Here is a 120677-nt window from a genome sequence, read left to right on the forward strand (position 1 = left end):
AATTCATTAAACAATAAGAAGAATAACAATAATAATAATAAATACCTCTCTCTAGGGGTATGTTGCACAGTCTCTGCTATTTCCCATGGGCATGTATTGTCTATGGGCAATTGCTGTCCTTAGTTTCAGTACGTCCCCCTCCAGGGTCATCGATTTATTTTATTCCATTTATATCCTGCCCTCCCCACCAAGGCTGGCTCAGGGTGGCTTACATAGACATACATATGCATGAGTAGACAAAGTGGGGTGACGTTAAAACCATAAAAACACAGAATAATCTAAAAACATAAAATACTTAGAATAATTAACATTTTGGTGCTAGAAGAAGAAGAAGATACTGGATTTATATCCTACCTTCCACTCTGAAGAGTCTCAGAGTGGCTCACAATCTCCTTTACCTTGCTCCCCCACAACAGACACCCTGTGAGGTGGGTGGGGCTGAGAGGGCTCTCACAGCAGCTTCCCTTTCAAGGACAACCTGCCAGAGCTATGGCTGACCCAAGGCCATTCCAGCAGGTGCAAGAGGAGGAGTGGGGAATCAAACCCGGTTCTCCCAGATAAGAGTCCGCACACTTAACCACTACACCAAACTGGCTCTCCCAGAAGCTGCCCTTTCAAGGACAATGAGAGGGCTATGGCTGACCCAAGGCCATTCCAGCAGCTGCAAGGGGAGGAGTGGGGAATCAAACCCGCTTCTCCCAGATAAGAGTCCGCACACTTCACCACTACACCAAACTGGCTCTTTCTGATCTTAAGTTTCAGATGTATAATTCTCTGTAATCTACCCAACCCCTGCACAATGCAAGAGACTCAGCCAAAAGGCGGTTGCAAAGGCGGGGAGGGGGGGGGGGAGATGGGGATGGCCCCAGGTCCACAGCAAGGAGTGACTGCAGGCTTCTCTAAATGCCTAACCTGGGAGAGGGGCTGTTGAGAGGCAACAGGTGCCCCCTACTCACCAAACTTTTGCCCTTCTCACCTCCCACACCTCAGTCACACCCAGAACTGCACCCCTCCACACACACACAGCGTGCAGCCTCACTTGGCCCCTTCAGACCCCCCCCCCACACAAGCAGGGTAGCCTGCCCCCCCCTTCCTCCTCTGCTGCCACCACTGGACATTATGCGCATCCTCCTTAGAACCATAGAGAGTGGGAAGAAGCGACCTCCAGGCAGGTCCCTCTTCCCTAGACACACACCAGTGGGCCCTGCCTATGGGCCAGACAGTCTAGGGCTGACTCTGGGAGGAGGAAACCTTCCAGCCCCCCCCCCCCCCCCCCGCAGAGCGCTTGCCTCCTCGGGAGCAGGAAGGGGCTGCTCTTGGCACCCTTCATTCACGCAGGCAGCAAAAGAGACACCCCCTCCAGTCCAAAACAAGACCCCTCCCAGTGCCAGAGGGAGCCCTGTGCTCCGGGTGGGGCTAAGAGAAAGCCTAGTGCAAGGATGTGTGGGGGAAGGGGGGCTGTTTGTTTTTGTCTCTTTTGCCAAACAAGCACAGGAGACTTACAGCCAACCCCACCCCCCTTGTCTGGTCCTTCTCAAGGCAAGAGACGTCCAGAGGTGGTTTGCCCTTCCTGCCTCTGCCTCAGAGCCCTGCTGGGCTTCCCTGGCCTGAAAGTTGCTGACAGGTGCCCTCCCTTCCTCTCCCTGCAACAGTCGAAAAGAGCAGGACTCCCAGGCAGGGCCGGCGCATCCCAGTGGCCACCGAAGGCGCTACTTGGCCCCAGGAGCCCCTTTCCCCTCACTGCTGTGCTTGCCCGTGCCACCTGCCCCTCCACCGCCCTCCTCCGCCTACCTGCAGGAGGGTGGGCAGGGAAAGAGCACTGGGGTGAAGGGGCAGCAGGTGCCCAGAGGTGCCCAGAGCCAGAAGCAGAGACCCAGGAAGGCTGAGCGGAGGTGGCACGGTGCAGGGGATGCTCAGAGACGCTTGGTGCCCAACCGCCTGCCGCTGCTGCAGGCGGGGGGGGGGGGGGAGGAACCCTGGCCCTGCTCCCAGAGCACCTCAAGGACTTACAGCGTTTATGGCAGGGCAGGAGCTTGCGTGAGCCACTGCAGTTGCTTCTTCTGGCCTCTGAAAAATGAGCCAGCCGTGGCTCCTGCAAGAGACAGACTCCCAAGCCCACCCCCTTGGGGGCCTCCCCCCAACAGGCCCCTTGTGAGGCAGGCAGGTGGCGCTGGCTGAGAGAGCTCTGAGAGGACAGGGACTGGCACAGGCAGGCGTCAAGGGAAGGAGGGGGCGGAGGAGGCGCGAGGGATCCGGCCCAGCTCTCCTGACCAGAACCCCCCCCCCCCTTCACCAGGACACCAGGCTGGCTCCAGCGCCCCCATGCCAGAGGCTCCCTCCCGGGTTTGGAACAAGGAAAAGGGATCACAGTAAGTAACCAATGGAAGTTAAACAGCTGCTGTAATGAAGAACAACTTTTCTTATAACCATTTAAAAACCTCCATATATTTTAATGCTCCACATTTAAAATTTTGCATAGTTCATGTTATAATAAAGGCCCAATTTAAACATCCATTCATCTATTTTAATACTTCATATTATAAATTTTGCATACTTCATGTTGCAACAGAGGTCCAATACTGACATTCCCATATTGCAAAAAAAAAGTCTGAGCACCTGGATATAGGCCCATTTCATCAGTAGACTTCCTCAGGAGTAATGCCGTTCTATGTTTTTTCAGCCACTAGTACCAACCAAATGTTCATATTCTTCTAACCACATCTTTTCTCTCATTCTGGAATAAACCAAAATAATGATAGCAAAAGATAGCACAAAGCTGAATGGAACTAAAAATTCTAAAGTTTTTATTTCAGTAAAAAAATTACCACTCCAAGACACTTAAGTGTGTATGTTTTATATAGACGCTAGAGCCAGTTCAAACGGATTCATTTAACCAGATGCTCAAGCCTTCTGGAGTTTGCTGGCCTATAGCTCTCTATGAATATATTCAGCAAGCTGTTCTTTAGATGGCCATTAGCTCTTATTTTCTTTATAATTAATTTGAATGTCAAGCAAGCCCTTCTTTATGCAGCAATTTTAGCTCAGAACACTTGTGCATGATTTTAATCAGGCCGGTGCTGTGCCTCTCCTGAATCCAAAACCTCTTGGAATTTACTGGCAATTGCCCTATGCAAGAGGCTGAGATTTAAGGGCCAATTCTAACAATGCCATGCAGCTGTGTGCTACCTGTAAGACTCTTCAAGGTATAACATTGACAAAAAAGTCTACTGGACTCCTGGGTTTGGCCTACCCCAGCCAAGGCGCCTGGGGTGGGCGTGTCCATGGCAGAAGCTGCTTCCCGCACCTGAGGCTGCCCTCTGTGCCTTCTCCTGGCTCCCAGAGGAGGAGGAACTCCTGGGGCACCAGGCAGAATCCATAACTGAGAGGGAGACAGAGCGGGGGGAGGGGGGGAGGGGGGTCAGGCAGGCTGAGGGAAGGGATCGGGGAAGGTGATGGGGGGGGGCAGGGTCACACGGGGAGGCTTCCCTTCTGGGCTGCTCTGGCTCCTGTTTCCCAGCATGCCCCTCTTGAGCTCAGGAGAGGGGGAGCAGCAGGCCAGGGAGGGGTCTGCTCTGCCTGCTGTGAGTGAAGGAAGGATCCCCCCCCCCCCCCGCTGGAAGGCAGGGGCAGCTTCCGACTCCACTGGCACTTCAGGCCTGCAGCAGGCGGGGGCCCCCACTTATTTGTCCTCCCCCCGCACTGGAGTCATTTACATTGCACCTGCTGGCCTGGCCCTGGGACATGTCTCCCCCCCCCCCGCCTCCCCCCCAGGGTCAGGGTCTCCCCGCCTTCTGTGCAAAGACTCACCAGGAACCTCCCCTCCCCTCCTGCATGGGCTGGCAGACAGGCATGGGGGGGGATCCGCCAGTCACACCTGAAGGAAGCAGGCCCTGCCTGTACCCCCCCCCCCCCCGCTGGCAGACAGGCCTGTGGGCTTTTCCTCTCTGGGGCGGAAAGGGGGCAGAGGAAGGGCAGCTGAAATGGCTTGTCCTGGGGGAAGCAGGAGGCACCCCCGCAGATCATTGGATCCTGGGGAGGGGAGGTGTGGAGCCAGCCGAAAGAGTCATTTCTCCCCCCTCCACTAGCACAGCCTGGAGGGGGGAAGGATGGCAGCTGAGACCCCAAGGTCACCCCCTCCCCCGGCAGAGCGGGCTTGGAGCAGCTGGTCCTCCAGGTGGTGGTGGGGGGCGCTGGCTGGAAATGCCTCCCAAGCCACATATGACACTCTCCCCCCCAAAAAACCCTGCACCCTGAAGGCCTTCAGCCGGGCTTCTGGCTGGGAGGGGGGACTACTTTGGCCTCCTCCTGCTGCTGCTCACCCGGGCCAGCCCATCTTTGGGGGGAGGGGCTGCTGCCCATCTGGCGGGTGGGGGGGCATGGAGATGGCTGAGTGCCAAGGGCAGCATGTGGGCTGCCTTCCATTTGGGGTCTGGAATCTGCCGCTCTGGTAAAGGAGATTGTGAGCCGCTCTTCTTCTTCCCATCAGCTGCAGGGAGGCAGGGCCGAGGCACCAGGAGCTCTCCTGTTGGGGAAGAGGCAGGAGGGGGTCAGCCTCAGGGAGCCCCTCCAGCCTCTCCAGACCTCGCCCCACCGCAGAGGACGATGAAACCAGAAGGATTCAAGGGTTGGGACACTTTCCCTAAGAAGAAAGGTTAAAGCACTTGGGGCTCTTTAGCTTGGAGAAACGTCTGCGGGGTGACATGACAGAGGTTGACAAGATTATGCAGGGGATACAGAAGGCAGAGAAAGAAGTCCTTTTCTCCCTTCCTCATAATATAAGAACTCATGGACATTTAATGAAAATGCTGAGCAGTCGGGTTAGAATGGATAAAAGGAAGTGCTTCATTACCCAAATGGTGATTAACATGTGGACTTTACTGCCACAGGAGGTGGTGGCAGCTACAAGCATAGCCAGCTTCAAGAGGGGATTGGATCAACATCTGGAGCAGAGGTCCATCAGTCGCTATTAGCCACAGCGTATTGTTGGAACTCTGTCTGGGGCAAGTGATGCTCTGTATTCTTGGTGCTTGGGTGGGGGGCAACAGTGGGAGGGCTTCTAGTGTCCAGGCCCCACTAGTGGACCTCCTGATGGTGTCTGGTTTTTTGGCCACTGTGTGACACAGAGTGTTGGACTGGATGGGCCATTGGCCTGATCCAACAGGGCTTCTCTTATGTTCTTATGTCTGGGGCAGAGATGCTCTGTATCCTTGGTGCTTGGGGGGGGGCACAGTGGGAGGGCTTCTAGTGTCCTGGCCCCACTGATGGACCTGCCAATGGCACCTGGGGATTTTTGGCCACTGTGTGACACAGAGTGTTGGACTGGATGGGCCATTGGCCTGATCCAACAGGGCTTCTCTTATGTTCTTATATCTGGGGCAGAGATGCTCTGTATCCTTGGTGCTTGGGGGGGGCACAGTGGGAGGGCTTCTAGTGTCCTCACCCCACTACTGGACCTCCCGATGGCACCTGGGGTTTTTGGCCACTGTGTGACACAGAGTGTTGGACTGGATGGGCCATTGTCCTGATCCAACAGGGCTTCTTTTATGTTCTTATGTCTGGGGCAGTGATGCTCTGTAGTCCTGGTGCTTGGGGGGGCGCAGTGGGAGGGCTTCTAGCCTCACTGGGGGACCTCCTGATGGCACCTGGGTTTCTTTGGCCACTGTGTGACGCAGAGTGTTGGACTGGATGGGCTACTGGCCTGATCCAACAGGGCTTCTCTTATGTGACACAGAGTGTTGGACTGGATGGGCCATTGGCCTGATCCAACAGGGCTTCTTTTATGTTCATATGTGTGACACAGAGTGTTGGACTGGAGGGGCCACTGGCCTGATCCAACAGGGCTTCTCTTATGTTCTTCTGTGACACAGAGTGTTGGACTGGATGGGCCATTGGCCTGATCCAGAATGGCTTCTCTTATGTTCTTATGTCTGGGGCAGTGATGCTCTGTAGTCTTGGTGCTTGGGGGGGCACAGTGGGAGGGCTTCTAGTGTCCTGGCCCCAGTGGTGGACCTCCTGATGGCACCTGGGTTTTTGGCCACTGTGTGACACAGAGTGTTGGACTGGATAGGCCATTGGCCTGATCCAGCATGGCTTCTCTGATGTTCTTATGTCTGGGGCAGTGATGCTCTGTAGTCTTGGTGCTTGGGGGGGCACAGTGGGAGGGCTTCTAGTGTCCTGGTCCCACTGATGGACCTCCCGATGGCACCTGGGGATTTTTGGTCACTGTGTGACACAGAGTGTTTGCCTGATCCAACATGATGCCCAAAGCCCATCAGCTCCTCCTTTGGAAGCAGAGCTGGAAGAGACGTTGCTCAACCCCGTGCTGCTCCACTCTGAGTCTGGCTGGGACACCCCCCCTTTTGCGTTGTTCTGCAAGGACTGACTAGCAGGCTTGGAGAGTTAGTGGAGTTTGCTGCATTTTCCAAAAGTAATCAATCCATCAACATCTCAGGGCTGCCTATTTAGTAACCAGGTAGTGGCCATGAGAGATCAGGCGTGTCTCCCGGTCCTGCCCTGCTTTTTCCAGTTGCCACCTTCTGCCATTTTGCATAACACTGAAGCAAACAGCTCGGAGGGGAGCAGCAGTGCCTGGCCATCGGTTGTCCTTGACGGAGAGAAGAGCAGTGCTCTGGACCAGGCCCAGCAGGGCTCAAGGAACACACCCGGGGCCACCTGCGGCACAATCCCCCCCCCTCCGCCCTGGCTATTCTTAGCAGGAGCCTGCAAGAGGCAAGGGTTGGGGTGGGAGACACCCACCCGCCCACCTCTGCTGTGGCCAACAGCACATCCACACCAGAGCTCCTGGCAGAGGCGTTGGGGGGGAGTTCCTGCTGCTGGAGATCTCCTTTGCTGCTGCCACTCCCCCCCCCACCCTCATCCCCGGGTCTGGAACAACTGAGCGGTTGTCATGCATTGATGGTCGCCTTGTGCCTCACGAGCCCTGTTCTTTCTGTTCTCTTTCAATTTTTAAAAAGCAAATAAATACAAAGGAGAGCCCATTAAATCCTAAGCCTCCATTAGTCCCCACGCTTGGTTCTCGTCATCTAGAAGACCAGCAGGGTTTTTGCTTTCAGAAGGGAAGTCAACGTGGCCAGCAAAGACAGTCTCCTCACTGCCCGGCCATTTTTGTCTATCGGAGGGGACCAGGCCTTCCCCAGCAGCAGGCCGAGGCAAGACACACCACAGAAAAGGGGAAATCCTGTTTCACCTGGGCAGTCTTCCTACCTAGTTCAACCAAAATATCTTGTTTCATCAACTGTTTCAGTTAGAATCCTAGAGTTGGAAGGGACCTCCAGGGTCATCTAGCCCAACCCCCTGCACAACACAGGAAACTCACAAACATCTCCCCCTAAATTCACAGGATCCTCATTGCTGTTAGATGGCCATCCAGCCTCTGCTGAAAAACCTCCAAGGAAGGAGAGCCCACCACCTCCCGAGGAGGAAGCCTGTTCCACTGAGGAACCATTCTAACGGTGAGGAAGTTCATAGAATCCTAGAGTTGGAAGGGCCCTCCAGGGTCATCTAGCCCAATCCCCTGCACAACACAGGAAACTCACAAACATCGCCCCCTAAATTCACAGGATCTTCATTGCTGTCAGATGGCCATCCAGCCTCTGTAGAAAAACCTCCAAGGAAGGAGAGCCCACCACCTCCCAAGGAGGAAGCCTGTTCCACTGAGGAACCGCTCTAACGGTGAGGAAGTTCATAGAATCCTAGAGTTGGAAGGGTCCTCCAGGGTCATCTAGTCCAACCCCCTGCACAATGCAGGAAACTCACAAGCACCTCCCCCTAAATTCACAGGATCTCCATTGCTGTCAGATGGCCATCTAGCGTCTGTTTAGAAACCTCCAAGGAAGGAGAGCCCACCACCTCCCAAGGAGGAAGCCTGTTCCACTGAGGAACCGCTCTAACGGTCAGGAAGTTCTTCCTAATGTTGAGCTGGAAACTCTTTTGATTTAATTGCAACCCCTTGGTTCTGGTCCTACCTTCTGGGACCACAGAAAACAATTCCACACCATCCTCTTCAGGGGTGGCCAATGGTAGCTCTCCAGATGCTTTTTGCCTACAACTCCCATCAGCCCCAGCCATTGGCCATCCTGGCTGAGGCTGATGGAAGTTGTAGGCAAAAACATCTGGAGAGCTACCGTCCACCTGCACTCTCCTGAGTGTGTTTTGAGGTGGCTGGAATGTGGGTGGGCTGACCTTCCAGGCATGGAAATTTGCAAAATAGAAATGACTCCACTGGTTGGAGCAGAGATCGATGTCGAGTTCTGCGACCCGAACTGCCTCAGAGGCGGGAGGGTGGGGGGTGGGCCCAGTGCCAGCCCCTCCCCTGCCACAGAGACCTAGCAAGCCTGGCCTTTCCAACCCAGTTCCCTTCGTTCTCTGCATATGGCCCAGGGCTGTATTTTAATTCCCCCCCCCCCCCAAAAAAAAAATCTGGTGCAGGTGGAGCTGCCTGCAGGGTTCAGAATTTGTTGTGTGAGGCAGATTAAAGGCCATGCATGGGCAGGGACCATCCAGAGGGAAGCTCAGGGCCAGTTCCCTTGACTCCCCCCCCCCCCCATGCATGGAAAGGAAGAGCCGCAGCAGACAGGCTCCAGGAGCCTCCCCCTCTCCCAGCGGTGTTTGTGGACTTGCACCCACCCATCAAGCATGACAGTGGGGGAGCAGCAGACACAAACTCCCTCCCTCCCTCTCTCTCTCTGGGCTGCCCTCTTCCCACTGGACCCCCACTCTGTAGCTCAGGAGAGCCACCTAGCGGCCCCCCACCCAGCCGCACTTTCCAGGGGAACAAAGGAGGCCTTCTTCGGGCAGCAGGAGTCTGTGGTTGGAGCACCCTGCCAGAGCCCCCCTCCAGAGGCCATCCTCTGTGCCAGGGGAGAGGGGAAGTTTGGGCGCAGCGGGGTGTTAAATTTAGCCCATGGGTTAGGCAAGGGAAGCTGCAAGCCGAGAGAAGGAGGAGGCAGTGGCTTGGGGGGGGGGACTCAGGGAGACCAGGAGGGCCCCTCTGGCAGTGGGGGAGGCACAAACGTCCTCTGCGGACTGAAGGAAGGCATTGGCCGAGGGCATTCTCTGCCTTTTTACAGACGAACAGCCTGTTGCCTCCCGTCTGGTCCAGCCTCCAGTCTCACCCACTGGCCAAGCAGTTGCCAAACAGGGCTGATAAGAAGCACAAATGAAAGGTGAAAAATATGAAAGCTGCGTTCTGAGTGCAGCTTTTCAGGAAAAAAGAACTCCTATAATAACCACAGAAGGGACAACAAAAAGGGGATAAAAAGAGGCCTGTTCCACAAGGCCCAGGAATCGAAGGGAAAGTGTCTGATCAGGACAAAGTAAAGAAGCCATGGGGACAAAAGAGAGGGAAGGACGGCAGAACCCTTCTGAGGGGGAGCCCGCCATTCTAGAAGGGGAAGCGAGAGAAACCAGGCCCCAGCAGCAACCAGGACACCACCTGAGCTCTTCCCAGCCGTGGGAATGGAGTCTGGCAAGAATATGCCAGCAACAAACAGGGAAAACAAAACAACGGCCCACCTACTGGGACAAAGTGTGAGCTGAAGACCAGCCAACTTTCATGCTGGCTATAAAGTGTTCTGTGTGATCTGAAGAAGTGCACATGCACCTGAAACCGTATAGCCAGAATTAAACTTGGCTGGTCTTCAAGGCACCCCTGGACTCACGCTTGAACCTGCTGCTTTGGACCAACACGGCTGCCCACCTGGATGGATGGATCTATCCACACAGACTGGAAACACTCAATTCCATTCCAGTTTTTAAAAAGGAGATGTCAAAGACTGCCCCAGCCATCGGACTGATTGCTCAAGTGAGAAAAGTGATGCTTAGAATCTTTCAACAATGTTGTCATCTATGGAACAAGAAATACCAGATGCTCAAGCTAGATTCAGAAAAGGAAAAGACACTAGAGGTCATCTGGCTAACCGACTGGAGCGTGCCAGCGAATTTCAGAAGAAAATAAGTGTGTGTTTTATAGATCACAGCAAAGCTTTCAACTGTGTGAACCATAAAATCTATCGCTGTTTCTTATTTAAAAGAATGGGTGGGCCACAAGATCTGACTACCTGATGTGCAACCTGCACTCTGGACAAGAGACTGCTGTTAGGACAGAACATGGAGAAACAGAAGGGCTCCCAGTGGGCAAAGAGATCAAACAAGGATGTATTTTATCTCCTTATCTCTTCAGTATATATGCAGAACATATATAAGGAAAGCTGGATTCGATTTAGATGAAGGCGGAGTGAAAAGTGGTGGAAAGAATGTTAATTTGAGATATGCAAATGACAACACTTTATTGACAGAAAAGACTGAAGACGACTCAAAATGGCTCCTATTAAGGTTAAAACCAAAAGTGCCAAAGCAGAGTCACAGATAAACACCAAAAAAGACAAAAGTAGAATGTGGAATTCACTGCCACAGGAGGTGGTGGCAGCTACAAGCATAGCCAGCTTCAAGAGGGGTTTGGATAAAAATATGGAGCAGAGGTCCATCAGTGGCTATTAGCCAGAGTGTGTGTGTGTGTGTGTGTGTGTATTTTGGCCACTGTGTGACACAGAGTGTTGGACTGGATGGGCCATTGGCCTGATCCAACAGGGCTTCTCTTGTGTTCTTATGTGACACAGAGTGTTGGACTGGAGGGGCCATTGGTCTGACCCAACAGGGCTTTTCTTATGTTCTTATGTGACACAGAGTATTGGACTGGAGGGGCCATTGGCCTGATCCAACACGGCTTCTCTTATGTTCTTATGTGACACAGAGTGTTGGACTGGATGGGCCACTGGCTGATCCAACATGGCTTCTCTTATGTTCTTATGTGACACAGAGTGTTGGACTGGAGGAACCATTGGCCTGATCCAACAGGGCTTCTCTTCTGTTCTTATGTGACACAGAGTGTTGGACTGGATGGGCCATTGGCCTGATCCAACAGGGCTACTCTTATGTTCTTATGTGACACAGATCCAACATGGCTTCTCTTATGTTCTTATGTGGCACAGAGTGTTGGACTGGAGGGGCCATTGGCCTGATCCAACAGGGCTTCTCTTATGTTCTTATGTGACACAGAGTATTGGACTGGAGGGGCCATTGGCCTGATCCAACAGGGCTTCTCTTCTGTTCTTATGTGACACAGAGTGTTGGACTGGATGGGCCATTGGCCTGATCCAACAGGGCTTCTCTTATGTTCTTATGTGACACAGAGTGTTGGATTGGAGGAGCCATTGGCCTGATCCAACAGGGCTACTCTTATGTTCTTATGTGACACAGATCCAACATGGCTTCTCTTATGTTCTTATGTGGCACAGAGTGTTGGACTGGAGGGGCCATTGGCCTGATCCAACAGGGCTTCTCTTATGTTCTTATGTGACACAGAGTATTGGACTGGAGGGGCCATTGGCCTGATCCAACAGGGCTTCTCTTATGTTCTTATGTGACACAGATCCAACATGGCTTCTCTTATGTTCTTATGTGACTCAGAGTGTTGGACTGGATGGGCCGTTGGCCTGATGCAACAGTGCTTCTCTTATGTTCTTATGTGACACAGAGTGTTGGACTGGATGGGCCAGTGGCCTGATCCAACATGGATTCTCTTATGTTCTTATGTGACACAGAGTGTTGGACTGGATGGGCCACTGGCCTGATCCAACATGGCTTCTCTTATGTTCTTATGTGACACAGAGTGTTGGACTGGATGGGCTGTTGGCCTGATCCAACAGGGCTTCTCTTATGTTCTTAAAGTTCTCTTATGTTCTTAAAGCCTTTAAAGCCTTATATGGCCGAGGACCTGCCTACCTGAGGGACCGTCTTTCCCCGTATGAACCCCAGAGAGCACTGAGGTCAGTTGGGAAAAATCTAATGACCATCCCTGGGCCGAAGGAGACTAAATATCAGAATACTAGGGTACGGGCATTCTCAATCGCGGCCCCTACCCTATGGAACCGACTCCCCGAGGAGGTGCGGGCCCTGCGGAACCTTGATCAGTTCCGCAGGGCCTGCAAGACCGCCCTTTTTAAGCTTGCACACCTGGACTGCTAAGAAGATCGGCAATTAAGGATCCGCCAACGCGGTTTGAAGACCTATACCGCTGAATAATTGTACTTACTAGATTGTTTTAATGTTGTTAAGTTAGTGTTTACTGTTTTATATTGTTAAATTTAAAGGCTTTTAACCACTGTATGTTTTTATAAAATGTTGTTAGCTGCCCTGAGCCTGCTGAGGTGGGGAGGGCGGGATAGAAATAAAAATTATTATTATTATTATTATTATTATTATTATTATTATTATTATTATTATTATTACTGACTACTGAGAAATTACACATTTTAAGGTGGACAGTTAAGATGTTGAAATTGTTTCTTTTCCATGGATTCAGGGCTGGCGTGTGGGAGTAGGTGGGGTAGGCGTCTGCCTGGGGGCACTGCTAGGGACTCCCTTATCCCCTTTGCCCAGTGCACTATATTCCTTGGAGGGTTCCTTGGAAGCCTCCAAAGAGTGTGGTGTTTTAGTGGCTCTTGGCCGCTTTCGGGTTGAAAATGGCCGAGTGGTGCCTTCATGGGAAGGTGCTGCTCAGCCACTTTCAGCCCCAAAGCAGCTGGGCACTGCTAAAACACTTCCTTGGAAATCTCTGAAGAGCATAGTGTAGGGGGGGAGTGGCGGTGTGGCAGCACTCTTGTGCGCAGCCTGTTGCTCTCTCGTCCCCCACGCCCTCACGATGATGTCACTTCCGGCACGTGCATAAAGGGAGTTGTGGGGGGGGGGATCTGCCTTAAGCAAAACCCCCAGCGCCGGCCCTGTATGGATTCATCACCAACCAAAAGGGAGGTGGAGAGGGGAAGGAGCTAGAAAAGATCCTGAAGGGTTAGGATGTGTTGCTGGAGACTAAAATCAAGATAATTCATGCCCTGGTATGCTCCATTACTAGGCATGGGTGTGAAAATTGGACAGTGAAGAAAGCTGGACATGTAGGGGAGGAGCTCACAGGCAGAGCATCTGCTTGGCTTGCAAAAGGTCCCAGGCAAATCCAGCTGGAACGACCAGGCAAGAGGTGATGTGAAAGAACTCGCCCTGGAGAGCCACTGCTGGTCTGTGTAGACAACACCACCTTCGATGAAAGGAGGGTCGGCCCTGGGTCAGTAGAAGGCAGCTTCAGGGGTTCACGTGGATTCTTTTGAAAACTGTGTGTGGGAGGAGAGTTTTGTGGATGACATGGCCTGCCCAAAGGCAAATCAGTGGGCTCTGGGCAAGCCCAGACTCAGCTCTCCCTACAAACCAGAACTCTTCAGCAGAGAGAGTCACCCTTTGGCCGCCTTCATGAGAAGACGAGATCCCTTGCCTTGAAAACCCTTCAGGGGCACCATTGCTCAGGACCCATCATCATGGCTGTGGCCATCACGCATCCTCTGGCCGCAGATTCTCCACCTGACCCATCGCGCCTGAGTAAAGAAGCACTTCCTGACACTACCACCCATCAGCTTCATCCAGAGCCCCACAGTTGCAATATTTAGGAAAAGGAAGAAAAGCTTTTCTGTGCTCACTCTTTGTACCCCCTGTATAATTTCACAAACCTCTGTCATGACCCCATCCCCCAATTGCCTTTCCCCCTCCACCACAAAGTCCCAGGCTTTTCATCCTTTCTCTTGGGATTCCCGGCTGGAGCCGGCTCCACGCTGGGCAGGCAGTGCCCTCTCCTGGCCAACCAGACAACAGCACCCCCCCCCCCCCCCCGCTGAACTGGGGAGAAAATTCTCCTGCGTCACTTCTGCCTGTCAACATCCCCTCTGTCTGCCAGTGGCTGAGTTTCCAGGAGGCAGAGAGGTCTTTCACAGCACCTCCGGACTGGCCTTTTCACTGGAGATGTTGGAACCTCAGTTTTGGCCACTGTGTGACACAGAGTGTTGGACTGGATGGGCCATTGGCCTGATCCAACAGGCTTCTCTTCTGTATTATGTGACACAGAGTGTTGGACTGGAGGGGCCACTGGCCTGATCCAACAGGGCTTCTCTTATCTTCTTATGTGACACAGAGTGTTGGACTGGAGGGGCCACTGGCCTGATCCAACAGGGCTTCTCTTATCTTCTTATGTGACACAGAGTGTTGAACTGCAGGGGCCACTGGCCTGATCCAACAGGGCTTCTCTTATGTTCTTATGTGACACAGAGTGTTGGACTGGATGTGCCACTGGCCTGATCCAACATGGCTTCTCTTATGTTCTTATGTGACACAGAGTGTTGGACTGGAGGGGCCATTGGCCTGATCCAACAGGGCTTCTCTTCTGTTCTTATGTGACACAGAGTGTTGGACTGGAGGGGCCACTGGCCTGATCCAACAGGGCTTCTCTTATGTTCTTATGTGACACAGAGTGTTGGACTGGATGTGCCACTGGCCTGATCCAACATGGCTTCTCTTCTGTTCTTATGTGACACAGAGTGTTGGACTGGAGGGGCCACTGGCCTGATCCAACAGGGCTTCTCTTATGTTCTTATGTGACACAGAGTGTTGGACTGGAGGGGCCACTGGCCTGATCCAACAGGGCTTCTCTTCTGTTCTTATGTGACACAGAGTGTTGGACTGGATGGGCCACTGGCCTGACCCAACAGGGCTTCTCTTATGTTCTTATGTGACACAGAGTGCTGGACTGGATGGGCCACTGGCCTGACCCAACAGGGCTTCTCTTATGTTCTTATGTGACTCAGAGTGTTGGACTGGATGGGCCACTGGCCTGATCCAACAGGGCTTCACTTATGTTCTTATGTGACACAGAGTGTTGGACTGGAGGGGCCACTGGCCTGATCCAACAGGGCTTCTCTTATGTTCTTATGTGACACAGAGTGTTGGACTGGATGGGCCACTGGCCTGACCCAACAGGGCTTCTCTTATGTTCTTATGTGACACAGAGTGCTGGACTGGATGGGCCACTGGCCTGACCCAACAGGGCTTCTCTTATGTTCTTATGTGACTCAGAGTGTTGGACTGGATGGGCCACTGGCCTGATCCAACAGGGCTTCACTTATGTTCTTATGTGACACAGAGTGTTGGACTGGAGGGGCCACTGGCCTGATCCAACAGGGCTTCTCTTATGTTCTTATGTGACACAGAGTGTTGGACTGGAGGGGCCACTGGCCTGATCCAACATGGCTTCTCTTATGTTCTTATGTGACACAGAGTGTTGGACTGGAGGGGCCACTGGCCTGATCCAACAGGGCTTCTCTTATGTTCTTATGTGACACAGAGTGTTGGACTGGAGGGGCCACTGGCCTGATCCAACAGGGCTTCTCTTATGTTCTTATGTGACACAGAGTGTTGGACTGGAGGGGCCACTGGCCTGATCCAACATGGCTTCTCTTATGTTCTTATGTGACACAGAGTGTTGGACTGGAGGGGCCACTGGCCTGATGCAACAGGGCTTCTCTTATGTTCTTATGTGACACAGAGTGTTGGACTGGATGGGCCAATGGCCTGATCCAACAGGGCTTCTCTTATGTGACACAGAGGGTTGGACTGGAGGGGCCATTGGCCTGATCCAACGTGGCTTCTGTTCTGTTCTTATGTGACACAGAGTGTTGGACTGGATGGGCCATTGGCCTGATCCAACATGGCTTCCCTTATGTTCTTATGTGACACAGAGTGTTGGACTGGAGGGACCATTGGCCTGATCCAACAGGGCTTCTCTTATGTTCTTATGTGACACAGTGTTGGACTGGAGGGGCCACTGGCCTGATCCAACATGGCTTCTCTTATGTTCTTATGTGACACAGAGTGTTGGACTGGAGGGGCCACTGGCCTGATCCAACATGGCTTCTCTTATGTTCTTATGTGACACAGAGTGTTGGACTGGAGGGGCCACTGGCCTGATGCAACAGGGCTTCTCTTATGTTCTTATGTGACACAGAGTGTTGGACTGGATGGGCCATTGGCCTGATCCAACAGGGCTTCTCTTATGTTCTTATGTGACACAGAGTGTTGGACTGGAGGGACCATTGGCCTGATCCAACAGGGCTTCTCTTATGTTCTTATGTGACACAGTGTTGGACTGGAGGGGCCACTGGCCTGATCCAACATGGCTTCTCTTATGTTCTTATGTGACACAGAGTGTTGGACTGGAGGGGCCACTGGCCTGATCCAACATGGCTTCTCTTATGTTCTTATGTGACACAGAGTGTTGGACTGGAGGGGCCACTGGCCTGATGCAACAGGGCTTCTCTTATGTTCTTATGTGACACAGAGTGTTGGACTGGATGGGCCATTGGCCTGATCCAACAGGGCTTCTCTTATGTTCTTATGTGACACAGAGTGTTGGACTGGATGGGCCATTGGAGTGATCCAACATGGCTTCTCCTATGTCCTTATGTCTGGGGCAGGGATGCTCTGTCTTCTTGTTGCTTGGGTGTCTATCAAATGCAGAAGTTCAGGTGAAACAGTTGGGAGGTTTCCTGCTCCAAGTACTGGCAGTTTATAAAAGGTGTAAAGTCCACATTTTGGGTCATACCAAAAGGACTGTGTTTTTAGTTCATAAATAAATCTAGTCTCCTTCTGCAATGAAACGTGTTCAACATTTTGCATCTGAAATGGCTTTTTTTGATAGCAATAAATAATTATGATCTTCATCTCGTTCTCTGAGTGGCCTGCCAGCATGTAATGTTCAGCCATGGGGGAGTCATGGTGACATCTTGTGACTGACCCCTACTGGGGACTTGGAGGATACTCAGAGAGGTGGCTGAATAAGGCCTGCCCATGCCTCCGGGCCTTGGTATTCCTTGCAAGTCTCCCATCCAAGCACTCACCAGAGCCGACCCTGCTTACCTTCTGAGATCCAACAGGCTTGGGCTTGCCTGGGCTATCCAGGTCATGGCGACGTCTGAGCTTCAGGGCGGTCCCTGCAGAGACTCAGCCACCTTCGGAGGAGCACAGAGCAGGTATTGGGCATCCCAGAGGGCAGATGTGTTCCAGGGCTTGGCTTGCCTCCCCGTGTCCCACAGATAACATCTCACTCCTCACACGGCCCATCCTGTCAGTGACAAACACCTCAAGGGCCTCTGACACGTCTGTCTTTGACGCTCCCCTCCCCTCCCCTCCCCGAGGCTCAAGGAAGACAGAGCTTCCGTGGATGCTGTCAAAAGATTGCTTTATTAAAGCCATAAAGGCAAAGGAAGCAGGAATGAACGAGGGCTCCATTCTGTGGGCATCCAGAGCGTGTAGAGCACCCTCTGCTGGTGGAATGCAGCAGGCTGACCAAGTTTCAGGCAGGCACACAAACGCTTCTACCCAGAATGAAACTTCGCTGGTCTTAATGGTGCCACTGGACTGTGCAGGTGCACGAAAGCTTCTGCCCCACATGAACCTCCTGATCCAGTCAGACTGAGGTGATGAGAGAGGAGGTCCTACGACTGATAGACAATTAGAAAACTGATAAGTCACCAGGCCCGGATGACAAACATCTTTCAGAACTCAAAGGTGAACTTGTGGATCTCCTGACAAAAATCTGTAATCTTTCATTGAAATCTGCCTCCGTTCCTGAGGACTGGAAGGTAGCAAATGTCACCCCCATCTTTCAAAAGGGTTCCAGAGGAGATCCAGGAAATTACAGGCCAGTCAGTCTGACTTCAATACCAGGAAAGTTGGTAGAAACCATTATCAAGGACAGAATGAGTAGGCACATTGATGAACACGGGTTATTGAGGAAGACTCAGCATGGGTTCTGTAAGGGAAGATCTTGCCTCACTAGCCTGTTACATTTCTTTGAGGCGGTGAACAAACATGTGGACAAAGGAGACCCGATAGATGTTGTTTACCTTGACTTCCAGAAAGCTTTTGATAAAGTTCCTCATTAAAGGCTCCTTAGTAAGCTCAAGAGTCATGGGGTAAAAGGACCATTCCTCTTGTGGTTCAAAAACTGGCTAATTGATAGGAAAGAGAGAATGAATATAAATGGGCAATTTTTGCAGTGGAGGATGGTAAGCACTGGGGTGCCTCAGGGCTCAATACTGGGTCCCATGCTTTTTAACTTGTTCATTAATGATTTGGAGTTGGGAGTGAGCAGTGAAGTGGCCAAGTTTGCGGATGACACTAAATTGTTCAGGGTGGTGAGAACCAGAGAGGATTGTGAGGCACTCCAAAGGGATCTGTTGAGGCTGGGTGAGTGGGCGTCAACGTGGCAGATGAGGTTCAATGTAGCCAAGTGCAAAGTAATGCACATTGGGGCCAAAAATCCTAGCTATAAATACAAGTTGATGGGGTACAAACTGGCAGAGACTGACCAAGAGAGATCTTGGGATCATGGTAGATAACTCACTGAAAATGTCAAGACAGTGTGCGATTACAATAAAAAAGGCCAACGCCATGCTGGGAATTATTAGGAAGGGAATTGAAAATAAATCAGCCAGTAACATAATGCCCTTGTATAAATTAATTTGGAGTACTGTGTACAATTATGGACACTGCACCTCAAAAAAGATATAGCATTGGGAAAAGTCCAGAAAAGAGCAACTAGAACGATTAAGGGTTGGAACACTTTCCCTATGAAGAAAGGTTAAAACAGTTGGAGCTCTTTAGCTTGGAGAAATGTCAACTGAGGGAAGACATGATAGAGGTTTACAAGGTTATGCATGGGATAGAGAAGATAGAGAAAGAAGTACTTTTCTCCCTTTCTCACTACATGAGAACTCATGGGCATTCAATGAAATTGCTGAGCAGTGGGATTAGAACGGAGAGATGACAGAAATAAGTTTCCTTGGAGGGAAAAGGGGATTCCAGAGAGCAAACTGGATAGCAGGCAACAGACTGTAGGTGAAAGCACTTCTCCAACCACCCTTCCCACAAGCGCCCCCCAGGCTTGCCAATCCCCAGGTCCCGGGGGGGGGGGGGTTGTCCCATTTTCCCAGCTGGCTGGCAGAGGGGAAGCCCTGCCCCCACAGCCCCCACGTCCCTTTCTCTCTCCGGAGGCTCCAGTCTCCGCTTGGAAAGGCTTCCTCTTGGGATGGAGCGTCTGTGTTACTTGGAAGAAGTTGGCAGCAACTCGTGAGCAGAGAGGCCAATCCCTCGCTTCAGGGTCGCCAGAAACAGGGGTGGGGAGGGAGGGAAATGTCTGCTGGTCACTTCATGATTCCCTAGGTGGAGATGGATTCTCATAGGGTATAATGGGGAATTGATCTGGAGGTATCAGGTGCTCTGGGGCGGCTGTTTTTTGAGGTAGATGCACCAAATTTTCAGTATAGCATCTAGTGCCTCTCCCCAGAATACCCCCCCCCCAAGTTTCAAAACGATTGGACCAGGGGATCAAATTCTGCGAGCCCCAAAAGAAGGTCCCCTTATCCATTATTTCCTATGGAAGGAAGGTATTTAAAAAGGTGTGCTGTCCCTTTAAATGTGATGGTCAGAACTCCCTTATAGTTCATATGAACATATGAAGCTGCCTTATACTGAATCAGACCTTTGGTCCATCAAAGTCAGTATTGTCTTCTCAGACTGGCAGTGGCTCTCCAGGGTCTCAAGCTGAGGTTTTTCACACCTATTTGCCTGGACCCTTTTTTGGAGATGCCGGGGATTGAACCTGGAATCTTCTGCTTCCCAAGCAGATGCTCTACCACTGAGCCACCGTCCCTCCCCTTCAACGATGCTTGTCACACGCTTGCTTCTGGCTCCGCCCCCAAAGTCCCCAGACATTTCTCGAATTGGTCTTGGCAGCCCTACCCCCCACCATCTCCAAGAACTCCCCCGGCTGGAGTTGGCCACCATACGCGAAGCCCCCCTCCCCCCAAGAAAACCTCTGCATGCCACATCCGGCTGCCCCCTCCTTTCCCTCCCCCGGATAACTGCAAGAAGAGACCTCATGCAGCCTCGTGGGGAAATGTGCGTCTGCAAAGCACCCCCAGCCAACACTGCAAGGGAGAGCCTGGAAGAAACCTGAACTCTGCACATGCCCAGAGGCTGCGCTTTGTTCTCGGTCTCTCCAGGCTGGAGGAGGGAAGAAAGGCCCCAGGGGCCGCACTGCCCGCCCGCTCCTGCACATTCACCAGCCACCCGCTCTGCAGACGACCAAGAGGGCAGCGCTCATGCGCTTCCCGGGAAGGGGATACAGCACGCATGCGCGCTGGAGAGCCGGCAGGACAACTGGAATACGCATGCGCACAGGCGGGGCTCGCGGAGAGGAGTCTTTGGCGCGGGAGACGCGAGCCCCGCCCCATCCCCGCCGCTCCTTATAGGATTGGAGGAGACTGGACCATGTCCCGCCCTCTCGCCCTTCCCAGCGTGGCACAATTTCTCTGTCGCCTGCAGGACGCAAGTGGCACCTTTAAGACCAACCCGTTTTTACTTCGCATGCGCAAGCAAAGCAAAACATTTCGCATGCTCCTGCTGCTCAGATCAAAGGTTTGCTCAGTTTGTTAATTTTACTGTTCTGTCATTGTGCCCTTTTACATTCTAAACCCCTGCCTTCCAGCTCATTTCACTTCCCTGCCGCTTCTCTGCTCAGCTCTGTAGGGCTTTGCTCCCTGTGCCGGATTCCTCGTCTGATGAAGTGGGCTTAAGAGCACAGGAAAGCCTACGTTCTAAATAAAAATGGGTTGGTCTTAAAGGTGCCACTGGACTCCTGCTTTGTTCAACGGCTTCAGACCAACACGGCTGCGCGCTTGGATCTGTCGCTTGCAGGGAGCGCCCCAGCTGCAAGTAGCGGGGGGGGGGGGGGGGGGTTGCGCTGCCCCCTTTTTGTGCCTGCTGCTGCACAATATAAAGGTAAAAGGTAAGTCCCCTGTGCAGTGCAAGCACCAGTTGTGGCCGTGTAACACAGGGAACATTTTTGCACTGATGTAAGCAAGATTTCTACCATGCAGGCAGCCACACTACAGAGCCTGGATGCATCTGAGTGAGGACGGGGGGGGGGGGGGGGGGGATATTCTTCCCTTTGGTAATTTTTTTTTTTTTGCATACAAAGGATGGGAGAGACTTGTCATAGTAGAAGTGTGTGCGAAAAGGATCTAGGGATCCAGAGGACGACGACGAAGGTGGTGAGGGGTCTGGAGACCAAGTCCTATGAGGAAAGGTTGAAGGAGCTGGGGATGTTTAGCCTGGAGAGGGGGCGGCTGAGAGGTGAGAGGATCACCATCTTCAAGTCCTTGAAGGGCTGTCCCAGAGAGGAGGGTGTGGAATTGTTTTCTGTGGCCCCGGAAGGTCGGACCAGAACCAACAGGTTGAAATTCAATCAAAAGAGTTTCTGGCTCAACATTAGGAAGAACATCCTGCCTGCTAGAGCGGTTCCTCAGTGGAACAGGCTTCCCCTTGGGGGGTGATAGGCTCTCCTTCCTTGGAGGTTTTGAAACAGAGGCTAGTTGGCCATCTGGCGGCAATGAAGATCCTGTGAATTTAGGGGGAGGTGTTTGTGAGTTTCCTGAATTGTGCAGGGGTTGGACTAGATGACCCTAGAGGACCCTTCCAACTCTAGGATTCTATGAAAGGAGGACAGTGATATGCCAAAGCCAAGGCCTTCCCCTGAAAAGAAAAGCCCTGCAGGGACAGACCAGGGAGGGTCCATCTAGTCCAGCCTCCTGTCTCACACAGTAGCCAACCAGTTCCTCTGGAGGGCTAATAGCACGGCAGAGATGCCAAGGCCTTCCCCTGAGAAGAACCTTAGAAGAGCCCTGCTGGATCAGTCCACTGTGGGTTCATCTAGTCCAGCCTCCGGTCTCACACAGTGGCCAACCAGTTCCTCTGGAAGGCTAACAACAGGGCAAAGAGGGAAGGCCTCGGCCTCTGTGCCGTTGTTGGCCCTCCAGAGGCTGGACTAGATGGACCCTCCCTGGTCTGACCCAGCAGGGCTCTTCTGAGGTTCTTCTCAGGGGAAGGCCTCGGCCTCTCTGCCCTGTTGCTGGCCCCCCAGAGGAACTGGTTGGCCACTGTGTGAGACAGGAGGCTGGACAAGATGGACCCTCCCTGGTCTGACCCAGCAGGGCTCTTCTGAGGTTCTTCTCAGAGGAAGGCCTCGGCCTCTCTGCCCTGTTGTGGGCCCTCCAGAGGAGCTGGCTGGCCACTGTGTGAGACAGGAGGCTGGACAAGATGGACCCTCCCTGGTCTGACCCAGCAGGGCTCTTCTGAGGTTCTTCTCAGAGGAAGGCCTCGGCCTCTCTGCCCTGTTGTGGGCCCTCCAGAGGAGCTGGCTGGCCACTGTGTGAGACAGGAGGCTGGACAAGATGGACCCTCCCTGGTCTGACCCAGCAGGGCTCTTCTGATGTTTTTCTCAGGGGAAGGCCTCGGCCTCTGCCCTGTTGCTGTCCCTCCAGAGGAATGGGTTGACTACTGTGTGAGACAGGAGGCTGGACTAGATGGACCCTCCCAGGTCTGATCCAGCAGGGCTCTTCTGATGCTCTTCTCAGGGGAAGGCCTCGGCCTCTCTGCCCTGTTGTGGGCCCTCCAGAGGAACTGGTTGGTCACTGTGTGATACAGGAGGCTGGACTGGACGGACCCTCCCTGGTCTGACGCAGCAGGGCTCTTCTGATGTTTTTCTCAGGGGAAGGCCTCGGCCTCTGCCCTGTTGCTGTCCCTCCAGAGGAATGGGTTGACTACTGTGTGAGACAGGAGGCTGGACTAGATGGACCCTCCCAGGTCTGATCCAGCAGGGCTCTTCTGATGCTTACCACAGTTCTCCCAATGGAGGGAACAGAGCAGTTGGCTTCACAAGCATCAGTACTGGGGCCACTATTCTTTTAATTTGTTCATAAATGATCTGGAAGTGGAGGTGAGCAATATAGCGGCCAGATTTGCAGAGAATACCAAAACTTAAGGGTAGTGAAAACTCCTGCAGATTGGTCTATGAAGACTGTATGAGCTGCAGCAACATGGCAAACGGGGTGAAAGGTGATGCCCGGTGCCAGGATGACGACAACAAGCCCATAGGATATGAACAGCTCGAGGTGGAGATTGAAAGAGATCTTGTCGCTGTGGGGGAAGACTATCAAACTGGCTGTGCGAAGAGAGGCAAAGTCCACACCAGGCATGATTCTGAGAAGGATCGAGAAGACGACAGCAGATATTCTAATTGTCCTGCATGTGCCTCATTTGGAGTACTGGGTGCAGCTCCGGTCTCTGTACCTCAAAAAGGGCACTGCAGAGGCCTTGAGGGGCCGGACATCTTGCCTCCCCTGGCCCAGCCTCCGGGGGGGGGGGGCTCTCGCTCTACAAGCAGCCCCCCTCCTTTGTCCCCTGTGCTCTCCGGCTTCTCTTGGGGGGGACAGGCGTCCCCTCAAGGCCTTCACACTTGGGCCTTGTTCTGCCAGGACTTGGAGCCCTTCTGCTGGGTTCGGAAGGTCACTTTGTTCTGACCTTGACGACATCACAATTTCTCTTTACTTGGCTTCTTACAGAAATATCTGCTTCCCGTGGTGCGGAAGGGCTTTGACTGCTTGGTTTCCAGAATGTTTTGGATATACATAAAATGTACTCAAAGTAAATAAGCTTGTGCCAAAGCAGCACTCAAGTATTTCCCAGCAAATCTGCCCCACTTGCAAAAAGCCCCCAAGGCACTCGCCTGATGCAGCTGCGATTTATATCCTGCCCTGTACTCCGAACCTCAGACCAGCTCACCATCTCCTGTATCCGCTTCCCCCACAACAGACACCCTATGAGGTGGGTGGGGCTGAGAGATCTCTCCCAGAAGCTGCCCTTTCAAGGACAACTCCTGCAAGAGCAATGGCTAACCCAAGGCCATTCCAGCAGGTGTGAGTGGAGGAGTAGGGGAATCAAACCCGGTTCTCCCAGATAAAAGTCCGCACACTTAACCACTGCACCAAACTGGCTCTCACAGAAGCTGCCCTTTCAAGGACAATGTGAGGGCTATGGCTGACCCAAGACCATTCCAGCAGGTGCAAATGGAGGAGTGGAGAATCAAACCCGGTTTTCCCAGATAAGAGTCCGCGCAGTTAACCACTATGCCAAACTGGCTCTCACAGCAGCTGCCCTTTCACGGACAATTCCTATGAGAGCTATGGCTGACCAAAGGCCATTCCAGCACGTGCAAATGGAGGAGAGGAGAATCAAACCTGGTTCTCTCAGATAAGAGTCCACACACTTAACCACTGCACCAAACTGGCTCTCACAGCAGCTGCCCTTTCAAGGACAATGTGAGGGCTATGGCTGACCCAAAGCCATCTCAGCAGCTGCAAATGGAGTGGGGAATCAAATCCGGTTCTCCAAGATAAGAGTCCGCGCACTTAACCACCACACCAAACTGGCTCTCACAGCAGCTGCCCTTTCAAGGACAACTCCTACGAGAGCTCTGGCTGACCCTAGTCCATTCCAGCAGCTGCAAGTGGAGGAGCGGGGAATCAAACCCAGTTCCCCCAGATAAGAGTCCGCACATTAACCACCACACCAAACTGGCGTGCCCATCTGGGAGGCTGCAGGGGACAGACAGCTGGACGGCCCAGGTGCTTAAAGGCCCCCCCTCCTTGCTCCGTGCCCCCCTGCCCAGTCAGCACCAACCTTCCAGCCTTGCTCCCCCTCTGCCTGGCTTTTGAAAGGGGAGGGGAATCTTTTGCTACTCTGGTCCCCGGCCCAGCCAGAAAGAGAGCTCAGGCCCCCTAGCACTCTTGTTCCCCCTCAGGACGAAGTAAAGGAAAAAGGTCAGCAGAACCCAGCCCCACACAGGATGTGGGGAGGGGGCAATTGGCTGCCCAATTCAGTGGGGAGGCCCCCGTCCAGAGCCAGGTATCCCAGCCCCCACAACAGCAGTTCTGCTGGGCCAGAAGCAAGGATCACTGCACAAAGATCGATCTCAGCAGAGCACATCTTTATTGCACAGATGGTCTTCCCAAGCGAGCCAGTAGTTCAGCCAGGCGGCCAGCCCAGCTGACGGCCCCCCAGGACATGGAGGTGCAGGTGGTAGACGGACTGGGCCCCCTGCTTCCCGTCGTTGATCACTGCAAGAGAAAGAGGGATTAGGGGACACAGATTGCCCACCAACGGGGCCGGGCCCCTAAGGAATGTCTTGAGTGGCAGACGATCCCCGCAAGCAGAGAGCCACAAGGAGTCCCGGCCACAGCCTGGCAGCCTGGACCTCGGGAAGTCTCTTTAGCTTGGAGAAACGTCGACTGCGGGGTGACATGATAGAGGTTTAAAAGATGATGCGTGGGATGGAGAAAGTAGAGAAAGAAGTACTTTTCTCCCTTTCTCAGAATACAAGAACTCGTGGGCACTCAATGAAATTGCTGAGCAGTCAGGTTAGAACGGATAAAAGGAAGTCCTTCTTCACCCAAAGGGTGATTAACATGTGGAATTCACTGCCACAGGAGGTGGTGGCGGCCACAAGCATAGCCAGCTTCAAGAGGGGATTGGATAAAAATATGGAGCAGAGGTCCATCAGTGGCTATCCAACATGGCTTCTCTTATGTTCTTATGTTAAGACATGCTTGGGCACTTCCGTGTTGCCTCCGAGCTCTTTTGGGGCTCAGCCCCTCTGCCAACAGCAGAGCTGTCCAGCCGGGAGTCTACGTTCACAGGGCCACAACTGGGGCACGGGACTGGTATAGAGAGCAACTGGGGGCGCTCTGCTCTGCTTCCCTCCAGCCCCCTGCCCCGGTCACCTTCGTGGGGTCCATTTGCTCCAGCTAAGAGGAGGGAGTCCACACCCTCTGCGGGATGGAACGTGCCCTCAGATCCAGCTGCCCCCGGCCAGGGCACAAAGCCACAGACTCTGGGGCACGGAGACTCAAGAAATTGCCCTGAGACACCACGGGGGGGGGGGGGGAGCGGCAAGGGCATTTGCTGCCCATCAGGGGAAGACTCAGAGGCACTGGCGGGTGGCCATTTGGGCTTGCAACTCACCAACGCGGTATCCGTCTGCGAGGCCTTGGGCCTTTGCCGTCTGGCTGGCGACCACCAACAGGTGCCCCAGGAGCTGGGGAGGGAGAAGGGAGGGGCAGGTCAGAGACTGCGAGGGGACGACTGGGGCAAGGCTGAGCAACAATGCAGACGCAAGTCACATGCAAGAGAGCGAGGCACTGAGTCTACACCCCCAGGGGTGAGTTCTGGAGGCCCCGGCCCCAGATTCAACTATTCCTTTCCCTTTATAGTCCTGGGAAAATGGGGGCACCCAGCCAATATGGCAGTTCTGCTTCCCCACTCCTGGGCAGTTCCTCCCAAAACAAGACAACCCCCAACAACAAAACACACATAGAATCATAGAAGAGTTGGAAGGGACCTCTAGGGTCAGCTAGTCCAGCCCCCAGCACAATGAAGGAAACTCACAAACACCTCCCCCTAAATTCACAGGATCTCCATTGCTGTCAGATGGCCATCTAGCCTCTGTTGAAAAACCTCCAAGGAAGGAGAGCCCACCACCTCACCAGGAGGAAGCCTGTTAGAATCATAGAAGAGTTGGAAGGGACCTCTAGGGTCATCTAATCCAACCCCCTGCACAATGCAGGAAACTCACAAACACCTCCCCCTAAATTCACAGGATCCTCATTGCTGTCAGGTGGCCATCTAGCCTCTGTTGAAAAACCTCCAAGGAAGGAGAGCCCACCACCTCCCAAGGAGAAAGCTTGTTCCACTGAGGAACCGGTCTAATGGTCAGGAAGTTGTTCCGAATGTTGAGCCGGAAACTCTTTTGATTTAATTTCAACTCATTGGTTCTGGTCTGACCTTCCAGAGCCACAGAAAACAATTCCACCCCATCCTCTATATGACAGCCCTTCAAGGACTTGAAGATGGTGATCCTGTCACCTCTCAGCCGCCTCCTCTCCAGGCTAAACATGCCCAGCTCCTTCAACCTTTCCTCATAGGACTTGGTCTCCAGATCCCTCACCATCTTCGTTGCCCTCCTCTGGACCCGTTCCTGCTTGTCTAGATCCTTCTTAAAATGTGGTGCCCAAAATTGAACGCGATACTCCAGGTGAGGTCTTACCAGAGCAGAGTAAAGCGATACCATCACATCACATGATCTGGACACTAGACTACTGTTGATACAGCCCAAGATTGCATTTACCCACAACTGCGATTTGTGTGGGGATATTTAATTGAGTATATAAAGGTGGTTCCCCCTCAATCAAGCCTGTCTCTCCAGAGAAGGAAGGACACCGACTCCAGGTGGTGGTGGTGGGGGGTGTACTGGAATTCCAGTTCCCTCCCCTGCTCTTTTTAGCATGGGAGGCAGAGCAGAAAACCAGACGGCTTAACCCATTTTGAACAAAACACTTCCAAGCATGATGATTGCCGTGTGTGTGTTAATTGCAAGGTGTGAGGTCTGTGCTTTTCCTCTTGCTTGTGTATCTTCTGTTTGCTTCATTTAAAGTAAATTTCTCTCATGAAGGCTGATTATGAATACTGTGCCATAAAACAGGAGAATACAACTCAAAATGCAAGGGGAAAAGCAACCTCCCTGGGTCGGTCACCAGGTTAAATACAGAGAGGACCAGGGTGTGATTCAGTGTTAGTTTTGGTGCACAACTTTCTGCAAGGCAGCTTCCTCTCTGCCCCTCTCTCTGCTGCCCCGTTAGAGGCAGAGACCGCAGGTTTTCTACTGATTTTAGTCTGCAATTCAGTAGCTGCTTTTCTTTTACACCAAGAATAGTTTGCCACAATCTGCAATTTGTAAATCTTTAAAAAAGAGGCTACTTTCTTTGGTTGGGACAAGGGCCTCCTTCTCTAGTGACTGGAGTCTGTCAAGAAGACCTCCCCACACCCCTTCTGTCTGCTCAAGCCAGCCCTAGGCATGTTTACACGGATGTAAATTAAGCCCCCTGAGGCTTGTTTCTCAAATAAGTGCGCAGAGAACTGCAGTCTGTAGTGTGTTTATCAGCAGAACTGGTGCCATGTGCAGAAATTAACCCAAGCGCAAAACTGAAAGGGAACCCAACTGGGTGTGGCTGGAAGACCGGGTGCCCCTCCCCCACTTTCCCAGGCTGCAGGAAGGTGCCGAACAACTCTACAGCTCCACAAAGACCTTTCGCCCCCTAAAACTGTGTGAACTGCGGGGTGGGGTGGGGGGGTTCAGAGGGGGTGTCTGATGACATCTGAGAATAGAGCAACAGAAGCCCCCCATTGCTCGCTTGGTCAGTTTTTGTCTTTCCAAAGCATGCTTAATGTGAAGTTTTTAAAAAGGTTTCCTATTTTTCCCCAAGCCTCCAGACACGCAAACTGCATAAATTTATTAATGTGTATTAATAACTAAGGTTTTATCTGTTTTATCTGTTTTATCTGGTTTAAATACGGATCCCTTTATATGTTTAACTATTGTAATTTTGTTGGATCTACTATTGGAAGCCGCCCTGAGCCACTTGTGGGAAGGGCGGGATATAAATCTTAAATAAATAAATAAATAAATAAATGTCCATAGATCCAAGCGGGCAGCCCAGCTGGTCTGAAGCAGTTGAACAAAGCAGGAGTCAAGTTTCACCTTTAAGATCAACCAATTTTTATTTAGAACGTCAATTTAAGAACGAAATAAAAATTGGTTAAAGGCGTCGCTTGACTCCTGCTTTGTTCAACAGCATAAATGTCCAGTCAGTGAAGGGCGACGAAGACTCCAGCCGCGCCAATCCTCTTGCTTTTAGACCCCCCAAGCAGCAAGGCGTGCCCACCCCGTCTCAGAAAAGGGGCTGCCCGAGGCGAAAGGCATCCCGCCCCGGCCCCCTCGACTCACCTGGGCATCACTCTGGGCCACGCGGCTGAGGCGGGGAATGGGCCGGCGGGGGATCACCAGGAAGTGCACGGGCGCCTTGGGGGCCACGTCGCGGAAGGCCATGCACTAGAGGGGGGGCGAAGCCGAGAGCAAAGTAAGAGCCCGGGCTCAGAGGCGCCCCCTGGCGGGCCGCAGGGAGGGAAGGAAGGAGGGAGGGGAGGGCCGCCCCCCCCCCCCCGCTACCTGGTCATCCTGGTAAAGGACGTCGGCCGGCAGGGAGCCGTCGAGGATCCTGCTGAAGACGGTGGGGCCGGGCCGCTCCTCCGCCCGCTGCGCCTCCTCCACCTCCCCGCCACCGCCCCGCGAGGAAGAGGCTCTCGCCAGCCGCGACCCCTGCAAGAGCCCAGAGAGAGAGGGAGGTCAGCCCCGTCTGCCCGGGCCTCTGCAGGAAAGCAGGCCGCCTCCCCTCCGCCTGCCCGGCTCTTGCAGCGCGACGCCCCCCCCCCCAAGCCCCACCTGGCCGGGCCCGCAGCCCCCCAGCAGCTGCAGCAGGAAGAGCGCCCGCCCGCGCCCCCCCAGCAGCCCCGCCGCCATCGCCGTCCCCGAGGGAGGGGCCAGGCCCGCCCCGACGCCACTCCCCCTCCAGGCCCGCCCCTTAACCCTGGCCGCGCCGGCGCCGCCCCCCCCCCCCGCAGCTGAAGCCTTCAGGGCACCGAGACCCTCCCCAGAGAGGGAGGGAGGCTGAACGCCCCTCCCCCCAAAGGTCCAGTCATTTCCCACCCCCAATGCTGTGCAAGGAAGCCTCGTGGCGCAGTGGTCAGCTGCAGTATTGCAGGCCAGGCAACGTTGGAGCCCGGCAGAAGCTGGGTTCAGGGAGCCAGCTCCAGGATGACTCAGCCTTCCAGCCTCCCCTGGTCGGTCAAGGGAGACCCAGCTCGCTGGGGAGGGGGGAGGACTGGGGAAGGCAAGGGCAAACCACCACCCCGTGAAAATGCCGTGATGCAACGTTTACTGGTGCTTGCACAGGGGACGACCTTCTCCCTTAATGCAGGGGGGAGCCAGGGTCACCACCCACGGTGCCTCCCCAATGCAGCAGACCCCTTTCCCCGCCCCCCTCCTAGCTGTGCCATGGGCTGCCCCTCTGGCTTCACTTTCCCCTTCTGGAGGCAGCTGCAGCTTGTTGGGAGTTGCCCCCTTGCAAATCAAGAGGGTGTGTCTGCTGCGACGCCAGGCCTTAACCTGAGGGAGTACCCAACCCCAAGAACCCACAGCTCCCCCCCCCAAAAAAGAGAGAGAGACAGGAGGCTGGGGGCTGCAGCACCACTTGCCTTTTACTGACGAGGGGCCCTCAGAAGCCCATGCGGGACCTGCGGGGGGGCTGTGAAGAGCCCTGGGAGGAGGAGGGGGGGAGAGAGCGCTGGCTGGCTGGCTGCGACAGGATCAGGTCCTCCTCGGGGGGCTCCGGCGGCGGCTCCAGGATGGCCAGATAGTCACGCAGGGTGCGGCGGCGCTCCCGGGGGATGCCTCGCCGGCTCAGGGTCTGGCTGGAGAGCAGCGACCCCTGGGAGCCTGGCAGGGACTCATCCTGGGGGGCGGCAGAGGAGGCTCGGCTGATGCAGGAGCCCTGGGACAGTTCGCTGAGGGCAGACGGGGAGCCGGGCGAGGAGGTGAAGCTCAGGGAGAGGCTTGGGGTGCCGCGGGCCCTCTTCCGCCGGCGCCGCTCTTTCTGCAGCTCCCGCCGCTTCTGAGCTTTGGTCTGCCCCAGCCTGTCCCGCCACCAGGCGCCCCAGCCCCCCCTCCAGGAGGCCAGCAGCCGCTCCTGCAGCACGGAGAGCCGGGCCAGTGGCTCCTCCGGCACGGGGGGTGGGGGGGCAGGGGGGCCCAGGGCTGGCCCCCCGGGGCAGAGCATCCGGTGCTCCTGCATGGCGTGGCGCAGGCGCTGACGGGCCTCCTGGAGGGTGGCAACAGCCCCCGGCTGCTCCCGGCAGTCTAGTCTGCGGAAGAGACGAAGATGGCGGGCGGTAAAGGGGCGCTGGGCCTCATCCGAAGCCCGCTGCCAGCTGTGCTCAAAGGCCCTGAGCCAGCGGCGGTAGCTGGCTGCAGCAGCAGCACCCAGCGGGGGGGCCACGCAGGGTCCCTCTGCCCCAAGGCCCCCTGGGACGTCCCAGCCGGCTTCCTCCTGGCAGTGGTGGTGGAGGAGGGGCTGGTAGAAGAGGTCCCCGGCCTCTGAGAGCTGGAAGACGAGCAACGATTCCCTCTGGCCCTGCCGGTCCACGGCGGCTGCGATGCCTGGGGGGGAGAAGAGCGGGCAGGTCGGGCGGCACAGAGGGCACCTGCAAAACTATCCCCTCCCCCTCCCCCACAGCTGCAAAGGGGGTCAGTTCTGCTGCCTCCCTCTTGCCCTGCCACATACCAGTGGTGGGCACGGCCAGGCGCCGCTTCAGGGCATTGTGGCACGAGGGCACCTGCAGGGGGAAGTGGGGCAGGCACTCGCTGATGGAGAAGAGCTTCTGGGGGTTACCCCACAGCTGCCATGGGGTGCTGCCGCCACCTGTGGAAAGAAGCCGTGAGTGCCAGCCCCCAGGGACATGCAGCTTCCCCCCCCCAAGGGGCCAGGCCCGCCCCGACGCCACTCCCCCTCCAGGCCCCCCCCCCAAGCCCTGCCGCACACACCTGCGTATTGCACCAGCAGCAGCTCCTGAGAGGGGTGGGTGCCCAGGAGGAGTTTGTGGCTGCGCCCAGGCCCCCCACCGGGCATGAAGTGGCTGTAGAGGGGAGGCCTGCGCATCATGTGCTTCCAATGGAGAAGAGGCACCATGGGGAAGCGCTCGTCCAGCACGTACACAGAGAACTGAGGAAAAGAAAACGGGTGGGAACACATGCCGGGGGGGGGGGCAAGAGCCAGTGGTGTAGTGGTTAAGTGTGCGGACTCTTATCTGGGGGAGCCAGGTTTGATTCCCCACACCTCCACTTGCACCTGCTGGAATGGCCTTGGGTCAGCCAGAGCCCTCACAATGTCCTTGAAAGGGCAGCTTCTGTGGGAGCCAGTTTGGTGTAGTGGTGAAGTGCGCAGACTCTTATCTGGGCGAACTGGGTCTTTGTTGAGGGAGAAGATAAAGGAGAGTGTAAGCTGGTTTGAATCTCTGATTCAGAGAGAAGGGCGGGGTATACATCTGCGATCGAACATGGCTTCTCTTATGTTCTTACGGTCTTCTTAGGTTCAAAGACTCTTATCTGGGAAAACCGGGTTTGATTCCCCACTCCTCCACTCGCAGCTGCTGGAATGGCCTTGGGTCAGCCATAGCTCTGGCAGAGGTTGTCCTTGAAAGGGCAGCTGCTGTGAAAGCCCTTTCCAGCCCCACCCACCTCACAGGGTGTTTGTTGTGGGGGGAGAAGATAAAGGAGATTGTAAGCTGCTCTGAGACTCTGATTCAGACAGAAGGGTGGGGTATACATCTACGGTCTTCTTAGGTTCAAAGATTCTTATCTCGGAGAACCGGGTTTGATTCCCCACTGCTCCACTCACTCAGCCAGAGCTCTCTTATCTGGGGGAACCGGGTTTGATTCCCCACTCCTCCACTCACAGCTGCTGGAATGGCCTTGGGTCAGCCAGAGCTCTCTTATCTGGGAGAACCGGGTTTGATTCCCCACTCCTCCACTTGCACCTGCTGGAATGGCCTTGGGTCAGCCAGAGCTCTCTTATCTGGGAGAACCGGGTTTGATTCCCCACTCCTCCACTTGCAGCTGCTGGAATGGCCTTGGGTCAGCCAGAGCTCTCTTATCTGGGAGAACAGGGTTTGATTCCCCACTCCTCCAGTTGCACCTGCTGGAATGGCCTTCCTGGGTCAGCCAGAGCTCTCTTATCTGGGAGAACCGGGTTTGATTCCCCACTCCTCCACTTGCACCTGCTGGAATGGCCTTGGGTCAGCCAGAGCTCTCTTATCTGGGAGAACCGGGTTTGATTCCCCACTCCTCCACTCACAGCTGCTGAAATGGCCTTGGGTCAGCCAGAGCTCTCTTATCTGGGAGAACCGGGTTTGATTCCCCACTCCTCCACTTGCAGCTGCTGGAATGGCCTTGGGTCAGCCAGAGCTCTGGCAATTATCCTTGAAAGGGCCTCTAGTGGCTGCAGCCAGAACTGCATCTTGGGGGTTTGGCTGGTGGGGTTGGCTCCTGCCTGCCCTCACTTACCTGCGTGGCGACGAGGTGATGGTAGGGCTCGGCCTGGCCCAGGTATCTGGCCTGCACCAGGCGCTCCCCCTGCTGGCAGTCCGCTTCTCTGCCCACCTTGAAGAGTTCAAAATGGTGACCAGCAGGCGCCTGGAGCCAGAAAGACCCCCTGAAGCCTCAGAGGACAGCAGCCCTTGCCCCCCCGTTCTGGCCCCTCCCTGACAGTCCCTGGTGGAGCAGGGAGCACGGCCAGCCGCACCCCCACCCCGTCCCTCCCAGGGAGCTCACCCTGCGGTCGATGCCCTTCAGTCCCGTCCGGTCTGCGTAGCTCAGCACCAGCGGGTGGGCTGTGAAGTCGCTCCAGCGCCAAGGGGAGGGGTCGCAGAAAAACATGGTCTCCCTCTCCTGGTGCAGCCGCTGAAGCCTGGGAGAAGAGGCAGGTGGGCAGGGCTGGTATCTGGGGAGGAATGGCTGGACCCACACTCCTGCCCCCCCCCCCCCCGCCAGCCCTCTTTGGAAAACAATAGGACAGGGGTGGCCAACGGTAGCTCTCCAGGTTGGCCATGCTGGCTGGGGCTGATGGGAGTTGTAGGCAAAAAACATCTGGAGAGCTACCCTTGGCCGCCCCTGCAATAGGACTTCGCCAGGCCTCCTTGCAGCTCCCCCTCCCTTGCACTTTGGGAAGCTTCAGGCCCCGTGGAACCGGCAGGAAGGAGGGGAGGCAGAAGAGGGGCACCGAGGTCTGAGGTCACCCGCCAAGGGCCACAGGCTGCAAATATGGCCACCAACGAGGGCTGCTGTGCCCTGGGGAGCCTCGCTCTGCTTGCTTCCGCAGCCTCTTGGGCCAGCCCCACACACAGCCTCCCCTCGCCAAGCGATGGAAGGAGACCCCTCTCTGCGGTCTTTGCCACAGCACAGCAGCCCACCAAAGGCCAGATTCCTCTTCGCTTGCTAACTCTGAGCCCCCCTCCCAGGCCAGCGGTGCAGCTCACCCCAGCTCGACATTCCACAGGTACAGAGCTCCAGCCTGGGTGCAAAGGGACACCTCGCCCGGCAGGTGAGGGCTGCAAGGGAGAGAGGGGGCAGTCAGCCATGGAGGAACTGAGGCAAAGGGCATCTCTTCTGCAGCCACTCTGGCTTTGAACACCCGGGCTCCAGGCAGCTTGCAAAAGTGGGCAGCTCTCTGCAGAACAGAAGAGGCCTCCTTTTGGAACCGTTAGCAAACTTTTGGAAAGTAAAAAAAGAAGAAGAGGCCTCCAGCGCCCCCCTCCGCCCCCAGCTGAGCCTCTTCACACATCGTACTCCAGGACCTCGTGCAGACCAGCAGAGGGGGAAGCCGTTCTGGGCAGAGGGCGGCTGCATGAAAGCGTCTGCTCCCCCCTCCCAAGAGGCCGGGCAGGCAGGAGAAGGGTGGGCCTGCAGGTCTTCTGCCGCCCGGTGAATTGGGGCCCCAGGGAGTTCCAACCGCCATCCCTGCAGCGGCATTTCAGCCCCACACCAAGCCCTGCACTCCGGAGCAAAGTCCACGTGGGCAGCCACTGAAATGCAGGGGGTGGGGAGAGCCGGCTGGGCCTTCAACTGGGGATTATGGAGCCACACAGCCCCGAGCAGAGGTCCATCAAGGGCTATTAGCCAAAGCATATTATTGGAACTGTCAGGGGCAGTGATGCTCCGTATTCTTGGTTCTGGGGGGGCAAAGTGGAAGGGCTTCTAGACCCACTGATGGACCTCCTGACGGCACCTGGGGGTTTTGGCCACTGTGTGACAGAGTGTTGGACTGGATGGGCCACTGGCCTGATCCAACAGGGCTCCTCTTAGGTTCTTATGTCTGGAGCAGGGATGCTCTGTATTCTTGGTGCTTGGGGGAGGGGCACAGTGGGAGGGCTTCTAGTGTCCTGGCCCCACTGATGGACCTCCTGATGGCACCTGGTTTCTTTGGCCCGTGTGACACAGAGTGTTGGCCTAGATGGGCCGTTGGCCTGACCTAACAGGGCTTCTCTTATGTCCTTCTGTCTGGAGCAGTGATGCTCTGTATTCTTGGTGCTTGGTGGGGGAAACAGTGGGAGGGCTTCTAGTGTCCTGGTCCCACTGATGGACCTCCTGATGGCACCAAGGGTTTTTGGCCACAGTGTGACACAGAGAGTTGGACTGGATGGGCCACTGGCCTGATCCAACAGGGCTTCTCTTCTGTTCTTCTGTGACACAGAGTGTTGGACTGGAGGGGCCACTGGCCTGATCCAACATGGCTTCTCTTATGTTCTTATGTGACACAGAGTGTTGGACTGGAGGGGCCATTGGCCTGATCCAACAGGGCTTCTCTTATGTTCTTCTGTGACACAGAGTGTTGGACTGGATGGGCCACTGGCCTGATCCAACAGGGCTTCTCTTATGTTCTTATGTGACACAGAGGGTTGGACTGGAGGGGCCGTTGGCCTGACCCAACATGGCTTCTCTTATGATGCTGCCAAGGGCTGAACATGGGGCCTTCTGCAAGCAAAGGCCCCCTGAAGAGGTCCAGGAATGTGGGGGGAGCCACCCCCAAGGACAACTTTCCCGCCAACCATCAGGAGCTCTCTGCCACCCCCACTCCCCTGAGAGGCAGCAGCCAGCCAAGCCCCTCCCCTCCCCCCCCTCCGAGCCTGCAGTGGGGCTGACCTGAGGGCGATGGAGGTGCAAGCCTCGTCTGTGCTGACCACCTGGAGGGGCACAGGCTCTGCGGCCCCTTGCTTCCTCCACACCCCACAATGGTGGTCTGAACGCACCCCAACGAAGTCTGTGGGTAGAGGGACAGAACCAAGAGGTCGGAATGAGAGCACTGCAGGGGTGGAGGGAGGCTGGTGCTTGGAGCCTCCCCCCACCCCGCCGGCACTCACTCCAGCCATCCACGTGGGCTGCTGCCACCTGGCGAATCGCCCCGTTGAGCTCAAATTGGGCAGGGGAGCCCCGAGGGCGCGGCCTCAGAGAGCCTTCCTCCTCCTCCTCCTCCTTGCTGGTGGGCTGCAGAATCACATCCTGAAAACCTGGGAGGGGCAGCTAAGGAAAGGCAGCTTGAGGAGGAGGGTGAGAGGGGCCAACGCTGGGCACCCCCTGCCAGGAGCACTCACAGCCCTTCAGCCACCCGTGCACCAGGCAGGCAGGCAACCCGCTGGCCGGGTGGGCAAGGAGGGAGGGGAGGGGCAAGGGTTTCACTGCCTGTCCAGGTGGCCAGTGGGGGGGGGTTTCCAAGGCAGGGCTCCCCCTCCCTCCCACCACAAGCGTCTTCACCCCTGCAGCCCCCGGGGTTGCAAACCCTGCCCACCCCCGGTCCTTGCAAGGATACAGAGGTGGTTGGTGGCCTGGCCCGATGGGTACACCAGATACCCGGAGCGCTCCGGTGCCGTGCCGCCCCCCTGGGGCACCCACGCCAGTGCCCCGCCTGTGGGGGTGTCGTCGAAGGGCAGGCGACCCCACTGCTCAGCCATGTCTGCGTGCACCCACTCGCCCATCAGCTCCAGGGGCAGCTCAAAGAGCCAGTCTCGACACAGGTGGGCAAACCTGTGCAGGCGCAGTGAGGGCCGGAAAACCGGGCAGTTCCTGGGGAGAAGGAAGCAGCGCCCATATTACAGCATGCTCTACCACCTCCCTCCCCCCCGGCTTGGGGGGCTCTGCTCTGGGCTGCCTCGAACAAGGGGGGCCCTCCAGGTTCTGCCACCTCCCCCCCCCATGGGTGCCAGCTTGCTCTGGCAAGAATGGCTCTCCCAGAGCCCGGAGGTGAAGAGGGCAGAACTATCCCCCCCACAAGCCAGTCCACCAGCCAAAGTGGTGAAGGGAGGGCACGTCCCAGGAGTGAGCCAGGGGGCCCTGCCCCCCACCCCCACCCAGGGTTACTGAGGCAGGGTCGCCCGAGGAGAGAGAGGAGCTGACCCACCTTCTGGCCTGCTGGACGCCCAGGTCCCTCAGCAGGGGGGCCACGCGGAGGACTCGACCCTGCGAGCTGATCTGCGGGGGGGGGGGGGGGGGAGAGAGAGGCGCTGTGTGCGGGGCTGGCAAGGGGGGGTGGATGGGTGGGGGGGCTGCCCCGAGGGCGCTGCTGCTGCTCCCCCATCCCATCCCCCGGCGAGGAGGAGGAGGGGGGGCTGCCCCCTCCCTCCCTCCCAGCTGCCCCCCACCCCCCACCCCCCTGCAGCCGGGCCAGAGGGCGGCACTCACGGGCAGGAAGCGCCGGGCCAGGGAGAAGTGCTGCTGCAGGAGGCGGCCCAGGGCGCCGAAGGTCACGTCGGGGTGCTCCTGGGTCAGGCGGCTCAGCTGCGAGGAGGAAGAGCAGGAGGAGGAGGAGGAGGAGGGGAGACTCCGCGGGGGGGGGGAGGAGGAGGGGAAGCCCACCCCCACCCCCCAGCCCGCGGGGGCGCGCCCTACCTGGCCGGCGAAGTCGAGGGCGGCGCGGGCGGCGGGCTGGCCGGGGCGCAGCAGCTGCCCCACGTAGAGGAGGTCGGGGGCTTCGGCGGGGCCGGCGGCGAGGGGCTCGGGGCCGGGAGGCGGCGGCGGCAGCAGGGGCACGGGGGCCGGCTCCCCCGGGGCCCAGCTCTCGCCCTCCGCCCGTCGGGGCCCCACGAAGCTCCCCTGGCCGCGCTGCGGCTGCACCGGCCCCACCTCGCCCCAGCCGCCCAGCAGCCCCGTGCCGCGCCCGTCCGGGGGCCCCGCCTGGAAGCAGCTGGGGAAGAAGGCACCCGCCATGCCTGCAACCGTCCTGCGTCCCTCCCTCGTGGGCAGCAGCAGCAGCGGCGGCAGCCCGGAGCAGGAGCAGGCGCTGGGCAGCGCGGCCAGGCGGCTCCGCCCGGGAGATCGCGCCCCCTGCTGGACGGAGGCCTCAGCCGGAGGGGACGGAGCGGAAGGAGGGGACCGCCCCCCGTCTCCTCTCCTTCCTTCTGCGGGGACTTGGGAGGGTGGCCCCGGCCCCGCCCCGCTCGCTCGCTCCCTAGCCCCGAGAGCCCTGCCGCGGTGACGTCGCTTCTGGGTATTCCCTGGCCGCGAGGGAGGGGGTGCCCTTGCCAGGAGGCGGATGGCAGCTGGAGGTGTAACGGTGGGATTTCCAGAGAGCTTCAGGAATTCATATGATTCTTACACTGAAATGAAATGAAGCCGCCTTCGACTGTAGGCAGCACCACAACGCTCACACCTCCACGGATTCGCGGCGCCACAACACTGCAAAAACATGGTTGTATTGCTGAAATGAAATAAACCCACCATCCCGCTATGTGTTAGACTAGGGGTCCCAACCCCGGGGCCTGTTAGCAACCGGCCTTGAGTTGTATAATTATTTCATTATATATTACAATGTAACAACAACAAGAAGAATAAGAATAATATAACAACAATAATAGTAGTAATAATAATAATACACTGGATTTATATCCACTCCAAGTCTCAGAGTGGCTCACAATTCTCTTTTATCTCCTTCACCCACAGCAGACACCCTGTGAGGTGGGTGAGGCTGAGAGAGCTCTCCCAGAAACTGCCCTTTCAAGGACAACTCTTACGAGAGCTATGGCTGACACAAGGCCATTCCAGCAGCTGCCAGTGGAGGAGTGGGGAATCAAACCATTCTCCCAGATAAGAGTATTTGAACCTAAGAAGAAGACCGTAGATGTATATCCCACCCTTCTCTCTGCATCAGAGACTCAGACTGGCTTCCAAACTCCCATATCCTCTCCCCCCCCCGCAGCAGACACCCTGTGAGGTGGGTGGGGCTGAGAGGGCTCTCCCAGCAGCTGCCCTTTCAAGGACCACCTCTGCCAGAGTTCTGGCTGACCCAAGGCCATTCCAGCAGCTGCAAGTGGAGGATTGGGGAATCAAACCCGGTTCTCCCAGATAAGAGAGCTATGGCTGACCCAAGGCCATTCCAGCAGCTGCAAGTGGAGGAGTGGGGAATCAAACCCGGTTCCCCCAGATAAGAGAGCTATGGCTGACCCAAGGCCATTCCAGCAGCTGTGAGTGGAGGAGTGGGGAATCAAACCCGTGCTCCCAGATAAGAGTCTTTGAACCTAAGAAGAAGACCGTAGATGTATACCCCGCCATTCTCTCTGAATCAGAGTCTCAGAGCAGCTTACAATCTCCTATGTCTTCTCCCCCCCACAGCAGACACCTTGTGAGGTGGGTGGGGTTGAGAGAGCTCTCCCAGAAGCTGCCCTTTCAAGAACAACTTCTATGAGAGCTATGGCTGACCCAAGGCCATGCCAGTAGGTGCAAGTGAAGGAGTGGGGAATCAAACCCGGTTAACCCAGATAAGAGTCCACGGACTTAACACTACACCAAACTAAGGCAGATAAAGTGCACAATTGTGTCATCTCGAAACCATCCCCCCACAGTCCGTGGAAAAATTGTCTTCCACAAAACCAGTTCCTGGTGCCAAAAAGAGTGGGAACCATTGTGTTAGACTATAGGCAACACCACAAAAATCATGCATCTTTGCATCCGGATTTGCAACTCCGAAACAGTGCAAAAAACATGAACCCAAGGCACCAGTCCTCATGAATCCTCAGGGTTTTTTCATGGGTTCCCCCCAACGTCACCATCAAATCACATCTCATGTCCAGGGCCACAGCCTGCAGCACAAAAATCAGGCGTCCATGGATTTGTGGCAATGCCATCCTGCAGAAAACATGGTTCCAAACCACAGAGCCTTATGGATCCTTGTGGGTTTGCTTCAGGTCACACATTATGTATGTGGCCGCAGCTGACACCACAAAAATCAGACACCCACTGCTTCATGGCGACACCAAGCTGCAGAAAACATGATTCCAAAGCACAGATCCTCATGAATTCTCCCCCCCCTTTTTTTGCTGAAATGAAATAAAACCACCATCCCACCCTTCAAAGCCACCCTTTTCACAAAGGAAACAGACCCCTGTGGTCTGTGGTAATTCTGGGAGATCTGCGCCCCCCCCAGGTGACCTCACCCCCTTGTCTGTCTTCTTCCCCATCTTTTTTCATCTTGTGGGTGAAGGTGGCCTCTGCTCCACCTCCCACGGCAGCCATTTCCTTCTTGGCTCCACCTCCTGGGGCAGCCATTTTGTAGCAGCACCTGCCCTCCTGCCTCAGGCACTGCAGGTGGGTTCCTTCCAGCCAGGGTGGGCCAAGCCGGCCAGAGCACACAGCCCCTCCTCAGAGGAGCCTCCTGATTGGCTGCCTGCAGACTGAAAACGGTCTGGACCTGTCCCCTCCCCTGCAAGTCAGCCCTGCAGTGCTGGCCTCTGACCCCAGACTCTCTCTCCCCGGAGCCCCCCCATGGCAGCTCCCCCCCCCCACTGCAGCACCACCACCATGGAGGGAGAGCCCATCCCGGGATGCTGCTGCCGCTGGTTTGCTGCCTCTCAAGGAAGGGCTGCTTGCGGGAGCAGGAGAGCACCCCTGATGCTGCACGCCTGGGGAGCAGCCCACAGAGACCCCCTGGGGAGGACTCCAGCCAGGCCCTGGGGAAAAACGGCCCTCTCCCCGCTCCAGGCTGGAGCCTCCCACTGGGTCCCCATCCCAGTCCATCCATCCCAGGCAACCCAAAATGGGTAGCCAATGAACGGCTGGGCTGGGGGAGGAGAGAAAGGGGAGACAAAGTCTCGCATCCCCTCAGAGGGGGGCCCTATCACACCTGCTGAACCCTGCAGATTCACAAGAACATAAGAGAAGCCCTGTTAGATCAGGCCAATGACCCATCCAGTCCAACACCATGTGTCACACAGTGGCCAAAAAACCCAGGTGCCATCAGGAGGTCCACCAGCAGGGCCATAAGAATATAAGAGAAGTCATGTTGGATCAGGCCAGTGGCCCATCCACTCCATGTCACAAAGTGGCCAAAAAAACCCCAGATGCCATCAGGAGGTCCACCAGCAGGGCCGTAAGAACATAGGAGAAGCCATGTTGGATCAGGTCAATGGCCCATCCACTTCAACACTCTGTGTCACACAGTGGCCAAAACCCCAGGTGCCATCAGGAGGTCCACCAGTGGGGCCAGGACACTACAAGCCCTCCCACTGTTGTTCCCCGCCCCTCCCGCAAGCACCAAGAATACAGAGCATCACTGCCCCAGACATAAGAACACAGGAGGAGCCCTGTTGGATCAGGCCAATGGCCCATCCAGTCCAACACTCTGTGTCACAGTGGCCAAAAAACCAGGTGCCCTCAGGAGGTCCATCACTGCGGCCAGTACACTAGAAGCCCTTCCACTCTGCTCCCCCAAGCACCAAGAATACAGAGCATCTTTGCCCCAGATGGAGAGTTCTATCTGTACCCTGTGGCTACTAGCCACTGATGGACCTCTGCTCCAGATGTTGATCCAATCCCCTCTTGAAGCTGGCTATGCCTGCAGCAGCCGCCACCTCCTGTGGCAGTGAATTCCACATGTTAATCACCCTTGGGGTGAAGAAGGACTTCCTTTTATCTATTCTAACCCGACTGCTCAGCAATTTCATGGAATGTCCACGAGTATTGTGAGAAAGGGAGAAAAGAACTTCTTTCTCTACCTTCTCTATCCTATGCATAATCAAACCTCTGTCACCCCTCAGTCAACATTTCTTCAGGCTAAAGAGCCTCAAGCACTTTCTTCATAGGGAAAGAGTTCCAACCTTTTAATCATTCTAGTTGCCCTTTTCTGCACTTTTTCCAATGCTATAATATCTTTTTTGAGGTGAGGTGACCAGAATTCTACACAGTATTCCAAATGAGATCATACCATTGATTTGTGCAGAAGCATAAATCAGCATACTGGCTGATTTGTTTTCAGTTCCCTTCCTAATAATTCCCAGCATAACGTTGGCCTTTTTAAATTGCAGTTGCAAACTGTCTTGACATTTTCAGTGAGTTCTCTACCACGACCCCAAGATCTCTCTTGGTCAGTCTCTACCAGTTCACACCCCATCAACTTGTATTGATAGTATTTTTGCCCCCAATGTGCATTACTTTGCACTTGACCACATTGAACCTCATCTGCCACATTGACGCCCACTCACCCAGCCTCGAGAAATCCCTTTGGAGTGCCTCACAATCCTCTCTGGTTCTTACCACCCTGAACAATTTTGTGTCATCCCCAAACTTAGCCACTTCACTGCTTACTCCTGACTCCAAATCATTAATGAGCAAGTTAAAAAGCATCAGACCCAGTACTAAGCCCTGTGGTACCACACTGCATACCACCCTCCACTCAAAAAATTGCCCATTTATATTCACTCTGTTTCCTATAAATTAGCCAGTTTTTGATCCACAAGAGGACTTGTCCTTTTACCCCATGACTCTTGACCTTACTAAGGAGCCTTTGATGAGGAACTTTATCAAAAGCTTTCTGGAAGTCAAGGTAAAGAACATCTATTGGGTCACCTTTGTCCACATGCTTGTTAACCCCCTCAAAGAACTCTTAATAGGTTAGAGAGACAAGATCTTCCCTTACAGAACCCATGCTGAGTCTTCCTCAATAACCCGTGTTCATCTATGTGCCTACTCATTCTGTCCTCAATAATGGTTTCTACCAACTTTCCTGGTATTGAAGTCAGACTGACTGGCCTGTAATTTCCCGGATCTCCTCTGGAACCCTTTTTAAAGATGGGGGTGATGTTTGCTACCTTCCAGTCCTCAGGAACGGAGGCAGATTTCAATGAAAGATTACATGTTTTTGTCAGGAGATCCAAAAGTTCATCTTTGAGTTCATTCAGAACTCGTGGATGTATGCCATCGGGACTTAGTGATTTATCAGTTTTCTAATTGTCTATCAGTCGTAGCACCTCCCCTCTCGTCTCCTCTATCTGACTTGGGTCTTTCAACACCCCTCCCAAAATCAGCAATTCTGGAGTGGGCAAACACTTCTCATCTTCCACAGTGAAGACAGAGGCAAAAAATGCATTCAGCTTCTTAGCCATTTCCCTATTGTCCTTCAGTAATCCTTTTAACCCCACTGCCTCCCTGGCTGGTTTCCTGCTTCTAATGTATTTGAAGAAATCTTTATTGTGGGTCTTTGTTTTTTTTTTCCTTTTCAATATGCTCTTCATAGTCCTTTTTTGCCTGCCTGATCCCAGACTTGCATTTGATTTGCCACAGCCTGTGTTCCCTTTTATTAACCTCACTAGGACTAGCTTTCCATTGCTTAAATGAAGCCTTTTTACCTTTTGCAGCTTCCATTACTTTGTTTGTTAACCATGCAGGCTTTTTTAAACACCTATTTGTGCCTTTCCTGACTTGTGGTATATATATTTATTTGAGCTTAAGAACATAAGAACATATGAGAAGCCATGTTAGATCAGGCCAATGTCCCATCCAGTCCAACACTCACACAGTGGCCAAAACAAATATATACACATGCACACACATATACACACTGTGGCTAATAGCCACTGATGGACCTCTGCTCCATATTTTTATCTAACCCCCTCTTGAAGGTGGCTATGCTTGTGGCCGCCACCACCTGTGGCAGTGAATTCCACATGTTAATCACCCTTTGGGTGAAGAAGTACTTCCTTTTATCCATTTTAACCTGTCTGCTCAGCAAATTCATCGAATGCCCACGAGTTCTTGTATTGTGAGGAAGGGAAAAAAGTACTTCTTTCTCTACTTTCTCCATCCCATGCATTATCTTGTAAACCTCTATCATGTCAACCCGCAGTCGACGTTTCTCCAAGCTAAAGAGCCCCAAGCATAAGAACATAAGAACATAAGAGAAGCCATGTTGGATCAGGCCAACGGCCCATCCAGTCCAACACTCTGTGTCACACAGTGGCAAAAAATTTTATATATACACACACACTGTGGCTAATAGCCACTGATGGACCTGTGCTCCATATTTTTATCTAAACCGCTCTTGAAGGTGGCTATACTTGTGGCCGCCACCACCTCCTGTGGCAGTGAATTCCACATGTTAATCACCCTTTGGGTGAAGAAGTACTTCCTTTTATCCATTTTAACCTGTCTGCTCAGCAATTTCATCGAATGCCCACGAGTTCTTGTATTGTGAGAAAGGGAGAAAAGTACTTCTTTCTCTACTTTCTCCATCCCATGCATTATCTTGTAAACCTCTATCATGTAACCCCGCAGTCAACATTTCTCCAAGCTAAACAGCCCCAAGCGTTTCAACCTTTCTTCATAGGGAAAGTGCTCCAGCCCTTTAATCATTCTAGTTGCCCTTCTCTGGACTTTCTCCAATGCTATAATATCCTTTTTGGGGTGCGGCGACCAGAACTGCACACAGTACTCCAAATGAGACCGCACCATCAATTTATACAGGGGCATTATGATACTGGCTGATTTGTTTTCAATCCCCTTCCTAATAATTCCCAGCATGGTGTTGGCCTTTTTTATTGCAAACGCACACTGTCTTGACATTTTCAGTGAATTATCTACCACGACCCCAAGATCTCTCTCTTGGTCAATCTGTGCCAGTTCACACCCCATCAACTTGTATTTGTAGCTGGGATTCTTGGCCCCAATGTGCATTACTTTGCACTTGGCCACATTGAACCGCATCTGCCACTTTGACGCCCACTCACCCAGCCTAAACAGATCCCTTTGGAGTTCCTCACAATCCTCTCTGGTTCTCACCACCCTGAACAATTTAGTGTCATCCGCAAACTTGGCCACTTCACTGCTCACTCCCAACTCTAAATCATTTATCAACAAGTTAAAGAGCATGGGACCCAGTACCGAGCCCTGCGGCACCCCACTGCTTACCGTCCTCCACTGCGAAGACTGCCCATTTATACTCACTCTCTGCTTCCTATTACTCAGCCAGTTTTTGATCCACAAGAGGACCTGTCCTTTTACTCCATGACTCTCAAGCTTTCTAAGGAGCCTTTGATGAGGAACTTTATCAAAAGCTTTCTGGAAGTCAAGGTAAACAACATCTATCGGGTCTCCTTTGTCCACATGTTTGTTCACCCCCTCAAAGAAATGCAACAGGTTAGTGAGGCAAGATCTTCCCTTGCAGAACCCATGCTGAGTCTTCCTCAATAACCCGTGTTCATCTATGTGCCTACTCATTCTGTCCTCGATAATGGTTTCTACCAACTTTCCCGGCATTGAAGTCAGACTGACTGGCCTGTAATTTCCCGGATTTCCTCTGGAACCCTTTTTAAAGATGGGGGTGACATTTGCTACCTTCCAGTCCTCAGGAACGGAGGCAGATTTCAATGAAAGATTACAGATTTTTGTTAGAAGATCCACAAGATCAACTTTGAGTTCTTTCAGAACTCTCGGATGTATGCCATCTGGACCCGGTGACTTATTAGTTTTTAATTTGTCTATTAGTTGTAGGACCTCCTCTTTTGTCACCTCAATCTGACTCAGGTCTTTCAACACCCCTTCCAAAATTAGTGGTTCTGGGGCGGGCAAAAAGTTCTCATCTTCCACAGTGAAGACGGAGGCAAAAAATTCATTCAGCTTCTCAGCCATTTCCCTATCCTCCTTCAGTAATCCTTTTACCCCATGGTCATCCAAGGGCTCCACTGCCTCCCTGGCTGGTTTCCTGCTTCTAATATATTTGAAGAAATTTTTATTGTTGGTCTTTATGTTTTTTGCAATATGCTCCTCATAGTCCCTTTTTGCCTGCCTGATCACAGTCTTGCATTTGATTTGCCACAGCCTGTGTTCCCTTTTACTAATCTCACTTGGACTGGTTTTCCACCACTTAAAGGAGTCCTTTTTTATCTTTTACAGCTTCCATTACTTTGTTTGTTAACCACGCAGGCCTTTTCTTATGCCTGTTTGTGACTTTCCTAACTTGTGGTATGTATTTTATCTGAGCTTATGGGATTATAGTTTAAAATAGCCTCCAAGCTTCCCCAAGGGTTTTGACCGTATGTATCTTTCCTTTCAGTTTCCTCCTCACATGCCTCCTCATCTCAGCGTATTTACCCCTTTTAAAGTTAAACGTGGTTGTGGCGGTCTTTTTGGACAACTCCCTATTTATTCAAACAGTATAAAGCGTTTCAACCTTTCTTCATAGGGAAAGTGTTCCAAACCTTTAATCATTCTAGTTGCCCTTTTCTGGAATTGATGATGCGGAACTTTATCAATAGCTTTCTGGAAGTCAAGGAAAACAACATTTATTGGGTCTCCTTTGTCCACATGTTTGTTCACCCCCTCAAAGAAATGTAACAGGTTAGTGAGGCAAGATCTTCCCTTACAGAACCCATGCTGAGTCTTCCTCAATAACCCGTGTTCATCAATGTGCCTACTCATTCTGTCCTTGATAATGGTTTCTACCAACATTCCCGGTATTGAAGTTGTTGCGGTCTTTTTGGGCAACTCCCTATTTATATAAACGGTCAAATCAATAACATTGTGGTTACTGCTCCCAAGCGGCGCAATCACTTTTATATCTCTCACCAAGTCTTGGGCATTACTTAGGACCAAATCCAGGATCGCCCCACCCCTGGTAGGTTCTGAGACCATCTGCTCCATAGCACAGTCATTGAGAGCATCAAGAAACTCAACCTCTTTCTCTTGATCAGAACACATATTGACCCAATCAATCTGCGAGTAGTTAAAATCACCTATTATGACACAGTTTTTACCTTTAGCCGCTATCTTTAATCCTTCCATCATATTATAATTGTCCTCTCTCTTTTGATTTGGTGAGTGATAACAAACTCCCATAGTTAAATTTCCTTTTGGGCCCTCTATTTCAACCCAAAGCATTTCTAAAACGGAATCTAATTCTCTGGCCTCAGTCTTACTGGACCGTATATCCTCTCTGAAATAAAGAGCCACCCCACCTCCATCCCTTCCCTCCCTGTCCTTCCGATATAACTTATATCCAGGAATCACCATGTCCCACTGATTCTCCTCATTCCACCAAGTTTCTGAAATTCCTACAATGTCCATGTTTTCTCCCAACACTAAACATTCCAATTCACCAATTTTACTTCGAACACTTCTAGCATTTGCATATAAACATCTATAATTTCCCAGGCAAGCTAGGCCTGCCACCTTCCTCCTGCCGCCTCGAGACTCTGGCAAACAGTCCATAGTGTTTGTCACATCACAGTGGAAAACTCTGATCTGTTACCCGGTAGAAAAATAGCAGCCAACCCTTCATCTCTTTGAGAAGAGTCCTCCTGAACCAGAGACATTTCATCTCCTGTCGGCTTTCCCCCAAGATTTAGTTTAAAAACTGCTCTTTTTGATTTTAAGCACCAGCAGCTTGGTTCCATCAGGGGACAAGAGGAGACTGTCTCTTTTGTACAGCTCCCGCTTGTTCCAGAAAGCATCCCAGTGCCTAACAAACTTAAACCCTTCCTCCTTACACCATCATCTCATCCACACGCTGAGACTTCTAATTTGTGCCTTTCTCTCCTGCCCTGCATGTGGAACAGGTAGCACTTTTGAGAAGGCAACCTTGGAGGTCCTGGCCTTAAGTCTCCCGCCTAGCAGCCTAAATTTTTCCTCCAGGACCTCACGACTGCATTTCCCCACATCATTGGTGCCAACATGCACCACGACCACTGGCTCCTCTCCAGCACTGCCTATCAGCCTATCTACTACACGTGTAATGTCCACTACCTTCACACCAGGCAGGCAAGTCACCATATGGTCAGTACGCGGTTTTGTCACCCAGCTGTCTACTTGCCTAAGGATTGAATCACCAACTACCAAGACCCCCCCCCCCTCTCCCTGCCCAGGGTGGTTCCTTGGCGCGAAAGGATTCCCACTCACCAACTGAAGAAGAGGTCCCTTCTGAGGGCGCATTCCCTTTATCCTCAGCACGGTGCCGTTTCCTCTCGACCCTCACGCTCCCTGGCAGCAATGGGGCTGCCAAGTTCAGAGCGGGGCTCATCTAATATGCCCCCGAGAGTCTTCCCCAAGTGCCTAACTGACCGTCTCTGCTTCTCCAGGGCAGTCACCTTGGCCTCAAGGGTATGAACTCGTTCCCTGAGGACCAGGAGCTTCTTGCATCGAGCACACACCCAAGACTTCTGTCCTTTGGGCAGATAGTCATACATTCAGCTTCCAGGATTGTAGTTTTAAAAAGCCTCCAAGCTTCCCCAAAGGTTTTGACCCTATTTACCTTTCTTTTCAGTTTCCTCTTCACATGCCTCCTCATATCAGAGAATTTACCCCTCTTAAAAGCTAAAAGTGGTTGTGTTGGTCTTTTGGGGCAACTCCCTATTTATACAAATGGTGAAATCAACAACATTATGGTCACTTTTCCCAAGTTGTGCAATCACTTTTACATCTCTCACCAGGTCTTGGGCATTAAACAGAGGCTAGATGGCCACCTGACAGCCATGAAGATCCTGTGGATTTAGGGGGAGGGGTTTGTGAGTTTCCTGCCTTGTGCAGGGGGTTGGACTAGATGACCCTAGAGGTCCCTTCCAATGCTAGGATTCTATGATTCTTCAGGAGGTGGTGGGCTCTCCTTCCTTAGAGGTTTTTAAACAGAGGCTAGATGGCCACCTGACAGCAATGAAGATCAGGGGGAAGTGTATGTGAGTTTTCTGCTTTGTGCGGGGGGTTGGACTAGATGACCCTGGATGTCCCTTCCAACTCTTCTATGAATCTAACAGGCCTCCTCCTCGGGAGGTGGTGGGCTCTTCTTCCTTGGAGGTTTTTCAACAGAGGCTAGATGGCCACCTGACAGCAATGAAGATCCTGTGAATTTAGGGGGAGGTGTTTGTGAGTTTCCTGCATTGTGCAGGGGGTTGGACTAGATGGCCCTGGAGGTCCCTTCCAACTCTAGGATTCTATGAACTTCCTGACTGTTAGAGCGATTCCTCAGTGGAACAGGCTTCCTCAGGAGGTGGTGGGCTCTCCTTCCTTGGAGGTTTTTAAACAGAGGCTAGATGGCCGCCTGACAGCAATGAAGATCCTGTGAATTTAGGGGGAGGTGTTTGTGAGTTTCCTGCATTGTGCAGGGGGTTGGACTAGATGGCCCTGGAGGTCCCTTCCAACTCTATGATTCTAACAGGCTTCCTCCTCGGGAGGGGGTGGGCTCTCCTTCCTTGGAGGTTTTTCAACAGAGGCTAGATGGCCATCTGACAGCAATGAGGATCCTGTGAATTTAGGGGGAGGTGTTTGTGAATTTCCTGCCTTGTGCAGGGGGTTGGACTAGATGACCCTGGAGGTCCCTTCCAACTCTAGGATTCTATGATTCTTCAGGAGGTGGTGGGCTCTCCTTCCTTGGAGGTTTTTAAACAGAGGCTAGATGGCCGCCTGACAGCAATGAAGATCCTGTGAATTTAGGGGGAGGTGTTTGTGAGTTTCCTGCATTGTGCAGGGGGTTGGACTAGATGGCCCTGGAGGTCCCTTCCAACTCTAGGATTCTATGAACTTCCTGACTGTTAGAGCGATTCCTCAGTGGAACAGGCTTCCTCAGGAGGTGGTGGGCTCTCCTTCCTTGGAGGTTTTTAAACAGAGGCTAGATGGCCGCCTGACAGCAATGAAGATCCTGTGAATTTAGGGGGAGGTGTTTGTGAGTTTCCTGCATTGTGCAGGGGGTTGGACTAGATGGCCCTGGAGGTCCCTTCCAACTCTAGGATTCTATGAACTTCCTGACTGTTAGAGCGATTCCTCAGTGGAACAGGCTTCCTCAGGAGGTGGTGGGCTCTCCTTCCTTGGAGGTTTTTAAACAGAGGCTAGATGGCCGCCTGACAGCAATGAAGATCCTGTGAATTTAGGGGGAGGTGTTTGTGAGTTTCCTGCATTGTGCAGGGGGTTGGACTAGATGGCCCTGGAGGTCCCTTCCAACTCTATGATTCTAACAGGCTTCCTCCTCGGGAGGGGGTGGGCTCTCCTTCCTTGGAGGTTTTTCAACAGAGGCTAGATGGCCATCTGACAGCAATGAGGATCCTGTGAATTTAGGGGGAGGTGTTTGTGAATTTCCTGCCTTGTGCAGGGGGTTGGACTAGATGACCCTGGAGGTCCCTTCCAACTCTAGGATTCTATGATTCTTCAGGAGGTGGTGGGCTCTCCTTCCTTGGAGGTTTTTAAACAGAGGCTAGATGGCCGCCTGACAGCAATGAAGATCCTGTGAATTTAGGGGGAGGTGTTTGTGAGTTTCCTGCATTGTGCAGGGGGTTGGACTAGATGGCCCTGGAGGTCCCTTCCAACTCTATGATTCTAACAGGCTTCCTCCTCGGGAGGGGGTGGGCTCTCCTTCCTTGGAGGTTTTTCAACAGAGGCTAGATGGCCATCTGACAGCAATGAGGATCCTGTGAATTTAGGGGGAGGTGTTTGTGAATTTCCTGCCTTGTGCAGGGGGTTGGACTAGATGACCCTGGAGGTCCCTTCCAACTCTAGGATTCTATGATTCTTCAGGAGGTGGTGGGCTCTCCTTCCTTGGAGGTTTTTAAACAGAGGCTAGATGGCCGCCTGACAGCAATGAAGATCCTGTGAATTTAGGGGGAGGTGTTTGTGAGTTTCCTGCATTGTGCAGGGGGTTGGACTAGATGGCCCTGGAGGTCCCTTCCAACTCTATGATTCTAACAGGCTTCCTCCTCGGGAGGGGGTGGGCTCTCCTTCCTTGGAGGTTTTTCAACAGAGGCTAGATGGCCATCTGACAGCAATGAGGATCCTGTGAATTTAGGGGGAGGTGTTTGTGAATTTCCTGCCTTGTGCAGGGGGTTGGACTAGATGACCCTGGAGGTCCCTTCCAACTCTAGGATTCTATGATTCTTCAGGAGGTGGTGGGCTCTCCTTCCTTGGAGGTTTTTAAACAGAGGCTAGATGGCCGCCTGACAGCAATGAAGATCCTGTGAATTTAGGGGGAGGTGTTTGTGAGTTTCCTGCATTGTGCAGGGGGTTGGACTAGATGGCCCTGGAGGTCCCTTCCAACTCTATGATTCTAACAGGCTTCCTCCTCGGGAGGGGGTGGGCTCTCCTTCCTTGGAGGTTTTTCAACAGAGGCTAGATGGCCATCTGACAGCAATGAGGATCCTGTGAATTTAGGGGGAGGTGTTTGTGAATTTCCTGCCTTGTGCAGGGGGTTGGACTAGATGACCCTGGAGGTCCCTTCCAACTCTAGGATTCTATGATTCTTCAGGAGGTGGTGGGCTCTCCTTCCTTGGAGGTTTTTAAACAGAGGCTAGATGGCCGCCTGACAGCAATGAAGATCCTGTGAATTTAGGGGGAGGTGTTTGTGAGTTTCCTGCATTGTGCAGGGGGTTGGACTAGATGGCCCTGGAGGTCCCTTCCAACTCTATGATTCTAACAGGCTTCCTCCTCGGGAGGGGGTGGGCTCTCCTTCCTTGGAGGTTTTTCAACAGAGGCTAGATGGCCATCTGACAGCAATGAGGATCCTGTGAATTTAGGGGGAGGTGTTTGTGAGTTTCCTGCTTTGTGCGGGGGGTTGGACTAGATGACCCTGGAGGTCCCTTCCAACTCTATGGTTACTTAGAACCAAGTCCAGGATTGCCCCACTCCTGGTAGGTTCTGTGACCATCTGCTCCACAGCACAGTCATTGGCAGTGCAATCCTAAGGTGGGGGGAGTCCTTGGAAGCAGACTAAGGCCCACGCCTGTGGAAGTTGGGGCTACGACAGCGCAAGTCCACTTACGTTGGGGTGGAGGCGACTTACACGGGTGTGGGCCTGCTTGAGTGGGCCCTCCCCAGGGCAGCGACACCCCAGCCCTGCGCCTGAGCACAGGCAGAAGTCCAGCAGAGAGACTTACACCAGCCCGAGGGGGGGTGGAGTCAGGGGCGTGTCCCGGCATAGTCGGCTGCCTATGAACTTCGGGCCCTGCCACTGTCAAGCCCCTCCCTTTCCTCTGGCCTCCTCTTATTTCCTGCTTAGCTGGCCTGGCACTCGGGCAGGGTCTTGCTTATGACTCAAAAGAATTCCTGTTGTGTCTTCTGTGAAATGTAACGTGTCACCCTCCCTGGTTCCCAGAGTTCTTATCTATTCACAGGTCCCTGATAGAATGCTTTGTAGTGGAAAGTTACAATGTTTATGTTAACCTTATTACCTTTAAGTTCGAATACTGCCGCCAATTAGTAACGGCTTAGATTATCCTATATCCAGATTAGATTATCCAGCCTACGTCCCATCCCGACGGTGGCAAGTAGTAGGGACAGAGTAAATCACCCGCCTCCGTCACTGGTGTTATGCAATGCCAGGTCCATCAATAATAAGACTTCTACCCTTCAGGAGTTCCTGTCCGAACAGGATATGGACCTGGCATGCGTGACTGAGACCTGGGTGCACGTAGGGGAGACTGTAGCTCTCTCCCAGTTGGTTCCCCCAGGATTCTCGGTCTTTCACCAGTCCTGGACTAACAGGCGAGGGGGAGGGGTGGCTATACTCATACGAGAGGTTTACTCCTTTCGGGCTCTCCCGCCCCCGGAGATCAGGGGCATTGAATGTGCCGGTTTGGCGTGGGACGTTGGGGAGGGGTTGGCGGTTTGGCTGGTGTACTGACCGCCTAACGCACCAGCCGACGCCTTACCATCCCTGATGGAGGCCGTAGCAGGCTGGGCATTGGAGTACCCAAGGCTCTTGATCCTGGGCGACTTCAATGTCCATGCCGATGACATGACCTCTAGTCAGGCGATGGACCTAGTGTCATCCATGGCGATGCTAGGACTCTCCCAGTTTGTTACAACGCCTACTCACCAGGCGGGGCACATGTTAGACCTGATCTTCGCAGCGGGAATTTTAGTGGACGATATTACTGCTCAGACAGTGCCATGGTCGGACCACTATGCCCTTAAGGCTCGTATGGATATCCCATTCCAAGCCCGTTTAGGCGGCAAGCCTATTTTAGCTCGCCCGCAGAGCCAGATGGACCCTGAACGGTTCCAGATGGCTCTACAGGATCCCTGGCCCTCTGGCAATTCCCTTGATGACCTGGTGGAGTCCTGGAATGATAGGCTCTCCAGGGCCATCAACGAGATTGCACCTAGACATCCTCTGTGCCCCCGCCTAAAGCTAGCACCCTGGTATAACCAGGAGTTGCGGCAATTAAAGCGAGGACTCAGACGACTAGAGAGGCAATGGTGGTGTACTCGAGACGAAGCGACTAGAGCATCTTATAGAGAGTGTATGAAGTCCTATGAGATGGCAGTCAAAGCCGCAAAGAAAACATACTTTGCGGCTAAGATTGCATCTGCAACTTCGCGCCCAGCACAATTGTTTAACACAATTCGGACTCTTATAACACTGCCACAGGGCAGCCCAAACGTTAGTCAATTGGAAATCGGCTGTGAGGCTTTTGCAAAATTTTTTGCAGATAAAGTCGCGTCGCTCCGCCGTGACGCCCCCGCCATATTGGAGACAGTATCTGAGCCCGAGGCTCCTTGACTGTCTTCAGATTGTATTCTGGATGGTTTCGGTGCTCTCAGCCTGGAGGAAGTTGACAGGATCCTCTTGTCTGCACGCCCTACAACTTGCAATTCAGACCCTTGCCCCTCCTGGCTTATTAAATCTTGCCAGAGGGAGCTTAGGTATCCTGTACGGGATATCATAAATAGATCCCTGATGGAAGGGCAATTTCCAACACCTCTTAAGGAGGCAGTGGTCCGCCCCCTCAGGCTGGGCATTGGAGGCAGTGGTCCGCCCCCTCAGGCTGGGCATTGGAGTACCCAAGGCTCTTGATCCTGGGCGACTTCAATGTCCATGCCGATGACATGTCCTCTAGTCAGGCGATGGACCTAGTGTCATCCATGGCGACGCTAGGACTCTCCCAGTTTGTTACAACGCCTACTCACCAGGCGGGGCACATGTTAGACCTGATCTTCGCAGCGGGAATTTTAGTGGACGATATTACTGCTCAGACAGTGCCATGGTCGGACCACTATGCCCTTAAGGCTCGTATGGATATCCCATTCCAAGCCCGTTTAGGCGGCGAGCCTATTTTAGCTCACCCGCGGAGCCAGATGGACCCTGAACGGTTCCAGATGGCTCTACGGGATCCCTGGCCCTCTGGCAATTCCCTCGATGACCTGGTGGAGTCCTGGAATGATAGGCTCTCCAGGGCCATCGACGAGATTGCACCTAGACGTCCTCTGCGCCCCCGCCTAAAGCTAGCACCCTGGTATAACCAGGAGTTGCGGCAATTAAAGCGAGGACTCAGACGACTAGAGAGGCAATGGCGGTGTACTCGAGACGAAGCGACTAGAGCATCTTATAGAGAGTGTATGAAGTCCTATGAGATGGCAGTCAAAGCCGCAAAGAAAACATACTTTGCGGCTAAGATTGCATCTGCAACTTCGTGCCCGGCACAATTGTTTAACACAATTCGGACTCTTATAACACTGCCACAGGGCAGCCCCAACGTTAGTCAATTGGAAATTGGCTGTGAGCCTTTTGCGAAATTTTTTGCAGATAAAGTCACGTCGCTCCGCCGTGACGCCCTCGCCATATTGGAGACAGTATCCGAGCCCGAGGCTCCTTGCCTGTCTTCAGATTGTATTCTGGATGGTTTCGGCGCTCTCAGCCTGGAGGAAGTTGACAGGATCCTCTTGTCTGCACGCCCTACAACTTGCAATTCAGACCCTTGCCCCTCCTGGCTTATTAAATCTTGCCAGAGGGAGCTTAGGTATCCTGTACGGGATATCATAAATAGATCCCTGATGGAAGGGCAATTTCCAACACCTCTTAAGGAGGCAGTGGTCCGCCCCCTCTTAAAAAAACCAACATTGGATCCGGCCGAATTGGCACACTATCGGCCGGTCTCGAATTTACCCTTTTTGGGTAAACTCATTGAGAGGGCAGTGGCGTTGCAATTACAGAGTTTCCTGGAGGATGCTTCCGTCCTTGACTCCCATCAGTCGGGCTTCCACCCGGGTCATGGGACGGAGACAGTGCTGGTTGCCCTGGTGGATGATCTCCAGCAGCATCTGGATCGAGGCGGCTCGGCGGTACTGATGCTGTTAGACCTGTCGGCAGCGTTCGATATGGTCGACCATCGGTTGCTGACTTGCCGTCTCGCCGACGTGGGGATTCAGGGGTTGGCTTTACAATGGCTTACCTCTTTCCTCAAGGGTCGGGGACAAAGAGTGGCAATTGGGGGTGAATTGTCCCGGAGGTACCCGCTGGATTGCGGGGTTCCTCAGGGAACAGTTCTATCCCCGATGTTTAACATCTATATGCGCGCTTTTACCCAGATTGCCCAGAGATATGGGCTGGGTTGCCACCAGTACGCTGATGACACCCAGCTCTATCTACTTATGGATGGCCTGCCTGCCTGTGTCCCAGAAAACCTGGACCTGGCATTGCAGGCCGTGTCTAGATGGCTCAGGCTGAGTGGGCTGAAGCTAAATCCAACGAAGACAGAGGTCCTTTGCCTGGGTTGCCGTGGTCCGGAGAGGGAGATTCCCTTACCGGCCCTCGACGGTGTGCCTCTGTCAGCGGCGCACAGGGTTAGGAGCCTGGGGGTGCTACTGGAGCCTACTCTAACTATGGAGGCCCAGATAGCAGCCACTGCCAAGTCCTCATTTTTTCATCTTAGGCGGGCAAGGCAGTTGGCCCCTTTCCTGGAGGATGGCGACCTGGCAACAGTGATCCATGCAACGGTCACCTCGAGGCTGGACTACTGCAATGCCCTCTACATGGGGCTGCCCCTGTGCCGAACCCAGAAGTTGCAGCTAGTGCAGAATGCCGCTGCCCGGCTGTTGTTAGGGCTCCCTAGACGGGAGCACATTCAGCCAGGGCTTCGGGAACTGCACTGGCTGCCGATAACATACTGAGTTCGGTACAAGGTGCTGGTTATGACCTTTAAAGCCCTTTATGGTCTGGGACCTGCCTACCTTAGGGACCGTCTCTCCCCACATGTTCCCCAGAGAGTGCTGAGGTCGGGGTCTCAGAACCTCCTTACAATCCCTGGGCCAAAGGAGGCCCGTCTGAAAGCGACCAGGGACAGGGCCTTCTCGATTGCAGCTCCCTGTTGGTGGAATCAGCTCCCGGAGGAGGTGAGGGCCCTGTGGAACCTTGAACAGTTCCGCAGGGCCTGTAAAACAACCCTCTTCCGGTTGGCATATAATTAATTGTGATTGGAATGCCTGAATATTAAATCTCGAACATCAGATTATTGAATACTGGAAAATTTGAAAGACTGATTTAAGGAAAGGTAGCATAGTGTATATCGATGTGAGTTTTATGTATTTTTAGGTTTTTATGTATTTTATTGTATAATTATTAATGTATTTAAATTGATCTCTGTTAGCTTTTTTTTTCTGTTGTAAGCTGCCCTGAGCCCACCTCGGTGGGGAGGGCGGGATATAAATCGAATAAAATAAATAAATAAATATATAGTGAATGTGTAACCTGTATTGCCTCAGTCTTTTCACTGACCACATTCAGTGAGCACTACCTGTTCTCCTAATAAATGCATCTATTTGAAATAACAAAGGATATCATTGTTAGGAACTTCGGGGCTTGACAGACACCCCCCACCAAAGAGGTGCATAGTTGCACCACAGAAAAAGCTGATGCATCCCAAAGACACATGTCGAAACAGAAAGCAAAGTCCGCTGCATGAGCTTGCAGACCCTTTAGGGAGCCATATAATTGTCTTACCAGTCCCCTCATGCCCTGGGCTGGCCAGCCCAAAAGCCTGCCCAACCCCACGGTGCTAATGGAGTGGATGCATGGCCCCTGGGGAAGGAGTTCCATGCACGCAGCAGGGGGCATCAGGGTGACACGGAGGGTCTTTGAGTCTGCGTTGGGGGGAGGTTGCCTGTGGAACTTGGTTGCTTGCTGGGACTCTTTCTGCACATTCCAGCTGCTGTCTTTGGAAATGGACTCCTGCACGTTGTGCTTCCTGTTTGTTTGTGGCTAGCCAGGGAGCGCATGCCTCTGCCCGTCTGCCTGCCATTGGCATGAGTCTCTGACAGTGGGTTGGCGCAAGAGGGTTGCCAGCCTCTCAGGAGCAGGCTTTCCGTCTCCCCTCCTGGTCATGTGCAATGGACTGACCAATCCAACGGTCCTGCACTGCCCTGTCCCTCCCCCTGTCCCCTACAGCAGCGAGCCAATGGTGCACACATGGGTAGGATCACCATGGCGATGGCTTCTCTCTTGTGCCTGTTCACTCCCTCCTCCTCCCCGCTTGGTGTAACTTCTCCCCTTTGGAAGCCACTGAGCACTGCCCACATTAGTCCTATGCTCGAGCGGGGCTGCTCAGCAATACTCAGGACTGAGCTGCCCGGGCATCTAGAAACTCAACCTCTTTCCCCCAACTGGAACACATATTGACCCAACCAATGTGTGGGTAGTTAAAATCACCTATTAGGACACAGTTTTTGCATTTAGCTGCTATCTTTAATTCTTTCATCATTTTATAATCATCCTCTATCTTTTGATTGGGTGAACGATAACAAATTCCCAGAGTTAAACTTCCTTTTGGGCCCACTATTTTGACCCAAAGCATTTCTCAAAAGGACGAATTCTCTGACCTTCTCAATCTTACTGGACTGTATACACTCTCTGACAAACAGAGCCACCCCACCTCCAACCCTTCCCTCCCTAACTTTCCAATATAATTTATATCCAGAAATCACCATGTCCCACTGATTCTCCTCATTCCACCAAGTCTCTGAAATTCCCACAGTGTCTATATTTCCCCCCAACATTAAACATTCCAAGTCCCTGATTTTACCTCAGACACTTCTACCATTTGTATATAAACATCTATAATTTCCGAGGCAGGTGAGGCCCGCAACCTTCCTCCTCCTGCCTCGAGACTTCACCCTTTGTTTGCAGGTGGGCCTTGCCCCTTCACACCTGAACATCCAGTTCATCCAAGTGGGCTGAAAGGGCATTGAAAGTGAAAGCGAAAGGGGGATGGGGTGGGAGAACCCCACCAGGAGGGAAGGCGTTCTGAAGACATCTGCAGGACAGGACAGGAATGGAGCCTGTGTTCCTTCCCACCCCCACCCGGAGAGACGTAGGAGGCAAGGCCCGGGGAAAGGGGTTGAAGGGAGTAACTCCAGAGAGATGCTCACCACTGTTTCCATGGGCTGAGAGGGTCTTTGGGATAGGAGGAGTCCAACCAACTGAAGCGGGGGCTCTCTGTCATGTGCCCTGATGAGGAGCTGGAAGGGTTAACAGACCTGGAAGAGTTGCCAGCCAGTTCCTCAGCTGAACAAACAGCAGCTGGCCCATCAATCACTCTCCAGGCACCAGTGTCAGCTGTTGACATTCAATCTCTTCCAAGCTCCCCTCCTCCCATCTCAAGAGTTCAAAGCAGGCTCCGGAAAGAACTTTCAGAGCGAAGACATGAGGCATGCCGATGCTTCAGGTCTCTCAGCCCTGAGTTTTAGCAGAGTCGCTCCCATATAGCTCCCACCCAGGACCTGGTAATCTTGTGGAAGCAACAGGTCTATTCTCTGGCTTGCATCCACGCTCCTTCCTGATTCCTGATCCTGCCCTGCTTGATTTCCTTGGCACCCTGACCTTTTGGCTTTTGGACATTGACTTCTGATTCTGGTTTGTGATTCTGCATTGGTGACTTGGCTCCTGCTTGACTTCCTGGACTTTGACCTTGGACTGGCTGTGGACTCCTGCCTGCCTGCACCCGGAGAACGTGACTCTGTCTCTCTCTCTCCCTCCCTCTCCGTTCAGTCAAGCGGTGTGTGTATGTGGGGGAGTGTTATAGAGCAGAGTCCTGCCTGCCACCCTTCGCTTTCAATAACCGGCAGCTTGCGCTGTGTCCCTCGCCTTGTCCACCAACCCACTCAGCACCCTGAGCGCTTCGACAACAGCCTTGGGAGGGGATGGGTGCTGTTGGGAAGGGAAGGGCTGGCAGTGGAAGCCCCCCCCACACAGACACCCGGAGGCAGTGCCAAAAGCAGAGGCAGTGCTCCTTTAATGGCCTCCTGCCGCCGCCGCCCTCTTCTCCTCCTCCTCCTCCTCAGGCCTTCCTGTCGTCTTTTTTCTCCGGCATCCGGCGGGGGGGCCCTGAGGGGGGAAGAGGCAGAGGGGGGCGTGAGCCGGAGGGGGCGGGCAGGCAGAAGAAGCCCCCCCGGGCCTGGAGAGCCTGGAAGGCGGAGTCGTCCTCGGGCCGCCCTGTCAGCACGGCGTTGCACAGCTCGGGCATCTCGGCAAAGGGCAAATAGGCCTCCCCTGGGGAAAGAGAGGAGGAGGCAGAGGTGGGGGACGGCCCGACTAGGCATGGGCAGGGAGGGAGGGGGCTTGAGGGTTAGAGCCGGCCGAGGCCAGGGCAGGAGGGGGAAGAGGAAGGCTTCCACGCACGCAAAGGGCCACCGGGTGGCAAGGGAGGCTGCCCAGGCACACGCCAAGAGCCTGCTTGCTTGGAGGGGGAGGCCTTGCCATTCTCGGCCTACTTCAGTGCTCCCCTCCCCTCACAACCAAGGCTGTAGCCAGGATTTTAAAAGTCGGGGGGGGGGGTTTACCCTTTCCCATCGGCTGCCAGGTAGGGGCAAAAACTGGAGGCTCTGAAAGTGGCTGAGGCAGACATCACTAAAACTTTGGAGCTAAGAAGGGCCTGCATGTCGCATGCAAGCAGGGGGGTTTCCTTCCACCTCCCTCTCCCCCATCCCGGCACCTTGCAGCCAGCAACTCCACCCATCCCGTCCCCCCCCAGCCCATTCCATGCAGCTCCCTCCTCTCTACCAGCTGCTTTTGCTGCTGCAGTTAGGGTTGACAATCCCCAGGTGGGGGCAGGGGATCCCCCGGTTTGGAAGCCCTCCCCCCACTTCAGGGTCATTAGAAAGCGGGGTGGGGGGGAGGGAAATTTCTGCTGGGAACTCCCATTATTCTGTATGGAGACTTTTTCCCATAGGAAATGATGGAGAATTGATCCGTGGATATCTGGGGCTCTGGGGGAGGGGCTGTTCTTTGAGGTAGAGGCACCAAATTTTCAGCTTAGCATCCAGTGCCTCTCCCCAAAATACCCCCCAAGTTTTCAGATGATTGGACCAGAGGTCCAATCCTCTGAGCCCCCCAAAGAAGGTGCCCCTATCCATTATTTCCTGTGGAAGGAAGGCATTTAAAAAGGTGTGCAGTCCCTTTAAACATGATGGCCAGAACTCCCTTGGAGTTCAATGATGCTTGTTACACCCTGGCTCCTGGCTCCGCCCCCCATGTCTCCTGGCTCCACCCCCAAAGTCCACAGATATTTCTTGACTTGGACTTGGCAACCCTAGCTGCAGTGTGCGGGGCTCTTCTGGCTCCAGCTAGGGGGCCCTGCCTGGAAGTCAGGGGACGGTGCCCCCACACGCCCCCCTGTAGCTGCAGGCCTGCTCACAACACACTGCGCTGGGCGATGAAACTTGGCGAAGCTTCATGTGGGGCAGAGGCCTGGCTGCGGGGAGCAAAGCGGAGGAGGAACGGCCTCTGCATGGAAGAAATGCCCCACTGGAGCCTCCTCCTTCTCTGGCCTCCGAGTGAGGGGCCAGGCCAGGCCAAGAGCTCCCCTCCCGGCTGGTGCCTGCAGTCCCCACCTTCCCGCCCAGGGCTGGATCTAGGGGGGAGCAGAGGGGGCGCACCACGTTGAGTACGGAGTCCAATCTGTTCTGTGGGTCCAATGACAGAGGGAGCCCACAAGGGGGTGCCTTTTTTACCCCCCCCTCAAAAAACACATAGATTCGGTCCTGTCCCAGCCCAAAGGGGAGAGCTCTGGGCTGCGCTGCCCCCCCCCCCCTCCGGAGGAAGCCGCTGGGAAGGCCTTTTGCTCTCGATCCCCCTGCCGTGGGTCTGGGTGTGAGCCTGTGGGGCTTGGCTTGCAAAGGGGGAGCGGGGTGGGGGCCCATGGCAGAGCTACCCGATTGGGGGGGGGAGGGTGGGCCTTGAAGAGGTCTCTGGCCAGGGCAGCTTCAGGGACTCCATTCAGGGCTCCAGCCGGCCGCAGCAGCTCCGGGCTGGGCCCCTACCGTATGGGCGGCCCCCTTTGCGGCGCGTCTCCTCCGACTCAAAGAAGGTTTCGTGCTCTTCCCAGCACCGGTCGCAGGCCGCACACAGGAAGCTGGAGGCGAAGGCCCCGCAGGAGCAGCCTGGGGGGGGGGGAGAATATGGGGCATCAGTTCTGGAGGCGGGGCACCCCAACGGAGGCCCCTCACTGGCTCAGCACCACGCCTTGGCTAGGGCTGCTGCTGTGACCCCGTGCATGCTGACACGGTGGAGGCCTTCCTTCACTTGATGGATTTGTGTCTTGCTTTATTAGAACAGAGCCCCCTGGCGCAGAGTGGTGAAGCTGCAGCACTGCAGTCGGAGCCCTCTGCTCATGGCCTGAGTCCGATCCCAACGGAAGCTGGTTCAGGTAGCCCGCTTGAGGTTGACTCAGCCTTCCATCCTTCCGAGGTCGGCCAAAGGAGTCCCCAGCTGGCTGGGGGGAAAGCGTAGATGACTGGGGAAGGCAGTGGCCAACCACCCCGTAAAAAGTCTACCGTGAAAACGTTGTGAAAGCAGCGTCACCCCAGAGTCAGAAAGGACTGGTGCTTGCACAGGGGACCTTTCCTTTCCTTGTTAGAACAGCTCTACATCGCCTCTCCAAAAAACCTGCTCGAGGGGGCTTTGTTTGAGTGGGCGACTTCCAAGGTGGCTTGGAACCTGGAGGTGAAGGCAGCACCATGATTTGTAGCAACAACAGAGCATTCTTATCCTTACGTAAGGGCAGCAAGGCTGTTAAGAATGCACGCAGTTCAACAGCTGAATGAACAGGCAGATCTTTGTTGCCTAAAACAATTCAGGTAAGCAGCAGTGGGAAGTTCCAGGGCCAAGGGGTCTCCACAGAGAAGGCCCCACCTCTGGCCATCCCCACCTCAGCTTTGAAGGCGGGGCACGTACAGCAGGACCTCCATGGAAGATCTCAACAGATAGATCAGTTTGCAAAGGTTTGGATCCTCTGGACTGTGAAGGACTTCAGATGTATGATTTCTACCAAACCACCCTTCTCCCCACACTTGTCAGCCTGCTCAAAGAACTCCAGAAGGGTGGGGATCCCCTTGGCAGAAGCCATGCTGATTTGCCCTCAGCAGCAAGTCTTGTTCCTCAATGTGTTAAATGGTTCTCTTTCATAACACTTACCTGGAACGTTACTCTAACTGGACCACAATTCCCGGATCTGACACTTGACACTTTCTGATCTTGTGCCCCAGAGGCCGATTTTAGCAGCAAGTTACAAGCACCAGTTGGTAGATCAAGAGTTTCCCATTTGAGCCCCTGGGGTGCCTACACAGGGCCTGAGCCCCCCACCCCTCTCTCTTTTCACCCTAATGTCTGTATTGTGTATGTGCTCCTCACATGGCAAAAAGTGAGCCTCGCTATGCAGCCCACCCCCACCCCCCGCGCAGCCGCTTGGCCACAGTGGGGTGCTTGGGGGACTCCTTGCTGGACGGAGGACCCCCCACCCCTGTGGCCGCCCCAGGATCCCAGTCCGAAGGCATGATGTAGGTCAGGAAATGCCCTTTTCAGCAGACCAGAGTGGCAAGGACAGGGAAAGAGTCAGAGGCTCTGCTGAGCCGCCTGACAAATTTGGGGGGCACATAAATCTTCTGAGATAAGATCATGGGCAAAAAAAGCAGGTGCTTCTGCAGGGATTTCCTCCCACACCACAGGTGGGGGTTCCAGGCGCCCCGCCCTGCCTTGGCTCTGGGGTGGGAGGCCAGACGATTGAAGCCCCCCTGCCCTGCAGAACCCCCCCCCAAAAAAATATCCCTCCCTCCCTGGCTTTCAAAAGGAAAAGCTGAGGGTCAAGGCAGCCCCAGGCCGGCATCGGGGCGTGGGGGCGCAGTGGGGGGAGAGCAGCTTCCAAACTGAGCTAAAATCAATAAAATGAATTTTAACGGGGATAAATGTAAAGTTCTACATTTAGGTAGGAAAAATCCAATGCATGGTTATAGGATGGGAGAAACTTGTCTTAGCAGTAGTCTGTGCGAAAAGGACCTAGGGGTCTTAGTGGCTCTTACGCTGAACATGAGTCAACAGTGTGATGCGGTGGCTAAAAAGGCCAATGCAATTTTGGGCTGTATCAACAGAAGTATAGTGAGATCACATGATGGGATGGTATTGCTTTTCTCTGCTCTGGTAAGACCTCACCTGGAGTCTTGTGTTCAGTTTTGGGCATCACATTTTAAGAAGGATCTAGACAAGCTGGAAGGGGTCCAGAGGAGGGCGACCAAGATGGTGAGGGGTCTGAAGACCAAGTCCTCTGAGGAAAGGTTGAAGGAGTTGGGCATGTTTAGCCTGGAGAGGAGACGGCTGAGAGGTGATAGGATCACCATCTTCAAGTACTTGAAGGGTGGAATTATTTTCTGTGGCCCTGGAAGATAGGACCATAACCAACAGGTTGAAATTAAATCGAAAGAGTTTCTGCCTCAAAATTAGGAAGAAATTCCTGACCGTTAGAGTGATTCCTCAGTGGAACAGGCTTCGTCCTGGGGAGGTGGTGGGCTCTCATAAGAACATAAGAGAAGCCATGTTGGATCAGGCCAATGGCCCATCCAGTCCAACACTCTGCGTCACACAGTGGCAAATTTTTTTATATATACACACACACTGTGGCTAACAGCCACTGATGGACCTGTGCTCCATATTTTTATCTAAACCCCTCTTGAAGGTGGCTATACTTGTGGCCGCCACCACCTCTCCTTTCTTGGAGGTTTTTAAACAGAGGCTAGATGGCCATCTGACAGCAATGTGGATCCTGTGAATTTAGGGGGAGGTGTTTGTGAGTTTCCTGCATTGTGCAGGGGGTTGGACTAGAGGACCCTGGAGGTCCCTTCCAACTCTGTGATTCTATGAACTTCCGGACCATTAGAGCAGTTCCTCAGTGGAACAGGCTTCCTCCTTGGGAGGTGGTGGGCTCTCCTTCCTTGGAGGTTTTTCAACAGAGGCTAGATGGCCATCTGACAGCAATGAAGATCCTGTGAATTTAGGGGGAGGTGTTTGTGAGTTTCCTGCATTGTGCAGGGGGTTGAACTAGATGACCCTGGAGGTCCCTTCCAACTCTAATATAATTCTAACAGGCTTCCTCCTTGGGAGGTGGTGTGGGCTCTCCTTCCTTGGAGGTTTTTCAACAGAGGCTAGATGGCCATCTGACAGCAATGAAGATCCTGTGGATTTAGCGGGAGGTGTTTGTGAGTTTCCTGCATTGTGCAGGGGGTTGGACTAGATGACCCTAGAGGTCCCTTCCAACTCTAGAAGTCAACCCACCTGGACTTCTAGGGATGGGATGCGCTCTTTAGGGTGGGTGGGTGGAGGAAAAAAGAGGGCTTGTGCGCTGGGGGGGTGGGGTATGGAGAGCAGCAGCTGGAGGGAGGGGAGATCTCGGAGGGGGGCACAGTGGCACGTGAGCTCGCCTGCGCTGCAACGCCAGGTGCTGGGAAGGCCTCTTTTTCAGAAAGGAAGAGCGGGAGAAAAGTTGAGGTCGATGTCACGCTGCTTCCCCGGAATCTGAATCTGAACCGCATGACATTTGGCCGCTCTGCATGAATGAACAAGGTCTAGATCCAAGTCGCACCCGAGCTGCAAAGGAGGGGAGGCGTTTCTGGGGTGGGGGCACCACGTGGCTGGGCTGTCGCTAACCAGGCAGGCAGGAAAGCCGCCCCCCCCCCTGGTGCCAGGAGGGGAGCTCTGGTCCAGGAACAAGGCTTGAAGTGGGAGCGCCGCCTCGCTCGCTCCACATCCCCCCTCCTTCCTCCAGGCAGGCCCGGAGCCAGGATTTCAAATGTTGGGGGCATTTCAATTTCTGAGGGGGCACTTTCATTCATTTAATTCGCGCCGGGGAGCTGTGTCCTGATGCTCTCTCTGTCGGACCTTTGCCAGGCTGGCTTTGGGCAGAAATGCGAGCAGCACACCCCTACAATATATATTCACTTGCTCCTTATATTCAGTCGCTCGTATCATAAACACAGTATGCACAAAAATATATTCACAAAGTCCCAGTCCACAAATGTCCACGGAATTCCAAAGTCGACTTGAAATGCAGTCTTCAATTCCTTGTGGGAAGTAGTGGAGAAGAAAAGATGGGACGGAACCAGCTGTGGAATTTGGGCGAGGCATTGCCCGTTAGTGAAGCAGGACTGGGTCCCAATGAGCGAATGATCACTTGTAGAACTCGACCAGGACCGGATCTACATGTTCTTTGGGGGGGGGAGGGGGCAAAATCAATGGTGCCCCCTTATGGGCCATTCTGTTTTATGGTCCCATAGAATACAATGAGCTCAATACCCAATTTGGCGCCCCCCCCCTCTGTCGGCGCCCGGGGCAAACACCCCCCTCTGCCCCCCCCCCCCCCCCTAGATCCGGCCCTGAACTGGAGAAGGTGGAGGCAGCGATTTGCGTTGTGAGTGACGATTGAGAAAGGTGTGGCCGAAACCGGTCTCCATCTTTTCTCCACTCCTTCCCACAAGCAATTGGAGACTGCATTTCAAGTCGACTTTGGAATTCCGTGGACATTTGCGGACTGGGACTTCGTGAATATATTTTTGTGTATCCTGTGTTTATGATATGAGCGACTGAATATAAGGAGCAAGTGAATATATATTGTAGGGGTGTGCTACTCGCGCGCTTTTGACATCTCTCTCTCAGGTATCCTCTGTCTGCGGGAGCAGCAAGGCACAGGAGGGGCTTCCCTACTGTCCAAAGGGCCATCTCTGCCCCCTCCCCACTCCCCGGTCTCTGGACAGGGAGGACCAGCCTCTCTCAATCTGCTTCCCAGGGGCCCGAGTCAGGGGGCCTGGCCAGGAAGTCAACCATCTCAACCACAATGGAGGACGTCTCCTGATCCTCTAAGTCCCGTCGATTTCACTTAGATGCGAGTCACCCCAACAATGCGTAAAAACGCATTCCACTAAAGAGAAAGGTTTGAGTCCAGCAGCACCAAGAAAAACGACTTTTAATTCCTGGGCATGCGCACTTCTTCAGATACCTTGAAACCGGTTCCACCAACCAGCACATCTCGGTAGAGGGGAGGGACTAGTTGCCAGAAAGGGCTGCTTAGAGTCGAGATGCAGAAGTAACTGAGCTAAGATTGGATTGAAGCGATTGGTGAGACTTGTGAATAGCAGCAAATTAGCATACAAATACAAGAGTTACCAAACAGACGGGAGAGCTAACTTTGAGTCCCCTGGTGCCGTTAAGACCAACAAAGCTGTGCCTGTCATCCGCCCTGAGCCCGTCATGGGAGAGGGCGGACTATAAACAGATTTTATTTATTCTAGGTCATTTATAGTCCGTCCTTTCCCAAGGATGGGCTCAGGGCGGATCACAACATTCTAAAAGCAGTGTAAAATGGCAATTAAACCCAGACAGATCACAATAGATTATAAATTAGAAAATTCACTAAATAAATAAATATAACTAAATAAATAAATGCAATTCTGCGTCCAAGTGGAAGCCGAGAGGCTTGGCCTGTGGAGCTGCCCCCTGCTGCAGATTCTCATGCGACCTTCCTGGGAACTCGAAGGCCTGACGACGTCTCTGAAGACGTGGGCTGCTTCTACACCTACTGAGTCCCTCGGTTCTCCCTTAGAGCCAGAACTGAACTTTGTTGGTCTTGGAGCTGCCGATGCACTCGAACTCAGCTCTCAAGTCTTGTGCTCGTCTGCTCAGGCGCTGCTCTTCGCGGGTCTCCCCGTTGCTTTCACCCACTTCCAGCGGCGCTTCTCGCCCACCGACTCCTGCATCTTGATATTCAACAGGGCCGCCCTGTGGGTCCGAAGCGAGAGAGCAACGCTGGAGTCCATCCCCGGCGGCGGCAGCCGCCTTAAGACCAAGGAAGTTCATCGGAGCCTCGGGATCTGAAGCAGTGCGCATGCCCCCCGGAGCTTCTCCCCAGAATTCAGCAACTCTGTTGGTCTTCAAGGTGCCCCGCTGCACTCCGACGCATCTGGGCTCTGACCAGCCCCCCCTCCCCCGCAGGACCGAATCGACATGTTTTTTGAGGGGGGGCAAAATTAAAAAATGACAGCCCCTTATGGGCCCATTCCATCTTATGGTCCCATAGAATACAATGGATTCCATACCCAATTTGGCGACCCCCTCCGCTGGCGCCCGGGCAAGCACCCCCCCCCCCAAGCTTCGGCCCTGCCCCACCCCACCCCCCATATGTAAGGCTTGAGGCAGCCCGGGCCCATGGAGCTGAGGATGGGAGGGCTGCGAGCGAGCGCGTGAGCGCAGAGAAGCTGCTCCTCAGAATTCCGCCTGGTGCACCGGACTCCGGCGGCTTCCGAGCAGCCCGGCTACCCCGCCGGAATGAGAAGGGCCAGGAATGCGGCGCCTCCTCCCACTCTCTGCGCTTCTCCTTCAGCGGTTCTAGGGCGCGGCAGGAAACACCCCCTCCTTCCCATAGATCTCTCTGGAGGACCTTCTGCGAAACAGCCCCTGGGGCAGGGCGCCTCCCACCCTCTGTCAAAAGGGAAAGGAAAGGTCCCTTGGGCAAGCACCAGTCGTTTCCCACTCGGAGGTGACGCCGCATCACATTTTCAGGGCAGACTTTTGACGGCGTGGTTTGCCATTGCCTTCCCCAGTCCTCTACGCATGCTGGGGACTCCTTTGACAGACCTCGGAAGGATGGAAGACAAGGTCAACCTTGAGCCAGCTACCTGAACCCAGCTTGGACTGCAGGGCCGCAGCTGACCACTCTGCACCTCCCCCCCTTCTTAAGCACGCCCTGCTCCATTTCCCCTCGGGGCTGCCACGGTGCGCAGAGCGCTCCTGTCGCGCTGTGTCCTTTTCCGCGCGCCCCCCCCTCCTCTTCCTCCTCGGTGCGCCAGGAGGCGTCTGATTGGCCCAGAGGCCGCGAGGAGGGCCGGACGACACCCACCTGGGGCCTCGCAGGCGCGGGATCCGAGCGGCGCGTGGTCCTCGTGCGTGTGCTTGCAGCGGCACTTAGCGCGCCAGGCGGCCGGGTCGAAGCCCGTTCGCCTCTTCAGCCAGAACTCGCCCACCTCCTCGGGCCGCGACGGGACGAACGTGAAGGTCGGGCACTTGCACTGCGGGAGGGTGCAGGGCACGGTCGCTCGGCGCTCTGCAAGGCAGGGGTGGGGAGGAGAGGAGAGGGGAGGCAGCAGCTGGCCACCGCCCCCCTGGAGATGTGGCCAAGTGCAAAGCAATGCACATTGGAGCCAAGAATCCCAGCTACAAGTACAAGTGGATGGGGTGTGAACTGGCAGAGACTGACCAAGACAGAGATCTTGGGGTCGTGGTAGAGAACTCACTGAAAATGTCAAGGCAGTGCGCGGTTGCAATAAAAAAGGCCAACGCCATGCTGGTAATTATTAGGAAGGGAACAGAAAACAAATCAGCCAGTATCATAATGCCCCTGTATAAATCGATGGTGCAGTCTCATTTGGAGTACTGTGTGCAGTTCTGGTCGCTGCACCTCAAAAAGGATATTATAACATTGGAGAAAGTCCAGAAAAGGGCAACTAGAATGATTAAAGGGTTGGAACACTTTCCCTAGGAAGAAAAGTTAAAATGCTTGGGGCTCTTTAGCTTGGGGAAACTTCGACTGCAAGGTGACATGATAGAGGTTGACAAGATTATGCCTGGGATGGAGAAAGTAGACAAAGAAGAACTTTTCTCCCTTTCTCACAATACAGGAACTCCTGGGCATTCAATGAAATTGCTGAGCAGTTGGCTTATATAAATCGAACAAATAAATAATAGAATGGATAAAAGGAAGTCCTTCTTCACCCAAAGGGTGAACCTTTGATGGCACTTGGGGGGGTTTTGGGGGCCACTGTGTGACCCAGAGTGTTGGACTGGAGGGGCCACTGGCCTGATCCAACATGGCTTCTCTTATGTTCTTATGAGCCCAGGGCAGGGGGAGGCGGTGGGCTCCGAAGGCCGCCAGCCAGGAGAGTGAGAGAGAGGCGGCCAAAGTAGGGCAAGCACAGGCAGGCCCTCGGGGGACTTGGGCTCTGCAGGGCCTCAGCCGCCAGCTGCTACCCCCCCACATTTCCTCCCCCGAAGAGCGGGTCAGGCACATGGGGGGCAGGGTGGCTGAGCAGTAGAGTAGCCCCCCCCCCAGTCAGTCCACAGCAGGGTCTCCAGCTCAAGGACCAGGCCCAGAGCCAGGATTTCAAATGTTGGGGGGCATTTCAATTTCTGAGGGGGCACTTTCATTCATTTAATTCGTGCTGGGGAGCTGGGTCCTGATGCTCTCTCTGTCGGACCTTTGCCAGGCTGGCTTTCGGCAGAAATGCGAGCAGCACACCCCTACAATATATATTCACTTGCTCCTTATATTCAGTCGCTCGTATCATAAACACAGTATGCACAAAAATATATTCACAAAGTCCCAGTCCACAAATGTCCACGGAATTCCAAAGTCGACTTGAAATGCAGTCTTCAATTGCTTGTGTGAAGTAGTGGAGAAGAAAAGATGGGACGTAGTAACCAGCTGTGGAATTTGGGGAAGGCATTGCCCGTTAGTGAAGTAGGACTGGGACCCAATTAGCGAATGATCATTTGTATAACCGGAGAAGGTGTATTTAGTGATTTGCGTTGTGAGTGACAATTGAGAAAGCTGTGGCCGAAACCGGTCTCCATCTTTTCTCCATACTTCACACAAGGAATTGAAGACTGCATTTCAAGTCGACTTTGGAATTCCGTGGACATTTGCGGACTGGGACTTTGTGAATATATTTTTGTGTATCCTGTGTTTATGATATGAGCGACTGAATATAAGGAGCAAGTGAATATATATTGTAGGTGTGTGCTACTCACATTTCTGTGTATTTGACATCTCTCTGTCGGGTATCCTCTGTCTTTAGCAGGCTGTGTTTGGGAGCAGCAAGGCACAAGTGAGGCTTCCCTACTGTCCAAAGGGCCATCTCTGCCCCCCCCACTCCCCGGTCTCTGGACAGGGAGGACCAGCCTCTCACAATCTCCCCACCTGCTTCCCAGGCAGCAGCAGAAAGGGAAGGCTGTGGGTCCAGGGGCCCGAGTCAGGGGGCCTGGCCAGGAAGTAAGAACATAAGAGAAGCCATGTTGGACACTGTGGCTAATAGCCACTGATGGACCTCTGCTCCATATTTTTATCTCACCCCCTCTTGAAGCTGGCTATGCTTGTAGCTGCCACCACCTCCTGTGGCAGTGAATTCCACCCTTTGGTCAGGGGGCAGAGCCCCCACCAGCCCTCTGTGGCTGCAGGCCTGTCAAGGAAAGGGGGGCTGCCAGGCAGAAAAGGAAAGGAGGAGTGAAGGTGGAGCAGAACATTTCAGGGCGTGTGGGTCTGCCCCACGGCCAGCCTGCCTTCTGCCTGATTCTCCATGCTGTGCTGTCTTGCGGGCCCCCTGGCCACCTACCCACGTAGATCTGGTGCTGCTTCAGGAGGTGGCCGCAGAAGCACTTGGACTCATCGCCCACCCGGAAGCAGTCCCACAGGTATTCAGGGCAGCGCCAGCCGATGTAGAGACCTGGGGAGGGGGTGGGGAAGAGAGGAGAGGAGAGGCTTCAAGCAAGGGCTGTGCACTGGGGTGGGGTGGGGGGGTGCCTAGGGGCAGGCCTTGCCTTCTGCCAGAGCAGCAACTCCTTCCTGTCCAGCTCTGATGCCCCCCACTGCCCACATTGGGTCAGAGCTGCTTTCATCAGGAAAGGATGGCCTTGACACCAAGGGCAGGGCAAGAGATCCCAAGCCTGGTCTGAAGGGCAACAAAAGAGCCTCCTCTTCTCTGGCCCAGACTGGACCAGAGCCCTTCGCCAGCCCTGAGGTCAGCCCCAAACACAATGCCTGCATTCAGCCCCCGTGACTGGCACCAGCCCCTGCCTGGCACAACCCACCCCACAGCCCCGCCAGCCGGCCTCCTCCCTCCTCTGCCAGCCTCCCTCCCTCCAGGGACTATCTGCAGGCTGGCCTCTGGGTCCCCGACGGAGAAGAAACACCCTCGGCCAGGGGTCGGGGGACCAGAGCTCCCAGCAAAGTGGAGCTTGCCTGAAGACTTCCCAAACCACTGGCAAGTGTGTGCAGACGCCCCTTGTGTGTGGGGGGGGGGGGGGGCAGCAGAGACAGATAGAGCAATTCACAGCGCTGCCTGCACAGCTCTCAGGAAGAAGAGCAGGGGTGCTGCGACATCTGAATGTGGCCAGTGAGGTGCAAAACCCCTCCTTCGCCTGATGCCAGCTGCAGCCGCTCAGGGAGGTGTCAGTGGGTGGGGCTGGAGCGGGTTCTACAGGCCTTGGGCTGCCATCCCACCACACCACCACCGGCTCACCTCTGCAGCCAGGACCCCAGCAGAAGAAGGTCACTGCAAGTGGGGAAGTTCGAATGAGAGCATATCCTGATCCCAGGTCACCAAGAGTTTTGTGGGGTGCGACTAGAACGCTGGAAATGAACCGGAACTGGTTCAAATCCTCGAATACAGGGATGAGCTGCTCCCTGGGATGCCACTGTTGACAAAGAGCCTTGGCCCAGCATTCTGGACCACTCTGGGATGCCAGGTACTGTGAGAGGCAGACCCACCTGGGCCTCAGCCCCACTGCCCCCTGCTGCCTCTGACCTCCCCTCCTCCAGCCTCCCCTGTCTGACTGAGAGAGGTGGGCTTCCAGACATCCCCCCTGTGAGCTTTGGGTGCCCTGGCTGGCTCTGATATTTGGAAGGGGGGGTGAGGAGTGGTGTGACCAGGTCTGCAGAGGACACCGGATGACTCAGGATGGTGGCCGGAGTGGTGGTGGGGAAGCCAAAATGGATTGTGAAGAGCTACACTTGGAAGCGAATGGCAAATGAAGTTCCATTTGGGTTAAGTGTAAAGTGATGCACTAACGTTACATGTGAGCTGATACACTGACCTTCCTGAACCTAGAGAGAAAAGGACTTTGGGGTTACAGTGGAAAGCTCAGTGAAAATGTCAGCTCAGTGTGCAGCAGCAGTGAAAACGGCAAGCTCTGTGTGAGGGGTTATTGGGGAAGGGACTGAAAATAAAACTGCCAACATTGTCATGCCTCTATATAGATCTTTGGGGCAGCTTCGTTTGGAATATCCTGTGCGCAGCTCATGTCCAGAAGGAGACAGAAGAGCTAGGTGATGAGGGGGCTGGGGCCCCTTCCCCTGAGAGAAGGCTGAAGAGTCCACTGGGACTTTGCAGTTTAGGAAAGAGACAACTAAGGGGGGAGGGAACACAAGGGAGGTTTCTGAAGGTTTGCCCGGTGTGGAGCCCTGTCTTCTCCTCCTCCTCCTCCTCTGGTACTTGAATTCTGGGGCATCCGATGAACTTGACAGTCAATAGGTTCAGGACAAACAAAAGCAAATCGTTCTTTACCCAACAAATACTTGAAGTGCAGAATTCAGTGTCAAGAGGGGAAGTGGTGGCCAAGAGAACAAATGGCTTTAAAAGGCAGTTAGACAGATCCACGGAGTAGGAGATGCCTTCTCAGTGGCTGCCCCGCCAGCCAGCCATAGCGACTACAGGGGAGCATCCGTCAGAGAGGCAGCCAACCTCTGGGTCCTAGTGCCACGTGGCAGCAGCAGGAAAAGGCATTCTTGGCCACTCTGGCTTGTTTGTCGGCTCTCCAGGGCAACTGGTTGGTCACTGTGTGTGAAACATGGACCCCTGTTCTGATCTAGCAGGGCTCATGATATCTTCCGATGAACCTGTTGACAAAAGGGACCACAGTGCTCGATTTCAGCTTTCGTAAGCCTGTCTTGACACAGCCGTCTCCTACAGCAAAACTAGAAGCGACTGAATTTCACCATTGCACCATCATGCAAGCAGAGGCAAATTGCTGGAGTCATCCCAGTGCTGGAGACACCATCTTGTTAAGATGTCCACCTTGATGCTGCCTGTGTCTCCTCTCCTGGGTCATCTGGAAACATAACCCAGGTGCTGAATGTTACGTGATCCGGGAATTTTAGGTCAATAGAGGCGTTAGACAACATGGAGTCAACATGGAGAACCTTGGGTTGAACATTAGCCACAGTGTGTATATATGTGTGTGTGTGTGTGTATGTATACACACACACACACACATATATTGGCCACAGAGTGACACAAAGTTTGGACTGGATGGGACATTGGCCTGATCCAGCATGGTATCTCTTATGTTCTTCTGTGACACAGAGTGTTGGACTGGATGGGCCACTGGCCTGATCCAACAGGGCTTCTCTTATGTTCTTATGTGACACAGAGTGTTGGACTGGAGGGGCCACTGGCCTGATCCAACAGGGCTTCTCTTATGTTCTTATATGACCCAGAGTGTTGGACTGGATGCGCCATTGGCCTGATCCAGCAGGGCTTCTCTTATATTCTTATGTGACCCAGAGTGTTGGACTGGAGGGGCCATTGGCCTGATCCAGCAGGGCTTCTCTTATATTCTTATGTGACACAGAGTATTGGACTGGAGGGGCCATTGGCCTGATCCAGCAGGGCTTCTCTTATATTCTTATGTGACCCAGAGTGTTGGACTGGATGCGCCATTGGCCTGATCCAGCAGGGCTTCTCTTCTGTTCTTATGTGACACAGAGTGTTGGACTGGATGGGCCACTGGCCTGATCCAGCAGGGCTTCTCTTATGTTCTTATGTGACACAGAGTGTTGGACTGGAGGGGCCACTGGCCTGATCCAGCAGGGCTTCTCTTCTGTTCTTATGTGACACATATTGTTGGACTGGATGGGCCACTGGCCTGATCCAGCATGGTTTCTCTTATGTTCTTATGTGACACAGAGTTTTGGACTGGATGGGCCACTGGCCTGATCCAACAGGGCTTCTCTTATGTGACACAGAGTGTTGGACTGGAGGGGCCATTGGCCTGATCCAGCATGGTTTCTCTTATGTTCTTATGTGACACAGAGTGTTGGACTGGAGGGGCCATTGGCCTGATCCAGCAGGGCTTCTCTTATATTCTTATGTGACCCAGAGTGTTGGACTGGATGCGCCATTGGCCTGATCCAGCAGGGCTTCTCTTCTGTTCTTATGTGACACATATTGTTGGACTGGATGGGCCACTGGCCTGATCCAGCAGGGCTTCTCTTATGTTCTTATGTGACACAGAGTGTTGGACTGGAGGGGCCACTGGCCTGATCCAGCAGGGCTTCTCTTATGTTCTTATGTGACACAGAGTGTTGGAATGGATGCGCCATTGGCCTGATCCAACAGGGCTTCTCTTATGTTCTTATGTGACACAGAGTGTTGGACTGGAGGCGCCATTGGCCTGATCCAGCATGGTTTCTCTTATGTTCTTATGTGACGCAGAGTGTTGGACTGGAGGCGCCATTGGCCTGATCCAACATGGCTTCTCTTATGTTCTTATGTGACACAGAGTGTTGGACTGGAGGCGCCATTGGCCTGATCCAGCATGGTTTCTCTTATGTTCTTACGTGACACAGAGTGTTGGACTGGAGGCGCCATTGGCCTGATCCAACATGGTTTCTCTTATGTTCTTATGTGACACAGAGTGTTGGACTGGAGGCGCCATTGGCCTGATCCAGCATGGTTTCTCTTATGTTCTTATGTGACACAGAGTGTTGGACTGGATGCGCCATTGGCCTGATCCAACAGGGCTTCTCTTATGTTCTTATGTGACACAGAGTGTTGGACTGGTTGGGACATTGGCCTGATCCAGCATGGTTTCTCTTATGTTCTTATGTGACACAGAGTGTTGGACTGGAGGCGCCATTGGCCTGATCCAACATGGCTTCTCTTATGTTCTTATGTGACACAGAGTGTTGGACTGGATGCGCCATTGGCCTGATCCAACAGGGCTTCTCTTCTGTACTTATGTGACACAGAGTGTTGGACTGGAGGCGCCATTGGCCTGATCCAACATGGCTTCTCTTATGTTCTTATGTGACACAGAGTGTTGGACTGGATGGGACATTGTCCTAATCCAACATGGCTTCTCTTATCAGTTTATGTGACACAGAGTGTTGGACTGGAGGGGCCACTGGCCTGATCTAACAGGGCTTCTCTAATGTTCTTATGTGACACAGAGTGTTGGACTGGATGGGCCATTGGCCTGATCCAACAAGGCTCCTCTTATGTTCTTATGTGGCACAGAGTGTTGGACTGGAGGGGCCATTGGCCTGATCCAACATGGCTTCTCTTCTGTTCTTATGTGACACAGAGTGTTGGACTGGAGGGGCCACTGGCCTGATCTAACAGGGCTTCTCTTATGTGACACAGAGTGTTGGACTGGATGGGCCATTGGCCTGATCCAACATGGCTCCTGTTATGTTCTTATGTGGCACAGAGTGTTGGACTGGAGGGGCCATTGGCCTGATCCAACATGGCTTCTCTTATGTTCTTATGTGGCACAGAGTATTGGACTGGATGGGCCATTGGCCTGATCCAACATGGCTCCTCTTATGTTCTTATGTGGCACAGAGTGCTGGACTGGAGGGGCCACTGGCCTGATCCAACATGGCTTCTCTTCTGTTCTTATGTGACACAGAGTGTTGGACTGGAGGGGCCACTGGCCTGATCTAACAGGGCTTCTCTTATGTTCTTATGTGACACAGAGTGTTGGACTGGATGGGCCATGGGCCTGATCCAACATGGCTCCTCTTATGTTCTTATGTGGCACAGAGTGCTGGACTGGATGGGCCATTGGCCTGATCCAACAAGGCTCCTCTTATGTTCTTATGTGGCACAGAGTGTTGGACTGGAGGGGCCATTGGCCTGATCCAACATGGCTTCTCTTCTGTTCTTATGTGACACAGAGTGTTGGACTGGAGGGGCCACTGGCCTGATCTAACAGGGCTTCTCTTATGTGACACAGAGTGTTGGACTGGATGGGCCATTGGCCTGATCCAACATGGCTCCTGTTATGTTCTTATGTGGCACAGAGTGTTGGACTGGAGGGGCCATTGGCCTGATCCAACATGGCTTCTCTTATGTACTTATGTGGCACAGAGTATTGGACTGGATGGACCATTGGCCTGATCCAACATGGCTCCTCTTATGTTCTTATGTGGCACAGAGTGCTGGACTGGAGGGGCCACTGGCCTGATCCAACATGGCTTCTCTTCTGTTCTTATGTGACACAGAGTGTTGGACTGGAGGGGCCACTGGCCTGATCTAACAGGGCTTCTCTTATGTTCTTATGTGACACAGAGTGTTGGACTGGATGGGCCATGGGCCTGATCCAACATGGCTCCTCTTATGTTCTTATGTGGCACAGAGTGCTGGACTGGATGGGCCACTGGCCTGATCCAACAGGGCTTCTCTTATGTTCTTATGTTAGGGGTTGGAGATAAGATTTCTGAAGGAGTGGAGGAGTGGGGAATCAAACCCTGGGTCTCACATGAAAAAGCGCTATGTTGCTTGAATAGCAAAGAATATATGTCACTCCTCCATCAATAAGAAAAGGTTTTCTGAATGTTGCCAGCCGAATGCAAATAGAAACAAATCTTCATTCTGAGGCATGTGATTAATTGCTTCTCCTTACACTGTTGTTGCTATATTTGCAATATTCAGAAGAGCCAATGAAATTCCTGCTGTGTTTACATCAAGCTGTGCTGCATTTTCTGCCATGAACTGCAAGTAATTATCAGTATTCCAGGAACAGCATGAAGACTCCCCTCCCTCCCCCGGGAAGAAAATGCTTGCCAGGTTCTCTTGTCTTGCCAATGCAAAATATCTTGTTGGCTGCAGGAGAGTGTGACACCCGCCACTTGACAGACCTTCGTATCGCACAGGAGAGTATCTCTTCCAGGTTTCTGTTATGAAGAGAGGAGCGAGGGGTCGGATGCTGGGCCGGCGGTTCCATCGTTTGCAATGAGTCAGCCGTGGCAGAACTTTCGTCTCCTCTGCCAGAAGCTCCCTCTGAGAGTGACTGTGCCACCTTCCATCAGGCTTCCCCAGAATTCCTCCACCAGACACAAGAGAGGCCAAAACTCCTGACCAACGTGGGCTGGTTGGGGAGGCTGCCTTCTTCAGCTGCACCGTGGCTTTCCCATCTTCCAGGTAACGGGACCAAGGAGTCTCCCTGCACAAGTTCTGTCTCAGCAGAGGGGAACCAACTTGGTCATTCCTCTGGCTTTCGGCTCTGTGTGCCTTGGCTGGTCGAATGAGGTGGGACACAGGAGGGTGTCTAGAGGCAGAAGAATTCAGGGGAGCAGAGGACACCTTCTGTACAGGTTACATACTGCCCTCCTCCAGGGAGCAGACCTTTCTCCACCTGGGGCCCTGCATGGAAAGCCACTGCCAGGTGGAGAAGACATTCATGAGCACCATGCACCCAGAGCCTGGCTCAGGTGGATTCATATGCCCACCATGACCCAGACCCCTGGTGTGGGGATGAGAGAGACACTGTGAGGAGCCTGTCATGTCCTCAGGGGGGCTGCACCAGGTGAGAGAGCAAGGCAGCCCCTGAACGCCCTCTGCATGGCGTGGCCTCCAGCACATAAGACCTGCCTGGGAGCAAGACCGGCCCTGCCACAAGGCAAACTAGGCAATCACCTAGGGTGCCAGCCTTCGGGGGGTGCCAAATGGGGTTCCTCCAACATTGTCAGTGCAGGGGGGAGGCAAATGTGAGCCTTGCCTGGGGTGCCAGACAGTCTGGGGTTAGACTGCCTGTGAGAGTTGGGCTTTCCTCAAAGAACCCCGGGGGACTCTTGTTTTCTGAGAGGGCTCAGAATCCAAGGCAGGAGGTGGAACGCTGGCTTTCTGTCTCTTAGAAGAAGAAGAAGAAAGCGGCAGATTTATACCCTGCCCTTCTCTCTGAATCAGAGCAGCTCACAGTCTCCTTTATCTTCCTCCCCCTGACCAGACACCGTGTGAGGTGGGTGGGGCTGAGAGAGCTCTCCCAGAAGCTGCCCTTTTAAGGACAGCTCCTACGAGAGCTATGGCGACCCAAGGCCATTCCAGCAGGTGCAAGTGGAGGAGTGGGGAATCAAACCCAGTTCTCCCAAATAAGAGTCTGCACACTTAACCACTACACCAAACTGGAGACATGGTCCTCCTTCTTGCCATCTGGCTTTACTGTTTGACCGTTTCTCACTTGGTTCTTATTATATGCTACTGTTATTTATTTATGCCTTAATAGTTGTTGTGAGCCATGCTGTGCCCATCTTTGGGACAGGGCGAGATATAAACCTTGTAAAGTAAATGAATAAAAGTATTATCAAAGATTTCAGGTTTTCACGGCTGGTAACATCATTAGGGTTTGTAGAATCTTTTGGGCTCAAGTGCCGTGTTCTACTGGAGAAAGTATTGTTTGCTTCCCGCTTGGGCCCCACAGAATCATTCCCCCTTCAGCCCAGCCGCCTCCTCACCTGTCTCCATGGACTTCAGGGCTGCCTCCCTCTCCAGGTGGAAGAGCTCCTTCACGTTCCTCCCAAAGTTATCCCGGTGCATGGCCTTGGCCACCGCCACGAGCTCTGCCTTCTCTGCTGGCACCACGGGGCGCACCGTGTAGTCTGCAGACAGAGGTTTCAGTCAGCCCCAGACCCCGAAGGAAAGGTGGCGGCCAGCTGGAACGGCCTCCTTCACCCTCCTTTTGCTGCCCCCCCCCCCCCCCGGCAAACCTTCACACAACCCGACAGCTCACAAACGAAGGCATAAGCCTGCAACTTATACAAGAGGGAGACCCCCTTCAAAGAGGAGGACTAAAATGGGTTTGGGTCACAGAAGCCCCCCCCCCCGAAGTTGGCTGCCCACCCACTCTGTTTGGCGATGCTTAGATTTGGGTGGGGGTGGGGGGAAGCCTGCCAGGCTCTGATGCAGACAACACTCAAGCCCCCCCCCCCCCCGCCCCCAGAGTCTCTCTGGCTCTCGCTCCCCCTGTCCCCTGGAGGGGTTCCGCCTCCCCTCCCTCGCCCCTCCCTTCCAGACCAGCCTTCTTCTTTCCCTTCCTGGGATGGATTTCTGTCCAGAGCCTCAGTCTCAAGAAGGTGCTCTCGGCCTCTCTTGCCAGCCCTTCAAGCACCAAGTAGGGTTGCCATCCTCCTGGGCGGGCCTGAAGATCTTCCAGATCTACAGCTCATCTCCAGACTACACATTGGAGGGCAGATCCAGGGCATTGTGCCCCTCTGTGGCCCCTCCCCAGGGCCCACGCCCAAATCTCCAGGAATTCCCCAACCCAGAGATGGCAACCCTATGGTTCTCCTCCCCCCTCCAGCTGCCAGAGGGGGATATGGCAACCCTGCCAAGGCAGGAAACAACACCGTCCCCAGTAGCCTTGCCATTCTCATTTTGGCCCACTTGCCTGGGTCACAGAACCATAGAGTTGGAAGGCACCTCCAGGGTGAGATCTAGGCCAGGCCCCTGCACAAGGCAGGAAACTCACAAGCTCCTCCCCCCAACATACATCCCCAGTGGCCTTTGCTCCATGCCCAGAAGATGGCAAAAGCCTCCAGGATCCCAGGCCAAACTGGCCTGGAGAAAAACTGCTGACTGCCCCCAAAGTGGAGATTGACATTTCTGGGCAGGCAGGAAGGGGCCACAAGAGCTGAGCACTGATGTGGTTCTGCCAGGCCAGCTTCAAGGATGCCTGCAAAGCCTTTGCCTGTCCCAGCAGACAAAGTTCCAGTGGAAACCCCCCTGCCCTGCCACCTATCCTGCCCCCCCCATCCTTCCTGGATCGCGCTCACCCCCCCACACACACCCCCACCTACTCAGAGCTCCCTTCTTAGCCAGGGCCTTCTTCTTTGCCTTCCTCTCAGTCGGGCTGCTGCTCCGCTGCCGGCCCTCGCTGCCCCCTTCCTCGCCCAGGGACTGCAGCCCGTCCCGCTGCCCTTTCCAGGGAAGAGGGGACGTTGCGGGCGAGGGAGGCGTGGAGGAGGACCAGAAGCCCCCAGACTCCTCCACCGGGAGGGAGGAGGTTCCACTGAGACTCAGGGCTTGTGGGGCTGCTGACTCAGAGGTCTCCTCCCACTCCGAAGGGCTGAGGGAGGTCTGTTTGTGGTCCTCCCCCATATCTAAGGATGTGGATACAGGCCCTGTGGTGTCCTCCTCCACGGAAGCCGAAGTCGGCACGACTATCTCCTCTTCCACCTCTTGGGCTGTGGAGGAGGTCCTGGGAGCCTCTTCCTCCACCTCAGAGGCCTCCCTGGCCAACTCCTCTTCCATGCTGGCCCTGCGGGGACACAAAGAGGTTTGCTGAGAGCAGTGCTGGATTCCCAAGGCAGGCCTCGTCTGCCCAGCTGGGAGGGAGGGGTAGAGGTGGAGCCACTGGGTTCCTGCCAAGATGGCCCTCCAGAGGGACCAGGAAGCAGAGCCCATGTGGTGTGTCTCCACCCCACACACCTCACTCTTCTTCTGCTACAGCTTGTTCTGGCTGGCAGAGTCCTCTTTCGGCCGGGGCTGCCTAAAGACAGAGCTGCCAGGGACTGAGCATCTGCTGCCCTGAGAGGGAAAGAGTCCCCAGGATCAATAACCGGATGCCAGGGTGAGGCAGCCCAGGGGAGGGGGTCTTGGGGACATGAGGCCCCGCATTCTCCAGTCATACCTGCTGCCTTCTTATCTCTGTGTTTTAGGACTGGTGGGTTCTGCACAGGGCAGACCAACTCTAACCAGGAAGCCTGCTCCCATGGCAACAGGAAGGAAAGTGGGATTCCCATGGCAACAGAAGCCTTGTTTATTGGTCCAGGAGCCAGGTGGGATCCAGGCACTTTGGCCCCAGAGCTGGGTGGCAACTGGGTTGTGTGCTGCTTCTTCCACACACAGGTATGCAAAGCTCTTGGGCAGCTTGCTTGGTGCAATACCCCCCCTCACCCCACCTTGCAAGTGTGCTATTTGTGTCAGTTTCTCAGTAGGGGGTGCCGGTAAAGATGAATACGATTGTACTTCTGGTGCATGCTAAGAGCCCACAGCTTATTAGCCTTTCTTGTTGATCCATGTGGGAACAAATTATACTGCCCGGCACAGCCCACAACGTATTAGAAGAAACTATGTGGCTCTGGGTCAGAAGGCGAAGGAGCTGGGAGCACAGGTTGTGTTTCCATCAGTTCTTGTTGAAGGACATAGCTTAGGAAGGGAAAGAATACTGCAAATAAATGACTGGCTACATCGATGGTGTCATCAGGAAAGGTTTGGATTTCTGGACCATGGCTCCCAGTTTCAAGATGGTGGTCTTCTATTGGGAGATGGCTTGCACCTCATGAAGGTAGGGGAAAGGGTGCTTAGTAAGAGCCTTGCTAACCTAATAAGGAGGACGTTAAACTGGGGGAATGAGAGAAGAATTCAAAGCCTAGTACAATGCCAATAACTGGGGAAAAGAAAATTAAAGTTTTCTTTAATATCTTTGGTTATCTTTATAAATGAATATCTTCATAAATGATTTCGATAAAAGAACTGAGGGAATGCTTATTAAATTTACAGATGATACTATATTGGGAGGGATTGCAAACATAGCAGAAGACAGAGTCAGGATACAGAAAGATGTTGACAGGCTGGAAAACTGGACTAAAACAAAATTAATTTTAACAGGGATAAAAGTAAAGTTTTACATTTAGGTAGGAAAAATCCAATGCATGGTTTTAGGATGGGAGAGACTTGTCTTGACAGTAGTATGTGTGGAAAAAGACCATACTGTAACCACCCCTATATGCCCTGTTCATGCACGTGCTTTGCGGAGGGCGTATCCAGGCTGCACTGCTGCATAGGCAACCCTCAATGACACTGTGTACCTGCAACGCTGTGACACTCTGAACCCGGCCTGTAGCCACAGGAGAAGAAGAAGAAGAAGAATTGCAGATTTTTACCCCGCCCTTCTCTCTGAAACAGAGACTCAGAGCGGCTTACAATCTCCTTTCCCTTCCTCCCCCACAACAGTCACCCTGTGAGGTGGGTGGGGCTGAGAGGGCTCTCACAGCAGCTGCCTTTTCAAGGGCAAACTCTGCCAGAGCTATGGCTGACCCAAGGCCATTCCAGCAGGTGCAAGTGGAGGAGCGGGGAATCAAACCCGGTTCTCCCAGATAAGAGTCCGCACACTTAACCACTACACCAAACTGGCCTGAGGGCCTGTGGGGGCCCTTTCCCCTGCCTAGTCAGGCCCCCTGACTCAGGCCCCTGGAACCACAACCTTCCCTTTCTGCTGCCGCCTGGGAAGCAGGTGGGGAGATTGTGAGAGGCTGGTCCTCCCTGTCCAGAGACCGGGGAGTGGGGGGGGCAGAGATGGCCCTTTGGACAGTAGGGGAGCCCCTCCTGTTCCTTGCTGCTCCCAAAGACAGCCTGCTAAAGACAGAGGATACCCGAGAGAGAGATGTCAAATACACAGACATGCGAGTAGCACACACCTACAATTGCTCCTTATATTCAGTTGCTTGTATCATAAACACAGTATGGACAAAAATATATTCACAAAGTCCCAGTCCACAAATGTCCACAGAATTCCAGTCGACTTGAAATGCAGTCTTCAATTCCTTGTGTAAAGTAGTGGAGAAAAGATGAAGACCGGTTTCAGCCACACCTTTCTCAATCATCACTCACAACGCAAATCACTAAATACACCTTCTCCGGTTATACAAATGATCATTCGCTCATTGGGACCCAGTCCTACTTCACTAACGGGCAATGCCTCGCCCAAATTCCACAGCTGGTTCTGTCCCATCTTTTCTTCTCCACTCCTTCACACAAGGAATTGAAGACTGTATTTCAAGTTGACTTTGGAATTCCGTGGACATTTGGGGACTGGGTCTTTGTGAATATATTTTTGTGCATACTGTGTTTATGATACGAGCGACTGAATATAAGGAGCAAGTGAATATATATTGTAGGTGTGTGCTGCTCGCATTTCTGCCCAAAGACAGCCTGGCAAAGGTCAGACAGAAAGAGCATCAGGACACAGCTCCCCGGCAAGGATTAAATTAAAGAAACTGCCCCCTCAGAAATTTAAATGCCCCTCAACATTTGAAATCCTGGCTCCGGGCCTGCTCTGTACATTCTAAGCCAGGCTCAGCACACAAAATGGAGGCTGACAGCACTTTGGTCAAGCCTCCCACAACCCTAAACACGCTGTGGCCCCTCGGCTCAGCACCTCCCAGCACGGAGCAAGTGAAGAGAAGTCCTTGACAACATAGTGAAGAGAAGTCTGCATACGTCTCTTTGTCTCTGGCTAAGGTGAACCCGGAGCAAACTGACACGTGGCTGATCCCCTCATTCCTCCAACTCACTGGAATGCACCAAGTTGGGAAAAGTTCCTTTTCTTATGAATTCTTTTCCTGCCCTCCAGCCTTTGTCTTATGTCAATAACACCTCTGGATGTATCTGTATCTCTATTCCTGGCAACACCCGGTCTCCAACTCTTGATTCTCCTGCTCCAGCTCAGAAATTAATTGCTTTCCTGATCCTATTCAAATAATCTGATCACCCTACCTAGTTTCAATTCTTCTCCCACCTTTTCAGCAATGGGCTATCAACTCCTTTGAGGCACACCCAAAACCAATAACCCAGAGAACCTTTGTCTGTCTCAACAAAACCCTTCTCTTGGCCCCATTCCCTGAGCAAACAGAGAACAGGACACCTTTGTGTCTAGCACCTGGGAAGCTTTCAACTCACCCTCACTAAACAATGGGAATCCCATCAACCTGTTGTATAAGCCACTCAATACACCCAGTCATGCCTCCAGGTTATGTTTTTCACTATTTAAGGAGCCATTCTGGACATGCTTAGTGTATCTAGTCTTGTCTTAAAAACATAAGAAAAGTCCTGTTGGATCAGGCCAGTGGCCCATCCAGTCCAACACTGTGTCACATAAGAACATAAGAGAAGCCCTGTTGGATCAGGCCAATGGGCCACCCAGTCCAACACTCTGTGTCACATAAGAACATAAGAGAAGCCCTGTTGGATCAGGCCAATGGCCCATCCAGTCCAACACTCTGTGTCACATAAGAACATAAGAGACGCCCTGTTGGATCAGGCCAATGGGCCACCCAGTCCAACACTCTGTGTCACATAAGAACATAAGAGACGCCCTGTTGGATCAGGCCAATGGCCCCTCCAGTCCAACACTCTGTGTCACATAAGAACATAAGAGAAGCCCTGTTGGATCAGGCCAATGGCCCCTCCAGTCCAACACTCTGTGTCACATAAGAACATAAGAGAAGCCCTGTTGGATCAGGCCAATGGCTCATCCAGTCCAACACTCTGTGTCACATAGTGGCCAAAAAAACCCAGGTGCCAACAGGAGGTCCACCAGTGGGGCCAGGACACTAGAAGCCTTCCCACTGTGCCCCCCCCCAAGCACCAAGAATATAGATCATCACTGCCCCAAACATAAGAACATAAGAGAAGCCCTGTTGGATCAGGCCAATGGCCCATCCAGTCCAACATTCTGTGTCACACAGTGGCCAAAAAACCCAGGCGCCATCAGGAGGTCCAACAGTGGGGTCAGGGCACTAGAAGCCCTTCCACTGTGCCCCCCCCCAAGCACCAAGAATACAGAGCATCCCTGCCCCAGACGGAGAGTTCCATCAATACGCTGCAGCTAATAGCCACTGATGGACCTCTGCTCCAGATGTTGATCCAACCCCCTCTTGAAGCTGGCTATGCCTGCAGCCGCCACCAACTCCTGTGGCAGTGAATTCCACATGTTAATCACCCTTGGGGTGAAGAAGTTCTTCCTTTTATCCATTCTAACCCGACTGCTCAGAAATTTCATGGAATGCCCACGAATTCTTGTATTGTGAGAATGGGAGGAAAATTCTTCTTTCTCTACCTTCTCTGTCCCATGCATGATCTTGTAAACCTCTATCATGTCACCCCGCAGTCATCATTTCTCCAAGATAAAGTGTGCTTTAACCTTTCTTCATAGGGAAAGTGTCCCAACTCTTTAATCATTCTAGTTGCTCTTTTCTGTACTTTTCCCAATGCTTTAATATCTTTTTTGAGGTGTGGTGACCAGAATTGTACACAGTACTCCAAATGAAAAGAAAACAAGTCATGTCTTGCTACAGACTTGCATTCCCAAATTCTGTTTGGGCCACTTTCAATAATCACATCCTCAGCTTCATGGACTCCTGGAAGTCATCTGGATAGACAGATATAATTATCCCAAACCCTTCTTATAATCCTTCTGAATTGCTGCATCTTCTGTTAAGCTTGTGTGTTTGTTCCCAGTGTGAATCTATTTTCTGTATGTATGGATTATTTTATTATTTTCTATTAATAAAACAACCTCCCTACGTTAAGGAACAGTCTGGTTAATTCTGAGAGTTCTCAGAATTACAATCCAGGAACAATCCAGGTAGACAATTTGTGTAAAACCCCCTGTTACCGTCTTTCACAAGTCAAAGTCTCCTTAAGAGCTAATTTCCCCCCCAAATGTTAGGAAACCCCCTCCCCTCCAATTCTGCTAACAATACACTGAAAATGAGGCAACAGTGTGATGTGGTGGCTAAAAATGCAAATGCAATTTTGGGCTGTATCAACAGAAGTATAGTGTCCAGATCACATGAAGTGAATGGTATCGCTTTACTCTGCTCTGAGGGGGGGGGGGGGGCGCAGAAAGTCTTTTGGGAGCAGACGAGCCGCTATGTGGGTGCAGGAAGGGTTTGCACCGACATATGACCGGCACTGGCACAGTGGAGGGGAGTTACGTGTGCGGGGGGGTCGCCCAAGTGCCGCTCCGCCCGAGGACAACGGCGCCCGAGGACTGTGCTCGAGCATGGGTGGAAGTGAGCTGGAGCGCGGCGTTCTGGCGGAGGATGGGGTGGAGTTCGGGGCGGGACCAGGCTTAGGCAACTTCCTGAGCAGTTTGGCCCATGACACGCCCCCCCCCCTGAGAGGCGCAACGTTACGCCTGCAAAAATAAGAAGATATTGGATTTATATCCCGCCCTCCACTCCGAAGAGTCTCAGAGCGGATCACAATCTCCATTACCTTCCTCCCCCACAACAGACACCCTGTGAGGTGGGTGGGGCTGAGAGGGCTCTCACAGCAGCTGCCCTTTCAAGGACAACCTCTGCCAGAGCTATGGCTGACCCAAGGCCATGCTAGCAGGTGCAAGTGGAGGAGTGGGGAATCAAACCTGGTTCTCCCAGATAAGAGTCTGCACACTTAACCACTACACCAAACTGGCTCTCCATAGCAGCGTGTCCCATAGGCACTCGTTAAAACCAAAAACAAAGGTCGCCTCCGCTGCTGTGAAAGCTTGCAAATCCCTTAGGGAGTGGCATGATTGCCTCACCAATTCCCTCACACCTCGGCCTGGCGAGCCCCCTCCCTGGCGCCCAATCGCGCCCCCCCCCCCAGAAATACTTCTGCTCTGGCCTCGCACAACTCAGTTGTTAGGGAGAGGAGCGCATGGTGGGAAGTTCTGCCAGCGAGCTCCCAGCCATACAGAGGGACAGGCAGGCATGTTGGTGACAGGTTTTGCACCCCGCAGTTGCTTTGACAGTATCTTTGACTTGCGTGGGGGAGAGCGAGGTCTCTCCTCTGGAACTAACTGCTCTTGTTTCCAGTGTCCACAGGTTCTGGGCTCCCGGAGGCTCGGCATACTGTCACCCATGGCTGGGTAAGTTCCACTGTCCCCCATCTGCCTCCCCCTCCCCTCCCTCTCGACAGCTCGGTGTGCTAGCGTCTCTGGCACTTGAACCCGGCAGTGGGCTCTGGCAGGGGGCATTTGCTGAGCCTGCTTCCCTGTGCTGCCGCCTGCTCCCTTCCCTTGGTCTGCCCTCTGCTGTGTTCCCAACCCCTGGAAGGGCACTGGGGGTGTGTGGCAGCTGCCCCTATGCGGGGAGGTGAGTCAGAGGCTGTCCCTTCAAGAGAGCGCCCGGCTGAAATGCAGCCTGCTCTTCCAGCCGCCACCCCTGCAGGTGCTCTTGATCCCTGTCTCTGTTTTGCAGGTGAGACTCCAACACAGAGGCTTCCGCGTGTGCTGCTCCACCGCCCCCCCCACAAGCACAGCTGCTTCTGCCCGCTGCTCGGAATGGAGCCCCACCCATGGCAAGACTGCCCAGCGCGCACCAGGGAAACTGTTGCACTCTGTTCTGGAAAAATAAAGTCTGAGCTGTGCCCTCTGCTATCTCTCCCGCTTGGCATCTACTGCATGTTCCCGGGGAACCCCCCCCCCCAGTAGCCTCTCCGAGGGAGTGCCTGGGAGGGTGGGCAGACTTGGTTCTTGGGGGGGGGATGGGCTATGAGCTGCCACGCTGCCCCCCACGTGGCTGGACAGGGGAGGGAGGGTGCCACCCTTCAGCCTGCCCGGGCTGACAGCCTACCTGACCGCACAGGGCTGTTGTGCGCTTGGCACTTGAGGGGGCACTGAAGTGGATGCATGCCCAGCAGCTCACACTCCCAAGTTGTGCGGCCCCCAGAGGAGGTGTTCCTTGCACATAGCAGGGGGCGGCAGCAGGGCAACACCAGGGGGGGGAGGCTCCAGGGTGTGCCTTTCGGACTTGATCTGGCCACTCCCAGACACACATTCCAGCCGCTGTCTAGGACAGCGAACTCCTGCACTTGGCACTTCCTGCTTGTCCGCGCATGCCTCTGCCCGCCTACCTGCCATTGGCAGAGTCTCTGACAGCGGGTGGGAGTGGGGGGATTAACGGCATCTCAGGTGCAGGCTTTCCGCCCCCTCGCCCGGTCATGGGCAATGGACTGGCCAATCCTGTGGTGCCACGCAAGCCTGAGCCTCCCCCACCTTGGCAGCGGGCCAATGGCATGCGCCTGGGTAGAATCACCATGGCAACAGGTTCTCTCTCACTTGTCAGGCCACTCTTTCCCCTCCAAGTGTGGCGTAACGTCTCCTCTTTGGAAGCCAACGAGCAGCGCCATAGATCCGCCCACGCCCAAGCGGCCGCCTGCCACATATGTCTGGATTGGGCTGCCCGAAGAACATCCTGACAGAGCAGTTGCTCAATGGAAGAGGCTTCCTCCTCGGGAGGTGGTGGGCTCTCCTTCCTTGAAGGTTTTGAAACAGAGGCTAGATGGCCACCTGACAGCAATGAGGATCCTGTGAACTTAGGGGGAGGTGTTTGCGAGTTTCCTGCATTGTGCAGGGGGTGGACTAGAGGACCCTGGGGATCCCTTCCAACTCTTCTATGATTCTAACAGGCTTCCTCCTCAGGAGGCGGGGGGCTCTCCTTCCTTGGAGGTTTTTCAAGTAAGGCTAGATGGCCATCTGACAGCAATGAAGATACTGTAAATTTAGGGGGAGGTGTTTGCGAGTTTCCTGCATTGTGCAGGTGGTTGGACTAGAGGACCCTCGGGATCCCTTCCAACTCTTCTATGATTCTAACAGGCTTCCTCCTTGGGAGGTGGTGGGCTCTCCTTCCTTGGAGGTTTCTAAACAGAGGCTAGATGGCCATCTGACAGCAATGAAGGTCCTGTGAATTTAGGGGCAGGTCTTTGTGAGTTTCCTGCATTGTGGAGGGGGTGGACTAGATGACCCTGGAGGTCCCTTCCAACTCTTCTATGATTCTAACAGGCTCCCTCCTCAGGAGGTGGGGGGCTCTCCTTCCTTGGAGGTTTTGAAACAGAGGCTAAATGGCCACCTGACAGCAATAAAGATCCTGTGGATTTAGGTGGAAGTGTTTGTGAGTTTCCTGCATTGTACAGGGGGATGGACTAGATGACGCTGGAGGTCCCTTCCACCTCTATGATTCTATGATTCCACAGTGTAAATCAATAAGTAGCAAAAATGGAAAAGTTTTTGGATTCTCCATTGATACCCTTTCTTCCTTCCTTATTTGTATTTTGCAAAGTGAGCTTTATTTATTTTTATTTTATCATATTTATATCTCACCCTCCCTAAATGGGCTCAGGATGCTGACTCTTGAAAGGTTATACCCTAGAAAATGTTGTTGATTTTAAGGTGCTCTCAGACTCAGATTTTGTTCTTATCAAATCTAATCTCTTCCACTTTAGAAATCACCCCAATAATTTAACCTTTGGGACTCCAATATGCAAACTTGCAGCTGACAGAAAGGATGGAGTCAGGGGGATGAACCATCAAGCCCCAAGCAGACAGTACTTTTGTGCTTACAGATGTTTGTGGCTCTAGGAATGGAGGGCAGGAGGAAGGAAGGGAGGAAGGGAGGATTGGAGGGAGGGAGGGAGGGAGGGAGGGAGGAAGGAAGGAAGGAAGGAAGGAAGGAAGGAAGGAAGGAAGGAAGGAAGGAAGGGAAGGAGGGAGGGAGGGAGGGAGGGAGGGAGGGAGGAAGGAAGAAAGGAAGGAAGGAAGGAAGGAAGGAAGGAAGGAAGGAAGGAAGGAAGGAAGGAAGGAAGGAAGGAAGGAAGGAAGGAAGGAAGGAAGGAAGGAAGGAAGGAAGGAAGGAAGGGAGGGAGGGAGGGAGGGAGGGAGGGTATCAATGGAGAATCCAACAACTTTTCCATTTTTGTTACTTATTCATTTACACTGTGGAATCATAGAATTATAGAGTTGGAAGGGACCTCCAGGGTCATCTAGTCGAACCCCCTGCACAATGCAGGAAACTCACAAACTCCTCCCCCTACATTCACAGGATCTTCATTGCTGTCAGATGGCCATCTAGCCTCTGTTTAAAAACCTCCAAGGAAGGAGAGCCCACCACCTCCCAAGGAGGAAGCCTGTTAGAATCATATTAGAGTTGGAAGGGACCTCCAGGGTCATCTAGTCCAGCCCCCTGTGCAATGCAGGGAATCCAGAAAATACCTCTCCCTAAATTCACAGGACCTTCATTGCTGTCAGATGGCCATCTAGCCTCTGTTTAGAAACCTCCAAGGAAGGAGAGCCCACCACCTCCCAAGGAGGAAGCCTATTAGAATCATAGAAGAGTTGGAAGGGACCTCCAGGGCCATCTAGTCCAACCCCCTGCACAATGCAGGAAACTCACAAACACCTCCCCCTAAATTCACAGGATCTGTATTGCAGTCAGAGGGCCATCTAGCCTCTGTTGAAAAACCTCAGGCTGGAAGGTTTTTACCACTGGACATTCCCAAAAACATCTGTATACAGATCTGCCTTCTGCTCTCCACATTTTCAACATGCATATTGTTTTGTGCGGCACGTCTTATTTAATTTACGAGGACTTCTGTACCAATTGTAGATGACCTTATAAAAATGTTCTCCGTGCTCAAACATTTCGCTTCAGCAGCAGCAGGTGGAGAGGAGAAAATAGTCGGCCATTCTTTTTTGGTAGCGACTTTGCCAGCCATCTGCTGCCCTTCTTTGCAAGATTAATGTTGATATTTCCAAAATTGGAGATAAACAGCCGTATATGGCTGAGCAAAGTCTCTTTTGTGCTTTCTTATTATATACTAAGTCCTCAAATTTTGTCAAACATGAATTCATCTGGTTTGCCAACTGTTTTTCCATAATACAGCTATGTAATTTGAAAAAAACTGATGCCATTTTGCTGTTTCGCTTTTCTGTCTTATATCCATGTGTGTCTTATATCCATGTGTGGGAGATGATTCCCATAAAGGGTTATGTCTAATAAAAAAGTAAAGGTTTAATAAAAAAGGTAAAGGTGTAAAAGGGATGATGTTGTTTTCACAACATTTTCATGGAAGAGTTTTTATGGGGTAATTTGCCATTGCCTTCCCCAGTCATTTACACTTTACCCAGATAATTTCACTTCACTGTCATTGGTTCTTAAATCTGCGCCATGTTGCATTCTGGGCCACTGCCTACCAGCTCTGTATGGCTCTGCTCAGCTCTGTAGGGCTTTGCTCCCTGTGCTGGATTCCTCGTCTGAGGAAGTGGGCTTAAGAGCACACAAAAGCTGACGTTCGAAATAAAAACTGGTTGGTCTTAAAGGTGCCGCTTGACTCCTGCTTTGTTCAACTTTACCCCCCCCCCCCCGTAATAGCCCCTAGTACAATTTGAACTCAGTCTGACTGTCTGTATGACTTCGAAGCACACATTAAATATAAAGTGCTTGTAGTAGAAAGCCACCTGGGCTTAGAATCTTTCTGGGAAATGTCCACATATCAATGACTGCCTCAGTCACTGGGTTACAAAGCTAAAAGTCTCTCCCTATAAGAGAAAACCATACAGTTCCCTCCACCATTCTTCTGGAAGAGACACACAGCGGAGGTGACCCTGGAGCCAGGTTGCAGGTGAGCACAGGTGAGAGAGGAAGGGAAGCAGATTGAAAAGGGGCTGCTGGGTCAGAGGGCAGGCGAGATGTGTGTCTCCTTTTCCTTGGGGTGAAAGAAAGAGCTGAGAGAAGCGGCTGCAGGCCTTTAAAGGGCAGAATGAGAAAGTGGCGGCCATGGCACCGGAAGGGGGGAGGGGGTGCAGAGCGACTCTGAACAGCTGGGGGAGTGAGCGGTCACTCCTGGCTGGCCCCCCCTCCCCTGAGGAAGAAGGGACATGCTCTTTCACAGGCACTGGGCAGGGGGGAGGCCTTTCCTTGTTTGCAGCCCCCCACCTTAAACAGCTTCTCACCAACACCAAAGGACCACCAAGCAGATTCAGAAGTGGAGGGACCAGAAACCTTGCAGCCAAACACCCCGGTGCCAGCTCTCTCCCCAGGGACACGATGAGACCTAAGAACATCAGTCACGCCCTCCTGGGTGCACCCCTGCCCCCCTCCCCTCAGCCCTCTTGTTGGAAAGCACAAGCTACCCACATTTCAGTCACTAAGTGTCAAATATGCTTCCCCGGGGCTGAATCGACCCCAGAGGGCTCCTCTCAGGCCTGTGGGTAAGTTGGATTCCTTCTCCCTCTCTCTTGCTTCCTTCAGTTAGCAGAGACTGTGAAATAAAGTACTGCAAGAGGGCTCATCTTTCAAGGATGTTTTTTAAAAAAATCTTTTACTGTGTTTGTCTGTGTCCTTTTGTCTGTGCATCTGAATTTTAAACAAAGCCCCCCACATGAGAACAAGAACATAAGAGAAGCCCTGTTGGATCAGGCCAGTGGCCCCTCCAGTCCAACACTCTGTGTCACATAAGAACATAAGAGAAGCCCTGTTGGATCAGGCCAATGGCCCCTCCAGTCCAACACTCTGTGTCACAGAAGAACATAAGAGAAGCCATGTTGGATCAGGCCAATGGCCCATCCAGTCCAACACTCTGTGTCACATAAGAACATAAGAGAAGCCCTGTTGGATCAGGCCAATGGCCCCTCCAGTCCAACACTCTGTGTCACAGAAGAACATAAGAGAAGCCATGTTGGATCAGGCCAATGGCCCCTCCAGTCCAACACTCTGTGTCACAGAAGAACATAAGAGAAGCCATGTTGGATCAGGCCAATGGCCCATCCAGTCCAACACTCTGTGTCACATAAGAACATAAGAGAAGCCCTGTTGGATCAGGCCAATGGCCCCTCCAGTCCAACACTCTGTGTCACAGAAGAACATAAGAGAAGCCATGTTGGATCAGGCCAATGGCCCCTCCAGTCCAACACTCTGTGTCACAGAAGAACATAAGAGAAGCCATGTTGGATCAGGCCAATGGCCCATCCAGTCCAACACTCTGTGTCACATAAGAACATAAGAGAAGCCATGTTGGATCAGGCCAATGGCCCATCCAGTCCAACACTCTGTGTCACAGAAGAACATAAGAGAAGCCATGTTGGATCAGGCCAATGGCCCCTCCAGTCCAACACTCTGTGTCACATAAGAACATAAGAGAAGCCCTGTTGGATCAGGCCAATGGCCCCTCCAGTCCAACACTCTGTCACATAAGAACATAAGAGAAGCCCTGCTGGATCAGGCCAATGGCCCCTCCAGACCAACACTCTGTGTCACATAACAACATAAGAGAAGCCCTGTTGGATCAGGCCAGTGGCCCCTCCAGTCCAACACTCTGTGTCACATAAGAACATAAGAGAAGCCCTGCTGGATCAGGCCAGTGGTCCCTCCAGTCCAACACTCTGTGTCACATAAGAACATAAGAGAAGCCCTGTTGGATCAGACCAATGGCCCATCCAGTCCAACACTCTGTGTCACACAGTGGCCAAAAAACCCAGGTGCCATCAGGAGGTCCACCAGTGGGGCCAGGGCACTAGAAGCCCTCCCACTGTGCCCCCCCCAAAAGCACCCAGAATTCAGGGCATCACTGTCCCAGACATAAGAACATAAAAGAAGCCATGTTGGATCAGGCCAATGGCCCATCCAGGCCAACACTCTGTGCCACATAAGAACATGAGAAGACCTGTTGGATCAGGCCAATGGCCCATCCCGTCCAACACTCTGTGTCACACAGTGGCCAAAAAAAAGGAGGTTCGCAAGTGGGCCTAGAAGCCCTTCCACTCTACCACCCCCCCCCAAGCACCAAGAATACAGAGCATCATTGCCCCAGATAGTCCTACTTCAGTAATGGGCAATGCCTCGCCCAAATTCCACAGCTGGTTACTACGTCCCATCTTTTCTTCTCCATTACTTCACACAAGGAATTGAAGACTGCATTTCAAGTCGACTTTGGAATTCCGTGGACATTTGCGGACTGGGACTTTGTGAATATATTTTTGTGCATACTGTGTTTATGATACGAGCGACTGAATATAAGGAGCAATTGAATATATATTGTAGGGGTGTGCTACTCGCATTTCTGTGTTTTTGACATCTCTCTGTCGGGTATCCTCTGTCTTTAGCAGGCTGTCTGTGGGAGCAGCAAGGCAGAGGTGGGGCTCCCCTACTGTCCAAAGGGCCATCTCTGCCCCCCCCCACTCCCCGGTCTCTGGACAGGGAGGACCAGCCTCTCTCAATCTGCCCACCTGCCTCCCAGTCAGTATCAGAGGCAGCAGGAAGGGAAGGCTGTGGGTCCAGGGGCCTGAGTCAGGGGGCCTAGCCAGGAAGTCAGAAGGCAGTGCCCCCACAGGCCCCTCTGTGGCTACAGGCCTGTCCCATAGGCACTCATTGAAGCCAAAAACAAAGGTGGCCTCCGCCGCTGCGAAAGCTCGCAAACACATTAGGGAGCGGTGCGATTGCCTTGCCAATCCCCTCATGCCTCAAGCTGATGAGCCCCCTCCCCAGCACCCAATCGCGGTCCCCTAAGCCTCCTAGAAATACTTCCGCTCTGGCCTCACACAACTCAGTTGTTAGGGAGAGGAACGCATGGCCAGAAGCTCTGCCGGTGAGCTCCCAGGCATACGGACTTAGAGTGAGGGACAGGCAGGCACATTGGTGGTGGGTTTTGCACCCCGTGGTTGCTTTGACAGTATCTTTGACTTGCGTGGGGGAGAGCGAGGTCTCTCCCCTGGGGCTAACTGCTTTTGTTTCCAGGTCTCTACAGTTTCTGGGCTCGCAGAGGCTCTGCATGCAAGCGAGGACTGTTGCCCATGGCTAGGTAAGTTTCACTGTGCACCCCCACTATCCACCCCCTCCCCTCGCTCTTGGCAGCTTGGTGTGTGAGCATCCCTGGCACTTGAACTAGGCAGTGGGCTCCAGCAGGGGGCATTTGCTGAGCCTGCTTCCCTGTGCTGCTGCCTGCTCCCTTCCCTTGGTCTGCCCACTGCCGCGTTCCCAACCCCTGGAAGGGAACAGGGGGAGGGGTGTGTGGCAGCTGCCCCAATGTGGGGAGGTGGGCCAGAGACTGTCCCTTTAAGAGAGCACCCGGCTGAAACGCAGCCTGCTCTTCCAGCTGCCGCTCCTGCAGGTGCTCTTGATCTCTGTCTCCGTTTTGCAGGTGGGACTCCAACACAGAGGCTTCCACATGTGTTGCTCCCCCCCCACTCCCTCAGCTGTTTCTGCCTGTCACTCGGAATGGAACCCTGCCATGGCAAGACTGCCCAGCGTGCTCCAGGGAAACTGTTGCACTCTGTTCCGGAAAAATAAAGTCTGAGCTGTGCCCTCTGTTGTCTCTCCTGCTTGGCATCTGCTGCACGTTCCCTGGGCAACCCTGCCCCCTCTGTCAGTGACCTCTCCAAGGGAATGCCTGGGAGGGTGGGCAGACTTGGGTTTTTTGGGGAGGGAACAGGCTATGAGCCCCCCCGCTGCCCCCCGTGTTGCTGGACAGGGGAGGGTGGTGCTGCCCCTTGGCCTGCCCAGGCTGACAGCCTACCTGATCGCACAGGGCTGTTGTGCGCTGGGCACTTGGGGGGGGTTGCTGAAGTAGATGCATGCCCAGCGGCTCACACTCTGAGTTCAGCGGCCCCCAGGGGAGGTATTCCTTGCACATAGCAGGGGGCGGCAGGAGGGCAACACCGGGGGAGGCGACTCCGGGTGATGGTGGTGGTGTCTTTTGGACTTGGTCTGGCCGCTCCCAGACACACATTCCAGCCGCTGTCTAGGACAGGGAACTCTGCACTTGGCACTTCCTGCTTGTCTGCCTGCCATTGGCAGAGTCTCTGATAGCGGGAGGGAGTGAGGAGATTGATGGCCTCTCAGGTGCAGGTTTTCTGCCCCCTCGCCTGGTCACGTGCAATGGGCTGTCCAATCCCATGGTCCCGCGCGAGCCTGCGCCTCCCCCACCCCTGCCTCAGCAGCAAGCCAATGGCGTGTACCTGGGTGAAATCACTATGGCGACGGGTACTCCCTCGCTCATCGGGCCGCTCTTCCCCCTCCCAGCGTGACGTAATGTCTCCCCTTTGGGAGCCGACTGTGGCCACCGATGCTAGTTCTGCACTCGAGCCCAGCTACATGGACTGGGCTGCCCGTGTCATCTGCAGACTTGGCCACTTCACTACTCACTCCCAACTCCAAATCATTAATGTACAAGTTAAAGAGCATGGGACCCAGTACTGAGCCCTGCAGCACCCCACTGCTTACTGTCCTCCACTGCGAAGACTGCCCATTTATACTCACTCTCTGCTTCCTATTAATTAGCCAGTTTTTGATCCACAAGAGGACCTGTCCTTTTACTCCATGACTCTCAAGCTTTCTAAGGAGCCTTTGATGAGGAACTTTATCAAAACCTTTCTGGAAGTCAAGGTAAACAACATATACTGGGTCTCCTTTGTCCACATGTTTGTTCACCCCCTCAAAGAAATGTAACACATTAGTGTAACAGCTCTCCTCCAGTGTAACGTCTGCCACCATGTGCCAACTGTGCCCTTCCGATTTTCTCCACAGGTCAGTCCTACACAGAAACAGACATGGACACAAATCAGACATTCCAAAACACCACCAACAGAAATAGTGGTGGAATATTTTGATCTCCCAGGGCTGTTTGCTATTCTCCTGTAGAAGTATTTCAAAGGGCAACAGCTGAATTAACATTAGAACATAAGAGAAGCCATGTTGGATCAGGCCAGTGGCCCCTCCAGTCCAACACTCTGTGTCACATAAGAACATAAGAGAAGCCATGTTGGATCAGGCCAGTGGCCCATCCAGTCCAACACTCTGTGTCACACAGTGGCCAAAAAAAATTATATATATGCAAACACACACTGTGGCTAATAGCCACTGATGGACCTCTGCTCTATATTTTTATCCAATCCTCTCTTGAAGCTGGCTATGCTTGTGGCTGCAACCACCTCCTGTGGCAGTAAATTCCACATGTTAATCACCCTTTGGGTGAAAAAGTACTTCCTTTTATCCGTTTTAACCTGACTGCTCAGCAATTTCATCAAATGCCCACGAATTCTTGTATTGTGAGAAAGTGAGAAAAGTCCTTCTTTCTCTACTTTCTCCATCCCATGCATTATCTTGTAAACCTCTATCATGTCACCCCGCAGTCGACGTTTCTCCAAGCTAAAGAGTCCCAAGTGTTTCAACCTTTCTTCATAGGGAAAGTGTTCCAACCCTTTAATCATTCTAGTTGCCCTTTTCTGCACTTTCTCCCATGCTATAATATCCTTTTTGAGGTGTGGCAACCAGAACTGCACACAGTACTCCAAATGAGACCGCACCATCGATTTATACAGGGGCATTATGATACTGGCTGATTTGTTATCAATTCCCTTCCTAATAATTCCCAGCATGGTGTTGGCGTTTTTTATTGCAAACGTACACTGTCTTGATATTTTCAGTGAGTTATCTACCATGACCCCAAGATCTCTCTCTTGGTCAGTCTCTGCCAGTTCACATCCCATCAACTTGTATTTGTAGCTGGGATTCTTGGCCCCAATGTGCATTACTTTGCACTTGGCCACATTGAACCGCATCTGCCACGTTGACACCCACTCACCCAGCCTTAACAGATCCCTTTGGAGTTCCTCACAATCCTCTCTGGTTCTCACCACGCTGAACAATTTAGTGTCATCCGCAGACCAACTTTCCCAGTATTGAAGTCAGACTGACTGGCCTGTAATTTCCCAGATCTCCTCTGGAACCCTTTTTAAAGATGGGGGTGACATTTGCTACGTTCCAGTCCTCAGGAACGGAGGCAGATTTCAATGAAAGATTACAGATTTTTGTCAGAAGATCCACAAGTTCAACTTTGTGTTCTTTCAGAACTCTTGGATGTATGCCATCCGTACCTGGTGACTTATTAGTTTTTAATTCGTCTATCAGTTGTAGGACCTCCTCTCTTGTCACCTCAATCTGACTCAGGTCTTTCAACACCCCTTCCAATATAAGTGGTTCTGGAGCAGGCAAACACTTCTCATCTTCCACAGTGAAGACGGAGGCAAAAAATGCATTCAGCTTCTCAGCCATTTCCCTATCCTCCTTCAGTAATCCTTTGACTTCTTGGTCATCCAAGGGCCTCACTGCCTCCCTGGTTGGTTTCCTGCTTCTAATATATTCGAAGAAATTTTGATTGTTGGTCTTTATGTTTTTTGCAATATGATCCTCATAGTCCCTTTTTGCCTGCCTGATCACAGTCTTGCATTTGATTTGCCACAGCCTGTGTTCCCTTTTATTAATCTCACTTGGACTGGTTTTCCATCGCTTAAAGGAGTCCTTCTTACCTTTTACAGCTTCCATTACTTTGTTTATTAACCATGCAGGCCTTTTCTTATACCTGTTTGTGCCTTTTCTAACTTGTGGTATATATTTTATCTGAGCTTCTAGGATTGTAGTTTAAAATAGCCTCCAAGCTTCCCCAAGGGTTTTGACCATATTTACCTTTCCTTTCAGTTTCCTCTTCACATGCCTTCTCATCTCAGAGAATTTACCCCTTTTAAAGTTAAACGTGGTTGTGCCGGTCTTTTGGGGCAACTCCCTATTTATACAAATGGTGAAATCAATAATGTTATGGTCACTGCTCCCAAGTGGTGCCATCACTTTTACATCTCTCACCAAGTCTTGGGCATTACTTAGGACCAAATCCAGGATCACCCTACCCCTGGTAGGTTCTGAGACCATCTGCTCCATAGCACAGTCATTGAGAGCATCAAGAAACTCAATCTCTTTCTCTCGACCAGAACACATACTGACCCGATCAATCTGCGGGTAGTTAAAATCACCTATTACGACACAGTTTTTACGTTTAGCCGCTATCTTTAATCCTTCCATCATATTATAATCATCCTCTATGTTTTGATTTGGTGGGCGATAACGAACTCCCATAGTTAAATTTCCTTTAGGGCCCTCTATTTTGACCCAAAGCATTTCTTGAAGAGAATCTAATTCTCTGACCTCAGTCTTACTGGACCGTATATTCTCTGACATACAGAGCCACCCCACCTCCAACTATTCCCTCCCTATCCTTCCGATATAACTTATATCCAGGAATCACGGTGTCCCACTCATTCCACCAAGTTTCTGAAATTCCCACAATATCTATGTTTTCTCCCAACACTAAACATTCCAATTCACCAATTTTACTTTGAACACTTCTAGCATTTGCATACAAACATCTATAATTTCCCAGGCAAGTTAGGCCCGCAACCTTCCTTCTGCCACCTCATTGGCAGACAGTCCATACCATTTGTCACCATCACAGTGGACAACTCCGATCCATTACCCGGTAGAAAAGTAACAGTAACCCTTCATCTCTTTGAGATGAGCCCTCCCGAACCAGAGACATTTCATCTCCTGTCGGCTTTCCCCCAAGATTTAGTTTAAAAACTGCTCTGCCACCTTTTTGATTTTAAGCACCAGCAGCCTGGTTCCATCTGGGGACAAGTGGAGACCGTCTCTTTTGTACAGCTCCCGCTTGTTCCAGAAAGCATCCCAGTGCCTAACAAACTTAAACCCTTCCTCCTTACACCATCGTCTCATCCACACTTCTAATTTGTGCCTTTCTCTCCTGCCCTGCACATGGAACAGGTAGCACTTCTGAGAAGGCTACCTTGGAGGTCCTGGCCTTAAGTCTCCCGCTGAGCAGCCTAAATTTTTCCTCCAGGACCTCACGACTGCATTTCCCCACATCATTAGTGCCAACTACCAAGACCCCCCCCTCTCTCCCTGTCCAGGGATGGTTCCTTGGCGCAAAAGGATTCCCGCTCACCAACTGAAGAAGAGGTCCCTTCTGAGGGCGTATTCCCCTTATCCTCAGCACATTACCCTGTTCCCTCTCGACCCTCACGCTCCCTGGCAGCAACAGGGCTGCCACGTTCAGAGCGGGGCTCATCTAATACACCCCCGAGAGTCTTCCCCGAGTGCCTAACTGACCGTCTCTGCTTCTCCAGGGCAATCACATCGGCCTCAAGGGTACGAACTTGTTCCTTGAGGACCATGAGCTCCTTGCATCGAGCACACACCCAAGACTTCTGCCCTGTGGGGAGATAGTCATACATGTGACACTCAGTACAAAACACTGGAAAGCCCCCACCCCCCTGCTGGCATTCTACCTTCATGATAAGTATTTTTTTTGTTTTTGTTTTTTTGGGTTTTTTTTTAAAATATACAGTACTCTTTAAATCCTGTTTGTTTAAGTGGCTCCTCTTCTGGAGGGTCAACTTACCTTATTGGGAGAACAAGGAAATTAGGGATCTGGGTTCCTGGTCCTTACAGAGCCCCCAGGCTAAGATCCACAGGCCAAGAGCCCTTTAGCTCTCGCCCTTGGTAAGGCGCAGCTTAAAATGCAATGAGGGTGTGGGGCACAGCCACTCCTAAGCAATCAGCAACAATCACTTTCAATCACCTTCACCTTCAGCCCACTCAACCAAACAAACAGCAGTTCCCCAGCTACCACAACTCAGCTGTCTCAGCTTATCTCAGCTCTGCTCTCCCTCAGACCTCTCTGAGATTCATCAAAAGATGTAATCCTGGCTCTCAGCTGGGTTTTCACAGGGACCCCATATTTCTTGCTCACTGGAGGGGCTAATATCTTGCATATCACTCCCCTTCCAGATGTTAATTACTTTAGCTGCACATCTGTAGCTTCTTATTATTGCCTTTCATCCTGCAGTCGGTTTTGTGTTTTGTCTCCGGAGCTGCAGTTGGGAGGAGACTCTCAAACCCATGCCAAATGAAGCAATTCATCTTTGGATTGGATCTTGCTTTGAACCAACCAGTCCCTTCCCCTTCTGTGGTAGTCCTAACTGGCTGGATGAAATTACATTCCTTTGCACACCTGATGAAAGGAGCTCAGACACAGGGGAGTTTGTGTTCAAATCAATGTTGCTAAAGAACCTCTTGTTGAGGGTGAAAGAGAAGAGCACAAAAGTAGGCTTGAAACTCAACATCAAGAAAATGAAGATCCTGGCATCCGGCCCCATCACACCTTGGCAAATAGAAGGGGAAGACATGGAAGTTGTGACAGACTTCACATTTCTGGGATCCAAGATCACTGCAGATGGTGACTGTAGCCAAGAAATTAAAAGACATTTGTTTGCTCCTTGGGAGGACAGCTGTGGCGAACCTGGGCAGTATATTAAAAAGTAGAGACATCAGCCTGCCAACAAAAGTCTGTGTAGTCAAAGCGATGGTATTCCCAGTAGTAATGTATGGCTGTGAGAGCTGGACCATAAGGAAGGCCAAGCGCAGAAGAATAGATGCTTTTGAGCTGTGGTGCTGGAGAAGACTCTTGAGAGTCCCTTGGACTGCAAGAAGATCCAATCCGTCAGTGATGATCTGTATTCTTGGTGCTTGGGGGTGGGACACAGAGGGAGGCCTTCTAGCCCCACTGGTGGACCTCCTGATGGCACCTGGTTTTTTTGGCCACTGTGGGACACAAAGTGTTGGACTGGATGGGCCACTGGCTTGATCCAACAGGGCTTCTCTTAGGTTCTTATGTCTGGGGCAGTGATGCTCTGTATCCTTCGTGCTTGGGAAGGGCAACAGTGGGAGGGTTTCCGGTTTCCTGACCCCACTGATGGACCTCGTGATGGCACCTGGTTTTTTTGGCCGCTGTGTGACACACAGGGTTGGACTGGAGGGGCCATTGGGCTGATCCAACACAGCTTCGTTTATGTTCTGATGTTCTTATGACGCAGCGCTGTTGGCCTGAAGCAGCAGCAGCAGAAGGCCAGTCGAGTCAGGGCCCTGGAAGACCAAGAAAGCTGTGCGCAGAGGCGTCCTAAGTGGTTGGTGCTGGAGGCGGCTGGCTGGGCTGCTCCCCCTTGGGCCGATGACCTTCGCGGAGGCTGAGGCTGGGCCTGGGCTAGAAGATGCTGTGGAAACCCTGGCGGCGGCGGCGGCGGCGGCAGCAGCAGGTCCCCGAGTGAGGCGAGGCGCCTGGTTCCTTCTCCCCCAGGAAGACAGCCGAAGGCCTTCCCCCTTCTCAGGGCCAGGCGACTGGAGGCACCCCGGCCGGGAGGCTGCTGTTCCCACGTGGCTTTCTCCTCGCCTGCAATTCCTGGCCCGGCCGGGGGGCAGGGGGCGCTTTGGAGCCGCGGCAGCACAAGGGGGACGGGGCGGCGGAAGCGGGGAGTGTCTGGGAAGCCCTGGATGGAGGCTGGAGGCTTCCCCCTCCCCCTCACTCCCTCCGGCGGGTCTTCCCTGGGGGGGCGGGGGCAGGCGGCGAGGGGGAAGTGAGGGGCAGGCCGGCTGCCCAATGAGGCGCGGCGGGCTCCCCGGGCGGCCTGGCGCGGCGGGCCAATGGGGAGGCGCGGGGGCTCCGGGCGGCAGCCGGCCCTGACGTCACGGCTGCTGGCCAGCCGCCGCCGCCGCCGCTGCTGTTGCTGTTGCTGGCGGAGCCCGAGAGCCCCGCAGCCCTCCAGCCCCACAGCCGGCCCCAGCGCCGAGGAGGCGGCCTGGCCTTGGTCTTGGGCTGCTGCTGCTGCGGCGGCGGCGAGGGACGGAGGGGGCGGGCGGGCGGGGGGCGCAGCATGGGCCCCGCGGACCTGGGGCGGCTTCAGCTCCTGCTCCAGCTTCTCGTCTCGCTCAGCCCCCGAGGCCCCGCCGGTGAGTGGAGGGGAAGGGGGGAGGAAGGAGGAGAGGGAGGGAAGGGAGGGAGGAAGGAAAGAAGGAAGGGAGGGAGGAAAGAAGGAAGGGAGGAAGGGTGGAAGGAAGAGGGAGGGAAGGGAGGGAGGAAGGGGAGGGAGGAAGGAAACAAGGGAGGGAGGGAGAGAGGAAGGAAGGAAGGAAGGAAGGAGGAAGAGGGGGAGGGAGAAAGAAAGAGTGGGAGGGAAGGGAGCAGGAGGGAAGGGAGGGAGGGAGGGAGAAAGAAAGAGTGGGAGGGAAGGGAGTGAGGAAGGAAGGAAGGAAGGAAGGAAGGAAGGAAGGAAGGAAGGAAGGAAGGAAGGAAGGAAGGGAGTGAGGAAGGAAGGAAGGAAGGAAGGAAGGAAGGAAGGAAGGAAGGAAGGAAGGAAGGAAGGAAGGAAGGAAGGAAGGAAGGAAGGAAGGAAGGAAAGGGCGCCTCCTCCCGCCGGGCCCCGCCAGCCTCCAGGAGCTCTCCTCAAGCCCGGTGCTGAACGCCTGCAAGGGCCGGGCGGGGGGCTGCTCTGGGGGGTGGCGGAGCTGTCCTGCCCGCCGGTGCTGAAGGCGGGAGGGAGGGAGGGAGAAGAGGGGGCACCCCCGGGTATCCGGAAGGCTTTTCGGGGGGGGGGGAGGCAGCCAGCCCTTCCTGCCGCCGGTGACTCAGGGCTCGGCCTCGGAGGGGGGCTGCCCCACGGAGCCTTCCAGGCGCAGGGAAAGGCCCGGCCCAGCCGCGTGCGGGGGACGGGTGACGGCCAAGGTCCGAGGGGAGAGCTGGCCCCCTCCTCGCAGGCCCACGCCTCCCCCCGTCCAGTCCAGCCCCACCCCGCCCGGCCCACTCCCTCCCCGCCTCTCTTCCGGGCCAGCCCTCGGGAGGGGCAGCCCTGGACGCCAAGGTTTGCGCTCGGGCCAGAAGGCCTGGCTGGGACCAAGGCGGCTCCTTCCTCCGGGGCTGGCGGATGGCTGGAGCGCTCCTGTGCGTCGCCCGCAGCCCCGGACAGTTCATTAGGCGGCCTAATGGATGGCTTTCAGCAAGAGAACCAAGAAGGAGTCAAGTGCACCTTGAAGACCAACCCGTTTTTATTTGGAACTTCAGCTTTCGCGTGCTCTTAAGCCCACTTGCTCAGGCGAGGAATCCCGCACAGGGAGCAAAGCCCTACAGAGCTGGCAGGCAGTGGCCCAGAATGCTACATGGCACAGATTTCAGAACCAATGGCAGGGAAGTGAAATGATCTGGAAGGCAGGGGTTTAGAATGTAAAAGGGTACAATGACAGAACAGTAACATTAACAGACGGAGCAAACCTTTGATCTGAGTCGCGTGAGCAAGAGATCGTTTTCATGGAGAGGGCAATGGCCGGTGGAAGGTTATGGATGTGCTCCCCCCAGACTCACAAGGAAGTCTTTCATGGTCTTGGCTGACGGCAGCGCTCGCCCTGCTTTACAGCCCCCCCCCGGGCCGCCCCCCGTCCCCCAGGTCTCCGTTGCATGCCTGGTACCTCCCGAGCACTCCCGGCCGGCTCTGAGGAGGGGCTTTCTGCGAGTTGCAGCCGAGAGGCCTGGTCTTGCGTAACGCCCGCGGACTCCACTCCGGCCTGGGGGGGGGGGGGGGAACCGGCTTGCTCCATCTCCGCCAGGCGTAGCCTGCTGCTGGGTGACCCTGCAGCTAGGGGCTAAAGGGACCTCACGTGGACCTGCTCGCTTTACTGGATAGGGAAGGACACGAGGAAGGATCACAGCTGCAGGAGCGCCTCCCCCCCCCCCCCGAGAGACGCCGCAGTGTTCAGGGCGGAAGAGGAGGGGGCTTCCCACCCTCCCCACGTCTGGGTGAGCTCGAGGGGGCAGCTGAGGGGTCTGCAGGGCAAGAGCCAGCCCAGGAGCCCCATAGAGACGGACCACCCGCGGCTTCGGGCCAGGAGCGTTGGAGAGTCCAAACTCGCTTCCTCAGCATTCTTCTTCAGCCTCTTGAAACCTTATCTCCGCCCCAATCTCCTTCACGTCGAAGGGGTCCCCGCACTAGAATCTAGCTGCCCTCTCCGGCCTTCTCCATTCCAACCCTTCGGTTCTGGTCCGACCTTCCGGGGCCACAGAAAACAATTCCACCCCCTCCTCTCGAGGACAGCCCTTCAAGTCCTTGAAGATGGGGATCCCATCACCTCTCAGCCGCCTCCTCTCCGTGCTAACCATCCCCAGCTCCTTCAGCCTTTCCTCAGAGGACTTGGTCTCCAGACCCCTCATCCTCTCGAGGACAGCCCTTCAAGTCCTTGAAGATGGTGATCCCATCATCTCTCAGCCGTCTCCTCGCCAGCTCCTTCAGCCTTTCCTCAGATGACTTGGTCTCCAGACCCCTCATCCTCTCGAGGACAGCCCTTCAAGTCCTTGAAGATGGTGATCCCATCATCTCTCAGCCGCCTCCTCGCCAGCTCCTTCAGCCTTTCCTCAGAGGACTTGGTCTCCAGACCCCTCATCCTCTCGAGGACAGCCCTTCAAGTCCTTGAAGATGGGGGCCCCATCACCTCTCAGCCGCCTCCTCTCCGTGCTAACCATCCCCAGCTCCTTCAGCCTTTCCTCAGAGGACTTAGTCTCCAGACCCCTCATCCTCTCGAGGACAGCCCTTCAAGTCCTTGAAGATGGGGGTCCCATCACCTCTCAGCCGCCTCCTCTCCGTGCTAACCATCCCCAGCTCCTTCAGCCTTTCCTCAGAGGACTTGGTCTCCAGACCCCTCATCCTCTCGAGGACAGCCCTTCAAGTCCTTGAAGATGGTGATCCCACCATCTCTCAGCCGCCTCCTCGCCAGCTCCTTCAGCCTTTCCTCAGAGGACTTGGTCTCCAGACCCCTCATCCTCTCGAGGACAGCCCTTCAAGTCCTTGAAGATGGGGGCCCCATCACCTCTCAGCCGCCTCCTCTCCGTGCTAACCATCCCCAGCTCCTTCAGCCTTTCCTCAGAGGACTTAGTCTCCAGACCCCTCATCCTCTCGAGGACAGCCCTTCAAGTCCTTGAAGATGGGGGTCCCATCACCTCTCAGCCGCCTCCTCTCCGTGCTAACCATCCCCAGCTCCTTCAGCCTTTCCTCAGAGGACTTGGTCTCCAGACCCCTCATCCTCTCGAGGACAGCCCTTCAAGTCCTTGAAGATGGTGATCCCACCATCTCTCAGCCGCCTCCTCGCCAGCTCCTTCAGCCTTTCCTCAGAGGACTTGGTCTCCAGACCCCTCATCCTCTCGAGGACAGCCCTTCAAGTCCTTGAAGATGGTGATCCCATCACCTCTCAGCTGCCTCCTCTCCGTGCTAACCATCCCCAGCTTCTTCAGCCTTTCCTCAGAGGACTTGGACTCTTCCTGGTCTCTTTACCCTGCCCTGCAGGGCCTCAGACGCTTTGGCCTCGCCTCGTGGAGAAGGCATTGGAGCCCTTTGACCCTCTAGGCCTGCCGTCTTCTGCTGCACCTCTTCCAGCTCTGCGATGGCTTCGTTGGGATCTCTGGCGGCCAAAACAGCGCGCAGCAATCCAAATGCGGACCTGCCCTCAGTTGCTGTGAAGCCATTCCAGTAGTGGCCGCTTCATTCACTCCTTCTGACGCCCAGGGACGGAACTGGCCATTTTTCACTGAGCCAACATTTCCCATCAGCCGCTCCGGCGCAGCCCCCGAGAGATCTTTCCCTCTCCGTCTCTGCCCGCTCGTTAGAAGGCTTCGCTGACGTTGCCCTCCATCGATCCTCATTGGCCTCTCTACTGTGTCGCAGCCATCCGGCCTGAAGAAGCCTCCGCAGCTGGGCTGATTCTCACCCTCGCATCTGAGCACTCCCTGCGCCCCTTTTGGGGAGAATCTTCCTTCCCTTCCTGGGTGAAGGCTTCCCCTCTTGCTTGCAGGAGCCAGTCCCAGAGAGAAGCAGCCCTCTTAGCCCAGCCGTCTTATTACAGTTACCGAGCAGCTTTTGGAGAGGAATTTGTCATTAGCTTTTCGGAAGTCCCAAGTCTATAATCTTTCAGCAGAGTGTATGGCCCTTTATTTTCACGGAGGGATTTAACGAAGTCTACAGTTTTTTAAATGGGGTTCTACCCATCAGAGTGTTTCTGAGAGCAAAAAGACCTGCACTTGTGGACTCCAACTCCCTGAGCTCCCCCCTTCCCGGGGCAGCCTGAAATACTTCCTGGAGTCCTGTTCCTGGGGCCAGAAGGGAGATTTTGGGAAGCAAGGCATTTCAGGCTCTCAAGTCAAGCAAGACCCTGTCCTGAAGGGTCTTGTCTTGAAGTACTTGAAGGGCTGTCATCTAGAGGATGGGGTGGAATTGTTTTCTGTGGCCCCAGAAGGTAGGACCAGAACCAACAAGATAAAATTAAATCAAAAGAGTTTCCGGCTCAACATTAGGAAGACTTTCCTGACCGTTAGAGCGATTCCTCAGTAGGCTTCCTCCTTCGGAGGTGGTGGACTCTCCTTCCTTGGTGGTTTTTGAAGAGGCTAGATGGACATCTGACAGCAATGAAGGTCCTGTGAATTTAGGGGGAGGGGTTTGTGTGTTTCCTGCATTGTGCAGGGGGTTGGGCTAGATGACCCTGGAGGTCCCTTCCAACTCTATATGATTCTATGATTCTTCAGGAGATGGTGGGCTCTCCTTCCTTGGAGGTTTTTCAACAGAGGCTAGATGGCCATCTGACAGCGATGAAGGTCCAGTGAATTTAGGGGAAGGTGTTTGTGAGTTTCCTGTATTGTGCAGGGGGTTGAACTAGATGATCCTGGAGGTCCCTTCCAACTCTTCTATGATTCTAACAGGCTTCCTCCTCGGGAGGTGGTGGGCTCTCCTTCGTTGGAGATTTTTCAACAGAGGCTAGATGACCATCTGACAGCGATGAAGGTCCTGTGAATTTAGGGGGAGGGGTTTGTGTGTTTCCTGCATTGTGCAGGGACTAGATGACCCTGGAGGTCCCTTCCAACTCTTCTATGATTCTAACAGGCTTCCTCCTTGGGAGGTGGTGGGCTCTCCTTCCTTGGAGGTTTTTAAAGAGAGGCTAGATGGCCATCTGACAGCAATGAGGATCCTGTGAATTTAGGGGGAGGTCTTTTGTGAGTTTCCTGCATTGTGCAGGGGGTTGGACTAGATGACCATAGAGGTACCTTCCAACTCTATGATACTGTGATTCTAGGCTCAATAAAGATGTAAGGAAGTGCTTGTTTGCAGCAACATGATCTTGCTCCTTCAACAATAATGACAGTTCTAGTATAGCCCTGAGGGTCTCTAGTAGTTTTCTGCTTGGAGCAAGGTGATTTTCAAAGGGAAACATCTGAAAGTGGCTTAAGTTGGCTGCAGTGTGAGGAGACCTCTCTCCTGCCCCACAACTCCTGGTGCCTTGGTGGGTGGTCCCAGGCAGAGACTCCTCCGGTGCCTCCAAGACGCCTTTTGTGCCCCAGCCGGGTCCTCCCACCAAGAGAGGATTATAAGAACATGAGAAGCCATGTTGGGTCAGGCCAGTGGCCCATCCAGTCCAACCCTCTGTGTCACACAGTGGCTAAAAAACCCAGGTGACATCAGGAGGTCCGCCAGTGGGGCCAGAACACTAGAAGCCCTCCCACTGTTGTCCCCCCCCCAAGCACCAGGAATACAGAGAATCACTGCCCCAGACACAAGAATGTAAGAGAGGCCCAGTTGGAGCAGTCCAATGGCCAATCCAGTCCAACCCTCTGTGTCACACAGTGGCCAAAAAACCCAGGAGCCACCAGTGGGGCCAGGACACTAGAAGCCCTCCCACTCTGACCCCCCCCCCCAAGCACCAATAATACAGATCATCACTGCCCAGACATAAAAACACCAGATAAACCCTGTTGGATCAGGCCAATGGCCCATCCAGTCCAACACTCTTTGTCACAGAAGAACATAAGAGAAGCCATGCTGGGTCAGGCCAGTGGCCCCTCCAGTCCAACACTCTGTGTCACATAAGAACATAAGAGAAACCATGTGGGATCAGGCCAATGGCCCATCCAGTCCAACACTCTGTGCCACATAAGAACATAAGAGAAGCTCTGTTGGATCAAGCCAGTGGCCCCTCCAGTCCAACACTCTGTGTCACATAAGAACATAAGGGAAGCCATGCTGGGTCAGGCCAATGGCCCATCCAGTCCAACACTCTGTGTCACACAGTGGCCAAAAAAACCAGGAGCCATCGGGAGGTCCACCAGTGAGGCGAGGACACTAGAAGCCCTCCCACTGTTGTTCCCCCCCCCGCCCCCGCTAAGTACCAGGAATACAGCGCATCACTGCCCCAGACATAAGAATGTAAAAGAAGCCCTGTTGGATCAGACCAGTGACCCATCCAGTTCAACACTCTTTGACACTTAGTGCCCATAAAAACCAGGTGCCATCAGGAGGTCCACCAGAGCTGCACCAGATGGAAGTGACTGCAGGAGGCTTCCTGTTGTGGCTCTTTAAAATGGCAGAACAGTCTGGAATGCCAAAAATTCAGGCAACTTCCAGCAATCCTTGGTTTTGAATCCATCATTGACAACTGGAATAGGTACAGGAGCTTTTACTACTTAATAATTCCCCATTAAAATTGCAGTGCATTCAAAGAGAGGCTCCAAATGGGGGCTTTTAGTATGTGTGTGAATACAGGCTTGTCTGGTGGATACACGAGAGAGGAGGGCCTTTTTGGTGGTAGCCCCACAATTATGGAAGAACCGCCGCAGGGGAATGCCCCTGGCCCCCTCACTGTCGATCTTCAGGACTGCAGTTGACATTTAGTTTTTATTTATTGGCAGCCTAATTGGAGTTTTTGAATTGTGACCTTTTGTGTGTGTTTTTATAATTGTTGTTTTATTCATATGGTTTTTATTGTGCTTTTCATAATCTTTTGTTTCCATTGCCAGCTGCCTTGAGTTCCAGGAGGGAGAAAGGGGGCTAAGAAATGTTTTGAATAAATAACAGATCCTGTGGATTTAGGGGGAGGTGTTTGTGAGTTTCCTGCATTGTGCAGGGGGTTGACTAGATGACCCTGGAGGTCTCTTCCAACTCTAGGATTCTAGGATTCTATGAAATAGTTCTGTGTTGTCCTGTAGCAAGAGGGAGACAAAGATGACTCCTCCACAAAGTTGCGCACCCCCGCATCTAATTCTGAAGCAGGCCCCTGAGTGTGAATCAGCCCCTCCCCTCCCCCCCCATGTGCGAGGGCCAAGATGAAGACTGGGGGGAGGGGGGGCTGCACAAACTTGGCACAACACCTAGTCTTGTACCCAAAAATCTAGTTTAAAAAAGGACTTGAAAGGAATATTTTAAAACTTCTTACAAGAGGGATGTCAGAGAGAAAAGCAGATCTTGCAGTGCTGCATTGAGAGATCTCAGCTGCTATCTTGCTATCTTAGCAACTCCATAAGCAGTGGAAGCAGGGAGCTGGTAGGCCAGGGGCATCAGAAGGAGCCAGTGCAGTGGCAAAGGTGGTGGGGAAAGGGAGGAGGGCGGCTGAGGCCCCGCCAGGTGAGCCAGGCAGGCAGAAGAGGCAGGCAGGGGCGGTGGACTCCAGCAAAGCTGCCCCCCCTCTTTTATGGGAGGCATCAGCTGGTTTCAAGGGATGGCAGCAGCAGTCATGGTGTGGCAGAAGGTACAGTGCCACTGGAGACTTCCCTCGTGCAGCTCAGACTCCTTCCTGCAACCCTCATTCACCCCCACCCCTCCTTTCCTTTCCTTTCCTTTCCTTTCCTTTCCTTTCCTTTCCTTTCCTTTCCTTTCCTTTCCTTTCCTTTCCTTTCCTTTCCTTTCCTTTCCTTTCCTTTCCTTTCCTTTCCTTTCCTTTCCTTTCCTTTCCTTTCCTTTCCTTTCAGATGGCCTCTTTGTCACCGACTATTTCACCCGGACGCCCCGCAAGCTGAATGCCTTCCGCTCCTTCACCAGCATTGAGCTCTTCCACTTCCGCATCCCAGAGGACACCGTCGTGGCCGTCTGGAATCTCATCACCTTCAAAGAGCAGGGCGGCACCTTTGGGGACCACTGCCCAGACCGAAGCATCACCGTGTGAGTGGGGGAGGGATGGGATGGGGGGGGGTGCTGCTGGGCCTCAGCCTGGGGCTTGCATTCCCAAGTCGAAGGAAGAACTCCTCCCTCCCTCCCTGGAGCTGAACCCAGCATAGATTCCAGCATTATACTGAACCACAGGCAAAGGAGTGGGGGCAAAGTCCCAGCAGATCTCTGCCCGTATGGGCCTGCTGGCCTGTGGTGGAAGAGCTCAGTTCAAGCTCAGGGACCAGCAAGAGTTTCCAGGCAGAAGCTGCTGAGAGTCTGAGCTCTGATGAAAGGAGCCAGTGGGCGTCATGGCTAAGACTCTAACCTGGAGCAACAGTTTTGAGTTCTCCCTCCTTCTCTTCCACATGCAGCCTGCTGGGTGACCCTTGGGCTGGTCACAGTTCTCTCTGAACTTTCTCAGCCCCACCCACCCCATGAAGTGTCTGTTGTGGCCCACAACTTGTGGGGAGAGGAAGGAGAAGCCATGTTGCATCAGGCCAAGGGCCCATCCAGTCCAACACTCCAGTCCAAAACCAAGGTGCCATCAGGAGGTCCACCAGCAGTGCCAGAACTCCAGGAGCCCTCCCATTCTTGCCCCCCCAAGCACCAAGAATACAAGCATCACTGTCCTAGACAGAGAATTCCAACAATATGCTGTGGCTCATAGCCACTGATGGACCTCCAGATATTTATCCAACCCTTCTTGAAGCTGTCTATGCTTGTAGCTGCCACCACCTCCTGTGGCAATGAATTCCACATGTTAATCACCCTTTGGGTGAAGAAGGACTTCCTTTTATCCGTTCTAACCCGACTGCTCAGCAATTTCATTGAGTGCCCATGAGTTCTTGTATTGTGAGAAAGGGAGAAAAGTACTTCTTTCTCTACCTTTTCTATCCCATGCAAAATCTTGTAAACCTCTATCATGTCACCCCACAGTCGACATTTCTCCAAGCTAAAGAGCCCCAAGTGTTTTAACCTTTCTTCATAGAGAAAGTGTTCCAACCCTTGAGTCATTCTAGTTGTCCTTTTCTGGACTTTTCCCAATGCTGTAATATCTTTTTTTGAGGTGTGGTGACCAGAATTGTACACAGTACTCCAAATGAGGCCACACCATCGATTTATACAGGGGCATTATGATGCTGGCTGATTTGTTTTCAGTTCCCTTCCTAATAATTCCCAGCATAGCATTGGCCTTTTTTATTGCAGTCACACATTGTCACAACATTTTCAGTGAGTTCTCTACCACAACCCCAAGATCTCTCTCTTGGTCAGTCTCTGCCAGTTCACACCCCATCAACTTGTATTTATAGTTAGGATTTTTGGCCCCAATGTGCATTACTTTGCACTTGGCCACATTGAACCGCATGTGCCATGCTGATGCCCACTCACCCAGCCTCAACAGATCCCTTTGGAGTGCCTCACAATCCTCTCTGGTTCTCACCACCTTGAACAATTTAGTGTCCTCTGCAAACTTAGCCACTTCACTGCTCACGCCCAACTCCAAATCATTAATGAACAAGTTAAAGAGCATGGGACACAGTACTGAGCCCTGCGGCACCCCACTGCTTACCGTCCTCCACTGTGAAGACTGCCCATTTATACTCACTCTCTGCTTCCTATTAATTAGCCAGTTTTTGATCCACAAGAGGACCTGTCCTTTTACCCCGTGACTCTTGAATTTACTAAGGAGCCTTTGATGAGGAACTTTATCAAAAGCTTTCTGGAAGTCAGGGTAAACAACATCTATCAGGTCTCCTTTGTCCACATGTTTGTTCACCCCCTCAAAGAAATGTAACAGGTTAGTGAGGCAAGATCTTCCCTTGCAGAACCCATGCTGAGTCTTCCTCAATAAGCCGTGTTCATCAACGCGCCTACTCATTCTGTCCTTGATAATGGTTTCCACCAACTTTCCAAGTATTGAAGTCAGACTGACAGGCCTGTAATTTCCCCGATCTCCTCTGAAACCCTTTTTAAAAATGACATTTGCTACCTTCCAGGCATCAGATAGAGAAAAAGCAGCATACAAAACCCAATTCTTCTTTGAAAGCTGATGTTCCCCAAATCTCGTTGGTCTCTAAAGAGTTCCTGGACTCAAATCTAGCTGCTTCCATCCAAATTGAAGACTGGTCCCAACTGGTTTTTTTCCTTCCTGCAGAGAGAGAGAGAGCTGGTGGGTCTCACATCCCCAGGTCTCCCATTCTGCCCTTTCCACCATGGGCTTCTGTTGGATCTTTGTCAAATGAATAAAGCAGAGTGGAGTAAGCATCACAGGCACAGGTGCATTTCGCTTCTAAGAAGAATAGTTTATCGGAAAACAGGGAAAGCATTATGTGGAAAGGAAGAACAACAGCCTCACTCGCTCATTGTTCTGGCTTGTTGTCATCCTTATGTCTCTTTGTCTATCTGCTCACATTGTCTCCTGTTTTGTCTTCGTGACCCTAAGAATAAAGAAGAGAAAGTTTCCCCTCAAAAGACTTCCCCCTTGGCAGATGTGCAGAATAGCATGAACTATCTCCAATATATTGATTAGCCAATAGTCAATCTTAAGATCACCTCCTTAAGAGTAAGGCCTTCTTTTGTTGATGGGAAGATTCTACTCAACACCTAATTGATCCTATGCTAAACTTGTTTACTAGCTCATAGAAACGTCCACCTAAACCTTTCATGACTGAAGGGAGGACACCTTCAAACCACGAGACCTCTTCTCTGGTGTCATACAGTGAAGTCATGAAGGTTCCATTTCTTCGGCAAGCGGCTTGGTGAGTGTGTCAGCAGCACTCATCTCCTCCGAAGGAGAACACTGGAGTTCAATCCGTCCTTGCTGCTGCCTTTCTCATACAGAATGGTAGTTGACCACAACATGCTTGCTTCTTGCTTTGATGCTTTCACTCTTGGATAGGGCAGTGCCTTCAAACAGGGTTAGGTTACACCAAACTTTCAGCAGATAGATGGTCCCAGGGCTTCCTTTGTAGCAGGAACCTTTGCCTATTAGGCCACACTCCCCTGATGTAGCCAATCCTCCAAGAGCTTACTGGGCTCTTCTTATGGGGCCTACTGTAAGCTCTTGAAGGATTGGCTACATCAGGGAGTGTGGCCTAATATGCAAAGGAGTTCCTGCTACACAAAAAGCCCTGGGTTATCCACTCAAGTCTGTTGTATGCATTTGAAGCAAATATGTATTTAGCCTTAGTTGCTGATTTGGCAACAGTGTTTGCTTTTCATAGAATCATAGAGTTGGAAGGGACCTCCAGGGTCATCTAGTTGAACCCCTGCACAAGGCAGGAAACTCATAGATACTTCCCCCTAAATTCACAGGGTCTTCATTGCTTTTGTCCAGCTGATCAGGCTGTCTCCGTAGAGAAACAGGTAGCCACTAGTTGGCCTACAGTCCATTTTGTTTTCACCCCAGTCAGACTCCATGCATGTGAGCACCTGCTGATACTGTCCGTCTTTCAGTCTTGTAAATAGGCAGGGCTCTGCCTTTCCTTCTTGGAAGTTTTGATTTTGTAGCAGCGTAGTTAGTTTTTCATTCTGTGCTCTGGCCATTTGTTTCAGGCCATAAATGATCTATTTTGGTTTGCACCCAAGATTCTCTTTCCCTTTCTCTTGAAAATCATCTGGTTGTTCCATGTGGATCTCATCAGATAAATCTCCATTGAGGAATGCTGTTTAATGTCCAGGTGTCCAATGTGCTTTCTTCTTGACGCTGCTGAACATAGAGGTGTCCTGATGAAGGTGTACTTGACAAGAGGCGCAAAGGTTTCAGAAAAGTCAGTCCCAGGTCGTTGTGTAAATCCTTTTGCCGCCACGCATGCTCTGTGTTTCTCCACACATCCACCAGTATTTTGTTTCATCTTGAATACCCATTTACATCCAATAGCCTTTTTTCCAGGGGGCAATTCAATAAGTTCCCATGTCTGCGTCCTTTGCAAAGACGCAAAGTCTTCCCCCACTGCCTCTTGCCATCTGCCTTTTTCATGTGCCGGCGGTTCAATCATCTCTTTCCATCTTGAGGATTCACTCATAGGCTGCACATTTGCAGAAAAGGTGGCAGCCCTTTATTCCTTCTCTGAGTCTGTCTCACAGTCGCCATCTCTCGCCCAGTTTGTCCTGCCTCCCCTTCTGATTGGGGGGGTCTTTTGTCCACCTGCCTGTCGATTGCCAGTTACAGCAGACAGCCATCTGGCCATAGCAGTTAAAGAGACTTCTTCTGCTCCTTGGCTGGTTTGCACTGTGGGCTGTTAGGAAGCTTGGTGAACATTACTTTTGTCAAGATGCACCATTCTGCATACTTCAGCCCAAAATGTTTTAGGATTTTCCACCTTGAGCACATCCCCCAAGGATTCCCATTTCAGCACTGGGATCCAACTTCCCCTTCCTTTCCTTGGGTATTCGGGCATATGGTTTGCCACCAAATGCTTTGGGCCAGGTTTCCTTCTAAACCACAGTTAAAGTGGTGTTTTCCCCATAACTTATAGAAGGAATTCTCTTGTGCAGGGAAACTGCTGTATTTACTGCTTCTGCTCAGTAGGGGTCAGGCAGACCGGCTTGAAAGAGCAGACCACAGGCCAGCTCCTGAAGGAGTCTACTCTTCAGAGGAGAACAGACCATACTTGTGTTATGCTCCGTTCTCTCCTCCCCCAATTCTGATTAGCTCATAGAGCAAAAACACAGCCATTCTCTTCAACAATCTCTTCCCTAGCACGTAGGACTCTCAGCTTAACTGTCCCCGTTCCTGGGCTTCGATCTGCTTGAGTCAAATGATGCCCACTCTCTTCTGGACCAGGGCGGCTCTGCAGTGCTGTTGTTATTAGATCTGTCAGCCGCTTTTGACACGGTTGACCATCAGCTACTGACTAGCCGCCTTGCCGATGTGGGGATTCAGGGATCTGCCTTACAGTGGCTGACCTCCTTTCTCCAAGATCGGGGACAAAATGTGGTGGTGATAGGGGAGGAAGCATCCCAGAGGCACTCTCTTAATTGTGGGGTGCCGCAGGGAGCGGTCCTATCCCCGATGCTATTTAATATCTATATGCACCCCCTTGCCCAGATTGTCAGGAGGTACGGACTGGGTTGCCATCAATATGCGGATGACACCCAGCTCTACCTATTGATGGGTGGTCAGTCTGACTGTACCCTGGAAAATCTAGACCTGGCGTTACAAGCCGTGGCTTCTTGGCTCAGACTGAGTCGGCTGAAACTGAATCCGACGAAGACGGAGGTTCTCTACCTGGGTTGGGGCAGTCCAGGGAGAGAGATCCAGCTGCCGGCCCTCGACGGGGTACCACTGATACCGGTCCCTAAGGTCAAGAGCTTAGGCGTGCTTCTTGAGTCCTACCTTACAATGGAGGCTCAGGTGGCAGCCACTGTTAGATCTGCCTTCTTTCATCTTCGGCAAGCGCGGCAGCTGGCCCCTTACCTGGAGCGCAACGACTTAGTGACGGTAATCCATGCTACGGTCACCTCAAGAATAGATCACTGTAATGCTCTCTACATGGGGCTACCCTTGTCACTAACCCGGAGACTACAACTAGTGCAGAACGCTGCGGCATGGCTGCTAATGGGGCTGCCGCGATGGGAGCACATTCAGCCAGTGCTGAGAGAGCTGCACTGGTTGCCTGTTGTGTTCCGAGTTCGCTTCAAGGTGTTGGTATTAACCTTTAAAGCCCTCTATGGTCAGGGACCTGCCTATCTACGGGACCGCCTTTCCCCATATATCCCCCAGAGAGCACTGCGATCAGGGACAAAAAATCTGTTTTCTGCCCCTGGCCCAAAAGAAGCCAGGCTATGAATAACAAGATCCAGGGCTTTTTCGGTGGCAGCACCAGAACTTTGGAACACCCTCCCAGAAGCTATAAGGACCCTGCGGGATTTGTCTGCGTTCCGCAGGGCCTGTAAGATCGAATTGTTTAAACAGGCTTTTGCGGTTTGATTGAAAAAGGGCTGCCACCAAACATCCTACAGAATGCTGGGGATCATAGTTGAGAACTCAATACCGCCTATACTGGACTGAAATAGCGCTATAGAATGGTTTTAAAGTTGATATGTAAACTATGGTTTTATATGTTTTATTGGACTGATTGTTTTTATAATGTTGTAAGCCGCCCTGAGTCCGCTTGCGGAGAGGGCGGGATATAAATGGAAAGTAATAAATAATAAATAAATAAATTCATTCAATTCCAAAAAGCAACTTTGAGGATGGTAAAAAGATCCAGAATCCAAAAGACAAAAGTCCTTCACATTTGAGTTTATATCAGAAACATAGAATCATAGAAGATGATGATATTGGATTTATATCCCGCCCTCCACTCTGAAGAGTCTTAGAGCGGCTCACAATCTCCTTTACCTTCCTAGAGTTGGAAGGGACCTCTAGAGTCATCTAGTCCAACCCCCTGTACAATGCAGGACACTCACAAACAACTCACCCTAAATTCACAGGATCCTCATTGCAGTCAGATGCCATCTAGTCTCTGTTGAAAAACCTCAAGGAAGGAGAGCCCACCACCTCCCGAGGAGGAAGCCTGTTGCACTGAGGAACCGCTCTAACAGTCAGGAAGTTCTTCCTGATGTTGAGCCGGAAACTCTTTTGATTTAATTTCAACCCATTGGTTCTGGTCCTACCTTCCGGGGCCACAGAAAACAATTCCACCCCATCCTCTATAGGACAGCCCTTCAAGTCCTTGAAGATGGTGATCCTACCACCTCTCAGCCACCTCCTCTCCAGGCTAAACATCCCCAGCTCCTTCAACTTTTCCTCATAGGACTTGGTCTCCAGACCCCTCACCATCTTTGTCGCCCTCCTCTGGACCCCTTCCAGCTTGTCTATATCCTTCTTAAAATGTGGTGGCCAAACTGAACACAATACTCCAGGTGAGGTCTTACCAGAGCAGAGTAAAGCGATACCATCACATCACGTGATCTGGACACTATACTTCTGTTGATGCAGCCAAAATTGTGTTGGCCTTTTAGCCACCACATCACACTGTTGACTCATGTTCAGCGTATGATCCACTAAGACCCTGAGATCCTTTCGCACAGACTACTGCTAAGACAAGTCTCCTCCATCCTATAACCATGGATTGGATTTTTCCTACTCCTACCTAAATGCAGAACTTTACATTTATCCCCATTAAAATTCATTTTATGGATTTTAGCCCAGTTTTCCAGCCTGTCAAGGTCATCCTGTATCCTGTTTCAGTCTTCTTCTGTGTTTGCAACCCCTCCCACTTTAGTATCATCTGCAACAACATCTGTAAACTGCTGGGAAGGCTGTCTTTCTTGTTTCACTTCTTTCATTCCTTGCAGCTGCATTGTGAGCAAAAACACATGCGTTCCTTTCCCCTCTGCTGCTCCATGCTTCGTTTGTTTGCTTTCTTTGTTCTCCAAAATTTTGCAATATGCCCCTTTCAAAGGCAATTGTAGCACACAACACATTCATTTCCACATTTCACTTTTAGAACATATGTCACTCCTGTAATCTCAATAACCAGTTCTTTATACCTTCATCTTGGAGGTGATTCAAAGTATATTCAAGATCTATTTTATCTCGTGACTTCAAGATTGCAATCTGATTACAATACTGGATTGCTCTGTGTATGACAGGCTCTTTCTGGGGTGCCAAACAGCCCCTTGCTATCCCCAATTCTTCTGCACCTCCAAGCACACTGCACTGCACCTCTCCTGGGAAATAAGTTGATGGAACTGGCCAGTGATGGGATAACAAGGGGACCCCTGACTGGCGGGACTAAAGAGATGACATAGAACCCAGGATCCTAGCCACGCTCTCGCCTGGCTCTTAGATGAGGTGGAGGGCAGGGTCCAATCACACAATGTGCCTCCCGTGTTACTATTGCCTCTTGCTGCGAAAGATCTCCCTGAACCTGTGAAGTTCCAAAGAGGTCCTACCTAACCCAGGGCATCATTTCCGCCAGTGAGAGAGATACAGAGAGAGAGAGAGACAGGGGGAGAGAGACAGAGAGAGAAGGAGATGCTTTAGGCTAGGCAAGTTCAGTGATTCCTGGATATAGTAAGAGTGTAAATAGAATCATAAAATCCTAGAGTTGGAAGGGACCTCCAGGGTCATCTAGTCCAACCCCCTGCACAATGCAGGAAACTCACAAACACCTCCCCCTAAATTCACAGGATCCTCATTGCTGTCAGGTGGCCATCTAGCCTCTGTTGAAAAACCTAGAATCCTAGAGTTGGAAGGGTCCTCCAGGGTCATCTAGTCCAACCCCCTGCACATTGCAGGAAACTCACAAACACTTCTCCCTAAATAGTTTTCATTGAGGAGAATAAAATACACTTCAGTAGTCGCAATAAAATACACTCGGGTAGTCGCAATAATATCAAGCATGCATAAAAGAGCGACAGATACTAGAGTGCCTATGGTGAAATGTGGTGTGCTCACACTTACTCACCCAAATACCCCCCCACACACAAACACCCCCTTGTGCAGCTTGTTCCACTCCCAAAGGGTGGGCAGGAGCTGGGGTGGGGGGGACCAGGTCCTGCTGTCCAAGCAACGGGAGGGTCACAGAGAGACCCCTTGGTGCCACAGGACTACTCCAAAGGGTGTGGGGCTTCCAGTGGGAGGGAGGGTGAGGTAGAAACTGAAGGAACAAACCCCAGGGGGATGAAGAGCAAGGGGGCCAGTGGGATCTGCTTGCATGAGGCAAGACTGAGCACAGGCAGGGAGTTGAGCTCAGACCCCATGGAGCTGCCTCTGACAGAGTCATGCCCCTTCTTGGCTACGCAGATGGACAGTGGCTCTCCATGGTCTTTCACCTGCACCTGCTTCCCGGTCCTTTTAACTGGAGAGCCAAAGGCGGGCCCCGGGCAGAGCAGAAGACAGGCACAATTGGAGGAAAGGTTCTGGCTTCGGTGAGTGGACGTGGGATGGATGGAGCCACTGAGGTTTCCTTCTCCCTCTGCTTGGGGAAGGGCAGGAGAGTCTCACTGAGAGTCTCTGTCTTTCTGACTAGTGGTTCTGACTAGAAGTTTTCCAGTCAAGGAAAGGAGGGGAGGTCTTGGGGGGAGAGGCCGTCTTGGCTACTGCACTGGCAGCGATGGAAGCTGCTCTGCATTTATTTAATTATTTGTTTTTATTTCTATCCTCCCCTCCCCACTGAAGGCAGGCTCAGGGTGGCCCGCAGGCCAAGGGTCAATGCAAGCATACGAGTGTGACCGATAAAATAAACAGCAATAAAAATATAAGACATAAAAAGCCTTTCAAAACATTTGCATATGCTACTGTCATGCAAACTCAGGAGTATTTGGGAGAATTAACCAGTAGGGAGTCATGTGGAAGAAAAGAAGCCCTTTTCGTTGGAGGTGATACAAAAACTCCTGCTGCATTAACATTCCTTTTTAGCCTGTGACCTTCCCCAGTGTTGTCTCCTGGCTCTGGGCTAGAAGGCGGAACGCTCGGGAACCGCATGGCTGCTTCCTGCTGCTCTCAGCTGCCTCTGCTCACAGAACTCCCAGGGCTCCGGCCAGCCTCCTTGGTGCTGCTGGGCAGGTGAGGGAGGGGCTCTGGCTGCAATATGGGAACGGCATCTGCTCTGCCCAGCTCATCAGGCAGCTCTGCTGATTCCTGTGCAGGCCCCTCTTCAAAGCCACAGTTTGGGCCCAAAGAGACCTCATTCCACAGGTGGGGGAGGGGTGCAGAGTGGCTGTGGACCTCCAGAGCCCCCTGGGAGCTGCTCAGCCCCAGGCTTGCCCCCCCCCCAGGACACTGAGGCTTCTTTGCGGGGGTGGGGGTTCACTTTCCTTAACCCAAGTCTCCTTCCCTCTGCCCACGCCTAGTCTGGAAATGTTGCCGCTCAAGTGGCCATCTGTTCTCTGGAATGGTTGCTGCCCTTTACATACATCAAGTACCCCCCCCACCCACCCCACATTAGTCATCCTTTTGTTTCGTGGATGGGGGGAGAGAGAGGGGGAGAGGGGGAGAGAGGGAGGGGAAAGGGAGGGAGAGAGAGAGGGAGGGGAGAGGGGGAGGGAGAGAGGGGGAGAGGGAGGGAGGAGAGAGAGAGAGGAAGAGAGAGAGAGGGAGATAAGGAAGGAGAGAGAGAAGGAGGGAGAGAGAGAAGGAGGGAGAGAGGGAGGAGGAGAGAGAGAGGAAGAGAGAGGGAGGGAGGGAGGGAGAGAGAGAAGGAGGGAGAGAGGGAGAGACAGGGGAGAGAGGGAGGGAGGGAGGCAGAGGAAGGGAGGGAGAGGGAGGGAGGGGAGAGGAGGGAGAAAGAGAGGGAGGGGAGAGGGAGGAGGAGGAGAGAGAAGAAGAGAGAGAGGGGGAGAGAGAGGGAGAGAAGGAGGAGAGAGAGAAGGATGGAGAGAGAGGGAGGGAGAGAGGAGAGGGAGGAGAGAGAGAGGAAGAGAGAGAGAGGGAGGGAGGGAGAGGGGGAGAGGGAGAGAGGGAGAGGGAGGAGAGGGAGAGAGAAGGAGGAGGGAGAGAAAGAGAGAGAGGGGGAGAGAGGAAGAGAGAGAGGGAGGGGGTGGGAGGGAGAGAGAGAGGAGGGAGAGTGTGGGGGCTGCAAATCAGCATGAAAAGCCAAGTGTTGCGAAATGAAAATTCTTGGAGCAGCAGAATTGCCCCCAGGAAGCAGGAACAGGCTTGCAGGGTTGGGGCGGGGGAGCCTTGATGCAGACCAGGTGATGATTGCTGAGCTCTGCGGGGGGGTGGGGGGAGCCCCTGTGCTCCATATGCCTCCTCCTCTCCCCACAGAGACAATGCGTGGGAGGATCCAGCCTCTCCTCTTCCTGGTGCTCAGCCTCCCTCCCTCTGCAGGAGGATTGGGGGGAGGGGCAGGCGGGCCTTCTCCTCAAGGCCCCCCCCTCCAGTCTGAAGGATTGCCCTGAGACAGGTCGGTAGAGAAGACAGTGCCACTCCCCCCTCCCTGCTGCCCTCTGAAGCCAGACAGAGAGGGGACTGAGTGGGTGGGGGTCCAGCGTTATCTGGGGTCCAAAAGACCAGGCTGCCCTAGATGTGAGGGGCAGGGTGCTGGGGCCTGTGGGGGGTTAAGTGCAAAGTTCCCTCTGAGCTGCAGAGTCTTGTGAGCAAAAATTCTACTTTGTGAGCTCCTGGCACTGAGGTTGTGACGCTGCTGCTGCATCAATGAGTGTGCGCTGGGGGCC

General features: G+C 53.3%; 3 protein-coding genes across 3 annotated transcripts; all 3 read right to left on the bottom strand.

Annotated features, from left to right (window-relative positions):
* Window positions 1–24760: 24760 nt before the first annotated feature.
* HINT2 (histidine triad nucleotide binding protein 2) lies at window positions 24761–29216 on the bottom strand. The gene is made up of 5 exons (XM_060263527.1): window positions 29129–29216; window positions 28856–29005; window positions 28634–28738; window positions 25816–25888; window positions 24761–24911 (listed from the first exon to the last, which is right to left on the bottom strand). Exons 1-5 carry the CDS (start codon window positions 29204–29206, stop codon window positions 24820–24822), a joined length of 498 nt encoding a protein of 165 aa, XP_060119510.1. The 5' UTR covers window positions 29207–29216; the 3' UTR covers window positions 24761–24819.
* A 744-nt stretch (window positions 29217–29960) lies between these two features.
* Window positions 29961–37495, bottom strand: TAF1C (TATA-box binding protein associated factor, RNA polymerase I subunit C). Its single transcript, XM_060263525.1, has 12 exons — window positions 37178–37495; window positions 36971–37066; window positions 36690–36760; window positions 36102–36355; window positions 35656–35802; window positions 35438–35555; window positions 33775–33846; window positions 33071–33206; window positions 32804–32932; window positions 31286–31463; window positions 31026–31163; window positions 29961–30901 (listed from the first exon to the last, which is right to left on the bottom strand). The coding sequence occupies exons 1-12, from the start codon at window positions 37493–37495 to the stop codon at window positions 29961–29963; spliced, it is 2598 nt and encodes an 865-aa protein (XP_060119508.1).
* A 21080-nt stretch (window positions 37496–58575) lies between these two features.
* On the bottom strand, window positions 58576–87280 carry FAM221B (family with sequence similarity 221 member B). Its single transcript, XM_060263516.1, has 7 exons — window positions 87210–87280; window positions 79180–79640; window positions 77839–77982; window positions 69938–70048; window positions 67450–67653; window positions 60557–60676; window positions 58576–58787 (listed from the first exon to the last, which is right to left on the bottom strand). The coding sequence occupies exons 1-7, from the start codon at window positions 87278–87280 to the stop codon at window positions 58576–58578; spliced, it is 1323 nt and encodes a 440-aa protein (XP_060119499.1).
* Window positions 87281–120677: the final 33397 nt, after the last annotated feature.

This window comes from Heteronotia binoei, unplaced genomic scaffold (assembly GCF_032191835.1).
Source record: "Heteronotia binoei isolate CCM8104 ecotype False Entrance Well unplaced genomic scaffold, APGP_CSIRO_Hbin_v1 ptg000322l, whole genome shotgun sequence".
In the NCBI taxonomy this organism is placed as follows: domain Eukaryota; kingdom Metazoa; phylum Chordata; class Lepidosauria; order Squamata; family Gekkonidae; genus Heteronotia; species Heteronotia binoei.

Excerpts from the sequence above, each read along its gene's own strand:
- FAM221B (XM_060263516.1), bottom strand. The coding sequence starts at position 87,280 with ATGGCGCTGCTCGTTGGCTTCCAAAGAGGAGACGTTACGCCACACTTG. Across the intron at positions 77,983-79,179 it reads GGCTAAGAAGGGAGCTCTGA|ACTACACGGTGCGCCCCGTG; the intron begins GTAGGTGGGGGT and ends CTCTGTCTGCAG. Across the intron at positions 67,654-69,937 it reads GCAGCACCAGATCTACGTGG|AGCGCCGAGCGACCGTGCCC; the intron begins GTAGGTGGCCAG and ends CCTGCCTTGCAG.
- TAF1C (XM_060263525.1), bottom strand. The coding sequence starts at position 37,495 with ATGGCGGGTGCCTTCTTCCCCAGCTGCTTCCAGGCGGGGCCCCCGGAC. Across the intron at positions 36,356-36,689 it reads GGCGTCCAGCAGGCCAGAAG|GAACTGCCCGGTTTTCCGGC; the intron begins GTGGGTCAGCTC and ends CCTTCTCCCCAG. Across the intron at positions 33,847-35,437 it reads TGCACCTCCATCGCCCTCAG|CCCTCACCTGCCGGGCGAGG; the intron begins GTCAGCCCCACT and ends TCTCCCTTGCAG.
- HINT2 (XM_060263527.1), bottom strand. The coding sequence starts at position 29,206 with ATGGCGGCGGGGCTGCTGGGGGGGCGCGGGCGGGCGCTCTTCCTGCTG. Across the intron at positions 28,739-28,855 it reads TCCTTTACCAGGATGACCAG|TGCATGGCCTTCCGCGACGT; the intron begins GTAGCGGGGGGG and ends CCCCCCCTCTAG. Across the intron at positions 24,912-25,815 it reads CGCAGACGGATACCGCGTTG|TGATCAACGACGGGAAGCAG; the intron begins GTGAGTTGCAAG and ends TTTCTCTTGCAG.